Source organism: Hyperolius riggenbachi, chromosome 4 (genome assembly GCF_040937935.1).
Source record: "Hyperolius riggenbachi isolate aHypRig1 chromosome 4, aHypRig1.pri, whole genome shotgun sequence".
Classification (NCBI taxonomy): domain Eukaryota; kingdom Metazoa; phylum Chordata; class Amphibia; order Anura; family Hyperoliidae; genus Hyperolius; species Hyperolius riggenbachi.
The window spans coordinates 2,132,075-2,276,253 of record NC_090649.1 but is presented as its reverse complement, the minus strand read 5'-3'; the positions used below and the strand labels follow the sequence as shown (position 1 = coordinate 2,276,253).

The window sequence follows — 144,179 nt, the reverse complement described above, 5'->3', positions numbered from 1 at the left end:
GTGATTGGCGTGGTGACGTTCATGCGCTGTCTCGTCATACGCAGTGTGATTGGCGTGGTGACGTTCATGCGTTGTCTCGTCATACACAGTGTGATTGGCATGGTGACGTTCATGCGCTGTCTCGTCATACACAGTGTGGTTGGCGTGGTGACGTTCATGCGTTGTCTCGTCATACACAGTGTGATTGGCATGGTGACGTTCATGCGCTGTCTCGTCATACACAGTGTGATTGGCATGGTGACGTTCATGCGCTGTCTCGTCATACGCAGTGTGATTGGCGTGGTGACGTTCATGCGTTGCGTCGCCATACACTGTGTGATTGATGTAGTGACGTTCATGCGTTGTCTCGTCATACACAGTGTGATTGGCGTGGTGACGTTCATGCGTTGTCTCGTCATACACAGTGTGGTTGGCGTGGTGACGTTCATGCGTTGCCTCGTCATACACAGTGTGATTGGCGTGGTATCGTTCATGCGTTGCCTCGTCATACACAGTGTGATTGGCGTGGTGACATTCATGCGTTGCGTCATACACAGTGTGATTGGCGTGGTGACGTTCATGCGTTGTCTCGTCATACACAGTGTGATTGGCATGGTGACGTTCATGCGCTGTCTCGTCATACACAGTGTGATTGGCGTGGTGACATTCATGCGTTGCGTCATACACAGTGTGATTGGCGTGGTGACGTTCATGCGTTGTCTCGTCATACACAGTGTGATTGGCGTGGTGACGTTCATGCGTTGTCTCGTCATACACAGTGTGATTGGCGTGGTGACGTTCATGCGTTGCCTCGTCATACACAGTGTGATTGGCGTGGTGACGTTCATGCGTTGTCTCGTCATACACAGTGTGATTGGCGTGGTATCGTTCATGCGTTGCCTCGTCATACACAGTGTGATTGGCGTGGTGACGTTCCTGCGTTGCCTCGTCATACACAGTGTGATTGGCGTGGTGACGTTCATGCGTTGTCTCGTCATACACAGTGTGATTGGTGTGGTGACGTTCATGCGTTGTCTCGTCATACACAGTGTGATTGGTGTGGTGACGTTCATGCGTTGTCTCGTCATACACAGTGTGATTGGCGTGGTGACGTTCATGCGTTGTCTCGTCATACACAGTGTGATTGGTGTGGTGACGTTCATGCGTTGCCTCGTCATACACAGTGTGATTGGTGTGGTGACGTTCATGCGCTGTCTCGTCATACACAGTGTGATTGGCGTGGTGACATTCATGCGTTGCGTCATACACAGTGTGATTGGCGTGGTGACGTTCATGCGTTGTCTCGTCATACACAGTGTGATTGGCGTGGTGACGTTCCTGCGTTGTCTCGTCATACACAGTGTGATTGGCGTGGTGACGTTCATGCGTTGTCTCATCATACACTGTGTGATTGGCGTGGTGACGTTCATGCGTTGTCTCGTCATACACTGTGTGATTGGCATGGTGACGTTCATGCGTTGTCTCGTCATACACTGTGTGATTGGCGTGGTGACGTTCATGCGTTGTCTCGTCATACACAGTGTGATTGGCGTGGTGACGTTCATGCGTTGTCTCGTCATACACTGTGTGATTGGCGTGGTGACGTTCATGCGTTGTCCCGTCATACACAGTGTGATTGGCGTGGTGACGTTCATGCGTTGTCTCGTCATACACAGTGTGATTGGCGTGGTGACATCCATGCGTTGTCTCGTCATACACAGTGTGATTGGCGTGGTGACGTTCATGCGTTGTCTCGTCATACACAGTGTGATTGGCGTGGTGACGTTCATGCGTTGTCTCGTCATACACAGTGTGATTGGCGTGGTGACGTTCATGCGTTGTCTCGTCATACACAGTGTGATTGGCGTGGTGACATCCATGCGTTGTCTCGTCATACACAGTGTGATTGGCGTGGTGACGTTCATGCGTTGTCTCGTCATACACAGTGTGATTGGCGTGGTGACGTTCATGCGTTGTCCCGTCATACACAGTGTGATTGGCGTGGTGACATCCATGCGTTGTCTCGTCATACACAGTGTGATTGGCGTGGTGACGTTCATGCGTTGTCTCGTCATACACAGTGTGATTGGCGTGGTGACATCCATGCGTTGTCTCGTCATACACAGTGTGATTGGCGTGGTGACGTTCATGCGTTGTCTCGTCATACACAGTGTGATTGGCGTGGTGACGTTCATGCGTTGTCCCGTCATACACAGTGTGATTGGCGTGGTGACGTTCATGCGTTGTCTCGTCATACACAGTGTGATTGGCGTGGTGACGTTCATGCGTTGTCTCGTCATACACAGTGTGATTGGTGTGGTGACGTTCATGCGTTGTCTCGTCATACACAGTGTGATTGGCGTGGTGACGTTCATGCGTTGTCTCGTCATACGCAGTGTGATTGGCGTGGTGATGTTCATGCGTTGTCTCGTCATACACAGTGTGATTGGCGTGGTGACGTTCATGCGTTGTCTCGTCATACACAGTGTGATTGGCGTGGTGACGTTCATGCGTTGTCTCGTCATACACAGTGTGATTGGCGTGGTGACGTTCCTGCGTTGTCTCGTCATACACAGTGTGATTGGCGTGGTGACGTACATGCGTTGTCTCGTCATACACAGTGTGATTGGCGTGGTGACGTTCATGCGTTGTCTCGTCATACACAGTGTGATTGGCGTGGTGATGTTCATGCGTTGTCTCGTCATACACAGTGTGATTGGCGTGGTGACGTTCATGCGTTGCCTCGTCATACACAGTGTGATTGGCGTGGTGACGTTCATGCGTTGTCTCGTCATACACTGTGTGATTGGTGTGGTGACGTTCATGCGTTGTCTCGTCATACACAGTGTGATTGGCGTGGTGATGTTCATGCGTTGTCTCGTCATACACAGTGTGATTGGCGTGGTGACGTTCATGCGTTGCGTCGTCATACACAGTGTGATTGGCGTGGTGACGTTCATGCGTTGTCTCGTCATACACAGTGTGATTGGCGTGGTGACGTTCATGCGTTGTCCCGTCATACACAGTGTGATTGGCGTGGTGACGTTCATGCGTTGTCTTGTCATACGCAGTGTGATTGGCGTGGTGACGTTCATGCGTTGTCTCGTCATACACAGTGTGATTGGCGTGGTGATGTTCATGCGTTGTCTCGTCATACACAGTGTGATTGGCATGGTGACGTTCATGCGTTGTCTCGTCATACACAGTGTGATTGGCGTGGTGACGTTCATGCGTTGCCTCGTCATACACAGTGTGATTGGCGTGGTGATGTTCATGCGTTGTCTCGTCATACACAGTGTGATTGGTGTGGTGACGTTCATGCGTTGTCTCGTCATACACAGTGTGATTGGCGTGGTGACGTTCATGCGTTGTCTCGTCATACACAGTGTGATTGGTGTAGTGACGTTCATGCGTTGTCTCGTCATACACAGTGTGGTTGGCGTGGTGACGTTCATGCGTTGTCTCGTCATACACAGTGTAATTGGCGTGGTGACGTTCATGCGCTGTCTCGTCATACACAGTGTGATTGGCGTGGTGACGTTCATGCGTTGTCTCGTCATACACAGTGTAATTGGCGTGGTGACGTTCATGCGTTGTCTCGTCATACACAGTGTGGTTGGCGTGGTGACGTTCATGCGTTGTCTCGTCATACACAGTGTAATTGGCGTGGTGACGTTCATGCGCTGTCTCGTCATACACAGTGTGATTGGCGTGGTGACGTTCCTGCGTTGCCTCGTCATACACAGTGTGATTGGTGTAGTGACGTTCATGCGTTGTCTCGTCATACACAGTGTGATTGGCGTGGTGACGTTCATGCGTTGTCTCGTCATACACAGTGTGATTGGCGTGGTGACGTTCATGCGTTGTCTCGTCATACGCAGTGTGATTGGCGTGGTGACGTTCATGCGTTGTCTCGTCATACGCAGTGTGATTGGCGTGGTGACGTTCATGCGTTGTCTCGTCATACACAGTGTGATTGGCGTGGTGACGTTCATGCGTTGTCTCGTCATACACAGTGTGATTGGCGGGGTGACGTTCATGCGTTGTCTCGTCATACACAGTGTGATTGGCGTGGTGACGTTCATGCGTTGTCTCGTCATACACAGTGTGATTGGCGGGGTGACGTTCATGCGTTGTCTCGTCATACGCAGTGTGATTGGCGTGGTGACGTACATGCGTTGTCTCGTCATACACAGTGTGATTGGCGTGGTGACGTTCATGCGTTGTCTCGTCATACACAGTGTGATTGGCGTGGTGACGTTCCTGCGTTGTCTCGTCATACACAGTGTGATTGGCGTGGTGACGTTCATGCGTTGTCTCGTCATACACAGTGTGATTGGCGTGGTGACGTTCATGCGTTGTCTCGTCATACACAGTGTGATTGGCGTGGTGACGTTCATGCGTTGTCTCGTCATACACAGTGTGATTGGCGTGGTGACGTTCATGCGTTGTCTCGTCATACACAGTGTGATTGGCGTGGTGACGTTCATGCGTTGTCTCGTCATACACAGTGTGATTGGCGTGGTGACGTTCATGCGTTGCGTCGTCATACACTGTGTGATTGGCGTGGTGACGTTCATGTGTTGCGTCATACACAGTGTGATTGGCGTGGTGACGTTCATGCGTTGTCTCGTCATACACAGTGTGGTTGGCGTGGTGACGTTCATGCGTTGTCTCGTCATACACAGTGTGATTGGCGTGGTGACGTTCATGCGTTGCCTCGTCATACACAGTGTGATTGGCGTGGTGACGTTCATGCGTTGTCTCGTCATACACAGTGTGATTGGCGTGGTGACATTCATGCGTTGTCTCGTCATACGCAGTGCGATTGGCGTGGTGACGTTCATGCGTTGTCTCGTCATACACAGTGTGATTGGTGTGGTGACGTTCATGCGTTGTCTCGTCATACACAGTGTGATTGGCGTGTGACGTTCATGCGTTGTCTCGTCATACACAGTGTGATTGGCGTGGTGACGTTCATGCGTTGCCTCGTCATACACAGTGTGATTGGCGTGGTGACGTTCATGCGTTGTCTCGTCATACACAGTGTGATTGGCGTGGTGACGTTCATGCGTTGTCTCGTCATACGCAGTGCGATTGGCGTGGTGACGTTCATGCGTTGTCTCATCATACACAGTGTGATTGGTGTGGTGACGTTCATGCGTTGTCTCGTCATACACAGTGTGATTGGCGTGGTGACGTTCATGCGTTGTCTCGTCATACACAGTGTGATTGGTGTGGTGACGTTCATGCGTTGTCTCGTCATACACAGTGTGATTGGCGTGGTGACATCCATGCGTTGTCTCGTCATACACAGTGTGATTGGCGTGGTGACGTTCCTGCGTTGCGTCATACACAGTGTGATTGGCGTGGTGACGTTCATGCGTTGTCTCGTCATACACAGTGTGATTGGCGTGGTGACGTTCCTGCGTTGCGTCATACACAGTGTGATTGGCATGGTGACGTTCATGCGTTGTCTCGTCATACGCAGTGTGATTGGCGTGGTGACGTTCATGCGTTGCCTCGTCATACACAGTGTGATTGGCGTGGTGACGTTCATGCGCTGTCTCGTCATACACAGTGTGATTGGTGTGGTGACGTTCATGCGTTGTCTCGTCATACACAGTGTAATTGGCGTGGTGACGTTCATGCGTTGTCTCGTCATACACAGTGTGATTGGCGTGGTGACGTTCATGCGTTGCCTCGTCATACACAGTGTGATTGGCGTGGTGACGTTCATGCGTTGTCTCGTCATACACAGTGTGATTGGCGTGGTGACGTTGATGCATTGTCTCGTCATACACAGTGTGATTGGTGTGGTGACGTTCCTGCGTTGTCTCGTCATACACAGTGTGATTGGCGTGGTGACGTTCATGCGTTGTCTCGTCATACACAGTGTGATTGGCGTGGTGACGTTCATGCGTTGCGTCATACACAGTGTGATTGGCGTGGTGACGTTCATGCGTTGTCTCATCATACACTGTGTGATTGGCGTGGTGACGTTCATGCGTTGTCTCATCATACACAGTGTGATTGGCGTGGTGACGTTCCTGCGTTGCCTCATCATACACAGTGTGATTGGCGTGGTGACATTCATGCGTTGTCTCGTCATACACAGTGTGATTGGCGTGGTGACGTTCCTGCGTTGTCTCGTCATACACAGTGTGATTGGTGTGGTGACGTTCATGCGTTGTCTCGTCATACACAGTGTAATTGGCGTAGTGACGTTCATGCGTTGTCTCGTCATACACAGTGTGATTGGCGTGGTGACGTTCATGCGTTGTCTCGTCATACACAGTGTGATTGGCGTGGTGACGTTCATGCGTTGTCTCGTCATACACAGTGTGATTGGCGTGGTGACGTTCATGCGTTGTCTCGTCATACACAGTGTGATTGGCGTGGTGACGTTCATGCGTTGTCTCGTCATACACAGTGTGATTGGCGTGGTGACGTTCATGCGTTGTCTCGTCATACACAGTGCGATTGGCGTGGTGACGTTCATGCGTTGCCTCGTCATACACAGTGTGATTGGCGTGGGGACGTTCATGCGTTGTCTCGTCATACACAGTGTGATTGGCGTGGTGACGTTCATGCATTGTCTCGTCATACACAGTGTGATTGGCATGGTGACGTTCATGCGTTGCCTCGTCATATACAGTGTGATTGGCGTGGTGACGTTCATGCGTTGTCTCGTCATACACAGTGTGATTGGTGTGGTGACGTTCATGCGTTGTCTCGTCATACACAGTGTGATTGGCGTGGTGACGTTCATGCGTTGTCTCGTCATACACAGTGTGATTGGCGTGGTGACATTCATGCTTTGTCTCGTCATACACAGTGTGATTGGCGTGGTGACGTTCCTGCGTTGTCTCGTCATACACAGTGTGATTGGCGTGGTGACGTTCATGCGTTGTCTCGTCATACACAGTGTGATTGGCGGGGTGACGTTCATGCGTTGTCTCGTCATACGCAGTGTGATTGGCGTGGTGACGTACATGCGTTGTCTCGTCATACACAGTGTGATTGGCGTGGTGACGTTCATGCGTTGTCTCGTCATACACAGTGTGATTGGTGTGGTGACGTTCATGCGTTGTCTCGTCATACACAGTGTGATTGGCGTGGTGACGTTCATGCGTTGTCTCGTCATACACAGTGTGATTGGCGTGGTGACGTTCATGCGTTGTCTCGTCATACACAGTGTGATTGGCGTGGTGACGTTCATTCGTTGTCTCGTCATACACAGTGTGATTGGCATGGTGACGTTCATGCGTTGTCTCGTCATACACAGTGTGATTGGCGTGGTGACGTTCATGCGTTGTCTCGTCATACACAGTGTGGTTGGCGTGGTGACGTTCATGCGTTGTCTCGTCATACACAGTGTGATTGGCGTGGTGACGTTCATGCGTTGCCTCGTCATACACAGTGTGATTGGCGTGGTGACGTTCATGCGTTGTCTCGTCATACACAGTGTGATTGGCGTGGTGACATTCATGCGTTGTCTCGTCATACGCAGTGCGATTGGCGTGGTGACGTTCATGCGTTGTCTCGTCATACACAGTGTGATTGGTGTGGTGACGTTCATGCGTTGTCTCGTCATACACAGTGTGATTGGCGTGTGACGTTCATGCGTTGTCTCGTCATACACAGTGTGATTGGCGTGGTGACGTTCATGCGTTGCCTCGTCATACACAGTGTGATTGGCGTGGTGACGTTCATGCGTTGTCTCGTCATACACAGTGTGATTGGCGTGGTGACGTTCATGCGTTGTCTCGTCATACGCAGTGCGATTGGCGTGGTGACGTTCATGCGTTGTCTCATCATACACAGTGTGATTGGTGTGGTGACGTTCATGCGTTGTCTCGTCATACACAGTGTGATTGGCGTGGTGACGTTCATGCGTTGTCTCGTCATACACAGTGTGATTGGTGTGGTGACGTTCATGCGTTGTCTCGTCATACACAGTGTGATTGGCGTGGTGACATCCATGCGTTGTCTCGTCATACACAGTGTGATTGGCGTGGTGACGTTCCTGCGTTGCGTCATACACAGTGTGATTGGCGTGGTGACGTTCATGCGTTGTCTCGTCATACACAGTGTGATTGGCGTGGTGACGTTCCTGCGTTGCGTCATACACAGTGTGATTGGCATGGTGACGTTCATGCGTTGTCTCGTCATACGCAGTGTGATTGGCGTGGTGACGTTCATGCGTTGCCTCGTCATACACAGTGTGATTGGCGTGGTGACGTTCATGCGCTGTCTCGTCATACACAGTGTGATTGGTGTGGTGACGTTCATGCGTTGTCTCGTCATACACAGTGTAATTGGCGTGGTGACGTTCATGCGTTGTCTCGTCATACACAGTGTGATTGGCGTGGTGACGTTCATGCGTTGCCTCGTCATACACAGTGTGATTGGCGTGGTGACGTTCATGCGTTGTCTCGTCATACACAGTGTGATTGGCGTGGTGACGTTGATGCATTGTCTCGTCATACACAGTGTGATTGGTGTGGTGACGTTCCTGCGTTGTCTCGTCATACACAGTGTGATTGGCGTGGTGACGTTCATGCGTTGTCTCGTCATACACAGTGTGATTGGCGTGGTGACGTTCATGCGTTGCGTCATACACAGTGTGATTGGCGTGGTGACGTTCATGCGTTGTCTCATCATACACTGTGTGATTGGCGTGGTGACGTTCATGCGTTGTCTCATCATACACAGTGTGATTGGCGTGGTGACGTTCCTGCGTTGCCTCATCATACACAGTGTGATTGGCGTGGTGACATTCATGCGTTGTCTCGTCATACACAGTGTGATTGGCGTGGTGACGTTCCTGCGTTGTCTCGTCATACACAGTGTGATTGGTGTGGTGACGTTCATGCGTTGTCTCGTCATACACAGTGTAATTGGCGTAGTGACGTTCATGCGTTGTCTCGTCATACACAGTGTGATTGGCGTGGTGACGTTCATGCGTTGTCTCGTCATACACAGTGTGATTGGCGTGGTGACGTTCATGCGTTGTCTCGTCATACACAGTGTGATTGGCGTGGTGACGTTCATGCGTTGTCTCGTCATACACAGTGTGATTGGCGTGGTGACGTTCATGCGTTGTCTCGTCATACACAGTGTGATTGGCGTGGTGACGTTCATGCGTTGTCTCGTCATACACAGTGCGATTGGCGTGGTGACGTTCATGCGTTGCCTCGTCATACACAGTGTGATTGGCGTGGGGACGTTCATGCGTTGTCTCGTCATACACAGTGTGATTGGCGTGGTGACGTTCATGCATTGTCTCGTCATACACAGTGTGATTGGCATGGTGACGTTCATGCGTTGCCTCGTCATATACAGTGTGATTGGCGTGGTGACGTTCATGCGTTGTCTCGTCATACACAGTGTGATTGGTGTGGTGACGTTCATGCGTTGTCTCGTCATACACAGTGTGATTGGCGTGGTGACGTTCATGCGTTGTCTCGTCATACACAGTGTGATTGGCGTGGTGACATTCATGCTTTGTCTCGTCATACACAGTGTGATTGGCGTGGTGACGTTCCTGCGTTGTCTCGTCATACACAGTGTGATTGGCGTGGTGACGTTCATGCGTTGTCTCGTCATACACAGTGTGATTGGCGGGGTGACGTTCATGCGTTGTCTCGTCATACGCAGTGTGATTGGCGTGGTGACGTACATGCGTTGTCTCGTCATACACAGTGTGATTGGCGTGGTGACGTTCATGCGTTGTCTCGTCATACACAGTGTGATTGGTGTGGTGACGTTCATGCGTTGTCTCGTCATACACAGTGTGATTGGCGTGGTGACGTTCATGCGTTGTCTCGTCATACACAGTGTGATTGGCGTGGTGACGTTCATGCGTTGTCTCGTCATACACAGTGTGATTGGCGTGGTGACGTTCATTCGTTGTCTCGTCATACACAGTGTGATTGGCATGGTGACGTTCATGCGTTGTCTCGTCATACACAGTGTGATTGGCGTGGGGATGTTCATGCGTTGTCTCGTCATACACAGTGTGATTGGCGTGGTGACGTTCATGCGTTGTCTCGTCATACACAGTGTGATTGGCGTGGTGACGTTCATGCGTTGTCTCGTCATACACAGTGTGATTGGCGTGGTGACGTTGATGCGTTGTCTCGTCATACACAGTGTGATTGGCGTGGTGACGTTCATGCGTTGTCTCGTCATACACAGTGTGATTGGCGTGGTGACGTTCATGCGTTGTCTCGTCATACACTGTGTGATTGGCGTGGTGACGTTCATGCGTTGTCTCGTCATACACAGTGTGATTGGTGTGGTGACGTTCATGCGTTGCCTCGTCATACACAGTGTGATTGGCGTGGTGACGTTCATGCGTTGCCTCGTCATACACAGTGTGATTGGCGTGGTGACGTTCATGCGTTGTCTCGTCATACACAGTGTGATTGGCGTGGTGATGTTCATGCGTTGTCTCGTCATACACAGTGTGATTGGTGTGGTGACGTTCATGCGTTGTCTCGTCATACACAGTGTGATTGGCGTGGTGACGTTCATGCGTTGTCTCGTCATACACAGTGTGATTGGCGTGGTGACGTTCATGCGTTGTCTCGTCATACACTGTGTGATTGGCGTGGTGACGTTCCTGCGTTGTCTCGTCATACACTGTGTGATTGGCGTGGTGACGTTCATGCGTTGTCTCGTCATACACAGTGTGATTGGCATGGTGACGTTCATGCGTTGCCTCGTCATACACAGTGTGATTGGCGTGGTGACGTTCATGCGTTGTCTCGTCATACACAGTGTGATTGGCGTGGTGACGTTCATGCGTTGTCTCGTCATACGCAGTGTGATTGGCGTGGTGACGTTCATGCGTTGTCTCGTCATACACTGTGTGATTGGCGTGGTGACGTTCATGCGTTGTCTCGTCATACACAGTGTGATTGGCGTGGTGACGTTCATGCGTTGTCTCGTCATACACAGTGTGATTGGCGTGGTGACGTTCCTGCGTTGCGTCGTCATACACAGTGTGATTGGCGTGGTGACGTTCATGCGTTGTCTCGTCATACACAGTGTGATTGGCGTGGTGACGTTCATGCGTTGTCTCGTCATACACAGTGTGATTGGCGTGGTGACGTTCATGCGTTGTCTCGTCATACACAGTGTGATTGGCGTGGTGACGTTCATGCGCTGTCTCGTCATACACAGTGTGATTGGTGTGGTGACGTTCATGCGTTGTCTCGTCATACACAGTGTGATTGGCGTGGTGACGTTCATGCGTTGTCTCGTCATACACAGTGTGATTGGCGTGGTGACGTTCATGCGTTGTCTCGTCATACACAGTGTGATTGGCGTGGTGACGTTCATGCGCTGTCTCGTCATACACAGTGTGATTGGCGTGGTGACGTTCATGCGCTGTCTCGTCATACACAGTGTGATTGGTGTGGTGACGTTCATGCGTTGTCTCGTCATACACAGTGTGATTGGCGTGGTGACGTTCATGCGCTGTCTCGTCATACACAGTGTGATTGGCGTGGTGACGTTCATGCGTTGTCTCGTCATACACAGTGTGATTGGTGTGGTGACGTTCATGCGTTGTCTCATCATACACAGTGTGATTGGCGTGGTGACGTTCATGCGTTGTCTCGTCATACACAGTGTGATTGGTGTGGTGACGTACATGCGTTGTCTCGTCATACGCAGTGTGATTGGCGTGGTGATGTTCATGTGTTGTCTCGTCATACACAGTGTGATTGGCGTGGTGACGTTCATGCGTTGTCTCGTCATACACAGTGTGATTGGCGTGGTGACGTTCATGCGTTGTCTCGTCATACACAGTGTGATTGGCGTGGTGACGTTCATGCATTGCCTCATCATACACAGTGTGATTGGCGTGGTGACGTTCCTGCGTTGCGTCGTCATACACAGTGTGATTGGCGTGGTGACGTTCATGCGTTGTCTCGTCATACACAGTGTGATTGGCGTGGTGACGTTCATGCGTTGTCTCGTCATACACAGTGTGATTGGCATGGTGACGTTCATGCGTTGTCTCGTCATACACAGTGTGATTGGCGTGGTGACGTTCCTGCGTTGCGTCGTCATACACAGTGTGATTGGCGTGGTGACGTTCATGCGTTGTCTCGTCATACACAGTGTGATTGGTGTGGTGACGTTCATGCGTTGTCTCGTCATACACAGTGTGATTGGCGTGGTGACATCCATGCGTTGTCTCGTCATACACAGTGTGATTGGTGTGGTGACGTTCATGCGTTGTCTCGTCATACACAGTGTGTCACACACTCACCATGTCTCCTCCTTCTCCCTAGAAGCAGGGTAGCCAGATACACAAGTTTATCAGAGAGGTGAACACGACAAATCATGCCTGTGTCTTGTGGGACTTGGAGGCGGATACCGACTATATCATTCAGGTGCAGTCCATTGGTTGGTACAGTGAGAGCCAGGCCAGCAAAAGAGTCCATTTCCGAACCCTAAAAGAGACCGATCGGCTACTAACCAACAGCTCAGAACAAGGTAGGTACAACTCTGACAATATAACATGATTACTTCCTGTACCCTGCTCCTCCTGAGTGTGCATAATGCTGCTCCTCTGTGTGTTCCCTCTAAGTGCAGTGTGCAGTAGGGCAGTTGTTTATACCGTGTATTTCCTGTAAGTGCAGTGCACAGTAGGGCAGTTGTGTATACCGTGTATTTCCTGTAAGTGCAGTGCACAGTAGGGCAGTTGTGTATACCGTGTATTTCCTGTAATTGCAGTGCGCAGTAGGGCAGTTGTGTATACCGTGTATTTCCTGTAAGTGCAGTATGCAGTAGGGCAGTTGTGTATACCGTGTATTTCCTGTAAGTGCAGTGCACAGTAGGTCAGTTGTGTATACCGTGTATTTCCTGTAAGTGCAGTGCACAGTAGGGCAGTTGTGTATACCGTGTATTTCCTGTAAGTGCAGTGCGCAGTAGGGCAGTAGTGTATACTGTGTATTTCCTGTAAGTGCAGTGCACAGTAGGTCAGTTGTGCATACCGTGTATTTCCTGTAAGTGCAGTGCGCAGTAGGGCAGTTGTGTATACTGTGTATTTCCTGTAAGTGCAGTGCGCAGTAGGTCAGTTGTGTATACCGTGTATTTCCTGTAAGTGCAGTGCGCAGTAGGGCAGTTGTGTATACTGTGTATTTTCTGTAAGTGCAGTGCACAGTAGAGCAGTTGTGTGTACCGTGTATATCCTGTAAGTGCAATGCGCAGTAGGGCAATTCTGTATACTGTGTATTTCCTGTAAGTGTAGTGCACAGTAGGGCAGTTGTGTATACTGTGTATTTCCTGTAAGTGCAGTGCGCAGTAGGGCAGTTGTGTATACTGTGTATTTCCTGTAAGTGCAGTGTGCAGTAGGGCAGTTGTGTATACTGTGTATTTCCTGTAAGTGCAGTGCGCAGTAGGTCAGTTGTGTATACCGTGTATTTCCTGTAAGTGCAGTGCGCAGTAGGTCAGTTGTGTATACCGTGTATTTCCTGTAAGTGCAGTGTGCAGTGGGGCAGTTGTGTATACCGTGTATTCCCTGTAAGTGCAGTGCGCAGTAGGGCAGTTGTGTATACCGTGTATTTCCTGTAAGTGCAGTGCACAGTAGGTCAGTTGTGTATACCCTGTATTTGCTGTAAGTGCAGTGCGCAGTAGGGCAGTTGTGTATACCGTGTATTTCCTGTAAGTGCAGTGCGCAGTAGGGCAGTTGTGTATACCGTGTATTCCCTGTAAGTGCAGTGCACAGTAGGTCAGTTGTGTATACTGTGTATTTCCTGTAAGTGCAGTGCGCAGTAGGGCAGTTGTGTGTACCGTGTATTTCCTGTAAGTGCAGTGCACAGTAGGGCAGTTGTGTATACTGTGTATTTCCTGTAAGTGCAGTGCGCAGTAGGTCAGTTGTATATACTGTGTATTTCCTGTAAGTGCAGTGTGCAGTGGGGCAGTTGTGTATACCGTGTATTCCCTGTAAGTGCAGTGCGCAGTAGGGCAGTTGTGTATACCGTGTATTTCCTGTAAGTGCAGTGCACAGTAGGTCAGTTGTGTATACCCTGTATTTGCTGTAAGTGCAGTGCGCAGTAGGGCGGTTGTGTATACCGTGTATTTCCTGTAAGTGCAGTGCGCAGTAGGGCAGTTGTGTATACCGTGTATTCCCTGTAAGTGCAGTGCACAGTAGGTCAGTTGTGTATACTGTGTATTTCCTGTAAGTGCAGTGCGCAGTAGGGCAGTTGTGTGTACCGTGTATTTCCTGTAAGTGCAGTGCACAGTAGGGCAGTTGTGTATACTGTGTATTTCCTGTAAGTGCAGTGCGCAGTAGGTCAGTTGTATATACTGTGTATTTCCTGTAAGTGCAGTGCGCAGTAGGGCAGTTGTGTATACCGTGTATTTCCTGTAAGTGCAGTGCACAGTAGGTCAGTTGTGTATACTGTGTGTTTCCTGTAAGTGCAGTGCGCAGTAGGGCAGTTGTGTATACCGTGTATTTCCTGTAAGTGCAGTGCGCAGTAGGTCAGTTGTGTATACCGTGTATTTCCTGTAAGTGCAGTGCGCAGTAGGTCAGTTGTATATACCGTGTATTTCCTGTAAGTGCAGTGCGCAGTAGGGCAGTTGTGTATACCGTGTATTTCCTGTAAGTGCAGTGCGCAGTAGGTCGGTTGTGTGTACCGTGTATTTCCTGTAAGTGCAGTGCGCAGTAGGTCAGTTGTGTATACTGTGTATTTCCTGTAAGTGCAGTGCACAGTAGGTCGGTTGTGTGTACCGTGTATTTCCTGTAAGTGCAGTGCGCAGTAGGGCAGTTGTGCATACCGTGTATTCCCTGTAAGTGCAGTGCACAGTAGGTCAGTTGTGTATACCGTGTATTTCCTGTAAGTGCAGTGCGCAGTAGGGCAGTTGTGTATACTGTGTATTTCCTGTAAGTGCAGTGCACAGTAGGTCAGTTGTGTATACTGTGTATTTCCTGTAAGTGCAGTGCGCAGTAGGGCAGTTGTGTATACTGTGTATTTCCTGTAAGTGCAGTGCGCAGTAGGGCAGGTGTGTATACCGTGTATTTCCTGTAAGTGCAGTGCACAGTAGGGCAGTTGTGTATACTGTATTTCCTGTAAGTGCAGTGCGCAGTAGGTCAGTTGTGTATACTGTGTATTTCCTGTAAGTACAGTGCGCAGTAGGTCAGTTGTGTATACCGTGTATTTCCTGTAAGTGCAGTGCGCAGTAGGTCAGTTGTGTATACCGTGTATTTCCTGTAAGTGCAGTGCGCAGTAGGTCAGTTGTGTATACCGTGTATTTCCTGTAAGTGCAGTGCGCAGTAGGGCAGTTGTGTATACTGTGTATTTCCTGTAAGTGCAGTGCACAGTAGGTCAGTTGTGCATACCGTGTATTTCCTGTAAGTGCAGTGCGCAGTAGGTCAGTTGTGCATACCGTGTATATCCTGTAAGTGCAGTGCGCAGTAGGGCAGTTGTGTATACTGTGTATTTCCTGTAAGTGCAGTGCGCAGTAGGGCAGTTGTGTATACTGTGTATTTCCTGTAAGTGCAGTGCGCAGTAGGGCAGTTGTGCATACCGTGTATTTCCTGTAAGTGCAGTGTGCAGTAGGGCAGTTGTATATACTGTGTATTCCCTGTAAGTGCAGTGCGCAGTAGGTCAGTTGTGTATACTGTGTGTTTCCTGTAAGTGCAGTGCGCAGTAGGGCAGTTGTGTATACCGTGTATTTCCTGTAAGTGCAGTGCACAGTAGGGCAGTTGTGTATACTGTGTATTTCCTGTAAGTGCAGTGCGCAGTAGGGCAGTTGTGTATACTGTGTATTTCCTGTAAGTACAGTGTACAGTAGGGCAGTTGTGTATACTGTGTATTTCCTGTAAGCGCAGTGCACAGTAGGGCAGTTGTGTATACCGTGTATTTCCTGTAAGTGCAATGCGCAGTAGGGCAGTTGTGTATACTGTGTATTTCCTGTAAGTACAGTGTACAGTAGGGCAGTTGTGTATACCGTGTATTTCCTGTAAGTGCAGTGCGCAGTAGGTCAGTTGTGTATACCGTGTATTTCCTGTAAGTGCAGTGCGCAGTAGGTCAGTTGTGTATACTGTGTATTTCCTGTAAGTGCAGTGCGCAGTAGGGCAGTTGTGTATACTGTGTATTTCCTGTAAGTGCAGTGTGCAGTAGGGCAGTTGTGTATACTGTGTATTTCCTGTAAGTGCAGTGCGCAGTAGGTCAGTTGTGTATACCGTGTATTTCCTGTAAGTGCAGTGCGCAGTAGGTCAGTTGTGTATACCGTGTATTTCCTGTAAGTGCAGTGTGCAGTAGGGCAGTTGTGTATACCGTGTATTCCCTGTAAGTGCAGTGCGCAGTAGGGCAGTTGTGTATACCGTGTATTTCCTGTAAGTGCAGTGCACAGTAGGTCAGTTGTGTATACCCTGTATTTCCTGTAAGTGCAGTGCGCAGTAGGGCAGTTGTGTATACCGTGTATTTCCTGTAAGTGCAGTGCGCAGTAGGGCAGTTGTGTATACCGTGTATTCCCTGTAAGTGCAGTGCACAGTAGGTCAGTTGTGTATACCCTGTATTTCCTGTAAGTGCAGTGCGCAGTAGGGCAGTTGTGTATACCGTGTATTTCCTGTAAGTGCAGTGTGCAGTAGGGCAGTTGTGTATACTGTGTATTTCCTGTAAGTGCAGTGCGCAGTAGGTCAGTTGTATATACTGTGTATTTCCTGTAAGTGCAGTGCGCAGTAGGGCAGTTGTGTATACCGTGTATTTCCTGTAAGTGCAGTGCACAGTAGGTCAGTTGTGTATACCGTGTGTTTCCTGTAAGTGCAGTGCGCAGTAGGGCAGTTGTGTATACCGTGTATTTCCTGTAAGTGCAGTGCGCAGTAGGTCAGTTGTGTATACCGTGTATTTCCTGTAAGTGCAGTGCGCAGTAGGTCAGTTGTGCATACCGTGTATTTCCTGTAAGTGCAGTGCGCAGTAGGTCAGTTGTATATACCGTGTATATCCTGTAAGTGCAGTGCGCAGTAGGTCAGTTGTGCATACCGTGTATTTCCTGTAAGTGCAGTGCGCAGTAGGGCAGTTGTGTATACTGTGTATTTCCTGTAAGTGCAGTGCGCAGTAGGTCAGTTGTGTATACCGTGTATTCCCTGTAAGTGCAGTGCACAGTAGGTCAGTTGTATATACCGTGTATTTCCTGTAAGTGCAGTGCGCAGTAGGTCAGTTGTGTATACCGTGTATTCCCTGTAAGTGCAGTGCGCAGTAGGGCAGTTGTGTATACCGTGTATTTCCTGTAAGTGCAGTGCGCAGTAGGTCAGTTGTGTATACCGTGTATTTCCTGTAAGTGCAGTGCGCAGTAGGGCAGTTGTGTATACCGTGTATTTCCTGTAAGTGCAGTGCGCAGTAGGGCAGTTGTGTATACTGTGTATTTCCTGTAAGTGCAGTGCGCAGTAGGGCAGTTGTGTGTACCGTGTATTTCCTGTAAGTGCAGTGCGCAGTAGGGCAGTTGTGCATACCGTGTATTTCCTGTAAGTGCAGTGCGCAGTAGGTCAGTTGTGCATACCGTGTATTTCCTGTAAGTGCAGTGCGCAGTAGGGCAGTTGTGTATACTGTGTATTTCCTGTAAGTGCAGTGCGCAGTAGGGCAGTTGTGTGTACCGTGTATTTCCTGTAAGTGCCGTGCACAGTAGGGCAGTTGTGTATACCGTGTATTTCCTGTAAGTGCAGTGCGCAGTAGGGCAGTTGTGTATACTGAGTATTTCCTGTAAGTGCAGTGCGCAGTAGGGCAGTTGTGTATACTGTGTATTTCCTGTAAGTGCAGTGCGCAGTAGGTCAGTTGTGCATACCGTGTATTTCCTGTAAGTGCAGTGCGCAGTAGGTCAGTTGTGTATACCCTGTATTTTCTGTAAGTGCAGTGCGCAGTAGGGCAGTTGTGTATACCGTGTATTTCCTGTAAGTGCAGTGCGCAGTAGGTCAGTTGTGTATACCGTGTATTTCCTGTAAGTGCAGTGCACAGTAGAGCAGTTGTGTATACTGTGTATTTCCTGTAAGTGCAGTGCGCAGTAGGGCAGTTGTGTATACTGTGTATTTCCTGTAAGTGCAGTGCGCAGTAGGTCAGTTGTGTATACCCTGTATTTCCTGTAAGTGCAGTGCGCAGTAGGGCAGTTGTGTATACCGTGTATTTCCTGTAAGTGCAGTGCACAGTAGAGCAGTTGTGTATACTGTGTATTTCCTGTAAGTGCAGTGCGCAGTAGGGCAGTTGTGTATACTGTGTATTTCCTGTAAGTGCAGTGCGCAGTAGGGCAGTTGTGTATACTGTGTATTTCCTGTAAGTGCAGTGCACAGTAGGGCAGTTGTGTATACTGTGTATTTCCTGTAAGTGCAGTGCGCAGTAGGTCAGTTGTGCATACCGTGTAGTTCCTGTAAGTGCAGTGCGCAGTAGGGCAGTTGTGTATACCGTGTATTTCCTGTAAGTGCAGTGCGCAGTAGGGCAGTTGTGTATACTGTGTATTTCCTGTAAGTGCAGTGCGCAGTAGGGCAGTTGTGTATACCGTGTATTTCCTGTAAGTGCAGTGCGCAGTAGGGCAGTTGTGCATACCGTGTATTTCCTGTAAGTGCAGTGCGCAGTAGGTCAGTTGTGTATAATTTGTATTTCCTGTAAGTGCAGTGCACAGTAGGGCAGTTGTGTATACCGTGTATTTCCTGTAAGTGCAGTGCGCAGTAGGGCAGTTGTGCATACCGTGTATTTCCTGTAAGTGCAGTGCGCAGTAGGGCAGTAATGTATACTGTGTATTTCCTGTAAGTGCAGTGCACAGTAAGGCAGTTGTGTGTACCGTGTATTTCCTGTAAGTGCAGTGCGCAGTAGGGCAGTTGTGCATACCGTGTATTTCCTGTAAGTGCAGTGCGCAGTAGGTCAGTTGTGTATAATTTGTATTTCCTGTAAGTGCAGTGCACCGTAGGGCAGTTGTGTATACCGTGTATTTCCTGTAAGTGCAGTGCACAGTAGGTCAGTTGTGTATACCGTGTATTTCCTGTAAGTGCAGTGCGCAGTAGGGCAGTTGTATATACCGTGTATATCCTGTAAGTGCAGTGCGCAGTAGGTCAGTTGTATATACCGTGTATTTCCTGTAAGTGCATTGCACAGTAGGGCAGTTGTGCATACCGTGTATTTCCTGTAAGTGCAGTGCACAGTAGGGCAGTTGTGTATACTGTGTATTTCCTGTAAGTGCAGTGCGCAGTAGGGCAGGTGTGTATACCGTGTATTTGCTGTAAGTGCAGTGCACAGAAGGGCAGTTGTGTATACTGTGTATTTCCTGTAAGTGCAGTGCGCAGTAGGGCAGTTGTATATAACGTGTACTTCCTGTAAGTGCAGTGCGCAGTAGGGCAGTTGTATATACCGTGTATATCCTGTAAGTGCAGTGCGCAGTAGGTCAGTTGTGCATACCGTGTATTTCCTGTAAGTGCAGTGCGCAGTAGGGCAGTTGTGTATACTGTGTATTCCCTGTAAGTGCAGTGCGCAGTAGGTCAGTTGTGTATACTGTGTATTTCCTGTAAGTGCAGTGCACAGTAGGGCAGTTGTCTATACCCTGTATTTCCTGTAAGTGCAGTGCACTGTAGGGCAGTTGTGCATACCGTGTATTCCCTGTAAGTGCAGTGCACAGTAGGTCGGTTGTGTGTACCGTGTATTTCCTGTAAGTGCAGTGCGCAGTAGGGCAGTTGTGTATACCGTGTATTCCCTGTAAGTGCAGTGCACAGTAGGTCAGTTGTGTATACCGTGTATTTCCTGTAAGTGCAGTGTGCAGTAGGTCAGTTGTGCATACCGTGTATTCCCTGTAAGTGCAGTGTGCAGTAGGGCAGTTGTGTATACCGTGTATTTCCTGTAAGTGCAGTGCACAGTAGGTCAGTTGTGTATACCGTGTATTTCCTGTAAGTGCAGTGTGCAGTAGGTCAGTTGTGCATACCGTGTATTCCCTGTAAGTGCAGTGTGCAGTAGGGCAGTTGTGTATACCGTGTATTTCCTGTAAGTGCAGTGCACAGTAGGTCAGTTGTGTATACTGTGTATTTCCTGTAAGTGAAGTGCGCAGTAGGTCAGTTGTGTATACCGTGTATTTCCTGTAAGTGCAGTGCACAGTAGGGCAGTTGTGTATACTGTGTATTTCCTGTAAGTGCAGTGCGCAGTAGGTCGGTTGTGTGTACCGTGTATTTCCTGTAAGTGCAGTGCGCACTAGGTCAGTTGTGTATACTGTGTATTTCCTGTAAGTGCAGTGCACAGTAGGTCGGTTGTGTGTACCGTGTATTTCCTGTAAGTGCAGTGCGCAGTAGGGCAGTTGTGCATACTGTGTATTCCCTGTAAGTGCAGTGCACAGTAGGTCAGTTGTGTATACCGTGTATTTCCTGTAAGTGCAGTGCGCAGTAGGTCAGTTGTGTATACTGTGTATTTCCTGTAAGTGCAGTGCGCAGTAGGGCAGTTGTGTATACTGTGTATTTCCTGTAAGTGCAGTGCACAGTAGGTCAGTTGTGTATACTGTGTATTTCCTGTAAGTGCAGTGCGCAGTTGGGCAGTTGTGTATACTGTGTATTTCCTGTAAGTGCAGTGCGCAGTAGGTCAGTTGTGTATACCGTGTATTTCCTGTAAGTGCAGTGCGCAGTAGGGCAGTTGTGTATACTGTGTATTCCCTGTAAGTGCAGTGCGCAGTAGGGCAGTTGTGCATACTGTGTATTTCCTGTAAGTGCAGTGCGCAGTAGGTCTGTTGTGTATACTGTGTATTTCCTGTAAGTGCAGTGCACAGTAGGTCGGTTGTGTATACTGTGTATTTCCTGTAAGTGCAGTGCACAGTAGGGCAGTTGTGTATACCGTGTATTTCCTGTAAGTGCAGTGCACAGTAGGGCAGTTGTGTATACTGTGTATTTCCTGTAAGTGCAGTGCACAGTAGGGCAGTTGTGAATACCGTGTATTTCCTGTAAGTGCAGTGCGCAGTAGGTCAGTTGTGTATACTGTGTATTTCCTATAAGTGCAGTGCGCAGTAGGGCAGTTGTGTATACTGTGTATTTCCTGTAAGTACAGTGTACAGTAGGGCAGTTGTGTATACTGTGTATTTCCTGTAAGCGCAGTGCACAGTAGGGCAGTTGTGTATACCGTGTATTTCCTGTAAGTGCAATGCGCAGTAGGGCAGTTGTGTATACTGTGTATTTCCTGTAAGTACAGTGTACAGTAGGGCAGTTGTGTATACCGTGTATTTCCTGTAAGTGCAGTGCGCAGTAGGTCAGTTGTGTATACTGTGTATTTCCTGTAAGTGCAGTGCGCAGTAGGTCAGTTGTGTATACCGTGTATTTCCTGTAAGTGCAGTGCACAGTAGGTCGGTTGTGTGTACCGTGTATTTCCTGTAAGTTCAGTGCGCAGTAGGGCAGTTGTGCATACCGTGTATTCCCTGTAAGTGCAGTGCTCAGTAGGGCAGTTGTGTATACTGTGTATTTCCTGTAAGTGCAGTGCGCAGTAGGGCAGTTGTGTATACCGTGTATTTCCTGTAAGTGCAGTGTGCAGTAGGTCAGTTGTGTATACCGTGTATTTCCTGTAAGTGCAGTGCGCAGTAGGGCAGTTGTGTATACCGTGTATTTCCTGTAAGTGCAGTGCGCAGTAGGGCAGTTGTGTATACCGTGTATTTCCTGTAAGTGCAGTGCGCAGTAGGTCAGTTGTGTATACCGTGTATTTCCTGTAAGTGCAGTGCACAGTAGGGCAGTTGTGTATACTGTGTATTTCCTGTAAGTGCAGTGCACAGTAGGTCAGTTGTGTATACCGTGTATTTCCTGTAAGTGCAGTGCGCAGTAGGGCAGTTGTATATACTGTGTATTCTCTGTAAGTGCAGTGCGCAGTAGGTCAGTAGTGTATACCGTGTATTTCCTGTAAGTGCAGTGCACAGTAGGGCAGTTGTGTATACTGTGTATTTCCTGTAAGTGCAGTGCGCAGTAGGGCAGTTGTGTATACTGTGTATTTCCTGTAAGTGCAGTGTGCAGTAGGGCAGTTGTGTATACTGTGTATTTCCTGTAAGTGCAGTGCTCAGTAGGGCAGTTGTGTATACTGTGTATTTCCTGTAAGTGCAGTGCACAGTAGGGCAGTTGTGTATACTGTGTATTTCCTGTAAGTGCAGTGCACAGTAGGTCAGTTGTGTATACTGTGTGTTTCCTGTAAGTGCAGTGCGCAGTAGGTCAGTTGTGTATACTGTGTATTTCCTGTAAGTGCAGTGCGCAGTAGGTCTGTTGTGTATACTGTGTATTTCCTGTAAGTGCAGTGCGCAGTAGGTCAGTTGTGTATACCCTGTATTTCCTGTAAGTGCAGTGCGCAGTAGGGCAGTTGTGTATACCGTGTATTTCCTGTAAGTGCAGTGCGCAGTAGGTCAGTTGTGTATACCCTGTATTTCCTGTAAGTGCAGTGCGCAGTAGGTCAGTTGTGTATACTGTGTATTTCCTGTAAGTGCAGTGCGCAGTAGGTCAGTTGTGTATACCGTGTATTTCCTGTAAGTGCAGTGTGCAGTAGGTCAGTTGTGTATACCCTGTATTTCCTGTAAGTGCAGTGCGCAGTAGGGCAGTTGTGCATACCGTGTATTTCCTGTAAGTGCAGTGCGCAGTAGGGCAGTTGTGCATACCGTGTATATCCTGTAAGTGCAGTGCGCAGTAGGGCAGTTGTGCATACCGTGTATTTTTGTAAGTGCAGTGCAAAGTAGGGCAGTTGTGTATACCGTGTATTTCCTGTAAGTGCAGTGCGCAGTAGGTCAGTTGTGTATACTGTGTATTTCCTGTAAGTGCAGTGCACAGTAGGTCAGTTGTGTATACCGTGTATTTCCTGTAAGTGCAGTGCGCAGTAGGTCAGTTGTGTATACCGTGTATTTCCTGTAAGTGCAGTGCACAGTAGGTCAGTTGTGTATACCGTGTATTTCCTGTAAGTGCAGTGCGCAGTAGGTCAGTTGTGTATACTGTGTGTTTCCTGTAAGTGCAGTGCACAGTAGGGCAGTTGTGTATACTGTGTGTTTCCTGTAAGTGCAGTGTGCAGTAGGTCAGTAATGTATACTGTGTGTTTCCTGTAAGTGCAGTGCGCAGTAGGTCAGTTGTGCATACCGTGTATTTCCTGTAAGTGAAGTGCGCAGTAGGTCAGTTGTGTATACCGTGTATTTCCTGTAAGTGCAGTGCGCAGTAGGTCAGTTGTGTATACTGTGTATTTCCTGTAAGTGCAGTATGCAGTAGGGCAGTTGTGTATACCGTGTATTTCCTGTAAGTGCAGTGCACAGTAGGTCAGTTGTGTATACCGTGTATTTCCTGCAAGTGCAGTGCGCAGTAGGTCAGTTGTGTATACCGTGTATTTCCTGTAAGTGTAGTGCACTGTAGGGCAGTTGTGCATACCGTGTATATCCTGTAAGTGCAGTGCGCAGTAGGGCAGTAGTGTGTACCGTGTATTTCCTGTAAGTGCAGTGCGCAGTAGGGCAGTAGTGTGTACCGTGTATTCCCTGTAAGTGCAGTGCGCAGTAGGTCAGTTGTGTATACCGTGTATTTCCTGTAAGTGCAGTGCGCAGTAGGGCAGTTGTGTATACCGTGTATTTCCTGTAAGTGCAGTGCGCAGTAGGGCAGTTGTGTATACCGTGTATTTCCTGTAAGTGCAGTGCGCAGTAGGTCAGTTGTATATACTGTGTATTTCCTGTAAGTGCAGTGCGCAGTAGGGCAGTTGTGTATACCGTGTATTTCCTGTAAGTGCAGTGCACTGTAGGGCAGTTGTGCATACCGTGTATTCCCTGTAAGTGCAGTGCGCAGTAGGGCAGTTGTGTATACTGTGTATTTCCTGTAAGTGCAGTGCGCAGTAGGGCAGTTGTGTATACTGTGTATTTCCTGTAAGTGCAGTGCGCAGTAGGGCAGTTGTGTATACTGTGTATTTCCTGTAAGTGCAGTGCGCAGTAGGGCAGTTGTGTATACTGTGTATTTCCTGTAAGTGCAGTGCGCAGTAGGGCAGTTGTGCATACTGTGTATTTCCTGTAAGTGCAGTGCGCAGTAGGTCAGTTGTGTATACCGTGTATTTCCTGTAAGTGCAGTGCGCAGTAGGGCAGTTGTGCATACCGTGTATTTCCTGTAAGTGCAGTGCGCAGTAGGGCAGTTGTGTATACCGTGTATTTCCTGTAAGTGCAGTGCGCAGTAGGGCAGTTGTGTATACTGTGTATTTCCTGTAAGTGCAGTGCGCAGTAGGGCAGTTGTGTATACCGTGTATTTCCTGTAAGTGCAGTGCGCAGTAGGTCAGTTGTGTATACCGTGTATTTCCTGTAAGTGCAGTGCACAGTAGGTCAGTTGTGTATACTGTGTATTTCCTGTAAGTGCAGTGCGCAGTAGGTCAGTTGTGTATACCGTGTATTTCCTGTAAGTGCAGTGCGCAGTAGGGCAGTTGTGTATACTGTGTATTTCCTGTAAGTGCAGTGCGCAGTAGGTCAGTTGTGTATACCGTGTATTTCCTGTAAGTGCAGTGCACAGTAGGGCAGTTGTGTATACTGTGTATTCCCTGTAAGTGCAGTGTACAGTAGGGCAGTTGTGTATACTGTGTATTTCCTGTAAGTGCAGTGCACAGTAGGGCAGTTGTGTATACCGTGTATTTCCTGTAAGTGCAGTGCGCAGTAGGGCAGTTGTGTATACTGTGTATTTCCTGTAAGTGCAGTGCGCAGTAGGTCAGTTGTGTATACCGTGTATTTCCTGTAAGTGCAGTGCGCAGTAGGTCAGTTGTGCATACTGTGTATTTCCTGTAAGTGCAGTGCACAGTAGGGCAGTTGTGTATACCGTGTGTTCCCTCTAAGTGCAGTATGCAGTAGGGCAGTTGTGTATACTGTGTATTTCCTGTAAGTGCAGTGCGCAGTAGGGCAGTTGTGTATACCGTGTATTTCCTGTAAGTGCAGTGCGCAGTAGGGCAGTTGTGTATACTGTGTATTTCCTGTAAGTGCAGTGCGCAGTAGGTCAGTTGTGTATACCGTGTATTTCCTGTAAGTGCAGTGCGCAGTAGGTCAGTTGTGTATACCGTGTATTTCCTGTAAGTGCAGTGCGCAGTAGGTCAGTTGTGTATACCCTGTATTTCCTGTAAGTGCAGTGCGCAGTAGGGCAGTTGTGTATACTGTGTATTTTTCTTGTAAGTGCAGTGCGCAGTAGGTCAGTTGTGTATACCGTGTATTTCCTGTAAGTGCAGTGCGCAGTAGGGCAGTTGTGTATACTGTGTATTTCCTGTAAGTGCAGTGCGCAGTAGGTCAGTTGTGTATACCGTGTATTTCCTGTAAGTGCAGTGTGCAGTAGGTCAGTTGTGCATACCGTGTATTTCCTGTAAGTGCAGTGTGCAGTAGGGCAGTTGTGTATACCGTGTATTTCCTGTAAGTGCAGTGTGCAGTAGGTCAGTTGTGCATACCGTGTATTTCCTGTAAGTGCAGTGCGCAGTAGGTCAGTTGTATATACTGTGTATTTCCTGTAAGTGCAGTGCGCAGTAGGGCAGTTGTGTATACCGTGTATTTCCTGTAAGTGCAGTGCACTGTAGGGCAGTTGTGCATACCGTGTATTCCCTGTAAGTGCAGTGCGCAGTAGGGCAGTTGTGTATACTGTGTATTTCCTGTAAGTGCAGTGCGCAGTAGGGCAGTTGTGTATACTGTGTATTTCCTGTAAGTGCAGTGCGCAGTAGGGCAGTTGTGTATACTGTGTATTTCCTGTAAGTGCAGTGCGCAGTAGGGCAGTTGTGTATACTGTGTATTTCCTGTAAGTGCAGTGCGCAGTAGGGCAGTTGTGCATACTGTGTATTTCCTGTAAGTGCAGTGCGCAGTAGGTCAGTTGTGTATACCGTGTATTTCCTGTAAGTGCAGTGCGCAGTAGGGCAGTTGTGCATACCGTGTATTTCCTGTAAGTGCAGTGCGCAGTAGGGCAGTTGTGTATACCGTGTATTTCCTGTAAGTGCAGTGCGCAGTAGGGCAGTTGTGTATACTGTGTATTTCCTGTAAGTGCAGTGCGCAGTAGGGCAGTTGTGTATACCGTGTATTTCCTGTAAGTGCAGTGCGCAGTAGGTCAGTTGTGTATACCGTGTATTTCCTGTAAGTGCAGTGCACAGTAGGTCAGTTGTGTATACTGTGTATTTCCTGTAAGTGCAGTGCGCAGTAGGTCAGTTGTGTATACCGTGTATTTCCTGTAAGTGCAGTGCGCAGTAGGGCAGTTGTGTATACCGTGTATTTCCTGTAAGTGCAGTGCGCAGTAGGTCAGTTGTGCATACTGTGTATTTCCTGTAAGTGCAGTGCACAGTAGGGCAGTTGTGTATACCGTGTATTTCCTGTAAGTGCAGTGCACAGTAGAGCAGTTGTGTATACTGTGTATTTCCTGTAAGTGCAGTGCGCAGTAGGTCAGTTGTGTATACCGTGTATTTCCTGTAAGTGCAGTGCACAGTAGAGCAGTTGTGTATACTGTGTATTTCCTGTAAGTGCAGTGCGCAGTAGGTCAGTTGTGTATACCGTGTATTTCCTGTAAGTGCAGTGCACAGTAGGGCAGTTGTGTATACTGTGTATTCCCTGTAAGTGCAGTGTACAGTAGGGCAGTTGTGTATACTGTGTATTTCCTGTAAGTGCAGTGCACAGTAGGGCAGTTGTGTATACCGTGTATTTCCTGTAAGTGCAGTGCGCAGTAGGGCAGTTGTGTATACTGTGTATTTCCTGTAAGTGCAGTGCGCAGTAGGTCAGTTGTGTATACCGTGTATTTCCTGTAAGTGCAGTGCGCAGTAGGTCAGTTGTGCATACTGTGTATTTCCTGTAAGTGCAGTGCACAGTAGGGCAGTTGTGTATACCGTGTGTTCCCTCTAAGTGCAGTATGCAGTAGGGCAGTTGTGTATACTGTGTATTTCCTGTAAGTGCAGTGCGCAGTAGGGCAGTTGTGTATACCGTGTATTTCCTGTAAGTGCAGTGCGCAGTAGGGCAGTTGTGTATACTGTGTATTTCCTGTAAGTGCAGTGCGCAGTAGGTCAGTTGTGTATACCGTGTATTTCCTGTAAGTGCAGTGCGCAGTAGGTCAGTTGTGTATACCGTGTATTTCCTGTAAGTGCAGTGCGCAGTAGGTCAGTTGTGTATACCCTGTATTTCCTGTAAGTGCAGTGCGCAGTAGGGCAGTTGTGTATACTGTGTATTTTTCTTGTAAGTGCAGTGCGCAGTAGGTCAGTTGTGTATACCGTGTATTTCCTGTAAGTGCAGTGCGCAGTAGGGCAGTTGTGTATACTGTGTATTTCCTGTAAGTGCAGTGCGCAGTAGGTCAGTTGTGTATACCGTGTATTTCCTGTAAGTGCAGTGTGCAGTAGGTCAGTTGTGCATACCGTGTATTTCCTGTAAGTGCAGTGTGCAGTAGGGCAGTTGTGTATACCGTGTATTTCCTGTAAGTGCAGTGTGCAGTAGGTCAGTTGTGCATACCGTGTATTTCCTGTAAGTGCAGTGCACAGTAGGGCAGTTGTGTATACTGTGTATTTCCTGTAAGTGCAGTGCACAGTAGGGCAGTAGTGTATACTGTGTATTTCCTGTAAGTGCAGTGCGCAGTAGGGCAGTTGTGTATACTGTGTATTTCCTGTAAGTGCAGTGCGCAGTAGGGCAGTTGTGTATACCGTGTATTTCCTGTAAGTGCAGTGCGCAGTAGGTCAGTTGTGTATACCGTGTATTCCCTATAGGTGCAGTGCACAGTAGGGCAGTTGTGTATACCGTGTATATCCTGTAAGTGCAGTGCACAGTAGGGCAGTTGTGTATACCGTGTATATCCTGTAAGTGCAGTGCGCAGTAGGGCAGTTGTGTATACTGTGTATTTCCTGTAAGTGCAGTGCACAGTAGGTCAGTTGTGTATACCGTGTATTTCCTGTAAGTGCAGTGCACAGTAGGGCAGTTGTGTATACCGTGTATTCCCTGTAAGTGCAGTGCACAGTAGGGCAGTTGTGTATACCGTGTATTTCCTGTAAGTGCAGTGCGCAGTAGGTCAGTTGTGTATACCGTGTATTTCCTGTAAGTGCCGTGCGCAGTAGGTCAGTTGTGTATACTGTGTATTTCCTGTAAGTGCAGTGCACAGTAGGGCAGTAGTGTATACTGTGTATTTCCTGTAAGTGCAGTGCACAGTAGGGCAGTTGTGTATACCGTGTATTTCCTGTAAGTGCAGTGCTCAGTAGGGCAGTTGTGTATACCGTGTATTTCCTGTAAGTGCAGTGCGCAGTAGGTCAGTTGTGTATACTGTGTATTTCCTGTAAGTGCAGTGCACAGTAGGGCAGTAGTGTATACTGTGTATTTCCTGTAAGTGCAGTGCTCAGTAGGGCAGTTGTGTATACCGTGTATTTCCTGTAAGTGCAGTGTGCAGTAGGTCAGTTGTGTATACTGTGTAGTTCCTGTAAGTGCAGTGTGCAGTAGGTCAGTTGTGTATACCCTGTATTTCCTGTAAGTGCAGTGCGCAGTAGGGCAGTTGTGTATACTGTGTATTTCCTGTAAGTGCAGTGCACAGTAGGGCAGTTGTATATACTGTGTATTTCCTGTAAGTGCAGTGTGCAGTAGGTCAGTTGTGTATACCCTGTATTTCCTGTAAGTGCAGTGCGCAGTAGGGCAGTTGTGTATACCGTGTATATCCTGTAAGTGCAGTGCACAGTAGGTCAGTTGTGTATACCGTGTATTCCCTGTAAGTGCAGTGCGCAGTAGGGCAGTTGTGTATACTGTGTATTTCCTGTAAGTGCAGTGCGCAGTAGGGCAGTTGTGTATACCGTGTATTCCCTGTAAGTGCAGTGCGCAGTAGGGCAGTTGTGTATACTGTGTATTTCCTGTAAGTGCAGTGCGCAGTAGGGCAGTTGTGTATACCGTGTATTTCCTGTAAGTGCAGTGCACAGTAGGGCAGTAGTGTATACCGTGTATTTCCTGTAAGTGCAGTGCGCAGTAGGTCAGTTGTGTATACCGTGTATTTCCTGTAAGTGCAGTGCACAGTAGGTCAGTTGTGTATACTGTGTATTTCCTGTAAGTGCAGTGCACAGTAGGGCAGTTGTGTATACCGTGTATTTCCTGTAAGTGCAGTGCGCAGTAGGGCAGTTATGTATACCGTGTATTTCCTGTAAGTGCAGTGCACAGTAGGGCAGTTGTGTATACCGTGTATTTCCTGTAAGTGCAGTGCACAGTAGGTCAGTTGTGCATACCGTGTATTTCCTGTAAGTGCAGTGCACAGTAGGGCAGTTGTGTATACCGTGTATTTCCTGTAAGTGCAGTGCACAGTAGGGCAGTTGTGTATACTGTGTATTTCCTGTAAGTGCAGTGCGCAGTAGGTCAGTTGTATATACTGTGTATTTCCTGTAAGTGCAGTGCGCAGTAGGGCAGTTGTGTATACCGTGTATTTCCTGTAAGTGCAGTGCACAGTAGGGCAGTTGTGTATACTGTGTATTTCCTGTAAGTGCAGTGCGCAGTAGGTCAGTTGTGTATACCGTGTATTTCCTGTAAGTGCAGTGCGCAGTAGGGCAGTTGTGCATACCGTGTATTTCCTGTAAGTGCAGTGCACAGTAGGTCAGTTGTGTATACTGTGTATTTCCTGTAAGTGCAGTGCACAGTAGGGCAGTTGTGTATACCCTGTATTTCCTGTAAGTGCAGTGCGCAGTAGGTCAGTTGTGTATACTGTGTATTTCCTGTAAGTGCAGTGCACAGTAGGTCAGTTGTGTATACCGTGTATTTCCTGTAAGTGCAGTGCACAGTAGGTCAGTTGTGTGTACCGTGTATTTCCTGTAAGTGCAGTGCGCAGTAGGGCAGTTGTGTATACCGTGTATTTCCTGTAAGTGCAGTGCACAGTAGGGCAGTTGTGTATACCGTGTATTTCCTGTAAGTGCAGTGCGCAGTAGGGCAGTTGTGTATACTGTGTATTTCCTGTAAGTGCAGTGTGCAGTAGGTCAGTTGTGTGTACCCTGTATTTCCTGTAAGTGCAGTGCGCAGTAAGGGCAGTTGTGTATACTGTGTATTTCCTGTAAGTGCAGTGCGCAGTAGGTCAGTTGTGTATACCGTGTATTTCCTGTAAGTGCAGTGCACAGTAGGGCAGTTGTGTATACCGTGTATTTCCTGTAAGTGCAGTGCGCAGTAGGTCAGTTGTGTATACTGTGTATTTCCTGTAAGTGCAGTGCACAGTAGGGCAGTTGTGTATACCGTGTATTTCCTGTAAGTGCAGTGCGCAGTAGGGCAGTTGTGTATACCGTGTATTTCCTGTAAGTGCAGTGCGCAGTAGGGCAGTTGTGTATACTGTGTATTTCCTGTAAGTGCAGTGCGCAGTAGGGCAGTTGTGTATCCCGTGTATTTCCTGTAAGTGCAGTGCGCAGTAGGGCAGTTGTGTATACCGTGTATTTCCTGTAAGTGCAGTGCGCAGTAGGTCAGTTGTGTATACCGTGTATTTCCTGTAAGTGCAGTGCACAGTAGGGCAGTTGTGTATACTGTGTATTCCCTGTAAGTGCAGTGCGCAGTAGGTCAGTTGTGTATACTGTGTATTTCCTGTAAGTGCAGTGTGCAGTAGGTCAGTTGGGTATACTGTGTATTTCCTGTAAGTGCAGTGCGCAGTAGGGCAGTTGTGCATACCGTGTATTCCCTGTAAGTGCAGTGCACAGTAGGTCAGGTTTGTATACCGTGTATTTCCTGTAAGTGCAGTGCACAGTAGGTCAATTGTGTATACTGTGTATTTCCTGTAAGTGCAGTGCGCAGTAGGGCAGTTGTGTATACTGTGTATTTCCTGTAAGTGCAGTGCACAGTAGGTCGGTTGTGTGTACCGTGTATTTCCTGTAAGTTCAGTGCGCAGTAGGGCAGTTGTGCATACCATGTATTCCCTGTAAGTGCAGTGCACAGTAGGGCAGTTGTGTATACTGTGTATTTCCTGTAAGTGCAGTGCGCAGTAGGGCAGTTGTGTATACCGTGTATTTCCTGTAAGTGCAGTGCACAGTAGGGCAGTTGTGTATACCGTGTATTTCCTGTAAGTGCAGTGCGCAGTAGGGCAGTTGTGTATACTGTGCATTTCCTGTAAGTGCAGTGCGCAGTAGGGCAGTTGTGTATACTGTGTATTTCCTGTAAGTGCAGTGCGCAGTAGGGCAGTTGTGTATACTGTGTATTTCCTGTAAGTGCAGTGCACAGTAGGGCAGTTGTGTATACTGTGTATTTCCTGTAAGTGCAGTGCGCAGTAGGTCAGTTGTGTATACCGTGTATTTCCTGTAAGTGCAGTGCGCAGTAGGGCAGTTGTGTATACCGTGTATTTCCTGTAAGTGCAGTGCGCAGTAGGGCAGTTGTGTGTACTGTGTATTTCCTGTAAGTGCAGTGCGCAGTAGGGCAGTAGTGTATACTGTGTATTTCCTGTAAGTGCAGTGCGCAGTAGGGCAGTTGTGTATACCCTGTATTTCCTGTAAGTGCAGTGCACAGTAGGGCAGTTGTGTATACCGTGTATTTCCTGTAAGTGCAGTGCACAGTAGGTCAGTTGTGTATACCGTGTATTTCCTGTAAGTGCAGTGCGCTGTAGGGCAGTTGTGTATACCGTGTATTTCCTGTAAGTGCAGTGCACAGTAGGGCAGTTGTGTATACCGTGTATTTCCTGTAAGTGCAGTGCGCAGTAGGGCAGTTGTGTATACCGTGTATATCCTGTAAGTGCAGTGCGCAGTAGGGCAGTTGTGTATACTGTGTATTACCTGTAAGTGCAGTGTACAGTAGGTCAGTTGTATATACTGTGTATTTCCTGTAAGTGCAGTGCGCAGTAGGTCAGTTGTGTATACCGTGTATTCCCTGTAAGTGCAGTGCACAGTAGGTCGGTTGTGTGTACCGTGTATTTCCTGTAAGTGCAGTGCGCAGTAGGTCAGTTGTGTATACCGTGTATTCCCTGTAAGTGCAGTGCACAGTAGGTCGGTTGTGTGTACCGTGTATTTCCTGTAAGTGCAGTGCACAGTAGGGCAGTTGTGTATACTGTGTATTTCCTGTAAGTGCAGTGCGCAGTAGGGCAGTTGTGTATACCGTGTATTTCCTGTAAGTGCAGTGCGCAGTAGGGCAGTTGTGTGTACCGTGTATTTCCTGTAAGTGCAGTGCACAGTAGGTCAGTTGTATATACCGTGTATTTCCTGTAAGTGCAGTGCGCAGTAGGGCAGTTGTGTATACTGTGTATTTCCTGTAAGTGCAGTGCACAGTAGGTCAGTTGTGGATACTGTGTGTTTCCTGTAAGTGCAGTGCGCAGTAGGGCAGTTGTGTATACTGTGTATTTCCTGTAAGTGCAGTGCACAGTAGGGCAGTTCTGTATACCGTGTATTTCCTGTAAGTGCAGTGCGCAGTAGGGCAGGTGTGTATACCGTGTATTTCCTGTAAGTGCAGTGCACAGTAGGGCAGTTGTGTATACTGTGTATTTCCTGTAAGTGCAGTGCGCAGTAGGGCAGTTGTGTATACTGTGTATTTCCTGTAAGTGCAGTGCACAGTAGGGCAGTTGTGTATACTGTGTATTTCCTGTAAGTGCAGTGCGCAGTAGGTCAGTTGTGCATACCGTGTATTTCCTGTAAGTGCAGTGCACAGTAGGTCAGTTGTGTATACCGTGTATTTCCTGTAAGTGCAGTGCGCAGTAGGTCAGTTGTGTATACTGTGCATTTCCTGTAAGTGCAGTGCGCAGTAGGGCAGTTGTGTATACCGTGTATTTCCTGTAAGTGCAGTGCGCAGTAGGTCAGTTGTGTATACTGTGTATTTCGTGTAAGTGCAGTGCACAGTAGGTCAGTTGTATATACTGTGTATTTCCTGTAAGTGCAGTGCGCAGTAGGGCAGTTGTGCTTACCGTGTATTTCCTGTAAGTGCAGTGCACAGTAGAGCAGTTGTGTATACTGTGTATTTCCTGTAAGTGCAGTGCACAGTAGGGCAGTTGTGCATACCGTGTATTCCCTGTAAGTGCAGTGCACAGTAGGTCAGTTGTGTATACCATGTATTTCCTGTAAGTGCAGTGCGCAGTAGGTCAGTTGTGTATACCGTGTATTTCCTGTAAGTGCAGTGCGCAGTAGGTCAGTTGTGTATACCCTGTATTTCCTGTAAGTGCAGTGCGCAGTAGGTCAGTTGTGTATACCGTGTATTTCCTGTAAGTGCAGTGCGCAGTAGGTCAGTTGTGTATACCGTGTATTTCCTGTAAGTGTAGTGCGCAGTAGGTCAGTTGTATATACTGTGTATTTCCTGTAAGTGCAGTGCATAGTAGGTCAGTAATGTATACTGTGTGTTTCCTGTAAGTGCAGTGCGCAGTAGGTCAGTTGTGTATACCCTGTATTTCCTGTAAGTGCAGTGCACAGTAGGTCGGTTGTGTGTACCGTGTATTTCCTGTAAGTGCAGTGCGCAGTAGGTCAGTTGTGTATACCGTGTATTTCCTGTAAGTGCAGTGCACAGTAGGTCAGTTGTATATACCGTGTATTTCCTGTAAGTGCAGTGCGCAGTAGGGCAGTAGTGTGTACCGTGTATTCCCTGTAAGTGAAGTGCGCAGTAGGTCAGTTGTGTATACTGTGTATTTCCTGTAAGTGCAGTGTGCAGTAGGGCAGTTGTGCATACCGTGTATTTCCTGTAAGTGCAGTGTGCAGTAGGTCAGTTGTGTATACCGTGTATTTCCTGTAAGTGTAGTGCGCAGTAGGTCAGCTGTATATACTGTGTATTTCCTGTAAGTGCAGTGCGCAGTAGGGCAGTTGTGTATACCGTGTATTTCCTGTAAGTGCAGTGCACAGTAGAGCAGTTGTGTATACCGTGTATTTCCTGTAAGTGCAGTGCGCAGTAGAGCAGTTGTGTATACCGTGTATTTCCTGTAAGTGCAGTGCGCAGTAGGGCAGTTGTGTATACTGTGTATTTCCTGTAAGTGCAGTGCACAGTAGGTCAGTTGTGTATACTGTGTATTTCCTGTAAGTGCAGTGCACAGTACGGCAGTTGTGTATACTGTGTATTCCCTGTAAGTGCAGTGCGCAGTAGGTCAGTAGTGTATACTGTGTATTTCCTGTAAGTGCAGTGCACAGTAGGGCAGTTGTGTATACCGTGTATTTCCTGTAAGTGCAGTGCGCAGTAGGGCAGTTGTGTATACCGTGCATTTCCTGTAAGTGCAGTGCGCAGTAGGGCAGTTGTGTATACCGTGTATTTCCTGTATGTGCAGTGCGCAGTAGGGCAGTTGTGTATACTGTGTATTTCCTGTAAGTGCAGTGTACAGTAGGGCAGTTGTGTATACCGTGTATTTCCTGTAAGTGCAGTGCGCAGTAGGGCAGTTGTGTATACCGTGTATTTCCTGTAAGTGCAGTGCGCAGTAGGGCAGTTGTGTATACTGTGTATTTCCTGTAAGTGCAGTGCGCAGTAGGGCAGTTGTGTATACCGTGTATTTCCTGTAAGTGCAGTGCGCAGTAGGTCAGTTGTGTATACCATGTATTACCTGTAAGTGCAGTGCACAGTAGGGCAGTTGTGTATACTGTGTATTTCCTGTAAGTGCAGTGCGCAGTAGGGCAGTAGTGTATACTGTGTAGTTCCTGTAAGTGCAGTGCGCAGTAGGGCAGTTGTATATACTGTGTATTTCCTGTAAGTGCAGTGCGCAGTAGGTCAGTTGTGAATACCGTGTATTTCCTGTAAGTGCAATGCGCAGTAGGTCAGTTGTATATACTGTGTATTTCCTGTAAGTGCAGTGTGCAGTAGGGCAGTTGTGTATACTGTGTATTTCCTGTAAGTGCAGTGCGCAGTAGGGCAGTTGTGTATACTGTGTATTTCCTGTAAGTGCAGTGCGCAGTAGGGCAGTTGTGTATACCGTGTATTTCCTGTAAGTGCAGTGCGCAGTAGGGCAGTTGTATATACTGTGTATTTCCTGTAAGTGCAGTGCGCAGTAGGGCAGTTGTGTATACCGTGTATTTCCTGTAAGTGCAGTGCGCAGTAGGGCAGTTGTGTATACCGTGTATTTCCTGTAAGTGCAGTGCACAGTAGGACAGTTGTGTATACCGTGTATTCCCTGTAAGTGCAGTGCGCAGTAGGTCAGTTGTGTATACCGTGTATTTCCTGTAAGTGCAGTGCACAGTAGGGCAGTTGTGTATACCGTGTATTCCCTGTAAGTGCAGTGCGCAGTAGGGCAGTTGTGTGTACCGTGTATTTCCTGTAAGTGCAGTGCGCAGTAGGGCAGTAGTGTATACTGTGTATTTCCTGTAAGTGCAGTGCGCAGTAGGGCAGTTGTGTATACTGTGTATTTCCTGTAAGTGCAGTGCGCAGTAGGGCAGTTGTGTATACCGTGTATTTCCTGTAAGTGCAGTGCGCAGTAGGGCAGTTGTGTATACCGTGTATTTCCTGTAAGTGCAGTGCGCAGTAGGGCAGTTGTATATACTGTGTATTTCCTGTAAGTGCAGTGCGCAGTAGGGCAGTTGTGTATACCGTGTATTTCCTGTAAGTGCAGTGCGCAGTAGGGCAGTTGTATATACTGTGTATTTCCTGTAAGTGCAGTGCGCAGTAGGGCAGTTGTGTATACCGTGTATTTCCTGTAAGTGCAGTGCGCAGTAGGGCAGTTGTGTATACCGTGTATTTCCTGTAAGTGCAGTGCACAGTAGGGCAGTTGTGTATACCGTGTATTCCCTGTAAGTGCAGTGCGCAGTAGGTCAGTTGTGTATACCGTGTATTTCCTGTAAGTGCAGTGCACAGTAGGGCAGTTGTGTATACCGTGTATTCCCTGTAAGTGCAGTGCGCAGTAGGGCAGTTGTGTGTACCGTGTATTTCCTGTAAGTGCAGTGCGCAGTAGGGCAGTAGTGTATACTGTGTATTTCCTGTAAGTGCAGTGCGCAGTAGGGCAGTTGTGTATACTGTGTATTTCCTGTAAGTGCAGTGCGCAGTAGGGCAGTTGTGTATACCGTGTATTTCCTGTAAGTGCAGTGCGCAGTAGGGCAGTAGTGTATACTGTGTATTTCCTGTAAGTGCAGTGCGCAGTAGGGCAGTTGTGTATACTGTGTATTTCCTGTAAGTGCAGTGCGCAGTAGGTCAGTTGTGTATACCGTGTATTTCCTGTAAGTGCAGTGCACAGTAGGGCAGTTGTGTATACTGTGTATTTCCTGTAAGTGCAGTGCGCAGTAGGTCAGTTGTGTACATACTGTGTGTGGCCAGTCATTGTACTCGCCTGTGTGTCACATATCAGGTTATATTATTACACAGGGCCCATGTAATCCTGGTGTCAGATGTAAATAATCGGATGAAAGTGTTGTGGAAGAAGTAATGTGACCTCTCTGTGTACCCGCAGGAGACATCACTGTGCAGGGGGTGGACAAGGAGCGCCAGCTGGAGACTGGAGAGATCATCATTATTGTGGCTGTTCTGCTTATGTGGGCAGGTAAGTCCCAATCCCCCTCATAAAATGTCTCCTGCCAGGCGTGGTGTACGTGTCTCCTCCTGCCAGGCATGGTGTACATGTCACCTCCTGTCCGGCGTGGTGTACGTGTCACCTCCTGTCTGGCGTGGTGTACGTGTCACCTAATGTGTGGCGTGGTGTACGTGTCTCCTCCTGTCCGGCCTGGTGTACGTGTCTCCTCCTGTCCGGCCTGGTGTACGTGTCTCCTCCTGTCCGGCCTGGTGTACGTGTCCCCTCCTGTCCGGCCTGGTGTACGTGTCTCCTCCTGTCCGGCCTGGTGTACGTGTCTCCTCCTGTCCGGCCTAGTGTACGTGTCTCCTCCTGTCCGGCCTGGTGTACGTGTCCTCCTGTCCGGCCTGGTGTACGTGTCCTCCTGTCCGGCGTGGTGTACATGTCCTCCTGTCCGGCGTGGTATACGTGTCTCCTCCTGTCTGGCGTGGTGTACGTGTCTCCTCCTGTCCGGCCTGGTGTACGTGTCTCCTCCTGTCCGGCCTGGTGTACGTGTCTCCTCCTGTCCGGCCTGGTGTACGTGTCTCCTCCTGTCCGGCCTGGTGTACGTGTCTCCTCCTGTCCGGCCTGGTGTACGTGTCTCCTCCTGTCCGGCGTGTGTCCGGCCTGGTGTACGTGTCCTCCTGTCCGGCGTGGTATCCGTATCTCCTGTCCGGCGTGTTGTCCGTGTCTCCTCCTGTCCGGCGTGGTGTACGTGTCCTCCTGTCCGGCGTGGTGTACGTGTCTCCTTCTGTCCGGCCTGGTGTACGTGTCTCCTCCTGTCCGGCCTGGTGTACGTGTCTCCTCCTGTCCGGCCTGGTGTACGTGTCTCCTCCTGTCCGGCCTGGTGTACGTGTCTCCTCCTGTCCGGCCTGGTGTACGTGTCCTCCTGTCCAGCCTGGTGTACGTGTCCTCCTGTCCGGCCTGGTGTACGTGTCCTCCTGTCCGGCGTGGTGTACGTGTCTCCTCCTGTCCGGCCTGGTGTACGTGTCTCCTCCTGTCCGGCCTGGTGTACGTGTCTCCTCCTGTCCGGCCTGGTGTACGTGTCCTCCTGTCCGGCGTGGTGTACGTGTCCTCCTCTCCGGTGTGGTGTACGTGTCCTCCTGTCCGGCGTGGTGTACGTGTCTCCTCCTGTCCGGCCTGGTGTACGTGTCCTCCTGTCCGGCGTGGTGTACGTGTCCTCCTGTCCGGAGTGGTGTACGTGTCCTCCTGTCCGGCGTGGTGTACGTGTCCTCCTGTCCGGCGTGGTGTACGTGTCCTCCTGTCCGGCGTGGTGTACGTGTCCTCCTGTCCGGCGTGGTGTACGTGTCCTCCTGTCCGGCGTGGTGTACGTGTCGTCCTGTCCGGCCTGGTGTACGTGTCCTCCTGTCCGGCGTGGTGTACGTGTCTCCTCCTGTCCGGCCTGGTGTACGTGTCCTCCTGTCCGGCCTGGTGTACGTGTCTCCTCCTGTCCGGCCTGGTGTACGTGTCTCCTCCTGTCCGGCCTGGTGTACGTGTCTCCTCCTGTCTGGCCTGGTGTACATGACTCCTCCTGTCCGGCGTGGTGTGCGTGTCCTCCTGTCCGGCCTGGTGTACGTGTCTCCTCCTGTCCGGCGTGGTGTACGTGTCCTCCTGTCCGGCCTGGTGTACATGACTCCTCCTGTCCGGCGTGGTGTGCGTGTCCTCCTGTCCGGCCTGGTGTACGTGTCTCCTCCTGTCCGGCCTGGTGTACATGACTCCTCCTGTCCGGCGTGGTGTGCGTGTCCTCCTGTCCGGCCTGGTGTACATGTCTCCTCCTGTCCGGCGTGGTGTACGTGTCCTCCTGTCCGGCCTGGTGTACATGACTCCTCCTGTCCGGCGTGGTGTGCGTGTCCTCCTGTCCGGCCTGGTGTACGTCTCCTCCTGTCCGGCCTGGTGTACATGACTCCTCCTTTCCGGCGTGGTGTGCGTGTCTCCTCCTGTCCGGCCTGGTGTACATGTCTCCTCCTGTCCGGCCTGGTGTATGTGTCTCCTCCTGTCCGGCCTGGTGTACATGTCTCCTCCTGTCCGGCCTGGTGTACGTGTCTCCTCCTGTCCGGCCTGGTGTACATGTCTCCTCCTGTCCGGCCTGGTGTACATGACTCCTCCTGTCCGGCGTGGTGTGCGTGTCTCCTCCTGTCCGGCGTGGTGTACATGTCTCCTCCTGTCCGGCCTGGTGTATGTGTCCTCCTGTCCGGCGTGGTGTACATGACTCCTCCTGTCCGGCCTGGTGTACGTGTCCTCCTGTCGGGCGTGGTGTACATATCTCCTCCTGTCCGGCCTGGTGTACGTGTCCTCCTGTCCGGCCTGGTGTACATGTCTCCTCCTGTCCGGCCTGGTGTACGTGTCCTCCTGTCCGGCGTGGTGTACATGTCTCCTCCTGTCCGGCCTGGTGTACGTGTCCTCCTGTCCGGTGTAAAATTTTGTAAAGGTTAGGAGGCGCCCGGGCAAAATTTAATAATATTTAATAATGAGTATACACTTTATATGGTAGAGACAACAGCAACAATAAAAAGGTGCGGTGCTATCTTAAAGTTGTCTCCTGATGGGAAGTAAGACTAATGGAAGTTTGTAGTAAAATATAATTCATTTTTATTGGTGCACAAAGATAACGCGTTTCACGGCTTAAGCCGCTTCCTCAGGTCAATAGTAGTGCCTTCAGGAGCAAATAACAACACCACTCAGATACCACTAAAATGGAACATGCATTGCAACAATATGCAGCATACATCCCAATAAAATTCAGTCACTTAAAATCAAAGATCAAAAAGAATTAGCATAAATCCATTTAAAACCCAATTAAGATTCATTGATAATTAAAATCTATTGTATTAATCATTACTAGATTATATGTATAGAAAAATATATACAATACATGTGTGTACATGCAGGGTCCAATCACAGCAAACAAACAAAGCAGGAACAAAATATATGAAGCAAAACATACAATTATTACATATCATACATCACATCTCCTCCTGTCTGGCGTAGTGTCCGTGTCTCCTCCTGTCTGGCGTGGTGTACATGTCCTCCTGTCTGGCGTAGTGTACGTGTCCTCCTGTCCGGCCTGGTGTACATGTCTCCTCCTGTCCGGCCTGGTGTACGTGTCCTCCTCTCTGGCGTAGTGTCCGTGTCTCCTCCTGTCCGGTGTGGTGTACGTGTCTCCTCCTGTCTGGAGTGGTGTACGTGTCTCCTCCTGTCTGGAGTGGTGTAGGTGTCTCCTCCTGTCTGGCGTAGTGTCTGTGTCTCCTCCTGTCTGGCGTGGTGTATGTGTCCTCCTGTCTGGCGTAGTGTCCGTGTCTCCTCCTGTCCGGTGTGGTGTACGTGTCTCCTCCTGTCTGGAGTGGTGTACGTGTCTCCTCCTGTCTGGAGTGGTGTAGGTGTCTCCTCCTGTCTGGAGTGGTGTCGGTGTCTCCTCCTGTCTGGCGTGGTGTACATGTCCTCCTGTCCGGCCTGGTGTACGTGTCTCCTCCTGTCCGGCCTGGTGTACGTGTCTCCTCCTGTCCGGCCTGGTGTACGTGTCTCCTCCTGTCCGGCCTGGTGTACGTGTCTCCTCCTGTCCGGCCTGGTGTACGTGTCTCCTCCTGTCCGGCCTGGTGTACATGTCTCCTCCTGTCCGGCCTGGTGTACGTGTCCTCCTGTCCCGCCTGGTGTACGTGTCCTCCTGTCTGGCGTAGTGTCTGTGTCTCCAGTGTGGTGTACGTGTCTCCTCCTGTCCAGTGGGGTATACAGATGACATTTGCTACCACATCGCAACACTAGCAGGAGTTAGAGTAGAAGGCTTCACACCCCCATATCTCCCTCTCACTGGTGGCTACATTGAGCTCCCACTGACCACTGTCCAAGGAAGAGCTGGGACATATTGAGCTAGACTGGCAGGGTACATGGCATTACACCAAGCACATCTACATCCTGGAGCCACCAGTCGTGGTACCTATAAGCAGGATCTGGTGGCTTTGGAAATGTCGCCTTTAGTGAAGACCTTCTATATAATGAGAAGGTAAATAATATGGGTGACAAGCAGTATAAATGCCCAGAAATGGTAAATATTGAGGAGACTGTCACACGTTACCAACTCTTCCCTTCTCTCTGCACAGCGGTCATCGCTCTCTTCTGCCGCCAGTATGACATCATCAAAGACAATGACTCCAACAACAACAAGGAAAAGGCAAAACCATCCTCCGAGCAGAGCACTCCAGAGCGGCCGACGGGGCTACTGAGGAAGGTACGTGAAATGACCCCAGCAACACATACCCAACAAGGGCAGAGAGTGACCACAGAGTGACCTGCCAACCCCTAACAAAGGCAGAGAGTGACCTGCCAACCCCTACCAAGGGCAGAGAGTGACCACAGAGTGACCTGCCAACCCCTAACACGGGCAGAGAGTGACCACAGAGTGACCTGCCAACCCCTAACACGGGCAGAGAGTGACCACAGAGTGACCTGCCAACCCCTAACACGGGCAGAGAGTGACCACAGAGTGACCTGCCAACCCCTAACACGGGCAGAGAGTGACCACAGAGTGACCTGCCAACCCCTAACAAAGGCAGAGAGTGACCTGCCAACCCCTACCAAGGGCAGAGAGTGACCACAGAGTGACCTGCCAACCCCTAACAAGGGCAGAGAGTGACCACAGAGTGACCTGCCAACCCCTAACAAGGGCAGAGAGTGACCACAGAGTGACCTGCCAACCCCTAACACAGGCAGAGAGTGACCACAGAGTGACCTGCCAACCCCTAACAAGGGCAGAGAGTGACCACAGAGTGACCTGCCAACCCCTAACACAGGCAGAGAGTGACCAGAGAGTGACCTGCCAATCCCTAACAAGGGCAGAGAGTGACCTGCCAACCCTTAACAAGGGCAGAGAGTGACCACAGAGTGACCTGCCAACCCCTAACAAGGGCAGAGAGTGACCACAGAGTGACCTGCCAACCCCTAACACGGGCAGAGAGTGACCACAGAGTGACCTGCCAACCCCTAACACGGGCAGAGAGTGACCACAGAGTGACCTGCCAACCCCTAACAAGGGCAGAGAGTGACCACAGAGTGACCTGCCAACCCCTAACACGGGCAGAGAGTGACCACAGAGTGACCTGCCAACCCCTAACAAGGGCAGAGAGTGACCACAGAGTGACCTGCCAACCCCTAACACGGGCAGAGAGTGACCAGAGAGTGACCTGCCAATCCCTAACAAGGGCAGAGAGTGACCTGCCAACCCTTAACAAGGGCAGAGAGTGACCACAGAGTGACCTGCCAACCCCTAACAAGGGCAGAGAGTGACCACAGAGTGACCTGCCAACCCCTAACACGGGCAGAGAGTGACCACAGAGTGACCTGCCAACCCCTAACACGGGCAGAGAGTGACCAGAGAGTGACCTGCCAACCCCCAACAATGGCAGAGCATGACCTGCCAATCCCTAACAAGGGCAGAGAGTGACCTGCCAACCCCTAACACGGGCAGAGAGTGACCACAGAGTGACCTGCCAACCCCCAACAATGACAGAGCATGACCTGCCAATCCCTAACAAGAGCAGAGAGTTACATAGTTACATAGTTATTTTGGTTGAAAAAAGACATACGTCCATCGAGTTCAACCAGTACAAAGTACAACTCCAGCCCGCTCCCCCACATACCCCTGTTGATCCAGAGGAAGGCGAAAAAACCCCCACAAGGCATGGTCCAATTAGCCCCAAAAGGGAAAAATTCCTTCCTGACTCCAGATGGCAATCAGATAAAATCCCTGGATCAACATCACTGGGCATTACCTAGTAATTGTAGCCATGTATGTCTTTCATCGCAAGGAAAGCATCTAAGCCCCCTTTAAATGCAGGTATAGAGTTTGCCATAACGACTTCCTGTGGCAATGCATTCCACATCTTAATCACTCTTACTGTAAAGAACCCTTTCCTAAATAAATGGCTAAAACGTTTTTCCTCCATGCGCATCTCATGTCCTCTAGTCCTTTGAGAAGGCCTAGGGACAAAAAGCTCATCCACCAAGCTATTATATTGCCCTCTGATGTATGTATTTATACATGTTAATTAGATCTCCTCTAAGGCGTCTTTTCTCTAGACTAAATAAACCCAGTTTATCTAACCTTTCTTGGTAAGCGAGACCTTCCATCCCACGTATCAATTTTGTAGCTCGTCTCTGTACCTGCCCTAAAACTGCAATATCTTTTTTATAATGTGGTGCCCAGAACTGAATTCCATATTCCAGATGTGGCCTTACTAGAGAGTTAAACAGGGGCAATATTATGCTCGCATCTCAAGTTTTTATTTCCCTTTTAATGCATCCCAAAATTTTGTTCGCTTTAGCTGCAGCGGCTTGGCATTGAGTATGATTATTTAACTTGTTGTCGATGAGTACTCCTAAGTCCTTCTCCAAGTTTGATGTCCCCAACTGTATCCCATTTATTTTGTATGGTGCTAGACCATTGGTACGACCAAAATGCATGACTTTACATTTGTCAACATTGAATTTCATCTGCCATGTATGTGCCCATATAGCCATCCTATCCAGATCCTGTTGCAATATGACACTATCTTCCTGAGAGTTGATGATTCTGCACAATTTTGTATCATCTGCAAAAATAGCAACATTGCTCACTACTGCATCTACTAGGTCATTAATAAATACATTGAAGAGCACTGGACCCAGTACAGACCCCTGTGGGACCCCACTGCTAACAGTCTCCCATTTTGAGTACGATTCATTGACCACAACTCTTAGTTTTCTGTCCATTAGCCATTTCCCTATTCAAGCACACAGACTCTTCCCCAGTCCTTGCATCCTCAACTTTTGCACCAGACTTCTGTGGGGAACAGTGTCGAAGGCCTTTGCAAAGTCCAAGTATATCACATCTACAGCATTCCCAATATCCATATTAGCATTCACTACCTCATAAAAGCTGAGCATGTTAGTCAAACAGGACCTGTCTTTAGTAAACCCATGTTGATGCTGAGAAATAAGATTATTTTCTACTATGAAGTCATGTATAGTATCTCTTAGTAACCCCTCAAATAGTTTGCATACAACTGATGTTAAGCTTACAGGTCTATAATTTCCTGGATCTGATTTTTTGCCCTTCTTAAATAATGGGAAAACGTGGGCTGTACGCCAATCCACTGGGACTCTGCTAGTTGCAAGAGAGTCACAAAAGATAAGATAAAGGGGCTTAGCTATAACTGAACTTAATTCTCTTAGGACCCGAGGATGCATGCCATCCGAGCCAGGTGCCTTGTCTATTTTTAATTTATTTAGTCTTGCCTTTACTTCTTCCTGCGTTAAGTATTTAATATTACAGTTGGAAGATTGAGACTCTTCCGCCTCTGTAATTTGCAACAGTGATGTTTCCTTTGTGAAGACAGAAGCAAAGAAAGCATTTAATAACTCTGCCTTACCTTGGTCATCCACCATTGAGTTCCCATCCTCATCCTTTAGGAGTCCTATACAGTCAACCTTTCTTTTTTTAGAGTTAATGTACTTGTAAAACTTTTTTGGGTTAGATTTGATATCCCTAGCGATTTGATTTTCAGCTTCGATCTTTGCCAGCCTAATTTCTTTTTTACAATTTTTATTGCACTCCTTATAATTGCTTAGTGCAGCCTCAGTCCCCTCCTGTTTTAGGACCTTATAGGCATTCTTTTTCCTCTTCATTTTATCCCTAACCTTTCTATTCATCCATAGAGGCCTTTTTTTATTCCTAGACATTTTGTTTCCATATGGGATATACATACTACAATATTGATTGAGAATACGTTTAAAAGCTTGCCATTTCCCTTCAGTGTCTTCCCCTTGTAGTACATTTCCCAGTTCACCAAACTTAGTGCCTGCCTAATTTGATTGAACTTTGCTTTTCTAAAATTCATAGTTTTAGTGGTCCCGCTGCCCCGTGGCCTATCAGTCACCAGCTCAAACGTTATCATGTTGTGATCACTATTTCCCAAATGTTCTTGAACCTGCACATTTGATACATTATCTGGTCTATTAGAAATGATCAGATCCAGTAACGCATTCCCCCTAGTTGGTTCCGTTACCATTTGAGTCAAGTAATTGTCCTGTAGTGCTGCCAGAAATCTGCTGCTTTTACCAGAATGGGTAGCCTCAATACCCCAGTCAATGTCTGGAAAGTTGAAGTCGCCCATAATTATGACCTCATTTTTACTTGCAGCTTTTTCAATCTGCTGTAGTAATCGCAGTTCTGCAGCTTCATTAATAAGAGGTGGCCTGTAGCATACCCCAATAAGCAATTGGCAACTTTTATTTCCACCATGAATATTTACCCAAACGGACTCCAACCCCCAACAGAGAGTGACCTGCCAATCCCCAACAAGAGCAGAGAGTGACCTGCCAATCCCCAACAAGAGCAGAGAGTGACCTGCCGATCCCCAACAAGAGCAGAGAGTGACCTGCCAATCCCCAACAAGAGCAGAGAGTGACCTGCCAATCCCCAACAAGAGCAGAGAGTGACCTGCCAATCCCCAACATGGGCAGAGAGTGACCTGCCAACCCCCAACAAGAGCAGAGAGTGACCTGCCAATCCCCAACAAGAGCAGAGAGTGACCTGCCAACCCCCAACAAGAGCAGAGAGTGACCTGCCAACCCCCAACAAGAGCAGAGAGTGACCTGCCAACCCCCAACAAGAGCAGAGAGTGACCTGCCAATCCCCAACAAGAGCAGAGAGTGACCTGCCAATCCCCAACATGGGCAGAGAGTGACCTGCCAACCCCCAACATGGGCAGAGAGTGACCTGCCAATCCCCAACAAGAGCAGAGAGTGACCTGCCAACCCCCAACAAGAGCAGAGAGTGACCTGCCAATCCTCAACAAGAGCAGAGAGTGACCTGCCAACCCCCAACAAGAGCAGAGAGTGACCTGCCAATCCCCAACAAGAGCAGAGAGTGACCTGCCAACCCCCAACAAGAGCAGAGAGTGACCTGCCAACCCCCAACAAGAGCAGATAGTGACCTGCCAATCCCCAACAAGAGCAGAGAGTGACCTGCCAACCCCCAACAAGAGCAGAGGGTGACCTGCCAATCCCCAACAAGAGCAGAGGGTGACCTGCCAATCCCCAGCAAGAGCAGAGAGTGACCTGCCAACCCCCAACAAGAGCAGAGAGTGACCTGCCAATACCCAACAAGAGCAGAGAGTGACCTGCCAACCCCCAACAAGAGCAGAGAGTGACCTGTCAATCCCCAACAAGAGCAGAGAGTGACCTGCCAACCCCCAACAAGAGCAGAGAGTGACCTGCCAATCCCCAACAAGAGCAGAGAGTGACCTGCCAATCCCCAACAAGAGCAGAGAGTGACCTGCCAACCCCCAACAAGAGCAGAGAGTGACCTGCCAACCCCCAACAAGAGCAGAGGGTGACCTGCCAATCCCCAACAAGAGCAGAGGGTGACCTGCCAATCCCCAGCAAGAGCAGAGAGTGACCTGCCAATCCCCAACAAGAGCAGAGAGTGACCTGCCAACCCCCAACAAGAGCAGAGAGTGACCTGCCAACCCCCAACAAGAGCAGAGGGTGACCTGCCAATCCCCAACAAGAGCAGAGAGTGACCTGCCAATCCCCAACAAGAGCAGAGAGTGACCTGCCAATCCCCAGCAAGAGCAGAGAGTGACCTGCCAACCCCCAGCAAGAGCAGAGAGTGACCTGCCAATCCCCAACATGGGCAGAGAGTGACCTGCCAACCCCCAACAAGAGCAGAGAGTGACCTGCCAACCCCCAACAAGAGCAGAGAGTGACCTGCCAATCCCCAACAAGAGCAGAGAGTGACCTGCCAACCCCCAACAAGAGCAGAGAGTGACCTGCCAATCCCCAACAAGAGCAGAGAGTGACCTGCCAACCCCCAACAAGAGCAGAGAGTGACTTGCCAATCCCCAACAAGAGCAGAGAGTGACCTGCCAATCCCCAGCAAGAGCAGAGAGTGACCTGCCAACCCCCAACAAGAGCAGAGAGTGACCTGCCAACCCCCAACAAGAGCAGAGAGTGACCTGCCAACCCCCAGCAAGAGCAGAGAGTGACCTGCCAATCCCCAGCAAGAGCAGAGAGTGACCTGCCAATCCCCAACAAGAGCAGAGAGTGACCTGCCAATCCCCAACAAGAGCAGAGAGTGACCTGCCAATCCCCAACATGGGCAGAGAGTGACCTGCCAATCCCCAGCAAGAGCAGAGAGTGACCTGCCAACCCCCAACAAGAGCAGAGAGTGACCTGCCAATCCCCAACAAGAGCAGAGAGTGACCTGCCAACCCCCAACAAGAGCAGAGAGTGACCTGCCAACCCCCAACAAGAGCAGAGAGTGACCTGCCAACCCCCAACAAGAGCAGAGAGTGACCTGCCAACCCCCAACAAGAGCAGAGAGTGACCTGCCAATCCCCAACAAGAGCAGAGAGTGACCTGCCAATCCCCAACATGGGCAGAGAGTGACCTGCCAATCCCCAACAAGAGCAGAGAGTGACCTGCCAATCCCCAACAAGAGCAGAGCGTGACCTGCCAATCCCCAACAAGAGCAGAGAGTGACCTGCCAACCCCCAACAAGAGCAGAGAGTGACCTGCCAATCCCCAACAAGAGCAGAGAGTGACCTGCCAACCCGCAACAAGAGCAGAGAGTGACCTGCCAACCCCCAACAAGAGCAGAGAGTGACCTGCCAATCCCCAACAAGAGCAGAGAGTGACCTGCCAACCCCCAACAAGAGCAGAGGGTGACCTGCCAATCCCCAACAAGAGCAGAGGGTGACCTGCCAATCCCCAGCAAGAGCAGAGAGTGACCTGCCAACCCCCAACAAGAGCAGAGAGTGACCTGCCAACACCCAACAAGAGCAGAGAGTGACCTGCCAACCCCCAACAAGAGCAGAGAGTGACCTGTCAATCCTCAACAAGAGCAGAGAGTGACCTGCCAACCCCCAACAAGAGCAGAGAGTGACCTGCCAATCCCCAACAAGAGCAGAGAGTGACCTGCCAATCCCCAACAAGAGCAGAGAGTGACCTGCCAACCCCCAACAAGAGCAGAGAGTGACCTGCCAACCCCCAACAAGAGCAGAGGGTGACCTGCCAATCCCCAACAAGAGCAGAGGGTGACCTGCCAATCCCCAGCAAGAGCAGAGAGTGACCTGCCAATCCCCAACAAGAGCAGAGAGTGACCTGCCAACCCCCAACAAGAGCAGAGAGTGACCTGCCAACCCCCAACAAGAGCAGAGGGTGACCTGCCAATCCCCAACAAGAGCAGAGAGTGACCTGCCAATCCCCAACAAGAGCAGAGAGTGACCTGCCAATCCCCAGCAAGAGCAGAGAGTGACCTGCCAACCCCCAGCAAGAGCAGAGAGTGACCTGCCAATCCCCAACATGGGCAGAGAGTGACCTGCCAACCCCCAACAAGAGCAGAGAGTGACCTGCCAACCCCCAACAAGAGCAGAGAGTGACCTGCCAATCCCCAACAAGAGCAGAGAGTGACCTGCCAACCCCCAACAAGAGCAGAGAGTGACCTGCCAATCCCCAACAAGAGCAGAGAGTGACCTGCCAACCCCCAACAAGAGCAGAGAGTGACTTGCCAATCCCCAACAAGAGCAGAGAGTGACCTGCCAATCCCCAGCAAGAGCAGAGAGTGACCTGCCAACCCCCAACAAGAGCAGAGAGTGACCTGCCAACCCCCAACAAGAGCAGAGAGTGACCTGCCAACCCCCAGCAAGAGCAGAGAGTGACCTGCCAATCCCCAGCAAGAGCAGAGAGTGACCTGCCAACCCCCAACAAGAGCAGAGGGTGACCTGCCAATCCCCAACAAGAGCAGAGGGTGACCTGCCAATCCCCAGCAAGAGCAGAGAGTGACCTGCCAACCCCCAACAAGAGCAGAGAGTGACCTGCCAACCCCCAACAAGAGCAGAGAGTGACCTGCCAACCCCCAACAAGAGCAGAGGGTGACCTGCCAATCCCCAGCAAGAGCAGAGAGTGACCTGCCAACCCCCAGCAAGAGCAGAGAGTGACCTGCCAATCCCCAACATGGGCAGAGAGTGACCTGCCAACCCCCAACAAGAGCAGAGAGTGACCTGCCAACCCCCAACAAGAGCAGAGAGTGACCTGCCAATCCCCAACAAGAGCAGAGAGTAACCTGCCAACCCCCAACAAGAGCAGAGAGTGACCTGCCAATCCCCAACAAGAGCAGAGAGTGACCTGCCAACCCCCAACAAGAGCAGAGAGTGACTTGCCAATCCCCAACAAGAGCAGAGAGTGACCTGCCAATCCCCAGCAAGAGCAGAGAGTGACCTGCCAACCCCCAACAAGAGCAGAGAGTGACCTGCCAACCCCCAACAAGAGCAGAGAGTGACCTGCCAACCCCCAGCAAGAGCAGAGAGTGACCTGCCAATCCCCAGCAAGAGCAGAGAGTGACCTGCCAACCCCCAACAAGAGCAGAGGGTGACCTGCCAATCCCCAACAAGAGCAGAGGGTGACCTGCCAATCCCCAGCAAGAGCAGAGAGTGACCTGCCAACCCCCAACAAGAGCAGAGAGTGACCTGCCAACCCCCAACAAGAGCAGAGAGTGACCTGCCAACCCCCAACAAGAGCAGAGGGTGACCTGCCAATCCCCAACAAGAGCAGAGGGTGACCTGCCAATCCCCAACAAGAGCAGAGAGTGACCTGCCAACCCCCAACAAAAGCAGAGAGTGACCTGCCAATACCCAACAAGAGCAGAGAGTGACCTGCCAACCCCCAGCAAGAGCAGAGAGTGACCTGCCAATCCCCAACAAGAGCAGAGAGTGACCTGTCAACCCCCAACAAGAGCAGAGAGTGACCTGCCAACCCCCAACATGGGCAGAGAGTAACCTGCCAACCCCCAACAAGAGCAGAGAGTGACCTGCCAATCCCCAACAAGAGCAGAGAGTGACCTGTCAACCCCCAACAAGAGCAGAGAGTGACCTGCCAACCCCCAACATGGGCAGAGAGTGACCGGCCAACCCCCAACAAGAGCAGAGAGTGACCTGCCAATCCCCAACATGGGCAGAGCGTGACCTGCCAACCCCCAACAAGAGCAGAGAGTGACCTGCCAATCCCCAACATGGGCAGAGAGTGACCTGCCAACCCCCAACAAGAGCAGAGAGTGACCTGCCAATCCCCAACAAGAGCAGAAAGTGACCTGCCAATCCCCAACAAGAGCAGAGAGTGACCTGCCAATCCCCAACAAGAGCAGAGAGTGACCTGCCAACCCCCAACAAGAGCAGAGAGTGACCTGCCAATACCCAACATGGGCAGAGAGTGACCTGCCAATCCCCAACATGGGCAGAGAGTGACCTGCCAATCCCCAACAAGAGCAGAGAGTGACCTGCCAATCCCCAGCAAGAGCAGAGAGTGACCTGCCAATCCCCAACATGGACAGAGAGTGACCTGCCAATCCCCAACAAGAGCAGAGAGTGACCTGCCAACCCCCAACATGGGCAGAGAGTGACCTGCCAATCCCCAACAAGAGCAGAGAGTGACCTGCCAACCCCCAACAAGAGCAGAGGGTGACCTGCCAACCCCCAACAAGAGCAGAGAGTGACCTGCCAACCCCCAACAAGAGCAGAGAGTGACCTGCCAATCCCCAGCAAGAGCAGAGAGTGACCTGCCAACCCCCAACAAGAGCAGAGAGTGACCTGCCAATCCCCAACATGGGCAGAGAGTGACCTGCCAACCCCCAACAAGAGCAGAGAGTGACCTGCCAACCCCCAACAAGAGCAGAGAGTGACCTGCCAATCCCCAACAAGAGCAGAGAGTGACCTGCCAACCCCCAACAAGAGCAGAGAGTGACCTGCCAATCCCCAACAAGAGCAGAGAGTGACCTGCCAACCCCCAACAAGAGCAGAGAGTGACTTGCCAATCCCCAACAAGAGCAGAGAGTGACCTGCCAATCCCCAGCAAGAGCAGAGAGTGACCTGCCAACCCCCAACAAGAGCAGAGAGTGACCTGCCAACCCCCAACAAGAGCAGAGAGTGACCTGCCAACCCCCAGCAAGAGCAGAGAGTGACCTGCCAATCCCCAGCAAGAGCAGAGAGTGACCTGCCAATCCCCAACAAGAGCAGAGAGTGACCTGCCAATCCCCAACAAGAGCAGAGAGTGACCTGCCAATCCCCAACATGGGCAGAGAGTGACCTGCCAATCCCCAGCAAGAGCAGAGAGTGACCTGCCAACCCCCAACAAGAGCAGAGAGTGACCTGCCAATCCCCAACAAGAGCAGAGAGTGACCTGCCAACCCCCAACAAGAGCAGAGAGTGACCTGCCAACCCCCAACAAGAGCAGAGAGTGACCTGCCAACCCCCAACAAGAGCAGAGAGTGACCTGCCAACCCCCAACAAGAGCAGAGAGTGACCTGCCAATCCCCAACAAGAGCAGAGAGTGACCTGCCAATCCCCAACATGGGCAGAGAGTGACCTGCCAATCCCCAACAAGAGCAGAGAGTGACCTGCCAATCCCCAACAAGAGCAGAGCGTGACCTGCCAATCCCCAACAAGAGCAGAGAGTGACCTGCCAACCCCCAACAAGAGCAGAGAGTGACCTGCCAATCCCCAACAAGAGCAGAGAGTGACCTGCCAACCCCCAACAAGAGCAGAGAGTGACCTGCCAACCCCCAACAAGAGCAGAGAGTGACCTGCCAATCCCCAACAAGAGCAGAGAGTGACCTGCCAACCCCCAACAAGAGCAGAGGGTGACCTGCCAATCCCCAACAAGAGCAGAGGGTGACCTGCCAATCCCCAGCAAGAGCAGAGAGTGACCTGCCAACCCCCAACAAGAGCAGAGAGTGACCTGCCAATACCCAACAAGAGCAGAGAGTGACCTGCCAACCCCCAACAAGAGCAGAGGGTGACCTGCCAACCCCCAACAAGAGCAGAGAGTGACCTGCCAACCCCCAACAAGAGCAGAGAGTGACCTGCCAATCCCCAGCAAGAGCAGAGAGTGACCTGCCAACCCCCAACAAGAGCAGAGAGTGACCTGCCAATCCCCAACATGGGCAGAGAGTGACCTGCCAACCCCCAACAAGAGCAGAGAGTGACCTGCCAACCCCCAACAAGAGCAGAGAGTGACCTGCCAATCCCCAACAAGAGCAGAGAGTGACCTGCCAACCCCCAACAAGAGCAGAGAGTGACCTGCCAATCCCCAACAAGAGCAGAGAGTGACCTGCCAACCCCCAACAAGAGCAGAGAGTGACTTGCCAATCCCCAACAAGAGCAGAGAGTGACCTGCCAATCCCCAGCAAGAGCAGAGAGTGACCTGCCAACCCCCAACAAGAGCAGAGAGTGACCTGCCAACCCCCAACAAGAGCAGAGAGTGACCTGCCAACCCCCAGCAAGAGCAGAGAGTGACCTGCCAATCCCCAGCAAGAGCAGAGAGTGACCTGCCAATCCCCAACAAGAGCAGAGAGTGACCTGCCAATCCCCAACAAGAGCAGAGAGTGACCTGCCAATCCCCAACATGGGCAGAGAGTGACCTGCCAATCCCCAGCAAGAGCAGAGAGTGACCTGCCAACCCCCAACAAGAGCAGAGAGTGACCTGCCAATCCCCAACAAGAGCAGAGAGTGACCTGCCAACCCCCAACAAGAGCAGAGAGTGACCTGCCAACCCCCAACAAGAGCAGAGAGTGACCTGCCAACCCCCAACAAGAGCAGAGAGTGACCTGCCAACCCCCAACAAGAGCAGAGAGTGACCTGCCAATCCCCAACAAGAGCAGAGAGTGACCTGCCAATCCCCAACATGGGCAGAGAGTGACCTGCCAATCCCCAACAAGAGCAGAGAGTGACCTGCCAATCCCCAACAAGAGCAGAGCGTGACCTGCCAATCCCCAACAAGAGCAGAGAGTGACCTGCCAACCCCCAACAAGAGCAGAGAGTGACCTGCCAATCCCCAACAAGAGCAGAGAGTGACCTGCCAACCCCCAACAAGAGCAGAGAGTGACCTGCCAACCCCCAACAAGAGCAGAGAGTGACCTGCCAATCCCCAACAAGAGCAGAGAGTGACCTGCCAACCCCCAACAAGAGCAGAGGGTGACCTGCCAATCCCCAACAAGAGCAGAGGGTGACCTGCCAATCCCCAGCAAGAGCAGAGAGTGACCTGCCAACCCCCAACAAGAGCAGAGAGTGACCTGCCAATACCCAACAAGAGCAGAGAGTGACCTGCCAACCCCCAACAAGAGCAGAGAGTGACCTGTCAATCCCCAACAAGAGCAGAGAGTGACCTGCCAACCCCCAACAAGAGCAGAGAGTGACCTGCCAATCCCCAACAAGAGCAGAGAGTGACCTGCCAATCCCCAACAAGAGCAGAGAGTGACCTGCCAACCCCCAACAAGAGCAGAGAGTGACCTGCCAACCCCCAACAAGAGCAGAGGGTGACCTGCCAATCCCCAACAAGAGCAGAGGGTGACCTGCCAATCCCCAGCAAGAGCAGAGAGTGACCTGCCAATCCCCAACAAGAGCAGAGAGTGACCTGCCAACCCCCAACAAGAGCAGAGAGTGACCTGCCAACCCCCAACAAGAGCAGAGGGTGACCTGCCAATCCCCAACAAGAGCAGAGAGTGACCTGCCAATCCCCAACAAGAGCAGAGAGTGACCTGCCAATCCCCAGCAAGAGCAGAGAGTGACCTGCCAACCCCCAGCAAGAGCAGAGAGTGACCTGCCAATCCCCAACATGGGCAGAGAGTGACCTGCCAACCCCCAACAAGAGCAGAGAGTGACCTGCCAACCCCCAACAAGAGCAGAGAGTGACCTGCCAATCCCCAACAAGAGCAGAGAGTGACCTGCCAACCCCCAACAAGAGCAGAGAGTGACCTGCCAATCCCCAACAAGAGCAGAGAGTGACCTGCCAACCCCCAACAAGAGCAGAGAGTGACTTGCCAATCCCCAACAAGAGCAGAGAGTGACCTGCCAATCCCCAGCAAGAGCAGAGAGTGACCTGCCAACCCCCAACAAGAGCAGAGAGTGACCTGCCAACCCCCAACAAGAGCAGAGAGTGACCTGCCAACCCCCAGCAAGAGCAGAGAGTGACCTGCCAATCCCCAGCAAGAGCAGAGAGTGACCTGCCAACCCCCAACAAGAGCAGAGGGTGACCTGCCAATCCCCAACAAGAGCAGAGGGTGACCTGCCAATCCCCAGCAAGAGCAGAGAGTGACCTGCCAACCCCCAACAAGAGCAGAGAGTGACCTGCCAACCCCCAACAAGAGCAGAGAGTGACCTGCCAACCCCCAACAAGAGCAGAGGGTGACCTGCCAATCCCCAGCAAGAGCAGAGAGTGACCTGCCAACCCCCAGCAAGAGCAGAGAGTGACCTGCCAATCCCCAACATGGGCAGAGAGTGACCTGCCAACCCCCAACAAGAGCAGAGAGTGACCTGCCAACCCCCAACAAGAGCAGAGAGTGACCTGCCAATCCCCAACAAGAGCAGAGAGTAACCTGCCAACCCCCAACAAGAGCAGAGAGTGACCTGCCAATCCCCAACAAGAGCAGAGAGTGACCTGCCAACCCCCAACAAGAGCAGAGAGTGACTTGCCAATCCCCAACAAGAGCAGAGAGTGACCTGCCAATCCCCAGCAAGAGCAGAGAGTGACCTGCCAACCCCCAACAAGAGCAGAGAGTGACCTGCCAACCCCCAACAAGAGCAGAGAGTGACCTGCCAACCCCCAGCAAGAGCAGAGAGTGACCTGCCAATCCCCAGCAAGAGCAGAGAGTGACCTGCCAACCCCCAACAAGAGCAGAGGGTGACCTGCCAATCCCCAACAAGAGCAGAGGGTGACCTGCCAATCCCCAGCAAGAGCAGAGAGTGACCTGCCAACCCCCAACAAGAGCAGAGAGTGACCTGCCAACCCCCAACAAGAGCAGAGAGTGACCTGCCAACCCCCAACAAGAGCAGAGGGTGACCTGCCAATCCCCAACAAGAGCAGAGGGTGACCTGCCAATCCCCAACAAGAGCAGAGAGTGACCTGCCAACCCCCAACAAAAGCAGAGAGTGACCTGCCAATACCCAACAAGAGCAGAGAGTGACCTGCCAACCCCCAGCAAGAGCAGAGAGTGACCTGCCAATCCCCAACAAGAGCAGAGAGTGACCTGTCAACCCCCAACAAGAGCAGAGAGTGACCTGCCAACCCCCAACATGGGCAGAGAGTGACCTGTCAACCCCCAACATGGGCAGAGAGTGACCGGCCAACCCCCAACAAGAGCAGAGAGTGACCTGCCAATCCCCAACATGGGCAGAGCGTGACCTGCCAACCCCCAACAAGAGCAGAGAGTGACCTGCCAATCCCCAACATGGGCAGAGAGTGACCTGCCAACCCCCAACAAGAGCAGAGAGTGACCTGCCAATCCCCAACAAGAGCAGAAAGTGACCTGCCAATCCCCAACAAGAGCAGAGAGTGACCTGCCAATCCCCAACAAGAGCAGAGAGTGACCTGCCAACCCCCAACAAGAGCAGAGAGTGACCTGCCAATACCCAACATGGGCAGAGAGTGACCTGCCAATCCCCAACATGGGCAGAGAGTGACCTGCCAATCCCCAACAAGAGCAGAGAGTGACCTGCCAATCCCCAGCAAGAGCAGAGAGTGACCTGCCAATCCCCAACATGGACAGAGAGTGACCTGCCAATCCCCAACAAGAGCAGAGAGTGACCTGCCAACCCCCAACATGGGCAGAGAGTGACCTGCCAATCCCCAACAAGAGCAGAGAGTGACCTGCCAACCCCCAACAAGAGCAGAGGGTGACCTGCCAACCCCCAACAAGAGCAGAGAGTGACCTGCCAACCCCCAACAAGAGCAGAGAGTGACCTGCCAATCCCCAGCAAGAGCAGAGAGTGACCTGCCAACCCCCAACAAGAGCAGAGAGTGACCTGCCAATCCCCAACATGGGCAGAGAGTGACCTGCCAACCCCCAACAAGAGCAGAGAGTGACCTGCCAATCCCCAACAAGAGCAGAGAGTGACCTGCCAACCCCCAACATGGGCAGAGAGTGACCTGCCAACCCCCAACAAGAGCAGAGGGTGACCTGCCAATCCCCAACAAGAGCAGAGAGTGACCTGCCAACCCCCAACATGGGCAGAGAGTGACCTGCCAATCCCCAACAAGAGCAGAGAGTGACCTGCCAATCCCCAACAAGAGCAGAGAGTGACCTGCCAACCCCCAACAAGAGCAGAGAGTGACCTGCCAATCCCCAACAAGAGCAGAGAGTGACCTGCCAATCCGCAACAAGAGCCGAGAGTGACCTGCCAACCCCCAACAAGAGCAGAGAGTGACCTGTCAACCCCCAACAAGAGCAGAGAGTGACCTGCCAATCCCCAACATGGGCAGAGGGTGACCTGCCAATCCCCAACAAGAGCAGAGAGTGACCTGCCAATCCCCAACAAGAGCAGAGAGTGACCTGCCAATCCCCAACAAGAGCAGAGCGTGACCTGCCAATCCCCAACAAGAGCAGAGAGTGACCTGTCAACCCCCAACAAGAGCAGAGAGTGACCTGCCAATCCCCAGCAAGAGCAGAGAGTGACCTGCCAACCCCCAACAAGAGCAGAGGGTGACCTGCCAATCCCCAACAAGAGCAGAGGGTGACCTGCCAATCCCCAACAAGAGCAGAGGGTGACCTGCCAACCCCCAACAAGAGCAGAGGGTGACCTGCCAATCCCCAACAAGAGCAGAGGGTGACCTGCCAACCCCCAACAAGAGCAGAGAGTGACCTGCCAACCCCCAACAAGAGCAGAGAGTGACCTGCCAACCCCCAACAAGAGCAGAGAGTGACCTGCCAACCCCCAACAAGAGCAGAGAGTGACCTGCCAATCCCCAACAAGAGCAGAGAGTGACCTGCCAACCCCCAACAAGAGCAGAGAGTGACCTGCCAATCCCCAACAAGAGCAGAGAGTGACCTGCCAATCCCCAGCAAGAGCAGAGAGTGACCTGCCAATCCCCAGCAAGAGCAGAGAGTGACCTGCCAATCCCCAACAAGAGCAGAGAGTGACCTGCCAACCCCCAACAAGAGCAGAGAGTGACCTGCCAACCCCCAACAAGAGCAGAGAGTGACCTGCCAACCCCCAACAAGAGCAGAGGGTGACCTGCCAATCCCCAACAAGAGCAGAGAGTGACCTGCCAACCCCCAACAAGAGCAGAGAGTGACCTGCCAACCCCCAACAAGAGCAGAGAGTGACCTGTCAACCCCCAACAAGAGCAGAGAGTGACCTGCCAACCCCCAACAAGAGCAGAGAGTGACCTGCCAATCCCCAACAAGAGCAGAGAGTGACCTGCCAACCCCCAGCAAGAGCAGAGAGTGACCTGCCAACCCCCAACAAGAACAGAGAGTGACCTGCCAATCCCCAACAAGAGCAGAGAGTGACCTGCCAATCCCCAGCAAGAGCAGAGAGTGACCTGCCAATCCCCAACAAGAGCAGAGAGTGACCTGCCAACCCCCAACAAGAGCAGAGAGTGACCTGCCAACCCCCAACAAGAGCAGAGAGTGACCTGCCAATCCCCAACATGGGCAGAGAGTGACCTGCCAACCCCCAACAAGAGCAGAGAGTGACCTGCCAACCCCCAACAAGAGCAGAGAGTGACCTGCCAACCCCCAACAAGAGCAGAGAGTGACCTGCCAATCCCCTACAAGAGCAGAGAGTGACCTGCCAACCCCCAACAAGAGCAGAGAGTGACCTGCCAATCCCCTACAAGAGCAGAGAGTGACCTGCCAATCCCCAACAAGAGCAGAGAGTGACCTGCCAATCCCCAACAAGAGCAGAGAGTGACCTGCCAACCCCCAACAAGAGCAAAGAGTGACCTGCCAATCCCCAACAAGAGCAGAGAGTGACCTGCCAATCCCCAACAAGAGCAGAGAGTGACCTGCCAATCCCCAACAAGAGCAGAGAGTGACCTGCCAACCCCCAACAAGAGCAGAGAGTGACCTGCCAATCCCCAGCAAGAGCAGAGAGTGACCTGCCAACCCCCAACAAGAGCAGAGAGTGACCTGCCAATCCCCAGCAAGAGCAGAGAGTGACCTGCCAATCCCCAACAAGAGCAGAGAGTGACCTGCCAATCCCCAACAAGAGCAGAGAGTGACCTGCCAACCCCCAACAAGAGCAAAGAGTGACCTGCCAATCCCCAGCAAGAGCAGAGAGTGACCTGCCAATCCCCAACAAGAGCAGAGAGTGACCTGCCAATCCCCAACAAGAGCAGAGAGTGACCTGCCAATCCCCAACAAGAGCAGAGAGTGACCTGCCAATCCCCAACAAGAGCAGAGAGTGACCTGCCAACCCCCAACATGGGCAGAGAGTGACCTGCCAATCCCCAACAAGAGCAGAGAGTGACCTGCCAACCCCCAACAAGAGCAGAGAGTGACCTGCCAACCCCCAACATGGGCAGAGAGTGACCTGCCAACCCCCAACAAGAGCAGAGAGTGACCTGCCAACTCCCAACATGGGCAGAGAGTGACCTGCCAATCCCCAGCAAGAGCAGAGAGTGACCTGCCAACCCCCAACAAGAGCAGAGAGTGACCTGCCAACCCCCAACAAGAGCAGAGAGTGACCTGCCAATCCCCAACAAGAGCAGAGGGTGACCTGCCAATCCCCAACAAGAGCAGAGAGTGACCTGCCAATCCCCAGCAAGAGCAGAGAGTGACCTGCCAACCCCCAACAAGAGCAGAGAGTGACCTGCCAATCCCCAACAAGAGCAGAGCGTGACCTGCCAACCCCCAACAAGAGCAGAGAGTGACCTGCCAATCCCCAACAAGAGCAGAGGGTGACCTGCCAATCCCCAACAAGAGCAGAGAGTGACCTGCCAATCCCCAACATGGGCAGAGAGTGACCTGCCAATCCCCAACAAGAGCAGAGAGTGACCTGCCAACCCCCAACAAGAGCAGAGAGTGACCTGCCAACCCCCAACAAGAGCAGAGAGTGACCTGCCAACCCCCAACAAGAGCAGAGAGTGACCTGCCAACCCCCAACAAGAGCAGAGAGTGACCTGCCAACCCCCAACATGGGCAGAGAGTGACCTGCCAACCCCCAACAAGAGCAGAGCGTGACCTGCCAATCCCCAACAAGAGCAGAGCGTGACCTGCCAATCCCCAGCAAGAGCAGAGAGTGACCTGCCAACCCCCAGCAAGAGCAGAGAGTGACCTGCCAATCCCCAACAAGAGCAGAGCGTGACCTGCCAATACCCAACAAGAGCAGAGAGTGACCTGCCAACCCCCAACAAGAGCAGAGGGTGACCTGCCAATCCCCAACAAGAGCAGAGAGTGACCTGCCAATACCCAACAAGAGCAGAGAGTGACCTGCCAATCCCCAACAAGAGCAGAGAGTGACCTGCCAACCCCCAACAAGAGCAGAGAGTGACCTGCCAATCCCCAGCAAGAGCAGAGAGTGACCTGCCAATCCCCAGCAAGAGCAGAGAGTGACCTGCCAATCCCCAACAAGAGCAGAGGGTGACCTGCCAATCCCCAACAAGAGCAGAGGGTGACCTGCCAATCCCCAACATGGGCAGAGAGTGACCTGCCAATCCCCAACAAGAGCAGAGGGTGGCCTGCCAATCCCCAGCAAGAGCAGAGAGTGACCTGCCAATCCCCAACATGGGCAGAGAGTGACCTGCCAACCCCCAACAAGAGCAGAGGGTGACCTGCCAACCCCCAACAAGAGCAGAGAGTGACCTGCCAACCCCCAACAAGAGCAGAGAGTGACCTGCCAACCCCCAACAAGAGCAGAGAGTGACCTGCCAATCCCCAACAAGAGCAGAGGGTGACCTGCCAATCCCCAGCAAGAGCAGAGAGTGACCTGCCAACCCCCAACAAGAGCAGAGGGTGACCTGCCAATCCCCAACAAGAGCAGAGCGTGACCTGCCAATCCCCAACAAGAGCAGAGGGTGACCTGCCAATCCCCAGCAAGAGCAGAGAGTGACCTGCCAATCCCCAACAAGAGCAGAGAGTGACCTGCCAACCCCCAACAAGAGCAGAGGGTGACCTGCCAATCCCCAACAAGAGCAGAGAGTGACCTGCCAATCCCCAACAAGAGCAGAGAGTGACCTGCCAACCCCCAACATGGGCAGAGAGTGACCTGCCAACCCCCAACATGGGCAGAGAGTGACCTGCCAACCCCCAACAAGAGCAGAGAGTGACCTGCCAACCCCCAACATGGGCAGAGAGTGACCTGCCAACCCCCAACAAGAGCAGAGCGTGACCTGCCAATCCCCAACAAGAGCAGAGCGTGACCTGCCAATCCCCAGCAAGAGCAGAGAGTGACCTGCCAACCCCCAGCAAGAGCAGAGAGTGACCTGCCAATCCCCAACAAGAGCAGAGCGTGACCTGCCAATACCCAACAAGAGCAGAGAGTGACCTGCCAACCCCCAACAAGAGCAGAGGGTGACCTGCCAATCCCCAACAAGAGCAGAGAGTGACCTGCCAATACCCAACAAGAGCAGAGAGTGACCTGCCAATCCCCAGCAAGAGCAGAGCGTGACCTGCCAATCCCCAGCAAGAGCAGAGAGTGACCTGCCAATCCCCAACAAGAGCAGAGAGTGACCTGCCAATCCCCAACAAGAGCAGAGAGTGACCTGCCAACCCCCAACAAGAGCAGAGAGTGACCTGCCAATCCCCAACAAGAGCAGAGGGTGACCTGCCAATCCCCAACAAGAGCAGAGAGTGACCTGCCAACCCCCAACAAGAGCAGAGAGTGACCTGCCAATCCCCAACAAGAGCAGAGAGTGACCTGCCAATCCCCAACAAGAGCAGAGAGTGACCTGCCAACCCCCAACAAGAGCAGAGAGTGACCTGCCAATCCCCAACAAGAGCAGAGAGTGACCTGCCAACCCCCAACAAGAGCAGAGAGTGACCTGCCAACCCCCAACAAGAGCAGAGAGTGACCTGCCAATCCCCAGCAAGAGCAGAGAGTGACCTGCCAACCCCCAACAAAAGCAGAGAGTGACCTGCCAACCCCCAACATGGGCAGAGAGTGACCTGCCAACCCCCAACAAGAGCAGAGAGTGACCTGCCAATCCCCAACAAGAGCAGAGAGTGACCTGCCAACCCCCAACAAGAGCAGAGAGTGACCTGCCAATCCCCAGCAAGAGCAGAGGGTGACCTGCCAATCCCCAACAAGAGCAGAGGGTGACCTGCCAATCCCCAACAAGAGCAGAGGGTGACCTGCCAATCCCCAACATGGGCAGAGAGTGACCTGCCAATCCCCAACAAGAGCAGAGGGTGACCTGCCAATCCCCAGCAAGAGCAGAGAGTGACCTGCCAATCCCCAACAAGAGCAGAGGGTGACCTGCCAATCCCCAGCAAGAGCAGAGAGTGACCTGCCAACCCCCAACAAGAGCAGAGGGTGACCTGCCAATCCCCAACAAGAGCAGAGCGTGACCTGCCAATCCCCAACAAGAGCAGAGAGTGACCTGCCAATCCCCAGCAAGAGCAGAGAGTGACCTGCCAATCCCCAACAAGAGCAGAGGGTGACCTGCCAATCCCCAACAAGAGCAGAGGGTGACCTGCCAATCCCCAACATGGGCAGAGAGTGACCTGCCAATCCCCAACAAGAGCAGAGGGTGACCTGCCAATCCCCAGCAAGAGCAGAGAGTGACCTGCCAATCCCCAACATGGGCAGAGAGTGACCTGCCAACCCCCAACAAGAGCAGAGGGTGACCTGCCAACCCCCAACAAGAGCAGAGAGTGACCTGCCAACCCCCAACAAGAGCAGAGAGTGACCTGCCAACCCCCAACAAGAGCAGAGAGTGACCTGCCAATCCCCAACAAGAGCAGAGGGTGACCTGCCAATCCCCAGCAAGAGCAGAGAGTGACCTGCCAACCCCCAACAAGAGCAGAGGGTGACCTGCCAATCCCCAACAAGAGCAGAGCGTGACCTGCCAATCCCCAACAAGAGCAGAGGGTGACCTGCCAATCCCCAGCAAGAGCAGAGAGTGACCTGCCAATCCCCAACAAGAGCAGAGAGTGACCTGCCAACCCCCAACATGGGCAGAGAGTGACCTGCCAACCCCCAACAAGAGCAGAGAGTGACCTGCCAACCCCCAACATGGGCAGAGAGTGACCTGCCAACCCCCAACATGGGCAGAGAGTGACCTGCCAACCCCCAGCAAGAGCAGAGAGTGACCTGCCAACCCCCAACATGGGCAGAGAGTGACCTGCCAATCCCCAACAAGAGCAGAGAGTGACCTGCCAATCCCCAACAAGAGCAGAGAGTGACCTGCCAATCCCGAAAAAGTAAAAAAAAAAAGAGTAAGGCCGCCCCTCCCCAAAAAAGACACTTATCAGAATACAGACCAACATTCCATAGGCTTATCAGGCAGACTATCCCACCCCCTTCCCAATCCTTAAGAATGGCAGATCGCCATACATGAAGAAAGCAGAGGCATGCTAATCCTCTCCAACATTTACCCATCTTCACCTCCATCTTCAACGAGGCACGGATTCTCACCCCATAAATATCTCTCCCAAGTAAGAATTTGTCTCATCACCAGAGAGAGGTGACTACTTCTACTCCACCAGACAGCCACACAAATATTCTCACTAACAGCAGGAGGACACTCCTTAGTTCCACCAAAAGCAGAATACTATATCCAACATATCCAATAAAAGCAGAACAGCAGCCGTACCCTACAAGAGAGAATACCACCACTCTTTTCCAACCAGATGAAATAGACCACTTCTCTACCTCCACAACTTAGCTCTAACCTCTACTGCTAGAACATAGGAGATCCGTGCCTTCAGCATGACTCCACTATGAGCCCGAAGCAAATCTGAATTCTAGCATGGTAAAGGTCCAAGATTTGATTAGTTTTCCCTGAAATTCACCATACAGTTCAGGAGAGATAAACACTAGGCGTTTTATTTTTCTTCTCCCCACATGTAGTAGAGCTTATAAGTGGTCTTCAATATGTTCCACCTGTATTTACATTGGTTTTGTGTTCCCTGTAGAAGACGGCTCCATCTGTCAACATCATTGAGGTATAGTGCTGGTCCCACGGCCTGGTCACATGCCACATTGTGGTGTCTCAGGCTTCTTGGATAAAATGCGCAGAGAATGGACTGAAGACTTCCAATAGCAATACCACTGGAACTCTGCACCAGCAGAGATTTCTCAAGGGCTCATCACGTCCACTGCAACATCTCACCAGCTGTGGGACAGAATCCTGCCCTGGCCTAAAGACCTTCAAGTGTCCATCTCCACCACATCATTCACGGTGGTCCAGAAGATGGTCAGTGCAGGCATACGCATCGTTTATACATATGTACTATACCATGGCGTGACACGGAAGGTCACATCCTAGCTGGAGCTTGTTCACTGACCACAAGACAAGAGTGGACAGACAATTCTAGGATCTTTAGCCATTTTATCAACATTCATCCAAAACGAAGGCAAATGATTTTGGTTGTTAGGCTGAAATAGGAGTTCTTAACATATTGTTCTTGACCTGAAATATTGGAACTATGGGATATTTTGGTGCACCTCTGTATTCATATTCTTGACAGCTATCAGTGCCAAATAGCTATCACCTATACTCATTGCTATAGATTATTTTATATAATATTGCATTGTTTATAAACATTGTGTCCTGGACGATGTTCACAGGTCATAGGTGACGCTTAGTGAGAGAAAGGCTATCTCCTGAGAAAGGTTAAGAACAACCCAGCCTGATGGGGTAGAACCATTCTCCCCTACAGTGCAGTATTATGAAGCCGTGTCTAAGTTCTTTGATGGAAAAAGGAAAGGTGAGGTCATCTTCATCATCACAATGATGGGACGTAAAATGAGTGGATTACAATGATAGCCAGGCCATCGGTCTGGAGGCATTCTTCATCGGGGAAGAGGGTTATCGTTCTCCAGGGTTACATTTGAAGAGGATCCATTTGTTCTCCTCATTGGCTGAATATAACGTTGGAGTAACCCTCCTCTGGGGTGACCCTCCTCTGGAGTAAACCCCCTTGAGGAAATTCCTCTTTTGGGGTAACCCTCCTCTGGAGTGCCCCTCCTCTGGAGCATTAGATGGTTAGTTTTGCCATGATTTTCGGATCATTCATAGCCTTTCATTTTTGACGTAGTTTTGAAGTCTAGATAGTCTAGATATGTCCCAGCCAGTGCTGATTATTTGTAGAATATGGGTGGCCATTGCTGTGTGTCACCATGGGGCCAGTGCGGACAGATATACGCCAGCAATGGGCCCTTGGCTACCTGCTGCTTTAATGCTAAACTAGTTATCAGTGCCTTTTTAAGTTCTCATGCTGTTTTGTGAGCCGGAATACACAGTGACTTCAATATTTCTGTTCATTATTCTGTAAATTTTCAGTGTGGCCCAATTCCTGTAGAGATGTCCTATGAGAGTCGTGGTTCCCCACTATGGCAGATGGTGGAGTCTGTATTACCCATTGTGAGGAGCTTTGGGGCAGACCAGGAACACAGTACAGGAGGTTCCCAGAGAGACTAAATGAGGTTCACAAAATCTGGAGCGGAGCTGAGGAGATGGGTGAATCCCTTCCACTTCGTAGTAATCCACCTCGCAGCTCATTTTTTTACCTTGCTATTGACGGCCATTTTATGGTTCCATATTTTCCATCACTGGTGCTCAACACCTTCCTGTAGCCTAAACCATGTGGCCACATCATACGAGATCTCCTCACTAGTTTTATATACGGTATATATTCCACGGGTTTAAGACCTGCCAGAATCTCCATAATAGGCGTTTCTCATTTTTACAAAAATAAATGTACAAAAGTACATCAGTAAAAGTAAACTGTAGGAAAGGCTTGTTGCCATCCAATCAGGTTTTACGGGGCAGACTTGTTTCTTGCTCTAGGTTTGGTAAATCATCCCGTCTCTACAGAGGAGGTTTGGGGTTGTTGTGTGACCCAGCAGTCTCTACTAGAGCCAGTACATGCAGAAGGATCATGTGAGGGTTATGAATGGATGTACAGCTACATGCCGGTCTGTACTAGGCAAGGAATGAGGACTATGATGTTTATCTAGGTGCTGTGCAGCAAGGTTCTCTATATGGTACATGTCGGGGGCTGACCAATCTATTGTAGTGTGATAATTTTCTCCTGGGACTTCATACCATCCTTCCTTCCTGTAGTGTTTGTCTCTGCTTATAGCTCAGGTTCTGTCATCAGAGACACAATGATGTCATCCCAGGTGGAGAAATGTCCACCATGTTCTCTAGCTTGGAAGAGGGGGGAGTTTACACTGCTAGAAGTAGCTTGGGTGCAGAGTCTTCAGATAATCAATAGGGCCAGTCTGTAGTATTGCTATCCTTGTATGTTTCAGGTGGAAATACCCCACAGCAATGCTATTTCCCAAAGGGGATGACCTGTCCTGCTGCTTTCAGTCTACTGGAATGACACTGCCATCAACTCTATTACCTGGCCCAAAGAGCTAGCAGTCTAATATCCTTACACTGCCGTTTTGCATAAGATGCTTTCCTGTAATGGCTTTGCCGACAGACCTTGCGGTTTGTTTGGACTGTTATCTAGCTCAAGAGGTTACCCTCTCGGGTGAGGCCTATTATTAAACATAACCACCCAAAGAGCTCCAGATAGGTGTTTCACTTCATTTCGATAGATAGTTCGGAAGGTCTACCTTCACTGAATGAAGCATGTTGTGTTTTCTGCAAAGTTCTCTATCTATTGGTGGCTATCAGTGGTAGCTTCAGTCATCAGACCTCACCATGGTCAACCATTCTGAGCTGATCACTCCCATATATGACATGACCAGAGCTTGACCTGTAACACACAGCGACCCATGCAGATGCCATCTACTGTCTTCTAATTCTAGTCAGATCTGTTTTCAGGACCAAAATCTATTTTTATATGTTTTGTTATTACATTGCCTTAACTCAACGACTTGTCTAAACAATAGCTCCATTGTTAGAATGGTTGTGTTTGTGCCTTTACATCAGTTCACACTTGCCAAGCAACCACAAGAGTTCTGGCTCCGCATGGAAGCAGCTGCAGAGGGCCCACACACATCGGTGTAGGTATAACCCACCGACTAGCTGGTTCACCTGTGGTTGTTTAGTAAGGCTCGTGACTGCTGGCTTTGAGGAAGAGGGGTAACTTGTTACTGTCAGGAGAATCAAGGCGCATGAATGACACTACTATGGAAATATTACCATCTTCTCAGGGCACACTGCTCACATGATTATGTCATAGAGTGATGTCATCAGTTGGTGACATCCCACACAGCATGTTCTGCTCACAGCCTGAGAAGCATGAAGAATGTAGGACTGAGATCATATCAAGATACATTTACGTTTATGCTTGCCCTGTTCCACCACTATTGCCCACTTCCCCTTGACTCAAAAGTACAGGAGTGTTCAGCCAACAGCCCAACCTCCCCCCCCCCCCCGGTGGTGTTCCCGGAACCACAGTCTTGGGTGTCAGGCAGATGTACCGTTTGTGTCGTGCCTGATCAGGGCCACTTTGTGCACTGTGTTTGAAGGCTGTAATTGTGTGGCAGGTGGCCAACAATAAACAAGATCATCACCCAACAAGCGAGGAAAGTCTCTTCCTTCTATCTGTACCACGTTGGTGGACATCCAGTCTGGGAGAGCCATCACTGCATGTTCCAGCCTGTCTGACTGCATCTTCTTGTTCTGTCCCTGTATATACAAGTAGCATGTTCTGAGCGTGTTCTGTATATGATTTGTATAAAGCTGTATAGCTGTGCATTAGATTGTATATAGAGGCCTCAATGCCTCACCATGTAATCCTATATTATTATTGTACCATAACAATCGCAAGTCTTCCAGTCAATGAACCAACAGAGCATTCGTACTGACCTGTGATGGACACATGCTGCATTACGAAGGACTTTGTCACATGTTCTAGAGATATGTAAATGTTCCGATCTATGTTGTTCATCTACTTGGAATGTATTTGATCATGTTCTGTTTTTTTTTTTTATCTGCTCCCCAAAAATGTTGTCTTCTCATTGCTGCTGTATTCTTTGTATTGTACACAATAATAATTTGATATTTGAGTCAAAATCGCCACCTCACTCTGTCTACATCAACACTCTCCATTCCCTTCAATCAAACCCCTCCCTCTCTCTACATCAACACTCTCCATTCCCTTCAATCAAACCCCTCGCTCTCTCTACATCAACACTCTCCATTCCCTTCAATCAAACCCCTCGCTCTCTCTACATCAACACTCTCCATTCCCTTCAATCAAACCTCTCGCTCTCTCTACATCAACACTCTCCACTCCCTTCACTCAAACCTCTCGCTAGGTCTACATCTACACACTCCACTCTCTTCACTCAAACCCCTCGCTAGGTCTACATCTACACACTCCACTCTCTTCACTCAAACCCCTCGCTCTGTCTATATCTACACTCTCCATTTCCTTCACTCAAACCCCTCGCTTTGTCTACATCTCCACTCTCCACTTCCTTCACTCAAACCCCTCGCTCGGTCTACATCTACAGTTTCCAATCCCTTCACTTAAACCCCTCGCTCTGTCTACATCAACACTCTCCATTCCCTTCACTTAAACCCCTCGCTCTGTCTACATCAACACTCTCCACTCCCTTCACTCAAACCCCTCACTATGTCTACTTCAACACTCTCCATTCCCTTCACTCAAACCCCTCGCTCTGTCTACATCTACACTCTCCACTCCTGGCACTCAAACCCCTCGCTCTGTATACATCTCCACTCTCTTCACTCAAACCCCTCGCTCTGTCTACATCAACACTCTTCATTCCCTTCACTCAAACCCCTCGCTCTGTCTACATCTCCACTCCCTTCACTCAAACCCCTCGCTCTGTCTACATCAACACTCTCCATTCCCTTCACTCAAACCCCTCGCTCTGTCTACATCAACACTCTCCATTCCCTTCACTCAAACCCCTCGCTCTGTCTACATCTCCACTCCCTTCACTCAAACCCCTTGCTCTGTCTACATCTACACTCTCCATTCCCTTCACTCAAACCCCTCGCTCTTTCTACATCAACACTCTCCACTGCCTTCACTCAAACCTCTCGCTAGGTCTACATCTACACTCTCCACTCTCTACTCTCTTCACTCAAACCCCTCGCTCTGTCTATATCAACACTCTCCATTCCCTTCACTCAAACCCCTCGCTTTGTCTACATCTCCACTCTCCACTCCCTTCACTCAAACCCCTCGCTCGGTCTACATCTACACTCTCCATTCCCTTCACTTAAACCCCTCGCTCTGTCTACATCAACACTCTCCATTCCCTTCACTTAAACCCCTCGCTCTCTCTACATCAACACTCTCCACTCCCTTCACTCAAACCCCTCACTATGTCTACTTCAACACTCTCCATTCCCTTCACTCAAACCCCTCGCTCTGTCTACATCTACACTCTCCACTCCCGGCACTCAAACCCCTCGCTCTGTATACATCTCCACTCTCTTCACTCAAACCCCTCGCTCTGTCTACATCAACACTCTCCATTCCCTTCACTCAAACCCCTCGCTCTGTCTACATCTCCACTCCCTTCACTCAAACCCCTCGCTCTGTCTACATCAACACTCCCTTCACTCAAACCCCTCGCTCTGTCTACATCAACACTCTCCATTCCCTTCACTCAAACCCCTCGCTCTGTCTACATCAACACTCTCCATTCCCTTCACTCAAACCCCTCGCTCTGTCTACATCAACACTCTCCATTCCCTTCACTCAAACCCCTCCCTCTTTCTACATCAACACTCTCCACTCCCTTCACTCAAACCTCTCGCTAGGTCTACATCTACACTCTCCACTCTCTTCACTCAAACCCCTCGCTCTGTCTACATCAACACTCTCCACTCTCTTTACTGAAACCCCTCGCTCTGTCTACATCTCCACTCCCTTCACTCAAACCCCTCGCTCTGTCTACATCTCCACTCTCCACTCCCTTCACTCAAACCCCTCGCTCTGTCTACATCTCCACTTTCCACTCAAACCCCTTGCTCTGTCTACATCAACACTCTCCACTCCCTTCACTCAAACCCCTCGCTCTGTCTACATCAACACTCTCCACTCAAACCCCTTGCTCGGTCTACATCAACACTCTCCACTCCCTTCACTCAAACCCCTTGCTCTGTCTACATCAACACTCTCCACTCCCTTCACTCAAACCCCTCGCTCTGTCTACATCAACACTCTCCACTCCCTTCACTCAAACCCCTCGCTCTGTCTACATCAACACTCTTCATTCTCTTTACTCAAACCCATTGTTCTTTAGTCATGTCCCTCTGTATTTTCACCCCATCCTCCTCCATATCCCATATTCTCATGGCCAGTGATTCTGCCACATCCTAATTTTCTCCACTTCTTCAACAACCCCTCCCATTGCCATCACCTGGGTGTCTTCAATACTCTTCTATAATATCACCCTATAACAATCATCTCATTCTTCTCATTGGGCAGTTTTCATAATCTATGACACAATATTGTTCTTCACTTTAATCATACATAGTTTTAGATGTCTACATTAGAAGGTATCCATAGGTAATATACTAACATTTTCAATTCCCAGATTAACATTTGTTCAAAAGAAAAATGTCTACCGAATTTCTCTGTCTATTGTAACTGGCGGGCATACTGTACATCAAACTGAGGGATGGGCACTTCAGATATAATGCGTTTAGGTAGCATATCAAACAATGGTTTCCAGACGGGTAATTCAGTAACTTATAGTAGGACAGTGTCTGACCCTAAACTGAGGTAAACAGCCTTGTCTGAATGCTTGACTGGACAGACAAGATTGCCCTTATCCAGGCTCCATGATGCCAAGAAACACATTGAGTTACATGGAGTATGCAGACTCTTCCATCACTCCGTTTTGGTGCCCACCTAATTAAGTTAACATTATGATAATAAATGTTGGAGATTTTTCCTCCATGTGTCTGAAGCCATACGTGCTAGCTGAGAACGGTGTGCTACAATTCTCAAGAAGTCCAACTGAAATGGACATATGTCTGCTAGTGACACAAATCCCTAATTACACAAACTTTCCGTAGACATTTTTTTCAGGCAATGTGTCTTTGTTACAAAGCCATTTCTCCAGATGTTTATACGCTTCCATATTTTGATGATCAATGGCCCCTTAGCAAACTATCTTGCTCTCATCATCCATATCTCCATAGCAAGCTTCCATCTTCCCATCAGCCAATGCTCCACACCAAGCTTCCATGTTCCCATCATCCCTCACTCCACTCCAAGCTTCCATCTTCCCATCATCCCTCCATTCCCACCATGCCTTCTTTTCTCATTCCACGTAATCCTTCTTCATTTCTTTGGCATCTGTAGCCTCTTTAAGTTGCAGTGTCTTTTCTGCTGTCCTCATGTTCCGGTGTTGGGTATCTGCCCCGTTGTGTGTGTTTCGGCCTCTTGCTTCGCTCTATGATACCAGTATGTCCGACTGTTGTGTTATAAACCCAATAACATTTTACACGTTTCTAGCCACTGTTGTCGTGCTTTATGTTAAGGACAGATGTAAAGAGGAAGGCATCCCATCCATCCCTCAATATAAGGACATGTATTTCCTGCAGGTGGATATAGATGCAATGCAACAGCTGCTAACACACATCGCTGTGTGGTGACACTCATGCACAGACATTCCCATCACTAATCAGAGACTTACATATCTATCACCTGACCAAACTGATCACATGCTTATCAAAGACTTCTCCTAGACATGACCATCACTAATCAGAGACTTACATATCTATCACCTGACCAGACTGATCACATGCTTCTCCATGACTTCTCCTAGACATGCCCATCACTAATCAGAGACTTACATATCTATCACCTGACCAAACTGATCACATGCTTATCAAAGACTTCTCCTAGACATGACCATCACTAATCAGAGACTTACATATCTATCACCTGACCAGACTGATCACATGCTTCTCCATGACTTCTCCTAGACATGACCATCACTAATCAGAGACTTACATATCTATCACCTGACCACACTGATCACATGCTTCTCCATGACTTCTCCTAGACATGCTCATCACTAATCAGAGACTTACATATCTATCACCTGACCAGACTGATCACATGCTTCTCCATGACTTCTCCTAGACATGACCATCACTAATCAGAGACTTACATATCTATCACCTGACCACACTGATCACATGCTTCTCCATGACTTCTCCTAGACATGCTCATCACTAATCAGAGACTTACATATCTATCACCTGACCAGACTGATCACATGCTTCTCCATGACTTCTCCTAGACACGCCCATCACTAATCAGAGACTTACATATCTATCACCTGACCACACTGATCACATGCTTCTCCATGACTTCTCCTAGACACGACCATCACTAATCAGAGACTTACATATCTATCACCTGACCAGACTGATCACATGCTTCTCCATGACTTCTCCTAGACACGACCATCACTAATCAGAGACTTACATATCTATCACCTGACCAGACTGATCACATGCTTCTCCATGACTTCTCCTAGACATGCTCATCACTAATCAGAGACTTACATATCTATCACCTGACCAGACTGATCACATGCTTCTCCATGACTTCTCCTAGACATGACCATCACTAATCAGAGACTTACATATCTATCACCTGACCAGACTGATCACATGCTTCTCCATGACTTCTCCTAGACACGACCATCACTAATCAGAGATTTACATATCTATCACCTGACCAGACTGATCACATGCTTCTCCATGACTTCTCCTAGACATGACCATCACTAATCAGAGACTTACATATCTATCACCTGACCAGACTGATCACATGCTTCTCCATGACTTCTCCTAGACACGACCATCACTAATCAGAGATTTACATATCTATCACCTGACCAGACTGATCACATGCTTCTCCATGACTTCTCCTACACATGCCCTTTACTAATCAGAGACTTACATATCTATCACCTGACCAAACTGATCACATGCTTCTCCTAGACATGACCATCACTAATCAGAGATTTACATATCTATCACCTGACCAAACTGATCACATGCTTCTCCATGAATTCTCCTAGACACAACCATCACTAATCAGAGACTTCCATATCTATCACATGACCACACTGATCACATGCTTCTCAAAGACTTCTCCTAGACATGACTATCACTAATCAGAGATTTACATATCTATCACCTGACCAGACTGATCACATGCTTCTCCGTGACTTCTCCTAGACAGGACCATCACTAATCAGGGACTTACATATCTATCACCTGACCACACTGATCACATGCTTCTCCATGACTTCTCCTAGACACGACCATCACTAATCAGAGACTTACATATCTATCACCTGACCAGACTGATCACATGCTTCTCCATGACTTCTCCTAGACATGGCCATCACTAATCATAGACTTACATATCTATCACCTGACCAGACTGATCACATGCTTCTTCATTACTTCTCCTAGATACGCCTATCACTAATCAGAGACTTACATATCTATCACCTGACCAGACTGATCACATGCTTCTCCATGACTTCTCCTAGACACGACCATCACTAATCAGAGACTTACATATCTATCACCTGACCAGACTGATCACATGCTTCTCCATGACTTCTCCTAGACATGACCATCACTAATCAGAGACTTACATATCTATCACCTGACCACACTGATCACATGCTTCTCCATGACTTCTCCTAGACACAACCATCACTAATCAGAGACTTACATATCTATCACCTGACCACACTGATCACATGCTTCTCCATGACTTCTCCTAGACACACCATCACTAATCATAGACTTACATATCTATCACCTGACCAGACTGATCACATGCTTCTTCATTACTTCTCCTAGATACGCCTATCATTAATCAGAGACTTACATATCTATCACCTGACCAGACTGATCACATGCTTCTCCATGAATTCTCCTAGACACGACCATCACTAATCAGAGACATATCTATCACCTGACTACACTGATCACATGCTTCTCCATGACTTCTCCTAGACACGACCATCACTAATCAGAGACTTACATATCTATCACCTGACCAGACTGATCACATGCTTCTCCATGACTTCTCCTAGACACGACCATCACTAATCAGAGACTTACATATCTATCACCTGACCACACTGATCACATGCTTCTCCATGACTTCTCCTAGACACGACCATCACTAATCAGAGACTTACATATCTATCACCTGACCAGACTGATCACATGCTTCTCCATGACTTCTCCTAGACACGACCATCACTAATCAGAGACTTACATATCTATCACCTGACCAGACTGATCACATGCTTCTCCATGACTTCTCCTAGACATGCTCATCACTAATCAGAGACTTACATATCTATCACCTGACCAGACTGATCACATGCTTCTCCATGACTTCTCCTAGACATGACCATCACTAATCAGAGACTTACATATCTATCACCTGACCAGACTGATCACATGCTTCTCCATGACTTCTCCTAGACACGACCATCACTAATCAGAGATTTACATATATATCACCTGACCAGACTGATCACATGCTTCTCCATGACTTCTCCTAGACATGACCATCACTAATCAGAGACTTACATATCTATCACCTGACCAGACTGATCACATGCTTCTCCATGACTTCTCCTACACATGCCCTTTACTAATCAGAGACTTACATATCTATCACCTGACCAAACTGATCACATGCTTCTCCTAGACATGACCATCACTAATCAGAGATTTACATATCTATCACCTGACCAAACTGATCACATGCTTCTCCATGAATTCTCCTAGACACAACCATCACTAATCAGAGACTTCCATATCTATCACATGACCACACTGATCACATGCTTCTCAAAGACTTCTCCTAGACACAACCATCACTAATCAGAGACTTACATATCTATCACCTGACCACACTGATCACATGCTTCTCCATGACTTCTCCTAGACACACCATCACTAATCATAGACTTACACATCTATCACCTGACCAGACTGATCACATGCTTCTTCATTACTTCTCCTAGATACGCCTATCATTAATCAGAGACTTACATATCTATCACCTGACCAGACTGATCACATGCTTCTCCATGAATTCTCCTAGACACGACCATCACTAATCAGAGACATATCTATCACCTGACTACACTGATCACATGCTTCTCCATGACTTCTCCTAGACACGACCATCACTAATCAGAGACTTACATATCTATCACCTGACCAGACTGATCACATGCTTCTCCATGACTTCTCCTAGACACGACCATCACTAATCAGAGACTTATATATCAATCACCTGACCAAACTGATCACATGCTTCTCCATGACTTCTCCTAGACATGACCATCACTAATCAGAGACTTACATATCTATCACCTGACCACACTGATCACCTGCTTCTCCATGACTTCTCCTAGACATGACCATCACTAATCAGAGACTTACATATCTATCACCTGACCAGACTGATCACATGCTTCTCCATGACTTCTCCTAGACACGACCATCACTAATCAGAGACTTACATATCTATCACCTGACCAAACTGATCACATGCTTCTCCATGACTTCTCCTAGACATGACCATCACTAATCAGAGACTTACATATCTATCACCTGACCACACTGATCACCTGCTTCTCCATGACTTCTCCTAGACATGACCATCACTAATCAGAGACTTACATATCTATCACCTGACCACACTGATCACATGCTTCTCCATGACTTCTCCTAGACATGACCATCACTAATCAGAGACTTACATATCTATCACATGACCACCCTAATTACATGCTTCTCTGTGACTTCTCCTAGACATGACCGTGGCTACCTCTCAACACCCCTCACAATGATCTGATATGAGCTAGGCTGCCCTCTAGCTGCAGTTGCTGTAACTGCTGCCATATAGGCACTAATTAATACACTCAGGATGCATGACTCGGCCTCCACCATCTTGGACTCTCCTCACCATCACCTGGCAATGTGTTGGAACGGACATACTGAGCCTTCACCATCCTGGACTCTCCTCACCATCACCTGGCAATATGTTGGAACGGACATTCCGAGCCTTCACCATCCTGGACTTTGCTCTCTCCTCTACAGGTGAATTAAGCTGGCCATGCAAGTCTGGGACTCAGGGTATCTGGGGTATGTTCCTCAGAATGAGAGCATGAGAGAGGATAACAATGTACACAGGGGTGTCTGCGGGCTTCAGGCAGTAATTTTATCATGGGGAGTTCCTATGGCAGGAAGGGTCACCAACCCTCCTCAAATCCAGTAAATCCACACAATCTCCATAAGGATCTCAACCCTCTGCGGATGCTTATCCAACGATTACATTTATTGAAGTGTTACAACAAGTATACACAGCATATCACTACCAGCACAACGTTTCGGGCAAGGTGCCCTTTCTCAAGTGCTCGAAGTTTCTCACAGGAATAACACATTTATACAATCATTGTACCTGACCACACCTTATCTAAGGGGGTGGGACCCATACCTATTACATTTTAACCCTATGAACAGCTAATTCTATAAAAAACACCTGAGGCTGAAGTCCTCATTTAAGCCACCTGGCGACTGCGTCCCCAGCCTGTCCATCCACCAGGCCTCCCTCCTCAAAAGTTCCTTAACATGATCTCTGCCTTCATGTCTAGGGACCACCTCCAGAACCTGCCAGCGCAATTGACTCACACTGTGGCCCTGCTCCGAAAAATGCCTAGCAAGCGGTGGATCCTTTCTAGAATCCTCTTGCTCACCCCCTGTGACCTTTTTTGGTTTTTTGATATTACTTTTGTGCTCATTTAATCTGGTCTTGATGTCCCTCGTGGTCTGCCCCACGTAGGCCATACCACAAGGACACTTGATGAAATAAATAACACCTTTTGTGTCACAGGTGGCATAATCCCTAAGCAATATACCCTCACCTGACCGAGGGTGATTGACCTTGGGCCCTATAATTATGTTATTGCAGTGTTGGCAATGTAAACAAGGGAAAGTGCCCTTTTTAGGGGTACCCAGAAACATTTGTTTCGCCCCCCCCCCCCGGGTCTACCGATATCAGCCCGGACAAGATGATCCCTAAGGGACTTGCCCTTCCTATAAACAAATCTGGGGGTGGCCCTACAGACCGACAGCAACTGGGGATCCGCAGTAACCATGGGCCAAAACCTGACTATCATATCCCTTAAAATGGTCGATTCCCGACAATAAGTAGTGATGAAATTCAATTCTCCCCTCTCACCATCATTTGTCTTTTCCTTGTAAGTTCTCAGTGTTTCTCTTCCCATCCTCCCCACCTCACTGGCCAATTCCTCACATTTCTTGCGATTATAACCTCGTTTAACAAAGTCATTAGTGAGGAGCTGCGATTGTCTGCGATAAAGCTCATCAGATGAAGTGATTCTTCTCACCCTGATGTATTGACTCTTAGGGAGTCCATCAATGAGGGGCTTCGGGTGACAACTTGTGGCTAATAAAAAGCCGTTTTTATCTGTCTCCTTTCTATACACATCCGTTTCAAAGCTACCATTTCTTACCCTAACCTCCACATCAAGGAAATGCAAAAACCTCTTTATCATAATCCATCTTAAATTTCATGGTTTCATGTGCACTATTGAGCTCCTCGAAAAACAGCAGCTCCTCCTCTGAACCTGTCCATCCGAAAAATAGATCATCAATGAATCTGCAGAACCCCCTGATCTTCCCATGGTGGCCCCCATTCAAAATGAATGTGTTTTCAAAATCTAACATAACAATGTTTGCCACCGTGGGGGCATAAGGGGCCCCCATGGGAATACCGAGGGTCTGCAGAAAATAATCACTGCCAAATCTGAAATAAGCATGTGAGAGGCTGAATTCGAGTATGGTGAGAATAAACAAGAGCAACTCATTACTGATCCCTTCATTCATCTTCAATCTGTTTTCAACAGCACTTAAAGCTTCATTGTGGACAATGTTGTTATAAAGGTTAACAACGTCCAGACTGACCAGATAACTCAAATCATCAACAACAATCCTGTCCAGCGTGTTCAAAAACTGGGTGGTGTCCCTGAGGCACCTCTCCTCAGCTTTAACAACAGGCTGGAGCCAGGTATCCACAAAGATCCCCAATGGTTCCAAGAGGGAATCTACAGCAGAGACAATAGGCCGCCCGGGGGGATGTAGCAAGTCCTTGTGTACCTTAGGCAGTGTATAGAAAACTGGTACCCTGGGTTTATCTTTCTTCAGTGCACCACATAACTCATTACTGATGATATTGCCACTTGCTGCCTCATCTAGCAATCTATCAATCTCAATCTTAAAGTCCCGAGTGGGGTCATCTTGTAGTAATCTATACACTGAGTTGTCCATCAACTGTCGTTTGGCCTCCTTGATATAATCACATTTATTTTGCACGACAATTGCCCCCCCCTTATCTGCTTTCTTAATAATAATCGAAGAATCCCTCTTAAGACTAGTGAGAGCCCTCTGCTCAGCTTTAGATAAATTATATGACATCTTCCTGGTGGATAAAGCCTTCTCCGTTTCTGCTAACACAGTTTTTTCAAACAAATCAAGAGCAGTACTAGTCAGCGGTGCATCTGCATAACTTTTAGACCTCAGCTTATCAGGGACGTCCTGCCCTTTAGCACCACTACCTGTCGCAATGTCTCTAGTCGCTCTATTCAACACATGCCAGGCACGCCACTTGACATTCCGTGTGAACTTGTATAAATCCACCTTCGCGTCAAACATTCTAATACCACGTGTAGGCACAAATCCCAACCCTTTGCTTAGGACCACATTTTCCATAGGGGTCAGATGTCTGTGGGAGATGTTAATCACTCCCTGATCTCTATCAAACATGCTCTGATTGAGCTGGGCAATTTCACTCGCCCCAGCCAACATAGCCCCTTCAATATTTACATCAGATATGGTAGCATCAGCCGCTCTCCCGCTGTCATACTCACTCACAGCGGAGGCGGCAGGGAGTTCAATGCTCACCACTGGTGATGTGCCCCGACACATGGCTGTTAGCGCTGGCTCCTGGTGAATGGATGAGGAGTCGGGATGGCGTTCTGTCCTCTCCTCTCTCCTCTGCCGCGACCTCTTCCTCTTCCTGCGCCGGCCCCTCCCCTTCCTCTGAGCTGTCTGCCGCTCCCTCCTCTCGATTCCGGAGGCTGGGTATGGGGAAAAGGGGCAGCGTATTCACCCTCACTGGCCGAGAAGTCGGAGTCAGAGGCCCCCTCCACTGGCGGTGGATTTCTGTTCAACTGACGTCCTAGTCTCCGGATTAACTTCCAGGTATACACTTTATTCCGCTCGTAGTCCTGGGCGTCCCTTTTAAATTTCTCTATTTTGCCTTTCAGTATGCTCTCCTTAAAATCGTTGATGTTAATTTCTAGTCGTTCTTTGAATGCATCATATGCCACCAGGGTGTCTTTGGCTAGCAATTCAGCTGTTAATTTGTTTACTTCTTTCTGTGCCTCCACAATCTGCGGGTGTAAATACTGGACTGTCAACAACATCAGATCCTGAGAGCACTTGTTCAGTATCCCATACCACTTGGCAAGAAATTCAGGGTTATCTTTGCACAGTAGAGGTGAAAGGACGATTCTTAATCCTCGGGGGATTCTATCCACCTTAATGTATTCAGTGAGTGTGGAAGCATGTAGGGACAATGTCACCTCCTTTCTTATTGCTGCCTCCAACTGCGTTTTGATACTTTCCACTGGATTCACCTGTGACCCGGCAAAGGTGTATCTGACAGAATCGCCCAATTCCAATATAGCTGTTCTTTCCTCCAAAGATATGCTATGATACTCCGCTTGATTGTCGCTTGTACTCACAATATCAGATAACGACATATTCGTTCACCGTAGCCTCGTCCAGACAGGGTGACTATCCAAGTCAACAATGTACACAGGGGTGTCTGCGGGCTTCAGGCAGTAATTTTATCATGGGGAGTTCCTATGGCAGGAAGGGTCACCAATCCTCCTCAAATCCAGTAAATCCACACAATCTCCATAAGGATCTCAACCCTCTGCGGATGCTTATCCAACGATTACATTTATTGAAGTGTTACAACAAGTATACACAGCATATCACTACCAGCACAACGTTTCGGGCAAGGTGCCCTTTCTCAAGTGCTCGAAGTTTCTCACAGGAATAACACATTTATACAATCATTGTACCTGACCACACCTTATCTAAGGGGGTGGGACCCATACCTATTACATTTTAACCCTATGAACAGCTAATTCTATAAAAAACACCTGAGGCTGAAGTCCTCATTTAAGCCACCTGGCGACTGCGTCCCCAGCCTGTCCATCCACCAGGCCTCCCTCCTCAAAAGTTCCTTAACATGATCTCTGCCTTCATGTCTAGGGACCACCTCCAGAACCTGCCAGCGCAATTGACTCACACTGTGGCCCTGCTCCGAAAAAATGTCTAGCAAGCGGTGGATCCTTTCTAGAATCCTCTTGCTCACCCCCTGTGACCTTTTTTGGTTTTTTTATATTACTTTTGTGCTCATTTAATCTGGTCTTAATATCCCTCGTGGTCTGTCCCACATAGGCCAGACCACAGGGACACTTGATGAAAGGGAAGATCAGGGGGTTCTGCAGATTTATTGACGATCTATTTTTTGGATGGACAGGTTCAGAGGAGGAGCTGCTGTTGTTCTTCGAGGAGCTCAATAGTGTACATGAAACCATGAAATTTAAGATGGATTATGATAAAGAGGTTTTGCATTTCCTTGATGTGGAGGTTAGGGTAAGAAATGGTAGCTTTGAAACGGATGTGTATAGAAAGGAGACAGATAAAAATGGCTTTTTATTAGCCACAAGTTGCCACCCGAAGCCCCTCATTGATGGACTCCCTAAGAGTCAATACATCAGGGTGAGAAGAATTACTTCGTCTGATGAGCTTTATCGCAGACAATCGCAGCTCCTCACTGATGACTTTGTAAAACGGGGCTATAATCGCAAGAAATGTGAGGAATTGGCCAGTGAGGTGGGGAGGATGGGAAGAGAAACACTGAGAACTTACAAGGAAAAGATAAGTGATGGTGAGAGGGGAGAATTGAATTTCATCACTACTTATTGTCGGGAATCCACCATTTTAAGGGACATGATAGTCAGGTTTTGGCCCATGGTCACTGCGGATCCCCAGTTGCTGTCGGTCTGCAAGGCCACCCCCAGATTTGTTTATAGGAAGGGCAAGTCCCTAAGGGATCATCTTGTCCGGGCTGATATCGGTAGACCCGGGGGGGCGAAACAAATGTTTCTGGGTACCCCTAAAAAGGGCACTTTCCCTTGTTTACATTGCCAACACTGCAATCACATAATTAAAGGGCCCAAGGTCAATCACCCTCGGTCAGGTGAGGGTATATTGCTTAGGGATTATGCCACCTGTGACACAAAAGGTGTTATTTATTTTATCAAGTGTCCCTGTGGTCTGGCCTACGTGGGGCAGACCACAAGGGACATCAAGACCAGATTAAATGAGCACAAAAGTAATATCAAAAAACCAAAAAAGGTCACAGGGGGTGAGCAAGAGGATTCTAGAAAGGATCCACCGCTTGCTAGGCATTTTTCGGAGCAGGGCCACAGTGTGAGTCAATTGCGCTGGCAGGTTCTGGAGGTGGTCCCTAGACATGAAGGCAGAGATCATGTTAAGGAACTTTTGAGGAGGGAGGCCTGGTGGATGGACAGGCTGGGGACGCAGTCGCCAGGTGGCTTAAATGAGGACTTCAGCCTCAGGTGTTTTTTATAGAATTAGCTGTTCATAGGGTTAAAATGTAATAGGTATGGGTCCCACCCCCTTAGATAAGGTGTGGTCAGGTACAATGATTGTATAAATGTGTTATTCCTGTGAGAAACTTCGAGCACTTGAGAAAGGGCACCTTGCCCGAAACGTTGTGCTGGTAGTGACATGCTGTGTATACTTGTTGTAACACTTCAATACATGTAATTGTTGGATAAGCATCCGCAGAGGGTTGAGATCCTTATGGAGATTGTGTGGATTTACTGAGCATGAGAGAGGAGGCATCCTGAGCCTCGGGCAAATTGCCATCAAATGTTTCTGGGAATGCAGGAGAGGGATCACAGAAATTAGCAATCTAGGAATAGTTAAATTGTTCAGCAGTATTATAGGTCATATATTCTCTGAAATTAAAGAGACGCTGAAGCGAAAAAAAAATATATGATATAGTGAATTGGTTGTGTACTATGAATAATTACTAGAAGATTAGCAGCAAAGAAAATATTCTCATACTTTTATTTTCAGGTATATAGTGTTTTTTCTAACATTGCATCATTCTATAATATGTGCACATTACACAACACTCAGCATTCAAAATGAGTCTTTCAGAGCAGTCTGTGAAGTAATGACCTCTCCTCTAGCAGAGGAAAAGTAAATAGTCCAGGAACAGTTGAGATAATAAAAGTCAGATAACAGCCCTCTCCACGACTAAAGGTGCCCATACACTCGTCAGATTGGCAGCAGACAGATAAGAAATGCATCTGATGATCTATCTGATGCGTTTTTTGAACATTTTTTACCAGGATAGAATTCCAATAGATTTCAGTTTGAAATCTATTGAAATTCGATCTGATGGCATTTTTTTGCCATCAGATTTCCATTAAGGCCAATGCAAACTGATAAGCAATCTCATCAGATCGACCTACATTTTCCACCCAGCCAGTTCGATGGAAATCCATCGAAATCGATCGAAATCGGCCATCGATCGGTCGATTGGCCAACCGATTTGCAAACGATCAATCGATCGATCGATCGGGATCGATCGGTCGGCCAGAAAATCGGCTGAGTGTATGGGCCCCTTAAGACTTAGCCGGAGAGCTTAATGGCTTGTTTGCATAGAGATAACAACTGGAGTTTCTCAACTCTTCCTGTACTGGAAACAATTACACTGATGTATCTGATCTTAATGTTTTATTTCTTAGCTGTAGTACACATACAAATCATAATATCATCATTTTTTTTTCGCTTCAGTGTCTCTTTAAGCAGTTAGTTTAACACAAGTATTAGTTTGAACTTCTTCCTCTTAAATTTTGGACACAGAAGCTCAGAGATGGGTCATCTTCATTCATGCTGGTAAATGGAGCTGCAGAGACCTTTCTGGTGGACTATTTACTGATGAATGCTGTAATGGAACATTCCCCAGAAGCTAGGGAGATATGTGTAATGGGGAATGAGATACAGTAATGGTTTCATCCGGACAGATAAACATTTAATGGTGGAGTTTATGCTGGAAGTGTCAGCTTCACAAATAACGTTCACTGAATTGTGACACCAAAATAAATACAGTCATCAATAAATCACATTGTAATGGAAATCTGGTGAGAAGATGAAAAGAGAGCATTGCCTCGTCCATCCCGTCAGCGGGACCTTCTGTACGAGTCCTTCTCAAATCTGAGGACCTTCTCATGGCTCAGTGCAGCAGTCACAGTGCTGGTCAGATTGTGTATAGCAGTCAGGTCACGGCCTCTGGGGGTCCCATCTGTTGGATGTGGCTCCCTGCCAGTCTACAGAAGGGGAGACACAGTTTAAAGGGTAGTCTACATATAAGGGTTTAGAAGAAAGACAGACGGAGACAGGTGTGAGGAGCAGAAACCCGTAGAGGACACATAGAACAGATGGGGCCATAGTGCACACATAGCATCACTAAAGGTGATTACTGTTTGCTACTTACACTTAAAGAAAACCTGAACTGAAAATAAAAAGTCAAAATAAGCATACACAGGTCATACTTACCTTCCATGTAGTTTACTCCTCGATCCCTTTCTCCTGTCCCATGTCCTGTTTGTTCACTGTGATCAAGGGAATTTTCCGTCCTCCATTTTGAAAATGTCCATTACCCATAACAGCTTTCTGGTCAGCACACAGGTAACCTGTAACATCGCCCACTTGAGCCATAGGGAAACATGGACATTACCTGGTACATCAGTTTTCCTCTCAGCTATAACTGACAGCAACTGATATTTTACTGACAGCAACTGATATATTTCAGATCTGACAAAATATTGTCAGAACTGGAGGGATTATTGTCAGAAGAAAATGGTGAGCTTCTGAGAGGAACTGATGGCAAGGTAACTATGTAATGTGCATTTGAAGTTACCTCATGTGTTTATTTTAAATATTTTTACTCAGTACAGGTTCTCTTTAAGGCTCGTTCACAAGCTTGACTAAAGTCGGCTCAGGCATCTGATATTGCCCACCAGGCATGTGTACAATGGCCCCCAACCCGCGAGCCATCTGCCCGGGGTGCTGACGTCATGCACGTGCCACTCCATCAGCCCTCCAACCACCCCTACATAGCAACGGTACGCGTTGTCAGCCAGCCCAGCAATGTTGCCTAAGGGTGTTCTGGCACTAGATGAGACCATGGCACACTATGGCTGGTGTTCTGGCACTAGATGAGACCAGGGCACACTATGGCTGGTGTTTTGGGCACTAGATGGGACCATGGCACACTATGGCTGGTGTTCTGGCACTAGATGATACCATGGCACACTATGGCTGGTGTTCTGGCACTAGATGATACCATGGCACACTATGGCTGGTGTTCTGGCACTAGATGAGACCAGGGCACACTATGGCTGGTGTTTTGGGCACTAGATGGGACCATGGCACACTATGGCTGGTGTTCTGGCACTAGATGGGACCATGGCACACTATGGCTGGTGTTCTGGCACTAGATGAGACCAGGGCACACTATGGCTGGTGTTTTGGGCACTAGATGGGACCATGGCACACTATGGCTGGTGTTCTGGCACTAGATGGGACCATGGCACACTATGGCTGGTGTTCTGGCACTAGATGGGAGCATGGCACACTATGGCTGGTGTTTTGGGCACTAGATGGGACCATGGCACACTATGGCTGGTGTTCTGGCACTAGATGATACCATGGCACACTATGGCTGGTGTTCTGGCACTAGATGATACCATGGCACACTATGGCTGGTGTTCTGGCACTAGATGAGACCAGGGCACACTATGGCTGGTGTTTTGGGCACTAGATGGGACCATGGCACACTATGGCTGGTGTTCTGGCACTAGATGGGACCATGGCACACTATGGCTGGTGTTCTGGCACTAGATGAGACCAGGGCACACTATGGCTGGTGTTTTGGGCACTAGATGGGACCATGGCACACTATGGCTGGTGTTCTGGCACTAGATGGGACCATGGCACACTATGGCTGGTGTTCTGGCACTAGATGGGAGCATGGCACACTATGGCTGGTGTTTTGGGCACTAGATGGGACCATGGCACACTATGGCTGGTGTTCTGGCACTAGATGGGACCATGGCACACTATGGCTGGTGTTCTGGCACTAGATGGGACCAGGTCACACTATGGCTGGTGTTTTGGGCACTAGATGAGACCATGGCACACTATGGCTGGTGTTCTGGCACTAGATGGGACCATGGCACACTATGGCTGGTGTTCTGGCACTAGATGGGACCATGGCACACTATGGCTGGTGTTCTGGCACTAGATGGGACCATGGCACACTATGGCTGGTGTTCTGGCACTAGATGGGACCATGGCACACTATGGCTGGTGTTCTGGCACTAGATGAGACCAGGGCACACTATGGCTGGTGTTTTGGGCACTAGATGGGACCATGGCACACTATGGCTGGTGTTCTGGCACTAGATGAGACCAGGGCACACTATGGCTGGTGTTTTGGGCACTAGATGGGACCATGGCACACTATGGCTGGTGTTCTGGCACTAGATGGGACCATGGCACACTATGGCTGGTGTTCTGGCACTAGATGAGACCAGGGCACACTATGGCTGGTGTTTTGGGCACTAGATGGGACCATGGCACACTATGGCTGGTGTTCTGGCACTAGATGGGACCATGGCACACTATGGCTGGTGTTCTGGCACTAGATGGGAGCATGGCACACTATGGCTGGTGTTTTGGGCACTAGATGGGACCATGGCACACTATGGCTGGTGTTCTGGCACTAGATGGGACCATGGCACACTATGGCTGGTGTTCTGGCACTAGATGGGACCAGGGCACACTATGGCTGGTGTTTTGGGCACTAGATGAGACCATGGCACACTATGGCTGGTGTTCTGGCACTAGATGGGACCATGGCACACTATGGCTGGTGTTCTGGCACTAGATGATACCATGGCACACTATGGCTGGTGTTCTGGCACTAGATGGGACCATGGCACACTATGGCTGGTGTTCTGGCACTAGATGGGACCAGGGCACACTATGGCTGGTGTTTTGGGCACTAGATGGGACCATGGCACACTATGGCTGGTGTTCTGGCACTAGATGGGACCAGGGCACACTATGGCTGGTGTTTTGGGCACTAGATGGGACCAAGGCACACTATGGCTGGTGTTCTGGCACTAGATGGGACCATGGCACACTATGGCTGGTGTTCTGGCACTAGATGGGACCATGGCACACTATGGCTGGTGTTCTGGCACTAGATGATACCATGGCACACTATGGCTGGTGTTCTGGCACTAGATGATACCATGGCACACTATGGCTGGTGTTCTGGCACTAGATGGGAGCATGGCACACTATGGCTGGTGTTTTGGGCACTAGATGGGAGCATGGCACACTATGGCTGGTGTTTTGGGCACTAGATGGGACCATGGCACACTATGGCTGGTGTTCTGGCACTAGATGGGACCATGGCACACTATGGCTGGTGTTCTGGCACTAGATGGGACCAGGGCACACTATGGCTGGTGTTTTGGGCACTAGATGGGACCATCGCACACTATGGCTGGTGTTCTGGCACTAGATGGGACCATGGCACACTATGGCTGGTGTTCTGGCACTAGATGGGACCAGGGCACACTATCGCTGGTGTTCTGGCACTAGATGATACCATGGCATACTATGGCTGGTGTTCTGGCACTAGATGGGACCATGGCACACTATGGCTGGTGTTCTGGCACTAGATGGGACCAGGGCACACTATGGCTGGTGTTTTGGGCACTAGATGGGACCATGGCACACTATGGCTGGTGTTCTGGCACTAGATGGGACCATGGCACACTATGGCTGGTGTTCTGGCACTAGATGGGACCATGGCACACTATGGCTGGTGTTCTGGCACTAGATGGGACCATGGCACACTATGGCTGGTGTTCTGGCACTAGATGATACCATGGCACACTATGGCTGGTGTTCTGGCACTAGATGATACCATGGCACACTATGGCTGGTGTTTTGGGCACTAGATGGGACCATCGCACACTATCGCTGGTGTTCTGGCACTAGATGGGACCATGGCACACTATGGCTGGTGTTCTGGCACTAGATGATACCATGGCATACTATGGCTGGTGTTCTGGCACTAGATGGGACCATGGCACACTATGGTTGGTGTTTTGGGCACTTGATGGGACCATCGCACACTTTGACCACATTTCTGGTACCTGGAATGGGAAATAATGACCACACAGAACACATAAGTAGTAGAAGAAGGTTTGTGTTACCCATTCCGTCATCTCTATCATCCATGAAGCAGCTTCAAGGAAAGAAAAGATGTGAGGTTATCACTGGAGGTATTATGATAAGAGTATGAACTACAAGACAGGTGAGAGGTCTGATGCCAACAGCCTGCACCAATTGTCGCGAAATCAAAAGCCACTAGCGACGTGCTCCCAACCCACTGCCAATCGAGAAACATTTTCCAACCTGCGCAATTGACCAAATCAATCAATTTTGGTCAGAAATTGATTGATTGGGCATTATTTGTGGCATAGATTTTTAGCAGATTCGATCACAGTGAATTAATTTGCCGTATATCGATGGGTAAAATCGTGTAGTGTATGGCCACCTTAACCCTGAAACAGATGTCTGTCTGGATGACATTGCTCTTTAAGTGACACACAGATGTCTGCAAGCAGCTCCGGGCGTACAAAGCACACTCTCAATTCAACCTTTTTCTACATCAGAAACGAATAAAATCTATGTGATCCTTAGCAGGTAAGTAAATGCAACTTCCCATGAACAACACTAGATATATCATGCAGGAGCATTTATTACATAAATTGCCGAAGCTATGTGTGGAACACGAAGTACTCCCTCACCACTTCCAAAGGAGCTACGAGGGTAAGAGGCAGCCAGATGCTGCTGAAAATCAAATACACTCATCAGCAAGTGTTGCCACCTCTATAATGGCAGAAGTGTTGTCAGATTGCTGGTCTGGAGCATTCAGGTGTGTTAACACAATGCCAAGGAGGGAAGACCTCAAGAATAATGGTAAGATGCCCATACACTTGTCGATTTTCCTGGCAAATTCGATCATTATGATTGAATCTACTAGAGATCGATGCTGCAACATGGCTGTCCGATCAGGATTTCAATCAAAACCATTGATCGTTCCAGATGGAAAGATCTACCTGAAATGCTGGCCATCTGCCAGTGTATGGATATCATTAGAGAACCAATTGTCGCTGCTCTGCAATCTGCAAGTGGTGGCTGGATAGTGTACTGGTTAAGGGCTCTGCCATTGACATGGGAGACCAGGGTTTGAATCCTGGCTAGGTCAAGTACCTATTCAGTAAGGAGTTCAAGGCAAGACTCCCTAACACTGCAGGGTGGCCTCTTGAGCACGCCCTTAGTGGCTGCAGCTCTTCAGCGCTTTGAGTCCGACAGGAGAAAAGCGCTATACAAATGTTCAGATTATTATTATTATAATCTGGGAAGGCTTATCAGGCCATTTCCAAACAATCTGAAAACCATAACTCTTTACGTTAAGAAAGTGGAAATCATTTAATACAATTGCTAATCTTCCCAGTAATGGAGGTCCCAACATATTCACCCCAAGGTCAGACCATGCAATGCTCAAAGAAACTGCAGAAAACCCGGGAGGTTAGCATGTTAAATATTAGTGTTCCAGACAGTAAATACTGAACACACCTTGCTTTCTTTCTTGGAAATATTGCCAAGAAGAGCGATGCCAACCTCTCCCAGGAAAAGAACCTGGCAGCATGGCTTATGCTTGCCAAGCTTTACCTGAGCCACGAGGCTTCTGGAACAATGTCCTGTGTAAAAACGGCACCAAAGTGGAGATGTTTGGTCATAATAAATGGTGTTATATCTGCTGAAATCCAAACACAGCAAATCAACACACAATCCTCATAGAATCGTGATTTGGGCATCTTTTGCAGCAGTAGGCCTTGGACACCTTACAGTCATTGAGTTGACAATGAACGTATCTATCTACTGGAGTCTTTTTCACATTAGTTGGGTCACAGCCGCAAACCTAATGTATGTATGGCAACCCCAATCCCCTATGATGCTTTGCCTAGAAATCAGGAGTGCCCAATCATCTAGGCCAGGCATGGGCAAACTTGGCCCTCCAGCTGTTGAGGAACTACACGTCCCACAATGCATTGCAGGAGTCTGACAGCCACAATCATGACTGATAAAGGCAAATGCATTGTGGGATTTGTAGTTCCTTAACAGCTGGAGGGCCAGGTTTGCCCATGCCTGGTCTAGGCCAAACATAAGCCAAGGCCACTGTTCTGCTCCTCACCCTTCTCGCTCTGTCATGCACCACGCGTTGTCCCTCATCTACGTGGCAACAGAACGAGTTGCTACCCAGCATGCTAGCTATGTGTCTGCAAAGAACCCAAGGTCCAAGTTCCGATCCCTGTGGGCGATAGTCACTGTGTACTCCCCTCATATTTATAGCTTAAGGTTAGCCACCAAAGGAGTATACTGGTGTGCAGGATCCGTCCCTCGGAGTTTAAGGGGAATTGCATTGAATCTCTTCAAATAAGGATCAGCACCATCCAGTTAAAGCCACTTCTTCAAGTCTAGTGACTAACGGTAATATTTCCATCACGGTAATATCACCACTGTTTCACAAATCAACACCATGCTTTCTTTATTCAGGCTTCATAATTGTGGAATGAATAATGGAACAGTGGGAAACATTCTGTATCTTTAACACATGAGGTTAGATCATTTTAGAACCTGCAAAAGAAACAGAATATTTCTCATTATGTGTTGATAAACCTCAGAGGTAAAAGGGAAGGTACTTTCCTGACTGTGTACACGCTACACTGAAGATGGACGCAATACCAGGAAGAGAGCGATGCCCGCCCCTCCCATGACACATCACACAACGCCATTCGGCTGGCAAAGATAGATGATCATGAAGGTCGTCAAAGAAAGAAAATGTCACCAACCTTGTGAAGGCCTCGTCCAGCTCATCGTATTCTTCATCTTCCTCCTCCTCTTCCTGCTGCCACACAGGACACAACAACCATCAGAAGAACATAGACCACCACCAGCCTCATCCACATGTACAAGAAGATCACACAACCCAACCATCCTAACCCCACAGTGAATTCATAGGTCATTCAACAGAAGCCTACCAACAACAAAAAAATTAGGGTGGCCATACATTTTGCGATTTTGGTTGCCAATTGACCAATAGACATATCTCTCTCTGATCGAATCTGATCGGAGAGAGCTGTTGGCTGCCGTAAACTGCAGGCTGTCTATACTCATCTGACCTTCACTTGTGGCCGGGATCTGATCATTGGAGGACAGTCTGTCTCTGTCTGTACTCATCTGACCTTCACTTGTGGCCGGGATCTGATTCTTGGAGGACAGTCTGTCTCTGTCTGTACTCCGATGACCTTCAGCTGTGGCCGGGATCTGATTCTTGGAGGACAATCTGTCTGTCTCTGTACTCAGATGACTTTCAGCTGTGGCCGGGATCTGATTCTTGGAGGACCGTCTGTCTCTATCTGTATTTAGATGACCTTCAGCTGTGGCCGGGATCTGATTATTGGAGGACAGTTCGTCTCTGACTGTACTCAGATGGCCTTCAGCTGTGGCTGGGATCTGATTATTGGAGGACAGTCTGTCTCTGTCTGTATTCAGATGGTCTTCAGCTGTGGCTGGAATCTGATTATTGGAGGACAGTCAGTCTCTGTCAGATGGCCTTCAGCTGTGTCCAGGATCGAATTCTTGGAGGACAGTCTGTCTCTGTCTGTACTTAGATGGCCTTCAGCTGTGGCTGGGATCTGATTATTGGAGGACAGTCTGTCTCTGTCTGTACTCAGATGGCCTTCAGCTGTGGCTGGAATCTGATTATTGGAGGACAGTCAGTCTCTGTCAGATGGCCTTCAGCTGTGTCCAGGATCGAATTCTTGGAGGACACTCTGTCTCTGTCTGTACTTAGATGGCCTTCAGCTGTGGCTGGGATCTGATTATTGGAGGACAGTCTGTCTCCGTCTGTACTCAGATGGCCTTCAGCTGTGGCCGGGATCTGATTCTTGGAGGACAATCTGTCTCTGTCTGTACTCCGATGACCTTCAGCTGTGGCCGGGATCTGATTCTTGGAGGACAATCTGTCTCTGTCTGTACTCAGATGACCTTCAGCTGTGGCCGGGATCTGATCATTGGAGGACAGTCTGTCTCTGTCTGTACTCCGATGACCTTCAGCTGTGGCCGGGATCTGATTCTTGGAGGACCGTCTGTCTCTGTCTGTACTCCGATGACCTTCAGCTGTGGCTGGGATCTGATTATTGGAGGACAGTCTGTCTCTGTCTGTACTCCAATGACCTTCAGCTGTGGCTGGGATCTGATTATTGGAGGACAGTCAGTCTCTGTCTGTACTCCGATGATCTTCAGCTGTGGCTGGAATCTGATTATTGGAGGACAGTCAGTCTCTGTCAGATGGCCTTCAGCTGTGTCCAGGATCGAATTCTTGGAGGACAGTCTGTCTCTGTCTGTACTTAGATGGCCTTCAGCTGTGGCTGGGATCTGATTATTGGAGGACAGTCTGTCTCTGTCTGTACTCAGATGGGCTTCAGCTGTGGCCGGGATCTGATTCTTGGAGGACAATCTGTCTCTGTCTGTATTCAGATGGCCTTCAGCTGTGGCTGGGATCTGATTATTGGAGGACAGTCTGTCTCTGTACTCAGATGGCCTTCAGCTGTGGCTGGAATCTGATTCTTGGAGGACGGTCTGTCTCTATCTGTACTTAGATGGCCTTCAGCTGTGTCCAGGATCGAATTCTTGGAGGACAGTCTGTCTCTGTCTGTACTCCGATGACCTTCAGCTGTGACTGGGATCTGATTCTTGGAGGACAGTCTGTCTCTGTCTGTACTTAGATGGCCTTCAGCTGTGGCTGGGATCTGATTCTTGGAGGACCGTCTGTCTCTATCTGTACTCAGATGGCCTTCAGCTGTGGCTGGGATCTGATTCTTGGAGGACCGTCTGTCTCTGTACTCCGATGACCTTCAGCTGTGACTGGAATCTGATTCTGGGAGGACAGTCTGTCTCTGTCTGTACTTAGATGACCTTCAGCTGTGGCTGGGATCTGATTCTTGGAGGACAGTCTGTCTCTGTCTGCACGCAGATGACCTTCAGCTGTGGCTGGGATCTGATTCTTGGAGGACAGTCTGTCTCTGTCTGCACGCAGATGACCTTCAGCTGTGGCTGGGATCTGATTCTTGGAGGACAGTCTGTCTCTATCTGTACTCAGATGACCTTCAGCTGTGGCCGGGATCTGATTCTTGGAGGACAGTCTGTCTCTGTCTGTACTCCGATGACCTTCAGCTGTGGCCGGGATCTGATTATTGGAGGACAGTCAGTCTCTGTACTTAGATGACCTTCAGCTGTGGCTGGGATCTGATTCTTGGAGGACAGTCTGTCTCTGTCTGTACTCAGATGGCCTTCAGCTGTGGCCGGGATCTGATCATTGGAGGACAGTCTGTCTCTGTCTGTACTCAGATGACCTTCAGCTGTGGCTGGAATCTGATTCTTGGAGGACCGTCTGTCTCTATTTGTACTTAGATGGCCTTCAGCTGTGGCTGGAATCTGCTTCTTGGAGGACAATCTGTCTCTGTCTGTACTCAGATGACCTTCAGCTGTGGCTGGGATCCGATTCTTGGAGGACAATCTGTCTCTGTACTTAGATGACCTTCAGCTGTGGCCGGGATCTGATCATTGGAGGACAGTCTGTCTCTGTCTGTACTTAGATGGCCTTCAGCTGTGGCTGGAATCTGATTCTTGGAGGACCGTCTGTCTCTATTTGTACTTAGATGGCCTTCAGCTGTGGCTGGAATCTGCTTCTTGGAGGACAATCTGTCTCTGTCCTCCAAGAATCAGATCCCAGCCACAGCTGAAGGTCATCTGAGTACAGACAGAGACAGATTGTCCTCCAAGAAGCAGATTCCAGCCACAGCTGAAGGCCATCTAAGTACAAATAGAGACAGACGGTCCTCCAAGAATCAGATTCCAGCCACAGCTGAAGGTCATCTGAGTACAGACAGAGACAGACTGTCCTCCAATGATCAGATCCCGGCCACAGCTGATGGCCATCTGAGTACAGACAGAGACAGATTGTCCTCCAAGAATCAGATCCCAGCCACAGCTGAAGGTCATCTGAGTACAGACAATCTGTCTCTGTACTTAGATGACCTTCAGCTGTGGCCGGGATCTGATCATTGGAGGACAGTCTGTCTCTGTACTCATCTGACCTTCACCTGTGGTCGGGGTCTGATTCTTGGAGGACAGTCTGTCTCTGTACTCAGATGGCCTTTAGCTGTGGCCGGGATCTGATCATTGGAGGACAGTCTGTCTCTGTCTGTACTCAGATGGCCTTCAGCTGTGGCCGGGATCTGATTCTTGGAGGACAGTCAGTCTCTGTACTCAGATGACCTTCAGCTGTGGCAGTGTAACCTCAGAGGAGGATGCATTATTCCAAGCTCCCTCCAATCAGCCCCTCCTGTGAGAAGTAGTCACACAACTTGCACTTCTAGTATAACAGGACTTACACGGCAGTGTAACCTCGGGGGAGGAGCCTTATCCTAAGCTCCACCCACTCAGCCCCTCCTGTGAGGAGTAGACACACAACTTCCACTTCTAGTATAACAGGACTTACCCGGCAGTGTAACGTCAGGGGAGGAAGCTCTGTGCAGGCTGTTCGCTCACCAGTAACGCTGTATGAGGAGTGTGTGGCAGTGACCTCAGGACAGGGATCTGTAACGTGACATTTACAGCATTATGACACAGGAGGCAGCGGCTAATACAAGGACTGTCCATCAATAAATAGGCCTGAGGACCACATCACACTACTCAGCATGTAGCTGCCCTGTACCCCCATCCCCTCAGTCCCGATCACATACAGGTCAATAAACCTCAGCTAATCAAGTTCTGAACTGTCCTGCCTGAAACCCAATCGCTGGATGTCAGATACTCGGAGCACATATGGAGGAGCAGCCAGAACCCCTAACTACACCAACCTAATGTCCATACACAGCCCATCACTGCTACCAATCCCAGAATCCTTCACTGCACTACTACAATGTATGTCCCAGAATCCCTAACTACACCAACCTAATGTCCATACACAGCCTATCACTGCTACCAATCCCAGAATCCTTCACTGCTCTACTATAATGTATGTCCCAGAACCCCTAACTACACCAACCTAATGTCCATACACAGCCCATCACTGCTACCAATCCCAGAATCCTTCACTGCTCTACTATAATGTATGTCCCAGAACCCCTAACTACACCAACCTAATGTCCATACACAGCCCATCACTACTACCAATCCCAGAATCCTTCACTGCTCTGCTATAATGTATGTCCCAGAACCCCTAACTACACCAACCTAATGTCCATACACGGCCCATCACTGCTACCAATCCCAGAATCCTTCGCTGCACTACTACAATGTATGTCCCAGAACCCCTAACTACACCTACCTAATGTCCATACACAGCCCATCACTGCTACCAATCCCAGAATCCTTCACTGCTCTGCTATAATGTATGTCCCAGAACCCCTAACTACACCAACCTCATGTCCATACACAGCCCATCACTACTACCAATCCCAGAATCCTTCACTGCACTACTACAATGTATGTCCCAGAACCCCTAACTACACCAACCTAATGTCCATACACAGCCCATCACTGCTACCAATCCCAGAATCCTTCACTGCACTACTATAATGTATGTCCCAGAACCCCTAACTACACCAACCTAATGTCCATACACAGCCCATCACTACTACAGATCCCAGAATCCTTCACTGCACTACTACAATGTATGTCCCAGAACCCCTAACTACACCAACCTAATGTCCATACACAGCCCATCACTGCTACCAATCCCAGAATCCTTCACTGCACTACTACAATGTACGTCCCAGAACCCCTAACTACACCAACCTAATGTCCATACACAGCCCATCACTGCTGCCAATCCCAGAATCCTTCACTGCTCTGTTATAATGTATGTCCCAGAACCCCTAACTACACCAACCTAATGTCCATACACGGCCCATCACTGCTACCAATCCCAGAATCCTTCGCTACACTACTACAATGTATGTCCCAGAACCCCTAACTACACCAACCTAATGTCCATACACAGCCCATCACTACTACCAATCCCAGAATCCTTCACTGCTCTACTATAATGTATGTCCCAGAACCCCTAACTACACCAACCTAATGTCCATACACGGCCCATCACTGCTACCAATCCCAGAATCCTTCGCTACACTACTACAATGTATGTCCCAGAACCCCTAACTACACCAACCTAATGTCCATACACAGCCCATCACTACTACCAATCCCAGAATCCTTCACTGCACTACTATAATGTATGTCCCAGAACCCCTAACTACACCAACCTAATGTCTATACACAGCCCATCACTACTGCCGATCCCAGAATCCTTCACTACACTACTACAATGTATGTCCCAAAACCCCTAACTACACCAACCTAATGTCTATACACAGCCCATCACTACTGCCGATCCCAGAATCCTTCACTGCACTACTATAATGTATGTCCCAGAACCCCTAACTACACCAACCTAATGTCTATACACAGCCCATCACTACTGCCGATCCCAGAATCCTTCACTACACTACTACAATGTATGTCCCAGAACCCCTAACTACACCAACCTAATGTCCATACACAGCCCATCACTGCAACCAATCCCAGAATCCTTCACTGCACTACTACAATGTATGTCCCAGAACCCCTAACTACACCTACCTAATGTCCATACACAGCCCATCACTGCTACCAATCCCAGAATCCTTCACTGCTCTGTTATAATGTATGTCCCAGAACCCCTAACTACACCAACCTAATGTCTATACACAGCCTGTCACTGCTACCAATCCCAGAATCCTTCACTGCTCTGCTATAATGTATGTCCCAGAACCCCTAACTACACCAACCTAATGTCTATACACAGCCTGTCACTACTGCCAATCCCAGAATCCTTCACTGCACTACTACAATGTATGTCCCAGAACCCCTAACTACACCTACCTAATGTCCATACACAGCCCATCACTGCTACCAATCCCAGAATCCTTCACTGCTCTGTTATAATGTATGTCCCAGAACCCCTAACTACACCAACCTAATGTCTATACACAGCCTGTCACTACTGCCAATCCCAGAATCCTTCACTGCTCTGTTATAATGTATGTCCCAGAACCCCTAACTACACCAACCTAATGTCCATACACAGCCCATCACTACTGCCAATCCCAGAATCCTTCACTGCTCTGCTATAATGTATGTCCCAGAACCCCTAACTACACCAACCTAATGTCCATGCACAGCCCATCACTGCTACCAATCCCAGAATCCTTCACTGCACTACTACAATGTATGTCCCAGAACCCCTAACTACACCTACCTAATGTCCATACACAGCCCATCACTGCTACCAATCCCAGAATCCTTCACTGCACTACTACAATGTATGTCCCAGAACCCCTAACTACACCTACCTAATGTCCATACACAGCCCATCACTGCTACCAATCCCAGAATCCTTCACTGCACTACTACAATGTATGTCCCAGAACCCCTAACTACACCAACCTAATGTCCATACACAGCCCATCACTACTGCCAATCCCAGAATCCTTCACTGCTCTGCTATAATGTATGTCCCAGAACCCCTAACTACACCAACCTAATGTCCATGCACAGCCCATCACTGCTACCAATCCCAGAATCCTTCACTGCACTACTACAATGTATGTCCCAGAACCCCTAACTACACCAACCTTATGTCCATACACAGCCCATCACTACTACCAATCCCAGAATCCTTCACTGCTCTACTACAATGTATGTCCCAGAATCCTTCACTCCTCTACTATAATGTATGTCCCAGAATTCTTCACTCTTTTACTATAATGTATGTCCCAGAATCCTTCACTCCTCTACTATAATGTATGTCCCAGAATCCTTCACTGCTCTACTATAATCTATGTCCCAGAACCCCTAACTACACCAACCTAATGTCCATACACAGCCCATCACTGCTACCAATCCCAGAATCCTTCACTGCTCTGCTATAATGTATGTCCCAGAACCCCTAACTACACCAACCTCATGTCCATACACAGCCCATCACTGCAACCAATCCCAGAATCCTTCACTGCACTACTACAATGTATGTCCCAGAACCCCTAACTACACCAACCTAATGTCCATACACAGCCCATCACTGCTACCAATCCCAGAATCCTTCAGTGCACTACTACAATGTATGTCCCAGAACCCCTAACTACACCAACCTAATGTCCATACACAGCCCATCACTGCTACCAATCCCAGAATCCTTCACTGCTCTGCTATAATGTATGTCCCAGAACCCCTAACTACACCAACCTAATGTCCATACACAGCCCATCACTGCAACCAATCCCAGAATCCTTCACTGCACTACTACAATGTATGTCCCAGAACCCCTAACTACACCAACCTAATGTCCATACACAGCCCATCACTACTGCCAATCCCAGAATCCTTCACTGCTCTGCTATAATGTATGTCCCAGAACCCCTAACTACACCAACCTAATGTCCATACACAGCCCATCACTACTGCCAATCCCAGAATCCTTCACTGCTCTGCTATAATGTATGTCCCAGAACCCCTAACTACACCAACCTAATGTCCATACACAGCCCATCACTGCAACCAATCCCAGAATCCTTCACTGCACTACTACAATGTATGTCCCAGAACCCCTAACTACACCAACCTAATGTCCATACACAGCCCATCACTGCTACCAATCCCAGAATCCTTCACTGCACTACTACAATGTATGTCCCAGAACCCCTAACTACACCAACCTAATGTCCATACACAGCCCATCACTGCTACCAATCCCAGAATCCTTCACTGCACTACTACAATGTATGTCCCAGAACCCCTAACTACACCAACCTAATGTCCATACACAGCCCATCACTGCTACCAATCCCAGAATCCTTCACTGCTCTGCTATAATGTATGTCCCAGAACCCCTAACTACACCAACCTAATGTCCATACACAGCCCATCACTGCTACCAATCCCAGAATCCTTCACTGCACTACTACAATGTATGTCCCAGAACCCCTAACTACACCAACCTAATGTCCATACACAGCCCATCACTGCTACCAATCCCAGAATCCTTCACTGCACTACTACAATGTATGTCCCAGAACCCCTAACTACACCAACCTTATGTCCATACACAGCCCATCACTACTACCAATCCCAGAATCCTTCACTGCTCTGCTATAATGTATGTCCCAGAACCCCTAACTACACCAACCTAATGTCCATACACAGCCCATCACTGCTACCAATCCCAGAATCCTTCGCTGCACTACTACAATGTATGTCCCAGAACCCCTAACTACACCTACCTAATGTCCATACACAGCCCATCACTGCTACCAATCCCAGAATCCTTCACTGCTCTGCTATAATGTATGTCCCAGAACCCCTAACTACACCAACCTCATGTCCATACACAGCCCATCACTACTACCAATCCCAGAATCCTTCACTGCACTACTACAATGTATGTCCCAGAACCCCTAACTACACCAACCTAATGTCCATACACAGCCCATCACTGCTACCAATCCCAGAATCCTTCACTGCACTACTATAATGTATGTCCCAGAACCCCTAACTACACCAACCTAATGTCCATACACAGCCCATCACTACTACCGATCCCAGAATCCTTCACTGCACTACTACAATGTATGTCCCAGAACCCCTAACTACACCAACCTAATGTCCATACACAGCCCATCACTGCTACCAATCCCAGAATCCTTCACTGTACTACTACAATGTACGTCCCAGAACCCCTAACTACACCAACCTAATGTCCATACACAGCCCATCACTGCTGCCAATCCCAGAATCCTTCACTGCTCTGTTATAATGTATGTCCCAGAACCCCTAACTACACCAACCTAATGTCCATACACGGCCCATCACTGCTACCAATCCCAGAATCCTTCGCTACACTACTACAATGTATGTCCCAGAACCCCTAACTACACCAACCTAATGTCCATACACAGCCCATCACTACTACCAATCCCAGAATCCTTCACTGCACTACTATAATGTATGTCCCAGAACCCCTAACTACACCAACCTAATGTCTATACACAGCCCATCACTACTGCCGATCCCAGAATCCTTCACTACACTACTACAATGTATGTCCCAGAACCCCTAACTACACCAACCTAATGTCTATACACAGCCCATCACTACTGCCGATCCCAGAATCCTTCACTGCACAACTATAATGTATGTCCCAGAACCCCTAACTACACCAACCTAATGTCTATACACAGCCCATCACTACTGCCGATCCCAGAATCCTTCACTACACTACTACAATGTATGTCCCAGAACCCCTAACTACACCAACCTAATGTCCATACACAGCCCATCACTGCAACCAATCCCAGAATCCTTCACTGCTCTGTTATAATGTATGTCCCAGAACCCCTAACTACACCAACCTAATGTCTATACACAGCCTGTCACTACTGCCAATCCCAGAATCCTTCACTGCTCTGTTATAATGTATGTCCCAGAACCCCTAACTACACCAACCTAATGTCCATACACAGCCCATCACTACTGCCAATCCCAGAATCCTTCACTGCTCTGCTATAATGTATGTCCCAGAACCCCTAACTACACCAACCTAATGTCCATGCACAGCCCATCACTGCTACCAATCCCAGAATCCTTCACTGCACTACTACAATGTATGTCCCAGAACCCCTAACTACACCTACCTAATGTCCATACACAGCCCATCACTGCTACCAATCCCAGAATCCTTCACTGCACTACTACAATGTATGTCCCAGAACCCCTAACTACACCTACCTAATGTCCATACACAGCCCATCACTGCTACCAATCCCAGAATCCTTCACTGCACTACTACAATGTATGTCCCAGAACCCCTAACTACACCAACCTAATGTCCATACACAGCCCATCACTACTGCCAATCCCAGAATCCTTCACTGCTCTGCTATAATGTATGTCCCAGAACCCCTAACTACACCAACCTAATGTCCATACACAGCCCATCACTGCTGCCAATCCCAGAATCCTTCACTGCACTACTACAATGTATGTCCCAGAACCCCTAACTACACCAACCTAATGTCCATACACAGCCCATCACTACTACCAATCCCAGAATCCTTCACTGCTCTGCTATAATGTATGTCCCAGAACCCCTAACTACACCAACCTAATGTCCATGCACAGCCCATCACTGCTACCAATCCCAGAATCCTTCACTGCACTACTACAATGTATGTCCCAGAACCCCTAACTACACCAACCTTATGTCCATACACAGCCCATCACTACTACCAATCCCAGAATCCTTCACTGCTCTACTACAATGTATGTCCCAGAATCCTTCACTCCTCTACTATAATGTATGTCCCAGAATTCTTCACTCTTTTACTATAATGTATGTCCCAGAATCCTTCACTCCTCTACTATAATGTATGTCCCAGAATCCTTCACTGCTCTACTATAATCTATGTCCCAGAACCCCTAACTACACCAACCTAATGTCCATACACAGCCCATCACTGCTACCAATCCCAGAATCCTTCACTGCTCTGCTATAATGTATGTCCCAGAACCCCTAACTACACCAACCTCATGTCCATACACAGCCCATCACTGCAACCAATCCCAGAATCCTTCACTGCACTACTACAATGTATGTCCCAGAACCCCTAACTACACCAACCTAATGTCCATACACAGCCCATCACTGCTACCAATCCCAGAATCCTTCACTGCTCTACTATAATGTATGTCCCAGAACCCCTAACTACACCAACCTAATGTCCATACACAGCCCATCACTGCTACCAATCCCAGAATCCTTCAGTGCACTACTACAATGTATGTCCCAGAACCCCTAACTACACCAACCTAATGTCCATACACAGCCCATCACTGCTACCAATCCCAGAATCCTTCACTGCTCTGCTATAATGTATGTCCCAGAACCCCTAACTACACCAACCTAATGTCCATACACAGCCCATCACTGCAACCAATCCCAGAATCCTTCACTGCACTACTACAATGTATGTCCCAGAACCCCTAACTACACCAACCTAATGTCCATACACAGCCCATCACTACTGCCAATCCCAGAATCCTTCACTGCTCTGCTATAATGTATGTCCCAGAACCCCTAACTACACCAACCTAATGTCCATACACAGCCCATCACTACTGCCAATCCCAGAATCCTTCACTGCTCTGCTATAATGTATGTCCCAGAACCCCTAACTACACCAACCTAATGTCCATACACAGCCCATCACTGCAACCAATCCCAGAATCCTTCACTGCACTACTACAATGTATGTCCCAGAACCCCTAACTACACCAACCTAATGTCCATACACAGCCCATCACTGCTACCAATCCCAGAATCCTTCACTGCACTACTACAATGTATGTCCCAGAACCCCTAACTACACCAACCTAATGTCCATACACAGCCCATCACTGCTACCAATCCCAGAATCCTTCACTGCACTACTACAATGTATGTCCCAGAACCCCTAACTACACCAACCTAATGTCCATACACAGCCCATCACTGCTACCAATCCCAGAATCCTTCACTGCACTACTACAATGTATGTCCCAGAACCCCTAACTACACCAACCTAATGTCCATACACAGCCCATCACTGCTACCAATCCCAGAATCCTTCACTGCTCTGCTATAATGTATGTCCCAGAACCCCTAACTACACCTACCTAATGTCCATACACAGCCCATCACTGCTACCAATCCCAGAATCCTTCACTGCTCTGTTATAATGTATGTCCCAGAACCCCTAACTACACCAACCTAATGTCCATACACAGCCCATTACTACTGCCAATCCCAGAATCCTTCACTGCTCTGCTATAATGTATGTCCCAGAACCCCTAACTACACCAACCTAATGTCCATACACAGCCCATCACTGCTACCAATCCCAGAATCCTTCACTGCTCTGCTATAATGTATGTCCCAGAACCCCTAACTACACCAACCTAATGTCCATACACAGCCCATCACTACTGCCAATCCCAGAATCCTTCACTGCTCTGCTATAATGTATGTCCCAGAACCCCTAACTACACCAACCTAATGTCCATGCACAGCCCATCACTGCTACCAATCCCAGAATCCTTCACTGCACTACTACAATGTATGTCCCAGAACCCCTAACTACACCTACCTAATGTCCATACACAGCCCATCACTGCTACCAATCCCAGAATCCTTCACTGCTCTACTATAATGTATGTCCCAGAACCCCTAACTACACCAACCTTATGTCCATACACAGCCCATCACTACTACCAATCCCAGAATCCTTCACTGCTCTACTATAATGTATGTCCCAAAACCCCTAACTACACCAACCTAATGTCCATACACAGCCCATCACTGCTACCAATCCCAGAATCCTTCACTGCTCTGCTATAATGTATGTCCCAGAACCCCTAACTACACCAACCTAATGTCCATACACAGCCTATCACTTCTGCCAATCCCAGAATCCTTCACTGCTCTGCTATAATGTATGTCCCAGAACCCCTAACTACACCAACCTAATGTCCATACACAGCCCATCACTGCAACCAATCCCAGAATCCTTCACTGCTCTACTACAATGTATGTCCCAGAATCCTTCACTCCTCTACTATAATGTATGTCCCAGAATTCTTCACTCTTTTACTATAATGTATGTCCCAGAATCCTTCACTCCTCTACTATAATGTATGTCCCAGAATCCTTCACTGCTCTACTATAATCTATGTCCCAGAACCCCTAACTACACCAACCTAATGTCCATACACAACCCATCACTGCTACCAATCCCAGAATCCTTCACTGCTCTGCTATAATGTATGTCCCAGAACCCCTAACTACACCAACCTCATGTCCATACACAGCCCATCACTGCAACCAATCCCAGAATCCTTCACTGCACTACTACAATGTATGTCCCAGAACCCCTAACTACACCAACCTAATGTCCATACACAGCCCATCACTGCTACCAATCCCAGAATCCTTCACTGCTCTACTATAATGTATGTCCCAGAACCCCTAACTACACCAACCTAATGTCCATACACAGCCCATCACTACTGCCAATCCCAGAATCCTTCACTGCTCTGCTATAATGTATGTCCCAGAACCCCTAACTACACCAACCTAATGTCCATACACAGCCCATCACTGCTACCAATCCCAGAATCCTTCACTGCTCTGCTATAATGTATGTCCCAGAACCCCTAACTACACCAACCTAATGTCCATACACAGCCCATCACTACTGCCAATCCCAGAATCCTTCACTGCTCTGCTATAATGTATGTCCCAGAACCCCTAACTACACCAACCTAATGTCCATACACAGCCCATCACTGCTACCAATCCCAGAATCATTCACTGCTCTGCTATAATGTATGTCCCAGAACCCCTAACTACACCAACCTAATGTCCATACATGTCCCATCACTACTGCCAATCCCAGAATCCTTCACTGCTCTGCTATAATGTATGTCCCAGAACCCCTAACTACACCAACCTAATGTCCATACACAGCCCATCACTGCTACCAATCCCAGAATCCTTCACTGCTCTGCTATAATGTATGTCCCAGAACCCCTAACTACACCAACCTAATGTCCATACACAGCCCATCACTACTGCCAATCCCAGAATCCTTCACTGCTCTGCTATAATGTATGTCCCAGAACCCCTAACTACACCAACCTAATGTCCATACACAGCCCATCACTGCTACCAATCCCAGAATCATTCACTGCTCTGCTATAATGTATGTCCCAGAACCCCTAACTACACCAACCTAATGTCCATACACAGCCCATCACTGCAACCAATCCCAGAATCCTTCACTGCACTACTACAATGTATGTCCCAGAACCCCTAACTACACCAACCTAATGTCCATACACAGCCTATCACTGCTACCAATCCCAGAATCCTTCACTGCACTACTACAATGTATGTCCCAGAACCCCTAACTACACCAACCTAATGTCCATACACAGCCCATCACTGCTGCCAATCCCAGAATCCATCACTGCTCTACTATAAATGTATGTCCCAGAATCCTTCACTGCTCTACTATAATGTATGCCCCAGAATCCTTCACTCCTCTACTATTACGTATGTCCCACTATTAGCCATGTCCCTCGTTTCTCTAAGTTACCTGCCAGGCCGTCTCTGGACTTGTCAGTTTGACTTCTTTGGGGCGGTGTCTTCTCTTGACCTGCTAGAGAAATGTAAAGAAAGGATTTTCAGTTCCAGGAATGAGACATCATAAGATAAGCACTCATTTCCTGTCAAAGTGATACAAACATATAAATACCCCCCGCATCAGCACTCTACCTTCTCTAGAGGAACGCCACAACTCCAAAGCCACATTGAAAGCCTGCGCCACAGTCAGCGTCACGGTCTGAGCCTAAACAAAGAAACAGCAATGGATTCTGGGTAATGAAAAGGAAAAGCAAAACGTGACACATTTTCAGCCCAGTGTTCCCACCTGCTTCCACATTACCCTTCCTCCCTCCCTCTTAGCCAAATGGCAACTCCTACACCACAAACTCATGTTCCTGCAGAAGTCCCTGCATTCCAAGCATGGACCTTCTCCTCCTCTTTCCCTTCTCTCAGCTCCTCCTCCTGGCCAACTACATGAGAGTTCCTCTATCACAGCTCATGTCCCTGCAGAAGTCCCAGCATTCCAAGCATGGATCTCCTCCCCTTCTCTCAGCTCTTCCTCCTGGCCAACTACATGACACCTCCTCTATCACAGCTCATGTTCCTGCAGAAGTCCCAGCATTCCAAGCATGGATCTCCTTCCCCTTCTCTCAGCTCCTCCTCCTGGCCATCTACATGACACCTCCTCTATCACAGCTCATGTTCTTGCAGAAGTCCCTGCATTCCAAGCATGGACCTTCTCCTCCTCTTTCCCTTCTCTCAGCTCCTCCTCCTGGCCAACTACATGAGAGTTCCTCTATCACAGCTCATGTCCCTGCAGAAGTCCCAGCATTCCAAGCATGGATCTCCTCCCCTTCTCTCAGCTCGTCCTCCTGGCCAACTACATGACACCTCCTCTATCACAACTCATGTTCCTGCAGAAGTCCCAGCATTCCAAGCATGGATCTCCTTCCCCTTCTCTCAGCTCCTCCTCCTGGCCAACTACATGACACCTCCTCTATCACAGCTCATGTCCCTGCAGAAGTCCCAGCATTCCAAGCATGGATCTCCTTCCCCTTCTCTCAGCTCCTCCTCCTGGCCATCTACATGACACCTCCTCTATCACAGCTCATGTTCTTGCAGAAGTCCCAGCATTCCACCCCTTCTCTCAGCTCCTCCTCCTGGCCAACTACATGACAGTTCCTCTATCACAGCTACATGTCTTCTTACTAGTCTACCTATGTGAGACCTCTTCCTGCCCAACTATGTTGTACCTCAAATCTATGTGACCCTTCTCACCAACAACTCCTAACTAGGTTAGCACACCATGTCTTAATGCTGAAGGAGTTTATTCTTCAAAGCACGAGTCAACACAGATTTGACAATAGTGTCGGCGCCATGGGGGTCCTCTTCTTCAGAAAGTGCAGACAAAGGTGTAAGAACCTATACGTTGGTTGCTATTGGCAACACTACACCTTTGTTCTGCACCATATCACAGGAAGTGTGATAACTTGACTCGGATCACAGCAAACAGCATAGGAGATAGGACTTCGTAGACATCGTCAAAGTTCAAGAGTTTATTTGTGAAACAAATATACAGATATGTTCAGTAGCAATATCTCACCTCGGCAAAGCAAACAATCTGAAGAATCTTATGCGTTCCTTGCTTCACTTGATCTATCCCTAATAGCTAGATCAGGCCTCTTAGTTACATCTATGCATCTATGCTAGGCATATATACAGCATACAAATCATATAGAATGAAAGCAGGAAAAAGAGTGAATCAAGTTCTCAGTCAGAAGTAGCCCCTCGGGAGCCCTTTATATACTAACCTCTAAAGAGTTAATTGTGACATCATCTGAGCAGGGACGGATCAATAACTCGTCGCCTGCTATTGGCTGATAAGAACCCATGATATCATGACAAGAACAGTTGTTTAATGTACGTAGCGCTGCGTAATATGTTGGCGCTTTATAAATACAATAAATAATAAATAATTTTGTTTACCTTCAGGAAATATGAAAACACTCGATGTTTACAGAAAAGACTACCTCTATGTCTGCACATTAGGAAACAGATGACCCCTCTGGCTTTGTGTAATCAGAAACACACTGTTCTGCAGTGATTCTAGAAATCCTCCTTAAAGGACTTCCGAGGCCAAAATTAATAAAATTACACTATACCTTTTTTTTGTGCAGAATCCACGGAGGACGTCCTGCCCGTCCTCCGCTCTGTTCCGCCATCAATGCAGGTCTTTTCGTTCCCCTAGGGCTTGGCCCGACCCCACCGAACGGGTCGCATCGATGTCACCTCTAACATGGCCGCCGCCTTGCTCCGCAGTACGCTTTGTCGCTGACGTACGCTTGGGGAGCATGCCGGGACCTAGTACGCGGCGGGAGGCGGGCAATAGGCTGCGCAGTCGCGCTAGCGACAAAGCGTACTGCGCAGCCGCGGAGCAAGGCGGCGGCCATGTTAGAGGTGGCATCGATGCGACCCGTTCAGTGGGGTCGGGCCCAGCCCTAGGGTAACAAAAAGACATGCATTGATGGCGGCACGGAGCGGAGGACGGGCTGGACGTCCTCCGTGGATTCTGCAAAAAAAAAAAAAAAGGTATAGTGTGATTTTATTAATTTTGGCCTCGGAAGTCCTTTAAAGGCAGACTCTGCAAATCAAGTCTTTTAACTAAACTCAGTTAAAGTAACTGAGGCCTACGAATTCAAGCATATAATACTTAAATTCTAACAAAAGGGTTTTGTTTTTACTTCTGAAGAAGGGGACCCTCCATGGCCCCTAAATAATTGTCAAATCTGTGTCGACCCATGCTTTGATAAATAAACTCCCCCAGCATTCATACATGGTGTGCTAGCCTACTTTGGGTTTGACTTGAATTGATGAGTGTCGCTGCTCAGGTGTGCCATTCCGAACCTAACACCCTTCTCACTAACCGTCACATGTTCCCTCTTCTCCCCTACCCACATGTGTCTCCTTCTAGCTCATTTCCCCCTCCCCCCCCTAACCACATGCTGCCACCTCCCATAACCCCATGTGTCTCCTCCCAGCTCACGGCCATGTGTCCGCTCCTTTCTCCCACCACATGATGCACCTCCCACAGAGCTATGTGTCTCCTCCCAGCTCACAGCCACGTGTCCGCTCCTTTCTCCTACTACATTCGGCCACCTCCCACAAAGCTTTGTGTCTCCTCCCAGCTCACAGCCACGTGTCCGGCCCTTTCTCCCACTACATGCAGCCACCTCCCACAGAGGTATGTGTCTCCTCCCAGCTCACAGCCACGTGTCCGCTCCTTTCTCCCACTACATGCTGCCACCTCCCACAGAGCTGTGTGTCTCCTCCCAGCTCACAGCCATGTGTCCGGCCCTTTCTCCCACTACATGCTGCCACCTCCCACAGAGCTACTTGTCTCCTCCCAGTTCAAAGCCACGTGTCCGGCCCTTTCTCCCTCTACATGCTGCCACCTCCCACAGAGCTATGTGTCTCCTCCCAGCTCACAGCCACGTGTCCGCTCCTTTCTCCTACTACATTCGGCCACCTCCCACAAAGCTTTGTGTCTCCTCCCAGCTCACAGCCACGTGTCCGGCCCTTTCTCCCTCTACATGCTGCCACCTCCCACAGAGCTGTGTCTCCTCCCAGCTCACAGCCACGTGTCCGGCCCTTTCTCCCACTACATGCTGCCACCTCCCACAGAGCTCTGTGTCTCCTCCCAGCTCACGGCCATGTGTCCGCTCCTTTCTCCCACCACATGATGCACCTCCCACAGAGCTATGTGTCTCCTCCCAGCTCACAGCCACGTGTCCGCTCCTTTCTCCTACTACATTCGGCCACCTCCCACAAAGCTCTGTGTCTCCTCCCAGCTCACAGCCACATGTCCGCTCCTTTCTCCCTCTACATGCTGCCACCTCCCACAGAGCTATGTGTCTCCTCCCAGCTCACAGCCACGTGTCCGGCCCCTTCTCCCTCTACATGCTGCCACCTCCCACAGAGCTATGTGTCTCCTCCCAGCTCACATCCACGTGTCCGCTCCTTTCTCCCACTACATGCTGCCACCTCCCACAGAGCTATGTGTCTCCTCCCAGCTCACAGCCACATGTCCGCTCCTTTCTCCCACTACATGCTGCCACCTCCCACAGAGCTTTGTGTCTCCTCCCAGCTCACAGCCACGTGTCCGGCCCTTTCTCCCACTACATGCTGCCACCTCCCACAGAGCTATGTGTCTCCTCCCAGCTCACAGCCACGTGTCCGGCCCTTTCTCCCACTACATGCTGCCACCTCCCACAGAGCTATGTGTCTCCTCCCAGCTCACAGCCACATGTCCAGCCCTTTCTACCACTACATGCTGCCACCTCCCACAGAGCTATGTGTCTCCTCCCAGCTCCCAGCCACATGTCCGCTCCTTTCTCCCACTACATGCTGCCACCTCCCACAGAGCTTTGTGTCTCCTCCCAGCTCACAGCCACGTGTCTGCTCCTTTCTCCCACTACATGCTGCCACCTCCCACAGAGCTATGTGTCTCCTCCCAGCTCACTGCCACGTGTCCGGCCCTTTCTCCCACTACATGCTGCCACCTCCCACAGAGCTCTGTGTCTCCTCCTAGCTCACAGCCACGTGTCCGGCCCTTTCTCCCACTACATGCAGCCACCTCCCACAGAGCTCTGTGTCTCCTCCTAGCTCACAGCCACGTGCCCGCTCCTTTCTCCCACTACATGCTGCCACCTCCCACAGAGCTATGTGTCTCCTCCTAGCTCACAGCCACGTGTCCGTTCCTTTCTCCCACTACATGCAGCCCCCTCCCACAGAGCTATGTGTCTCCTCCCAGCTCACAGCCACGTGTCCGCTCCTTTCTCCCATTACATGCTGCCACCTCCCACAGAGCTATGTGTCTCCTCCCAGCTCACAGCCACGTGTCCGCTCCTTTCTCCCACTACATGCTGCCACCTCCCACAGAGCTATGTGTCTCCTCCCAGCTCACAGCCACGTGTCCGGCCCTTTCTCCCACTACATGCTGCCACCTCCCACAGAGCTATGTGTCTCCTCCCAGCTCACGGCCACGTGTCCGCTCCTTTCTCCCACCACATGCTGCCACCTCCCACAGAGCTATGTGTCTCCTCCCAGCTCACAGCCACGTGTCCGTTCCTTTCTCCCACCACATGCTGCCACCTCCCACAGAGCTATGTGTCTCCTCCTAGCTCACAGCCACGTGTCTGCTCCTTTCTCCCACCACATGCTGCAACCTCCCACAGAGCTATGTGTCTCCTCCCAGCTCACAGCCACGTGTCCGGCCCTTTCTCCCACTACATGCTGCCACCTCCCATAGAGCTATATGTCTCCTCCCAGCTCACAGCCATGTGTCCGGCCCTTTCTCCCACTACATGCTGCCACCTCCCACAGAGCTATGTGTCTCCTCCCAGCGCACAGCCATGTGTCCGGCCCTTTCTCCCACTACATGCTGCCACATCCCACAGAGCTATGTGTCTCCTCCCAGCTCACAGCCACATGTCCAGCCCTTTCTACCACTACATGCTGCAACCTCCCACAGAGCTATGTCTCCTCCCAGCTCACAGCCACGTGTCCGGCCCTTTCTCCCACTACATGCGGCCGCCTCCCACAGAGCTATGTGTCTCCTCCCAGCTCACAGCCACGTGTCCACTCCTTTCTCCCACTACATGCTGCCACCTCCCACAGAGCTATGTGTCTCCTCCCAGCTCACAGCCACGTGTCCGGCCCTTTCTCCCACTACATGCTGCCACCTCCCACAGAGCTATGTGTCTCCTCCCAGCTCACAGCCACATGTCCGGCCCTTTCTCCCACTACATGCAGCCACCTCCCACAGAGCTATGTGTCTCCTCCCAGCTCACAGCCACGTGTCCGGCCCTTTCTCCCACTACATGCAGCCACCTCCCACAGAGCTATGTGTCTCCTCCCAGCTCACAGCCACGTGTCCGGCCCTTTCTCCCACTACATGCTGCCACCTCCCACAGAGCTATGTGTCTCCTCCCAGCTCACAGCCACATGTCCGCCCTTTCTCCCACTACATGCTGCCACCTCCCACAGAGCTATGTGTCTCCTCCCAGCTCACAGCCACGTGTCCGGCCCTTTCTCCCACTACATGCTGCCACCTCCCACAGAGCTATGTGTCTCCTCCCAGCTCACAGCCACGTGTCCACTCCTTTCTCCCACTACATGCTGCCACCTCCCACAGAGCTATGTGTCTCCTCCCAGCTCACAGCCACGTGTCCGCTCCTTTCTCCCACTACATGCTGCCACCTCCCATAGAGCTATGTGTCTCCTCCCAGCTCACAGCCACGTGTCCACTCCTTTCTCCCACTACATGCTGCCACCTCCCACAGAGCTATGTGTCTCCTCCCAGCTCACAGCCACGTGTCCCGCCCTTTCTCCCACTACATGCTGCCACCTCCCACAGAGCTATGTGTCTCCTCCCAGCTCACGGCCACATGTCCGGCCCTTTCTCCCTCTACATGCTGTCACCTCCCACAGAGCTCTGTGTCTCCTCCCAGCTCACAGCCACGTGTTCTCTCCTTTCTCCCACTACATGCTGCCACCTCCCACAGAGCTATGTGTCTCCTCCTAGCTCACAGCCACGTGTCCGGCCCTTTCTCCCACTACATGCTGCCACCTCCCACAGAGCTATGTGTCTCCTCCCAGCTCACGGCCACGTGTCCAGCCCTTTCTCCCACTACATGCTGCACCTCCCACAGAGCTATGTGTCTCCTCCCAGCCACGTGTCCGCTCCTTTCTCCCACTACATGCTGCCACCTCCCACAGAGCTTTGTGTCTCCTCCCAGCTCACAGCCACGTGTCCGGCCCTTTCTCCCACTACATGCTGCCACCTCCCACAGAGCTATGTGTCTCCTCCCAGCTCACAGCCACGTGTCCGGCCCTTTCTCCCACTACATGCTGCCACCTCCCACAGAGCTTTGTGTCTCCTCCCAGCTCACAGCCACGTGTCCGGCCCTTTCTCCCACTACATGCTGCCACCTCCCACAGAGCTATGTCTCCTCCCAGCTCACAGCCACGTGTCCAGCCCTTTCTCCCACTACATGCTGCCCCCTCCCACAGAGCTATGTGTCTCCTCCCAGCTCACAGCCACATGTCCGGCCCTTTCTCCCTCTACATGCTGCCCCCTCCCACAGAGCCATGTGTCTCCTCCCAGCTCACAGCCATGTGTACAGCCCTTTCTACCACTACATGCTGCCACCTCCCACAGAGCTATGTGTCTCCTCCCAGCTCACGGCCACGTGCCCGCTCCTTTCTCCCACTACATGCTGCCACCTCCCACAGAGCTATGTGTCTCCTCCCAGCTCACTGCCACGTCTCCGGCCCTTTCTCCCACTACATGCTACCACCTTCCACAGAGCTCTGTGTCTCCTCCCAGCTCACAGCCACGTGTCCGGCCCTTTCTCCCTCTACATGCTGCCACCTCCCACAGAGCTATGTGTCTCCTCCCAGCTCACGGCCACATGTCCGGCCCTTTCTCCCTCTACATGCTGTCACCTCCCACAGAGCTCTGTGTCTCCTCCCAGCTCACAGCCACGTGTTCTCTCCTTTCTCCCACTACATGCTGCCACCTCCCACAGAGCTATGTGTCTCCTCCCAGCTCACAGCCACGTGTCCACTCCTTTCTCCCACTACATGCTGCCACCTCCCACAGAGCTATGTGTCTCCTCCCAGCTCACAGCCACGTGTCCGCTCCTTTCTCCCACTACATGCTGCCACCTCCCACAGAGCTATGTGTCTCCTCCCAGCTCACAGCCACGTGTCCACTCCTTTCTCCCACTACATGCTGCCACCTCCCACAGAGCTATGTGTCTCCTCCCAGCTCACAGCCACGTGTCCCGCCCTTTCTCCCACTACATGCTGCCACCTCCCACAGAGCTATGTGTCTCCTCCCAGCTCACGGCCACATGTCCGGCCCTTTCTCCCTCTACATGCTGTCACCTCCCACAGAGCTCTGTGTCTCCTCCCAGCTCACAGCCACGTGTTCTCTCCTTTCTCCCACTACATGCTGCCACCTCCCACAGAGCTATATGTCTCCTCCCAGCTCACAGCCACGTGTCCGCTCCTTTCTCCCACTACATGCTGCCACCTCCCACAGAGCTATGTGTCTCCTCCCAGCTCACAGCCACGTGTCCGGCCCTTTCTCCCACTACATGCTGCCACCTCCCACAGAGCTATATGTCTCCTCCCAGCTCACAGCCATGTGTCCGGCCCTTTCTCCCACTACATGCTGCCACCTCCCACAGAGCTATGTGTCTCCTCCCAGCGCACAGCCATGTGTCCGGCCCTTTCTCCCACTACATGCTGCCACATCCCACAGAGCTATGTGTCTCCTCCCAGCTCACAGCCACATGTCCAGCCCTTTCTACCACTACATGCTGCAACCTCCCACAGAGCTATGTCTCCTCCCAGCTCATAGCCACGTGTCCGGCCCTTTCTCCCACTACATGCGGCCGCCTCCCACAGAGCTATGTGTCTCCTCCCAGCTCACAGCCACGTGTCCACTCCTTTCTCCCACTACATGCTGCCACCTCCCACAGAGCTATGTGTCTCCTCCCAGCTCACAGCCACGTGTCCGGCCCTTTCTCCCACTACATGCTGCCACCTCCCACAGAGCTATGTGTCTCCTCCCAGCTCACAGCCACATGTCCGGCCCTTTCTCCCACTACATGCAGCCACCTCCCACAGAGCTATGTGTCTCCTCCCAGCTCACAGCCACGTGTCCGGCCCTTTCTCCCACTACATGCAGCCACCTCTCACAGAGCTATGTGTCTCCTCCCAGCTCACAGCCACGTGTCCGGCCCTTTCTCCCACTACATGCTGCCACCTCCCACAGAGCTATGTGTCTCCTCCCAGCTCACAGCCACATGTCCGGCCCTTTCTCCCACTACATGCTGCCACCTCCCACAGAGCTATGTGTCTCCTCCCAGCTCACAGCCACGTGTCCGGCCCTTTCTCCCACTACATGCTGCCACCTCCCACAGAGCTATGTGTCTCCTCCCAGCTCACAGCCACGTGTCCACTCCTTTCTCCCACTACATGCTGCCACCTCCCACAGAGCTATGTGTCTCCTCCCAGCTCACAGCCACGTGTCCGCTCCTTTCTCCCACTACATGCTGCCACCTCCCACAGAGCTATGTGTCTCCTCCCAGCTCACAGCCACGTGTCCACTCCTTTCTCCCACTACATGCTGCCACCTCCCACAGAGCTTTGTGTCTCCTCCCAGCTCACAGCCACGTGTCCGGCCCTTTCTCCCACTACATGCTGCCACCTCCCACAGAGCTCTGTGTCTCCTCCCAGCTCACAGCCACGTGTCCGGCCCTTTCTCCCACTACATGCTGCCACCTCCCACAGAGCTATGTGTCTCCTCCCAGCTCACAGCCACGTGTCCGGCCCTTTCTCCCACTACATGCTGCCACCTCCCACAGAGCTATGTGTCTCCTCCCAGCTCACAGCCACGTGTCCGGCCCTTTCTCCCACTACATGCTGCCACCTCCCACAGAGCTATGTGTCTCCTCCCAGCTCACAGCCACATGTCCGCTCCTTTCTCCCACTACATGCTGCCACCTCCCACAGAGCTTTGTGTCTCCTCCCAGCTCACAGCCACGTGTCTGCTCCTTTCTCCCACTACATGCTGCCACCTCCCACAGAGCTATGTGTCTCCTCCCAGCTCACAGCCACATGTCCGGCCCTTTCTCCCTCTACATGCTGCCACCTCCCACAGAGCTATGTGTCTCCTCCTAGCTCACAGCCACGTGTCCAGCCCTTTCTCCCACTACATGCAGCCACCTCCCACAGAGCTATGTGTCTCCTCCCAGCTCACAGCCACGTGTCCGCTCCTTTCTCCCACTACATGCTGCCACCTCCCACAGAGCTATGTGTCTCCTCCCAGCTCACAGCCACATGTCCGGCCCTTTCTCCCACTACATGCGGCCACCTCCCACAGAGCTATGTGTCTCCTCCCAGCTCACAGCCACGTGTCCGGCCCTTTCTCCCACTACATGCAGCCACCTCCCACAGAGCTATGTGTCTCCTCCCAGCTCACAGCCACGTGTCCGGCCCTTTCTCCCACCACATGCTGCCACCTCCCACAGAGCTATGTGTCTCCTCCCAGCTCACGGCCACGTGTCCAGCCCTTTCTACCACTACATGCGGCCACCTCCCACAGAGCTGTGTGTCTCCTCCCAGCTCACAGCCATGTGTCCGGCCCTTTCTACCACTACATGCTGCCACCTCCCACAGAGCTATGTGTCTCCTCCCAGCTCACGGCCACGTGTCTGGCCCTTTCTCCCACTACATGCTGCCACCTCCCACAGAGCTATGTGTCTCCTCCTAGCTCACAGCCACGTGTCCGCTCCTTTCTCCCACTACATGCTGCCACCTCCCACAGAGCTATGTGTCTCCTCCCAGCTCACAGCCACGTGTCCGGCCCTTTCTCCCACTACATGCTGCCACCTCCCACAGAGCTATGTGTCTCCTCCCAGCTCACAGCCACGTGCCCGCTCCTTTCTCCCACTACATGCTGCCACCTCCCACAGAGCTGTGTCTCCTCCCAGCTCACAGCCACGTGTCCGGCCCTTTCTCCCACTACATGCTGCCACCTCCCACAGAGCTATGTGTCTCCTCCCAGCTCACAGCCACGTGTCTGGCCCTTTCTCCCACTACATGCTGCCACCTCCCACAGAGCTAAGTATCTCCTCCCAGCTCACAGCCACGTGTCCGGCCCTTTCTCCCACTACATGCTGCCACCTCCCACAGAGCTATGTGTCTCCTCCCAGCTCACAGCCACGTGTCCGGCCCTTTCTCCCACTACATGCTGCCACCTCCCACAGAGCTATGTGTCTCCTCCCAGCTCACAGCCACATGTCCGGCCCTTTCTCCCACTACATGCTGCCACCTCCCACAAAGCTATGTGTCTCCTCCCAGCTCACAGCCACGTGTCCGGCCCTTTCTCCCACTACATGCTGCCACCTCCCACAGAGCTATGTGTCTCCTCCCAGCTCACAGCCACGTGTCCGGCCCTTTCTCCCACTACATGCTGCCACCTCCCACAGAGCTATGTGTCTCCTCCCAGCTCACAGCCACGTGTCCGGCCCTTTCTCCCACTACATGCTGCCACCTCCCACAGAGCTATGTGTCTCCTCCTAGCTCACAGCCACGTGTCCGGCCCTTTCTCCCACTACATGCTGCCACCTCCCACAGAGCTCTGTGTCTCCTCCCAGCTCACGGCCATGTGTCCGGCCCTTTCTCCCACTACATGCTGTCACCTCCCACAGAGCTCTGTGTCTCCTCCCAGCTCACAGCCACATGTCCGGCCCTTTCTCCCACTACATGCTGCCACCTCCCACAGAGCTATGTGTCTCCTCCCAGCTCACAGCCACGTGTCCGCTCCTTTCTCCCACTACATGCTGCCACCTCCCACAGAGCTATGTGTCTCCTCCCAGCTCACAGCCACGTGTCTGGCCCTTTCTCCCTCTACATGCTGTCACCTCCCACAGAGCTCTGTGTCTCCTCCCAGCTCACAGCCACATGTCCGGCCCTTTCTCCCACTACATGCTGCCACCTCCCACAGAGCCATGTGTCTCCTCCCAGCTCACAGCCACGTGTCCGGCCCTTTCTCCCACTACATGCTGCCACCTCCCACAGAGCTATGTGTCTCCTCCCAGCTCACAGCCACGTGTCCACTCCTTTCTCCCACTACATGCTGCCACCTCCCACAGAGCCATGTGTCTCCTCCCAGCTCACAGCCACGTGTCCGGCCCTTTCTCCCACCACATGCTGCCACCTCCCACAGAGCTATGTGTCTCCTCCCAGCTCACAGCCACGTGTCCCGCCCTTTCTCCCACTACATGCTGCCACCTCCCACAGAGCTATGTGTCTCCTCCCAGCTCACAGCCACGTGTCCAGCCCTTTCTCCCACTACATGCAGCCACCTCCCACAGAGCTATGTGTCTCCTCCCAGCTCACAGCCACGTGTCCGGCCCTTTCTCCCACTACATGCTGCCACCTCCCACAGAGCTATGTGTCTCCTCCTAGCTCACGGCCACGTGTCTGCTCCTTTCTCCCACTACATGCTGCCACCTCCCACAGAGCTATGTGTCTCCTCCCAGCTCACAGCCACGTGTCCGCTCCTTTCTCCCACTACATGCTGCCACCTCCCACAGAGCTATGTGTCTCCTCCCAGCTCACAGCCACGTGTCCGGCCCTTTCTCCCACTACATGCAGCCACCTCCCACAGAGCTCTGTGTCTCCTCCTAGCTCACAGCCACGTGCCCGCTCCTTTCTCCCACTACATGCTGCCAAATCCCACAGAGCTATGTGTCTCCTCCCAGCTCACAGCCACGTGTCCGGCCCTTTCTCCCACTACATGCAGCCACCTCCCACAGAGCTCTGTGTCTCCTCCTAGCTCACAGCCACGTGCCCGCTCCTTTCTCCCACTACATGCTGCCACCTCCCACAGAGCTCTGTGTCTCCTCCCAGCTCACAGCCACGTGTCCGCTCCTTTCTCCCACTACATGCTGCCACCTCCCACAGAGCTATGTGTCTCCTCCCAGCTCACAGCCACGTGTCTGCTCCTTTCTCCCACCACATGCTGCCACCTCCCACAGAGCTATGTGTCTCCTCCCAGCTCACAGCCACGTGTCCGGCCCTTTCTCCCACTACATGCTGCCACCTCCCACAGAGCTATGTGTCTCCTCCCAGCTCACAGCCACGTGTCCGGCCCTTTCTCCCACTACATGCTGCCACCTCCCACAGAGCTATGTGTCTCCTCCCAGCTCACAGCCACGTGTCCGGCCCTTTCTCCCACTACATGCTACCACCTCCCACAGAGGTTTGTGTCTCCTCCCAGCTCACAGCCACGTGTCCGGCCCTTTCTCCCACTACATGCAGCCACCTCCCACAGAGCTTTGTGTCTCCTCCCAGCTCACAGCCACGTGTCCGGCCCTTTCTCCCACTACATGCTGCCACCTCCCACAGAGCTTTGTGTCTCCTCCCAGCTCACAGCCACGTGTCCGGCCCTTTCTCCCACTACATGCAGCCACCTCCCACAGAGCTATGTGTCTCCTCCCAGCTCACAGCCACGTGTCCGGCCCTTTCTCCCACTACATGCTGCCACCTCCCACAGAGCTTTGTGTCTCCTCCCAGCTCACAGCCACGTGTCCGGCCCTTTCTCCCACTACATGCTGCCACCTCCCACAGAGCTATGTCTCCTCCCAGCTCACAGCCACGTGTCCAGCCCTTTCTCCCACTACATGCTGCCCCCTCCCACAGAGCTATGTGTCTCCTCCCAGCTCACAGCCACATGTCCGGCCCTTTCTCCCTCTACATGCTGCCCCCTCCCACAGAGCCATGTGTCTCCTCCCAGCTCACAGCCATGTGTACAGCCCTTTCTACCACTACATGCTGCCACCTCCCACAGAGCTATGTGTCTCCTCCCAGCTCACGGCCACGTGCCCGCTCCTTTCTCCCACTACATGCTGCCACCTCCCACAGAGCTATGTGTCTCCTCCCAGCTCACTGCCACGTCTCCGGCCCTTTCTCCCACTACATGCTACCACCTTCCACAGAGCTCTGTGTCTCCTCCCAGCTCACAGCCACGTGTCCGGCCCTTTCTCCCTCTACATGCTGCCACCTCCCACAGAGCTATGTGTCTCCTCCCAGCTCACGGCCACATGTCCGGCCCTTTCTCCCTCTACATGCTGTCACCTCCCACAGAGCTCTGTGTCTCCTCCCAGCTCACAGCCACGTGTTCTCTCCTTTCTCCCACTACATGCTGCCACCTCCCACAGAGCTATGTGTCTCCTCCCAGCTCACAGCCACGTGTCCACTCCTTTCTCCCACTACATGCTGCCACCTCCCACAGAGCTATGTGTCTCCTCCCAGCTCACAGCCACGTGTCCGCTCCTTTCTCCCACTACATGCTGCCACCTCCCACAGAGCTATGTGTCTCCTCCCAGCTCACAGCCACGTGTCCACTCCTTTCTCCCACTACATGCTGCCACCTCCCACAGAGCTATGTGTCTCCTCCCAGCTCACAGCCACGTGTCCCGCCCTTTCTCCCACTACATGCTGCCACCTCCCACAGAGCTATGTGTCTCCTCCCAGCTCACGGCCACATGTCCGGCCCTTTCTCCCTCTACATGCTGTCACCTCCCACAGAGCTCTGTGTCTCCTCCCAGCTCACAGCCACGTGTTCTCTCCTTTCTCCCACTACATGCTGCCACCTCCCACAGAGCTATATGTCTCCTCCCAGCTCACAGCCACGTGTCCGCTCCTTTCTCCCACTACATGCTGCCACCTCCCACAGAGCTATGTGTCTCCTCCCAGCTCACAGCCACGTGTCCGGCCCTTTCTCCCACTACATGCTGCCACCTCCCACAGAGCTATATGTCTCCTCCCAGCTCACAGCCATGTGTCCGGCCCTTTCTCCCACTACATGCTGCCACCTCCCACAGAGCTATGTGTCTCCTCCCAGCGCACAGCCATGTGTCCGGCCCTTTCTCCCACTACATGCTGCCACATCCCACAGAGCTATGTGTCTCCTCCCAGCTCACAGCCACATGTCCAGCCCTTTCTACCACTACATGCTGCAACCTCCCACAGAGCTATGTCTCCTCCCAGCTCATAGCCACGTGTCCGGCCCTTTCTCCCACTACATGCGGCCGCCTCCCACAGAGCTATGTGTCTCCTCCCAGCTCACAGCCACGTGTCCACTCCTTTCTCCCACTACATGCTGCCACCTCCCACAGAGCTATGTGTCTCCTCCCAGCTCACAGCCACGTGTCCGGCCCTTTCTCCCACTACATGCTGCCACCTCCCACAGAGCTATGTGTCTCCTCCCAGCTCACAGCCACATGTCCGGCCCTTTCTCCCACTACATGCAGCCACCTCCCACAGAGCTATGTGTCTCCTCCCAGCTCACAGCCACGTGTCCGGCCCTTTCTCCCACTACATGCAGCCACCTCTCACAGAGCTATGTGTCTCCTCCCAGCTCACAGCCACGTGTCCGGCCCTTTCTCCCACTACATGCTGCCACCTCCCACAGAGCTATGTGTCTCCTCCCAGCTCACAGCCACATGTCCGGCCCTTTCTCCCACTACATGCTGCCACCTCCCACAGAGCTATGTGTCTCCTCCCAGCTCACAGCCACGTGTCCGGCCCTTTCTCCCACTACATGCTGCCACCTCCCACAGAGCTATGTGTCTCCTCCCAGCTCACAGCCACGTGTCCACTCCTTTCTCCCACTACATGCTGCCACCTCCCACAGAGCTATGTGTCTCCTCCCAGCTCACAGCCACGTGTCCGCTCCTTTCTCCCACTACATGCTGCCACCTCCCACAGAGCTATGTGTCTCCTCCCAGCTCACAGCCACGTGTCCACTCCTTTCTCCCACTACATGCTGCCACCTCCCACAGAGCTTTGTGTCTCCTCCCAGCTCACAGCCACGTGTCCGGCCCTTTCTCCCACTACATGCTGCCACCTCCCACAGAGCTCTGTGTCTCCTCCCAGCTCACAGCCACGTGTCCGGCCCTTTCTCCCACTACATGCTGCCACCTCCCACAGAGCTATGTGTCTCCTCCCAGCTCACAGCCACGTGTCCGGCCCTTTCTCCCACTACATGCTGCCACCTCCCACAGAGCTATGTGTCTCCTCCCAGCTCACAGCCACGTGTCCGGCCCTTTCTCCCACTACATGCTGCCACCTCCCACAGAGCTATGTGTCTCCTCCCAGCTCACAGCCACATGTCCGCTCCTTTCTCCCACTACATGCTGCCACCTCCCACAGAGCTTTGTGTCTCCTCCCAGCTCACAGCCACGTGTCTGCTCCTTTCTCCCACTACATGCTGCCACCTCCCACAGAGCTATGTGTCTCCTCCCAGCTCACAGCCACATGTCCGGCCCTTTCTCCCTCTACATGCTGCCACCTCCCACAGAGCTATGTGTCTCCTCCTAGCTCACAGCCACGTGTCCAGCCCTTTCTCCCACTACATGCAGCCACCTCCCACAGAGCTATGTGTCTCCTCCCAGCTCACAGCCACGTGTCCGCTCCTTTCTCCCACTACATGCTGCCACCTCCCACAGAGCTATGTGTCTCCTCCCAGCTCACAGCCACATGTCCGGCCCTTTCTCCCACTACATGCGGCCACCTCCCACAGAGCTATGTGTCTCCTCCCAGCTCACAGCCACGTGTCCGGCCCTTTCTCCCACTACATGCAGCCACCTCCCACAGAGCTATGTGTCTCCTCCCAGCTCACAGCCACGTGTCCGGCCCTTTCTCCCACCACATGCTGCCACCTCCCACAGAGCTATGTGTCTCCTCCCAGCTCACGGCCACGTGTCCAGCCCTTTCTACCACTACATGCGGCCACCTCCCACAGAGCTGTGTGTCTCCTCCCAGCTCACAGCCATGTGTCCGGCCCTTTCTACCACTACATGCTGCCACCTCCCACAGAGCTATGTGTCTCCTCCCAGCTCACGGCCACGTGTCTGGCCCTTTCTCCCACTACATGCTGCCACCTCCCACAGAGCTATGTGTCTCCTCCTAGCTCACAGCCACGTGTCCGCTCCTTTCTCCCACTACATGCTGCCACCTCCCACAGAGCTATGTGTCTCCTCCCAGCTCACAGCCACGTGTCCGGCCCTTTCTCCCACTACATGCTGCCACCTCCCACAGAGCTATGTGTCTCCTCCCAGCTCACAGCCACGTGCCCGCTCCTTTCTCCCACTACATGCTGCCACCTCCCACAGAGCTGTGTCTCCTCCCAGCTCACAGCCACGTGTCCGGCCCTTTCTCCCACTACATGCTGCCACCTCCCACAGAGCTATGTGTCTCCTCCCAGCTCACAGCCACGTGTCTGGCCCTTTCTCCCACTACATGCTGCCACCTCCCACAGAGCTAAGTATCTCCTCCCAGCTCACAGCCACGTGTCCGGCCCTTTCTCCCACTACATGCTGCCACCTCCCACAGAGCTATGTGTCTCCTCCCAGCTCACAGCCACGTGTCCGGCCCTTTCTCCCACTACATGCTGCCACCTCCCACAGAGCTATGTGTCTCCTCCCAGCTCACAGCCACATGTCCGGCCCTTTCTCCCACTACATGCTGCCACCTCCCACAAAGCTATGTGTCTCCTCCCAGCTCACAGCCACGTGTCCGGCCCTTTCTCCCACTACATGCTGCCACCTCCCACAGAGCTATGTGTCTCCTCCCAGCTCACAGCCACGTGTCCGGCCCTTTCTCCCACTACATGCTGCCACCTCCCACAGAGCTATGTGTCTCCTCCCAGCTCACAGCCACGTGTCCGGCCCTTTCTCCCACTACATGCTGCCACCTCCCACAGAGCTATGTGTCTCCTCCTAGCTCACAGCCACGTGTCCGGCCCTTTCTCCCACTACATGCTGCCACCTCCCACAGAGCTCTGTGTCTCCTCCCAGCTCACGGCCATGTGTCCGGCCCTTTCTCCCACTACATGCTGTCACCTCCCACAGAGCTCTGTGTCTCCTCCCAGCTCACAGCCACATGTCCGGCCCTTTCTCCCACTACATGCTGCCACCTCCCACAGAGCTATGTGTCTCCTCCCAGCTCACAGCCACGTGTCCGCTCCTTTCTCCCACTACATGCTGCCACCTCCCACAGAGCTATGTGTCTCCTCCCAGCTCACAGCCACGTGTCTGGCCCTTTCTCCCTCTACATGCTGTCACCTCCCACAGAGCTCTGTGTCTCCTCCCAGCTCACAGCCACATGTCCGGCCCTTTCTCCCACTACATGCTGCCACCTCCCACAGAGCCATGTGTCTCCTCCCAGCTCACAGCCACGTGTCCGGCCCTTTCTCCCACTACATGCTGCCACCTCCCACAGAGCTATGTGTCTCCTCCCAGCTCACAGCCACGTGTCCACTCCTTTCTCCCACTACATGCTGCCACCTCCCACAGAGCCATGTGTCTCCTCCCAGCTCACAGCCACGTGTCCGGCCCTTTCTCCCACCACATGCTGCCACCTCCCACAGAGCTATGTGTCTCCTCCCAGCTCACAGCCACGTGTCCCGCCCTTTCTCCCACTACATGCTGCCACCTCCCACAGAGCTATGTGTCTCCTCCCAGCTCACAGCCACGTGTCCAGCCCTTTCTCCCACTACATGCAGCCACCTCCCACAGAGCTATGTGTCTCCTCCCAGCTCACAGCCACGTGTCCGGCCCTTTCTCCCACTACATGCTGCCACCTCCCACAGAGCTATGTGTCTCCTCCTAGCTCACGGCCACGTGTCTGCTCCTTTCTCCCACTACATGCTGCCACCTCCCACAGAGCTATGTGTCTCCTCCCAGCTCACAGCCACGTGTCCGCTCCTTTCTCCCACTACATGCTGCCACCTCCCACAGAGCTATGTGTCTCCTCCCAGCTCACAGCCACGTGTCCGGCCCTTTCTCCCACTACATGCAGCCACCTCCCACAGAGCTCTGTGTCTCCTCCTAGCTCACAGCCACGTGCCCGCTCCTTTCTCCCACTACATGCTGCCAAATCCCACAGAGCTATGTGTCTCCTCCCAGCTCACAGCCACGTGTCCGGCCCTTTCTCCCACTACATGCAGCCACCTCCCACAGAGCTCTGTGTCTCCTCCTAGCTCACAGCCACGTGCCCGCTCCTTTCTCCCACTACATGCTGCCACCTCCCACAGAGCTCTGTGTCTCCTCCCAGCTCACAGCCACGTGTCCGCTCCTTTCTCCCACTACATGCTGCCACCTCCCACAGAGCTATGTGTCTCCTCCCAGCTCACAGCCACGTGTCTGCTCCTTTCTCCCACCACATGCTGCCACCTCCCACAGAGCTATGTGTCTCCTCCCAGCTCACAGCCACGTGTCCGGCCCTTTCTCCCACTACATGCTGCCACCTCCCACAGAGCTATGTGTCTCCTCCCAGCTCACAGCCACGTGTCCGGCCCTTTCTCCCACTACATGCTGCCACCTCCCACAGAGCTATGTGTCTCCTCCCAGCTCACAGCCACGTGTCCGGCCCTTTCTCCCACTACATGCTACCACCTCCCACAGAGGTTTGTGTCTCCTCCCAGCTCACAGCCACGTGTCCGGCCCTTTCTCCCACTACATGCAGCCACCTCCCACAGAGCTTTGTGTCTCCTCCCAGCTCACAGCCACGTGTCCGGCCCTTTCTCCCACTACATGCTGCCACCTCCCACAGAGCTTTGTGTCTCCTCCCAGCTCACAGCCACGTGTCCGGCCCTTTCTCCCACTACATGCAGCCACCTCCCACAGAGCTATGTGTCTCCTCCCAGCTCACAGCCACGTGTCCGGCCCTTTCTCCCACTACATGCGGCCACCTCCCACAGAGCTATGTGTTCCTTCCCTCAGCCACATAACCCTAGTTCCTACTTGCTGGTTTCTTAGCAATGTAGCATCTCAGCCAGGCCACTCACCAGCTTCTTCTTGGGCGAGAGGAAAGCGTGGCACTCCAGGGCCCCGTTGCTCTGGTTCTGGGCCACGTAGGCAAACACTTTGTTTTGAACTTTGTCTGTTGTACAATATGAAATTCTGCAAGATGTTATATATTAGCAAGGAGAACGGCTGCAGCACAAGTCAATTTCTGCAAAAAGGAGCTCCTAGAAAGAGGCCTGACCTGTATATGGAGACATAGTCCATGTTCTGCCCGCTGGCCGCGTCCTGGATGTCGATCCCATGTGCTGTCACAGTCAGGACCACCTTCTTGAACTTCTGAGAGCTGGCACGAGCCTAAGACAGGGATCCACCAACAGAAGTGCATGACCAATAGTGTGGAGGGGATCAGTAATCAGACCAGCAGAGCAAGTACAGTCTGGCTACAACTCTCCAATGCCACAGTCCCAGCTTCCATCTAGGATGCTATCTGCATGGATTGTGTCTCTTGTGTGTGGGTTTCCTCCAGTAGTGTAAAGTGCGCAGTGGTATGAAGTGCCGGACGCAGTGGGAAATGTGCCGGAGGCGGTGGCGTAATGTGCAGGAGGCGGTGGCGTAATGTGCAGTAGGCGGTGGCGCAATGTGCAGGACGCGGTGGTGTAATGTGCAGGACGCGGTGGTGTAATGTGCAGGAGGCGGTGGTGTAATGTGCAGGAGGCGGTGGTGTAATGTGCCGGAGGCGGTGGTGTAATGTGCAGGAGGCGGAATGTGCAGGAGGCGGTGGCGTAATGTGCCGGAGGCGGTGGCGTAATGTGCCGGAGGCGGTGGCGTAATGTGCCGGAGGCGGTGGCGTAATGTGCCGGAGGCGGTGGCGTAATGTGCCGGAGGCGGTGGTGTAATGTGCAGGAGGCGGTGGTGTAATGTGCAGGACGCGGTGGTGTAATATGCAGGACGCGGTGGTGTAATGTGCAGGAGGCGGTGGTGTAATGTGCAGGACGCGGTGGTGTAATGTGCACGAAGCGGTGGTGTAATGTGCAGGAGGCGGTGGTGTAATGTGCAGGAGGCGGTGGTGTAATGTGCAGGAGGCGGTGGTGTAATGTGCAGGAGGCGATGGTGTAATGTGCAGGAGGCGGTGGTGTAATGTGCAGGAGGAGGTGGTGTAATGTGCAGGAGGAGGTGGTGTAATGTGCAGGAGGAGGTGGTGTAATGTGCAGGAGGCGGTGGTGTAATGTGCAGGAGGCGGTGGTGTAATGTGCAGGAGGCGGTGGTGTAATGTGCAGGAGGCGGTGGTGTAATGTGCAGGAGGAGGTGGTGTAATGTGCAGGAGGAGGTGGTGTAATGTGCAGGAGGCGGTGGTGTAATGTGCAGGAGGCGGTGGTGTAATGTGCAGGAGGCGGTGGTGTAATGTGCAGGAGGCGGTGGTGTAATGTGCTGGTGCAATGTGCAGGAGGCGGTGGTGTAATGTGCAGGAGGCGGTGGTGTAATGTGCAGGAGGCGGTGGCGTAATGTGCAGGAGGCGGTGGCGTAATGTGCAGGAGGCGGTGGCGTAATGTGCAGGAGGCGGTGGCGTAATGTGCAGGAGGCGGTGGCGTAATGTGCCGGAGGCGGTGGCGTAATGTGCAGGAGGCGGTGGCGTAATGTGCCGGAGGCGGTGGCGTAATGTGCAGGAGGCGGTGGCGTAATGTGCCGGAGGCGGTGGCGTAATGTGCAGGAGGCGGTGGCGTAATGTGCAGGAGGCGGTGGCGTAATGTGCAGGAGGCGGTGGCGTAATGTGCAGGAGGCGGTGGCGTAATGTGCAGGAGGCGGTGGCGTAATGTGCAGGAGGCGGTGGCGTAATGTGCAGGAGGCGGTGTTGTAATGTGCAGGAGGCGGTGGTGTAATGTGCCGGAGGCGGTGGTGTAATGTGCCGGAGGCGGTGGTGTAATGTGCCGGAGGCGGTGGTGTAATGTGCCGGAGGCGGTGGTGCAATGTGCAGGAGGCGGTGGTGTAATGTGCAGGAGGCGGTGGTGTAATGTGCAGGAGGCGGTGGTGTAATGTGCCGGACGCGGTGGTGTAATGTGCCGGACGCGGTGGTGTAATGTGCAGGAGGCGGTGGTGTAATGTGCAGGAGGCGGTGGTGTAATGTGCAGGAGGCGGTGGTGTAATGTGCAGGAGGCGGTGGTGTAATGTGCAGGAGGCGGTGGTGTAATGTGCAGGAGGCGGTGGTGTAATGTGCCGGAGGCGGTGGTGTAATGTGCCGGAGGCGGTGGTGTAATGTGCCGGAGGCGGTGGTGTAATGTGCCGGAGGCGGTGGTGCAATGTGCAGGAGGCGGTGGTGTAATGTGCAGGAGGCGGTGGTGTAATGTGCAGGAGGCGGTGGTGTAATGTGCCGGACGCGGTGGTGTAATGTGCCGGACGCGGTGGTGTAATGTGCAGGAGGCGGTGGTGTAATGTGCAGGAGGCGGTGGTGTAATGTGAACAGAGCCCTGACCTCAACCCAAAAGAAAACCTGTGGAATAAATTAACCACTTAGCAACTTCTGCCACGCTTTTCTACGTCCTTGTTTATAAACACCTATAAATACATGTAAACACTTGGTTCTGTTTTCTGTTTTTAGAAAACTGAGTAAGTATAGCACCATCTTGTGGCCAAAAAGTAAAACTACTTCGAAATACACCATTATACACTTAACATAGCAAAATTAAATACTGTAACATCTGTAGAAATGGCGGCTGCGGGCACGCAGGGTGTCTCCACAGTCTAGTACGCCGAGGACGGGTCTGTCTTTTACACATGGAGTTGCCGTATGGCGCGGAGACGGGACCTTTATGCGGGGAGGAGGCGTGTCAGCTGATCGGCCGGTCGGCTGACGTCAGAGACGCACGGCTTTCCGGATTGGCTGATTGTTGTGGGCGTGGTCATGGGGTCTCCTCTGCTTCATAAGCCTTCTCTGTTCACTCGCAACTTGTCTGCTGTTGCGAATACTTATGTGCTAGCGCTCAGACCTTAGACAGTATCCGGTGTGCTTTGATCTGGGAGGAAACCGGGGATTTCACACAGAGACTAGGATATTGTTTACTGTTTATTGATATTCTGTGTATGACTCTGGCTACCCTCTGACTCTGCTCTTGCTTAGGGCTCCTTCACATTAGGGCAGACTTTGTGCGTTAACGCAAACGGCAGCCGTTTGCGTTAACCAAGGTAAGATGAAAGTCCATAGACTTTCATTTTACCTTTTACACTCGACGCTGCGTTTCGATGCGTTGCGGTTCCGACGCACCCGGGCGCAGTTTTTCCTCCAACACACCCGCGAGCCGGCGTTTTCCGTCGGGTTTAATTACCAGCTACCGCCGCTGATTGCATCGCTCCGCAGATACCAGACGACACGCCGCAGGCAGACAATGCGTGCAGGAGAACGGCTCCTGTTCGCGTTGTCTGATGTGAAAGAGCCCTTATCGTTCCTGTACATCTGCCCATCTGACTCTGTTACTGAACTCTGCCTGATATCTCACTACTCTCTTGCCTGTCGATTCTGTACTGTGCCTGCTCGCTCGTTACTGATCATAGCCTGTCTGACCTGTCTGACCAGCCCTGGTCACTAGTGAGGTGCTCTACTGATAGTACCCACCAGCTCCTTTGGTGAGGTTTAGTCAAACTATCAGTTGCTGTGTTCTAATAGTACCCACCAGCTCCTCTGGTGAGGTCTAGCTAATCTATTCTGTTACTGTTGCACCAAGCACTACATACCTCGTTAGTTACCAGCTATACTAGTATTATTGGTGATACTGCAGATCACCACATAATCAGGTATAGCGTCTGTATTATTGGTGATTCTGCAGATCACACATAATCAGACATCTGTGTTGCTACACCAATCGTTACAAATACATCTTCATTATTTTTGAAACTCCTTCACCCCTAACCCAAAATCTAATTTTATCGCCATACATTGTACTAGGGACACAATTTAAACATTGTAATATCCGGGACAAATGAGCAAATAAAATGTCTGTTTTAATCTACAATAGCACATTTTATTTTTAAACTACAATGGCTGAAAGCTGAGAAATTGTGATTTTTTTTTTCCATTTTTTTCTTCTTCTTCCCTGTCAAATGCATATAAAATATAATTCTTAGCATAAAGTACTGCCCAAAGAAAGTCTAGTTTTTCTCGCAAAAAAATAATGTATAGATCATTTCAGTGTGATAATTAGTGATACATTTATTACCGAAAGAATGGGAAGAGCTTTTGAAGGGGAAAAAAACCTGTGGTAGAGAAGTGGTTAAGAGTGGAAACTGTGAGGCGCCAGACCTTCTCCTCCATTATCAGTGCCTGACCTCACAAATGTTCTTCTGGCAGAATGGTAAGTTCCCATAAGCCTCCTAAAGTTTGTGGGAAGCCTCCTTATCCTGGATACATGAAGCTCCATATTATCCCATTCGCGTTCCGTCGTTTTCACTTGAGAAATGTTCACCTCCCATTCATTAGCCTATAACTTTATCACTACTTATCACAATTAACTGATCTATATCTTCGTAAGAGAACAGAGGCGCCAGCAGGATAAAAGGTAATACAAATTTTAAAATTTGCTGGGAGGCAGTGGTGGACTTACCTCCGGAAAGCAGACTCAAAATACTGTCTGAATTAAACAAATACATTTATTATTGGTACCCCAAAAGATGCAACGCGTTTCGCAGGCACAGCTTTCCGGAGGTAAGTCCACCACTGCCTCCCAGCAAATTTTAAAATTTTTATTACCTTTTATCCTGCTGGCGCCTCTGTTCTCTTACGATAATACTGTGTCCACCCCTGGTGGAGGGGTGACCTACCCCTACTTTCCTGATCTACAGAGAGCGACATCTTAATCCTGAGTGAGGACAGGTCTAATCTCCTCACCTGCATCTACAGTGGTTGTCTAAGAGGTAACCCATGTTTGTGACTATATTCATCTCACACTTACATTTATCCACGGTTTCCAATACATACTACACTATATTGGGCTCTCGGTGTTTCTTTTTGATCTATATCTTGTTTTTTCCGCCACCAATTAGGCTTTCTTTGGGGGGTACATTTTGCTAAGAGACACTTTACTGTAAATGTATTTTAACAGGAAGAATAAGAAAAAAAAAAACGGAAAAAATTCATTATTTCACAGTTTTCAGCCATTATAGTTTTAAAATAATACATGCCTCCATAATTAAAACTCACGTATTGTATTTGCCCATATGTCCCGGTTATTACACCGTTAAAACTATGTCCCTATCACAATGTATGGCGACAATATTTTATTTGGAAATAAATGTGCATTTTTTCCGTTTTGCATCTATCACTATTTACAAGTATAAAATAAAAAAAAATATAGAAGTATTTCATCTTTACATTGATATTTAAAAAGGTTTAGACCCTTAGGTAAATATTTACATGTTTGTTTTTTTTATTGTAATGTTTTGGTTTTTTTTTTTATATGAAACATTTTAATTTGGGTAGTTTTGGGAGGGTGGGATGTAAACATGAGATTTATAATGTAAATGTGTGTTAGAATGTTATTTTTTTTACTTTTAGTTGTAGTTTTACTTTTTGGCCACAAGATGGCGGCCATGAGTTTGTTTACATGACGTCACTCTAAGCGTAACACACGCTTAGAGAGACGCATGGGGGAGGTAACAGCCAGAAAAGGCGCAGCTTCCGAGAGAAGCTGTCGCTTTTTCAGCGGGGGAGAGGAATCAGTGATCGGGCACCATAGCCCGATACACTGATTGCCTGGCTAACGAACCGCGGGCCGGGAGCGTGCGGGAGTGCGCATGGTTCCTGGACGTAGTTTCTACGTCCAGGAACCAAAATAGGTTAAGGTCAATGGATTAAGAGTGGGGTGTCATTAAAGTTGGTGCGTGTGTGAAAGTAGTCACCCCTATACCTTCATGATCTAGTGGAGAATTGTATTGAGGTCTCCTCTTACCATTGTGATGACACGTCGTATAGCAGCAGCTGCCATATCCTCGCCTTTTGGCTTCTCCACCAGCGTCATTCCCAGATACTTGAGATGGAAGGTTACCCCCTCCAGCAGGGAGTCATGTGACTCTGGCCACATCTCCGGCAACTCTGGAAGAGGCAAGAGAAGGAATATATTCAGAATCAGAATCTTTATTTCGCGAAGCACGACTGGGTTGTGCCCGGAACTGGGCTTGGCACGTACAAGGACCAAGTATAGGAAAGGACAAAGAATACATCAGAAGTAACAGAACATCATATCACAAGCAGAGAAAAATAGGGTGGCATAGTTTAGAAAACAAAAAAACACAATTTAAGAAACACAAGAACTTTGGTGCATCGATGTTCAATGAGTGTCGGTGCAAGCATGACATTGATCAACTTAACAGGGGCGGGAACCTGGGAAGGCGGGGAGTGCATGAAGAAAGTTCCGAAAGTTTACAGCTGAGGGGAAGACGCTGTTCCTGTGTCTTGAGGTCCTGATGGAGATGGACCAATATTTCCGGCCCAGAGGAGGCTGGTTGAAGAAGCGTTGACCTGGGTGTGAGGGATCGTTGGCGATCCTCAATGCTCTGGAGTGGTAGAGGAGGTCCAGAGTGGGAAGAGGTTTCCCGATGATCCCCTCAGCTGATCTGATGAGCCTCTGCAGTTTGTGTCTGTCACTGGCTGAGGAGCCGGCATACCAGACCAGGATGGAAGAGTAGAGGACAGATTCAATTGTGGCGGAGTAGAAACTTGTCAGAAGTTTTGGGGCAATGCCAAAATTCTTCAGTTGGCGGAGGAAGAATAGCCTCTGCTGGGCTTTCTTCTGCGTGGCAGCTGTGTTGGTCTTCCATCTCAGGTCATTGGAGATGGTTGCGCCCAGAAGTTTCCTTGCCATCAATGTGGATTGTAGGTGGGGTGGAGGCGTGCCTCCTAAAGTCAACAATCACCTCAACGGTTTTTGCGTTCTCCCTGCACCAGTGGTAGATACTCTCGACCTGGTGGCGGTATGCTTGCTCGTCATTGTTGGTGATGAGACCGACTATGGTGGTGCAGTTGGCAAATTTAATAACTTTGACAGAGTCTGCCGTGGATCTGCAATTGTTTGTGTATAGGGAGAACAGAAACGGCAATAGGACACATCCTTGTGGGGCCCGTGTTGGTGATCCTGGGTTGTGAGGAGATGGTGCCTAGCTAGACCACCTGAGATCTGTCTGTGAGGAAGTCTGTGATCCACAGGCATAGGGGAGGGGTGGACCCTGAGCACTGCAAGGTTCTCCTGAAGTATCTTTGGGCTGATGATGGTAAACACCAATCTGAAATCCAGTAGGAGGATCCTGACATATGACATGTTGAAGATGGATGAGAGAATAGGAGCGAGCTGCCTAGCGCAGGTTTTCAGGCAGGCTGGTGACACTCTGTCGGGGCCTGAGGCTTTTCTAGCATTAAGCCTTAGCAGGTGATGCAGAACATCTGCCTTGTGCACCACCGGAGGGGCAAGTTTGGATCCAGGACATCTCAGGTAGAGGTTTGGGCAAGTGGCTGTGGGAGACCTGCAGGTGCTGCCATGTTCTCAAATCTGCAGTAGAAGTCACTGAGATTCTCGGCAAGCTCAGTGCTGGGTGTTGCATGCTGATGGAGAGGCTTATAGTTTGTCTCAGGATAAACCTTCTACACATCAACCAGCCAGTCCCTGCAGGCCGGGTCTTCAGCAGGCACAAGGATTGTCTCAGCCTCTCCGGGAGTCTCAGGATAAACCTTCTACACATCAACCAGCCAGTCCCTGCAGGCCGGGTCTTCAGCAGGCACATGGATTGTCTCAGCCTCTCCGGGAGTCTCAGGATAAACCTTCTACACATCAACCAGCCAGTCCCTGCAGGCCGGGTCTTCAGCAGGCTCAAGGATTGTCTCAGCCTCTCCGGGAGTCTCAGGATAAACCTTCTACACATCAACCAGCCAGTCCCTGCAGGCCGGGTCTTCAGCAGGCACATGGATTGTCTCAGCCTCTCCGGGAGTCTCAGGATAAACCTTCTACACATCAACCAGCCAGTCCCTGCAGGCCGGGTCTTCAGCAGGCACAAGGATTGTCTCAGCCTCTCCGGGAGTCTCAGGATAAACCTTCTACACATCAACCAGCCAGTCCCTGCAGGCCGGGTCTTCAGCAGGCACAAGAACGGTCTCAGCCTCTCCGGGAGTCTCAGGATAAACCTTCTACACATCAACCAGCCAGTCCCTGCAGGCCGGGTCTTCAGCAGGCACAAGGATTGTCTCAGCCTCTCCGGGAGTCTCAGGATAAACCTTCTACACATCAGCCAGCCAGTCCCTGCAGGCCGGGTCTTCAGCAGGCACAAGGATTGTCTCAGCCTCTCCGGGAGTCTCAGGATAAACCTTCTACACATCAACCAGCCAGTCCCTGCAGGCCGGGTCTTCAGCAGGCACAAGGATTGTCTCAGCCTCTCCGGGAGTCTCAGGATAAACCTTCTACACATCAGCCAGCCAGTCCCTGCAGGCCGGGTCTTCAGCAGGCACAAGGATTGTCTCAGCCTCTCCGGGAGTCTCAGGATAAACCTTCTACACATCAACCAGCCAGTCCCTGCAGGCCGGGTCTTCAGCAGGAACAGGGATTGTCTCAGCCTCTCCGGGAGTCTCAGGATAAACCTTCTACACATCAACCAGCCAGTCCCTGCAGGCCGGGTCTTCAGCAGGAACAGGGATTGTCTCAGCCTCTCCGGGAGTCTCAGGATAAACCTTCTACACATCAACCAGCCAGTCCCTGCAGGCCGGGTCTTCAGCAGGCACAAGGATTGTCTCAGCCTCTCCGGGAGTCTCAGGATAAACCTTCTACACATCAACCAGCCAGTCCCTGCAGGCCGGGTCTTCAGCAGGCACAAGAACGGTCTCAGCCTCTCCGGGAGTCTCAGGATAAACCTTCTACACATCAGCCAGCCAGTCCCTGCAGGCCGGGTCTTCAGCAGGCACAAGGATTGTCTCAGCCTCTCCGGGAGTCTCAGGATAAACCTTCTACACATCAGCCAGCCAGTCCCTGCAGGCCGGGTCTTCAGCAGGCACAAGGATTGTCTCAGCCTCTCCGGGAGTCTCAGGATAAACCTTCTACACATCAGCCAGCCAGTCCCTGCAGGCCGGGTCTTCAGCAGGCACAAGGATTGTCTCAGCCTCTCCGGGAGTCTCAGGATAAACCTTCTACACATCAGCCAGCCAGTCCCTGCAGGCCAGGTCTTCAGCAGGCACAAGAACTGTCTCAGCCTCTCAGAGAGTCTCATAAAAAACCTTCTACACATCAGCCAGCCAGTCCCTGCAGGCCGGGTCTTCAGCAGGCACATGGATTGTCTCAGCCTCTCCGGGAGTCTCAGGATAAACCTTCTACACATCAGCCAGCCAGTCCCTGCAGGCCGGGTCTTCAGCAGGCACATGGATTGTCTCAGCCTCTCCGGGAGTCTCAGGATAAACCTTCTACACATCAGCCAGCCAGTCCCTGCAGGCCGGGTCTTCAGCAGGCACATGGATTGTCTCAGCCTCTCCGGGAGTCTCAGGATAAACCTTCTACACATCAGCCAGCCAGTCCCTGCAGGCCGAGTCTTCAGCAGGCACAAGGATTGTCTCAGCCTCTCCGGGAGTCTCAGGATAAACCTTCTACACATCAGCCAGCCAGTCCCTGCAGGCCGGGTCTTCAGCAGGCACATGGATTGTCTCAGCCTCTCCGGGAGTCTCAGGATAAACCTTCTACACATCAGCCAGCCAGTCCCTGCAGGCCGGGTCTTCAGCAGGCACATGGATTGTCTCAGCCTCTCCGGGAGTCTCAGGATAAACCTTCTACACATCAACCAGCCAGTCCCTGCAGGCCGGGTCTTCAGCAGGCACATGGATTGTCTCAGCCTCTCCGGGAGTCTCAGGATAAACCTTCTACACATCAACCAGCCAGTCCCTGCAGGCCGGGTCTTCAGCAGGAACAGGGATTGTCTCAGCCTCTCCGGGAGTCTCAGGATAAACCTTCTACACATCAACCAGCCAGTCCCTGCAGGCCGGGTCTTCAGCAGGCACAAGGATTGTCTCAGCCTCTCCGGGAGTCTCAGGATAAACCTTCTACACATCAGCCAGCCAGTCCCTGCAGGCCGGGTCTTCAGCAGGCACAAGAACGGTCTCAGCCTCTCCGGGAGTCTCAGGATAAACCTTCTACACATCAACCAGCCAGTCCCTGCAGGCCGGGTCTTCAGCAGGCACAAGAACGGTCTCAGCCTCTCCGGGAGTCTCAGGATAAACCTTCTACACATCAGCCAGCCAGTCCCTGCAGGCCGGGTCTTCAGCAGGCACAAGGATTGTCTCAGCCTCTCCGGGAGTCTCAGGATAAACCTTCTACACATCAGCCAGCCAGTCCCTGCAGGCCGGGTCTTCAGCAGGCACAAGGATTGTCTCAGCCTCTCCGGGAGTCTCAGGATAAACCTTCTACACATCAGCCAGCCAGTCCCTGCAGGCCGGGTCTTCAGCAGGAACAGGGATTGTCTCAGCCTCTCCGGGAGTCTCAGGATAAACCTTCTACACATCAGCCAGCCAGTCCCTGCAGGACGGGTCTTCAGCAGGCACAAAGATTGTCTCAGCCTCTCCGGGAGTCTCAGGATAAACCTTCTACACATCAGCCAGCCAGTCCCTGCAGGCCGGGTCTTCAGCAGGCACAAGGATTGTTTCAGCCTCTCCGGGAGTCTCAGGATAAACCTTCTACACATCAACCAGCCAGTCCCTGCAGGCCGGGTCTTCAGCAGGAACAGGGATTGTCTCAGCCTCTCCGGGAGTCTCAGGATAAACCTTCTACACATCAACCAGCCAGTCCCTGCAGGCCGGGTCTTCAGCAGGAACAGGGATTGTCTCAGCCTCTCCGGGAGTCTCAGGATAAACCTTCTACACATCAACCAGCCAGTCCCTGCAGGCCGGGTCTTCAGCAGGCACAAGGATTGTCTCAGCCTCTCCGGGAGTCTCAGGATAAACCTTCTACACATCAACCAGCCAGTCCCTGCAGGCCGGGTCTTCAGCAGGCACAAGAACGGTCTCAGCCTCTCCGGGAGTCTCAGGATAAACCTTCTACACATCAGCCAGCCAGTCCCTGCAGGCCGGGTCTTCAGCAGGCACAAGGATTGTCTCAGCCTCTCCGGGAGTCTCAGGATAAACCTTCTACACATCAGCCAGCCAGTCCCTGCAGGCCGGGTCTTCAGCAGGAACAGGGATTGTCTCAGCCTCTCCGGGAGTCTCAGGATAAACCTTCTACACATCAGCCAGCCAGTCCCTGCAGGACGGGTCTTCAGCAGGCACAAAGATTGTCTCAGCCTCTCCGGGAGTCTCAGGATAAACCTTCTACACATCAGCCAGCCAGTCCCTGCAGGCCGGGTCTTCAGCAGGCACAAGGATTGTCTCAGCCTCTCCGGGAGTCTCAGGATAAACCTTCTACACATCAGCCAGCCAGTCCCTGCAGGCCGGGTCTTCAGCAGGCACAAGGATTGTCTCAGCCTCTCCGGGAGTCTCAGGATAAACCTTCTACACATCAGCCAGCCAGTCCCTGCAGGCCGGGTCTTCAGCAGGCACAAGGATTGTCTCAGCCTCTCCGGGAGTCTCAGGATAAACCTTCTACACATCAGCCAGCCAGTCCCTGCAGGCCAGGTCTTCAGCAGGCACAAGAACTGTCTCAGCCTCTCAGAGAGTCTCATAAAAAACCTTCTACACATCAGCCAGCCAGTCCCTGCAGGCCGGGTCTTCAGCAGGCACATGGATTGTCTCAGCCTCTCCGGGAGTCTCAGGATAAACCTTCTACACATCAGCCAGCCAGTCCCTGCAGGCCGGGTCTTCAGCAGGCACATGGATTGTCTCAGCCTCTCCGGGAGTCTCAGGATAAACCTTCTACACATCAGCCAGCCAGTCCCTGCAGGCCGGGTCTTCAGCAGGCACATGGATTGTCTCAGCCTCTCCGGGAGTCTCAGGATAAACCTTCTACACATCAGCCAGCCAGTCCCTGCAGGCCGAGTCTTCAGCAGGCACAAGGATTGTCTCAGCCTCTCCGGGAGTCTCAGGATAAACCTTCTACACATCAGCCAGCCAGTCCCTGCAGGCCGGGTCTTCAGCAGGCACATGGATTGTCTCAGCCTCTCCGGGAGTCTCAGGATAAACCTTCTACACATCAGCCAGCCAGTCCCTGCAGGCCGGGTCTTCAGCAGGCACATGGATTGTCTCAGCCTCTCCGGGAGTCTCAGGATAAACCTTCTACACATCAACCAGCCAGTCCCTGCAGGCCGGGTCTTCAGCAGGCACATGGATTGTCTCAGCCTCTCCGGGAGTCTCAGGATAAACCTTCTACACATCAACCAGCCAGTCCCTGCAGGCCGGGTCTTCAGCAGGAACAGGGATTGTCTCAGCCTCTCCGGGAGTCTCAGGATAAACCTTCTACACATCAACCAGCCAGTCCCTGCAGGCCGGGTCTTCAGCAGGCACAAGGATTGTCTCAGCCTCTCCGGGAGTCTCAGGATAAACCTTCTACACATCAGCCAGCCAGTCCCTGCAGGCCGGGTCTTCAGCAGGCACAAGAACGGTCTCAGCCTCTCCGGGAGTCTCAGGATAAACCTTCTACACATCAACCAGCCAGTCCCTGCAGGCCGGGTCTTCAGCAGGCACAAGAACGGTCTCAGCCTCTCCGGGAGTCTCAGGATAAACCTTCTACACATCAGCCAGCCAGTCCCTGCAGGCCGGGTCTTCAGCAGGCACAAGGATTGTCTCAGCCTCTCCGGGAGTCTCAGGATAAACCTTCCACACATCAGCCAGCCAGTCCCTGCAGGCCGGGTCTTCAGCAGGAACAGGGATTGTCTCAGCCTCTCCGGGAGTCTCAGGATAAACCTTCTACACATCAGCCAGCCAGTCCCTGCAGGACGGGTCTTCAGCAGGCACAAAGATTGTCTCAGCCTCTCCGGGAGTCTCAGGATAAACCTTCTACACATCAGCCAGCCAGTCCCTGCAGGCCGGGTCTTCAGCAGGCACAAGGATTGTTTCAGCCTCTCCGGGAGTCTCAGGATAAACCTTCTACACATCAGCCAGCCAGTCCCTGCAGGCCGGGTCTTCAGCAGGCACAAGGATTGTCTCAGCCTCTCCGGGAGTCTCAGGATAAACCTTCTACACATCAGCCAGCCAGTCCCTGCAGGCCGGGTCTTCAGCAGGCACAAGGATTGTCTCAGCCTCTCCGGGAGTCTCAGGATAAACCTTCTACACATCAGCCAGCCAGTCCCTGCAGGCCGGGTCTTCAGCAGGCACAAGGATTGTCTCAGCCTCTCCGGGAGTCTCAGGATAAACCTTCTACACATCAGCCAGCCAGTCCCTGCAGGCCAGGTCTTCAGCAGGCACAAGAACTGTCTCAGCCTCTCAGAGAGTCTCATAAAAAACCTTCTACACATCAGCCAGCCAGTCCCTGCAGGCCGGGTCTTCAGCAGGCACATGGATTGTCTCAGCCTCTCCGGGAGTCTCAGGATAAACCTTCTACACATCAGCCAGCCAGTCCCTGCAGGCCGGATCTTCAGCAGGCACATGGATTGTCTCAGCCTCTCCGGGAGTCTCAGGATAAACCTTCTACACATCAGCCAGCCAGTCCCTGCAGGCCGGGTCTTCAGCAGGCACATGGATTGTCTCAGCCTCTCCGGGAGTCTCAGGATAAACCTTCTACACATCAGCCAGCCAGTCCCTGCAGGCCGGGTCTTCAGCAGGCACAAGGATTGTCTCAGCCTCTCCGGGAGTCTCAGGATAAACCTTCTACACATCAGCCAGCCAGTCCCTGCAGGCCGGGTCTTCAGCAGGCACATGGATTGTCTCAGCCTCTCCGGGAGTCTCAGGATAAACCTTCTACACATCAGCCAGCCAGTCCCTGCAGGCCGGGTCTTCAGCAGGCACAAGGATTGTCTCAGCCTCTCCGGGAGTCTCAGGATAAACCGTCTACACATCAGCCAGCCAGTCCCTGCAGGCCGGGTCTTCAGCAGGCACAAGGATTGTCTCAGCCTCTCCGGGAGTCTCAGGATAAACCTTCTACACATCAGCCAGCCAGTCCCTGCAGGCCGGGTCTTCAGCAGGCACAAAGATTGTCCCAGCCTCTCCGGGAGTCTCAGGATAAACCTTCTACACATCAGCCAGCCAGTCCCTGCAGGCCGGGTCTTCAGCAGGCACAAGGATTGTCTCAGCCTCTCCGGGAGTCTCAGGATAAACCTTCTACACATCAACCAGCCAGTCCCTGCAGGCCGGGTCTTCAGCAGGCACAGGGATTGTCTCAGCCTCTCCGGGAGTCTCAGGATAAACCTTCTACACATCAGCCAGCCAGTCCCTGCAGGCCGGGTCTTCAGCAGGCACAAGGATTGTCTCAGCCTCTCCGGGAGTCTCAGGATAAACCTTCTACACATCAGCCAGCCAGTCCCTGCAGGCCGGGTCTTCAGCAGGCACAAGGATTGTCTCAGCCTCTCCGGGAGTCTCAGGATAAACCTTCTACACATCAGCCAGCCAGTCCCTGCAGGCCAGGTCTTCAGCAGGCACAAGAACTGTCTCAGCCTCTCCGAGAGTCTCATAAAAAACCTTCTACACATCAGCCAGCCAGTCCCTGCAGGCCGGGTCTTCAGCAGGCACATGGATTGTCTCAGCCTCTCCGGGAGTCTCAGGATAAACCTTCTACACATCAACCAGCCAGTCCCTGCAGGACGGGTCTTCAGCAGGCACAAGGATTGTCTCAGCCTCTCCGGGAGTCTCAGGATAAACCTTCTACACATCAACCAGCCAGTCCCTGCAGGACGGGTCTTCAGCAGGCACAAGGATTGTCTCAGCCTCTCCGGGAGTCTCAGGATAAACCTTCTACACATCAGCCAGCCAGTCCCTGCAGGCCGGGTCTTCAGCAGGCACAAGGATTGTCTCAGCCTCTACACATCAGCCAACATTTAGTTCTGAGCAAGATAGCCATGCAATAAAATGATCAAATTGTTCAAGAAATTAGCAACACTCATCAGAAAGTACTGATAACTGTTTTCTCCAAGAATTGACCCGGTGGTAAATATCAACTGCATATGGTAAGCACGGTGGGGGTTGGGTTGGAGTGGTGGGCACACACGATGAGGGGCTGGGATGGTGGCAGTAGTAATGATGGTCTTGTATGGGGGGGGGGTCTCTGGCTGGAGTGATATGATGATGGCAGGGATGGTGGCAGCTATGATTGGGGGGCTGGGATGGTGGCAGTAGTAATGATGATCTGGTATGGGGGGGGGGGTCTGGCTGGAGTAATATGATGATGGCAGCACCTATGATTGGGGGGCTGGGATGGTGGCAGTAGTAATGATGGTCTGGTATGGGGGGGGGGGGTCTCTGGCTGGAGTGATATGATGATGGCAGGGATGGTGGACTCTATGATTGGGGGGCTGGGATGGTGGCAGTAGTAATGATGGTCTGGTATGGGGGGGGGGGGGGTCTGGCTGGAGTGATGTGATGATGGCAGGGATGGTGGCAGCTATGATGGGGGGGCTGGGATGGTGGCAGTAGTAATGATGGTCTGGTATGGGGGGTGGGTCTGGCTGGAGTAATATGATGATGGCAGCACCTATGATTGGGGGGCTGGGATGGTGGCAGTAGTAATGATGGTCTGGTATGGGGGGGGGGGTCTCTGGCTGGAGTGATATGATGATGGCAGGGATGGTGGACTCTATGATTGGGGGGCTGGGATGGTGGCAGTAGTAATGATGGTCTGGTATGGGGGGGGGGGGGTCTCTGGCTGGAGTGATATGATGATGGCAGGGATGGGGCAGCTATGATTGGGGGGCTGGGATGGTGGCAGTAGTAATGATGGTCTGGTATGGGGGGGGGGGTCTGGCTGGAGTGATGTGATGATGGCAGGGATGGTGGCAGCTATGATGGGGGGGCTGGGATGGTGGCAGTAGTAATGATGGTCTGGTATGGGGGGGTGGGTCTGGCTGGAGTAATATGATGATGGCAGCACCTATGATTGGGGGGCTGGGATGGTGGCAGTAGTAATGATGGTCTGGTATGGGGGGGGGGTCTCTGGCTGGAGTGATATGATGATGGCAGGGATGGTGGACTCTATGATTGGGGGGCTGGGATGGTGGCAGTAGTAATGATGGTCTGGTATGGGGGGGGGGGTGTCTCTGGCTGAAGTGATATGATGATGGCAGGGATGGGGCAGCTATGATTGGGGGGCTGGGATGGTGGCAGTAGTAATGATGATCTGGTATGGGGGGGGGTCTGGCTGGAGTGATGTGATGATGGCAGGGATGGCGGCACCTATGATTGGGGGGCTGGGATGGTGGCAGTAGTAATGATGGTCTGGTATGGGGGGGGGGGTCTCTGGCTGGAGTGATATGATGATGGCAGGGATGGGGCAGCTATGATTGGGGGGCTGGGATGGTGGCAGTAGTAATGATGGTCTGGTATGGGGGGGGGGTCTGGCTGGAGTAATATGATGATGGCAGGGATGGTGGACTCTATGATTGGGGGGCTGGGATGGTGGCAGTAGTAATGATGGTCTGGTATGGGGGGGGGGTGGTCTGGCTGGAGTGATATGATGATGGCAGGGATGGGGCAGCTATGATTGGGGGGCTGGGATGGTGGCAGTAGTAATGATGATCTGGTATGGGGGGGGGGGTCTGGCTGGAGTGATGTGATGATGGCAGGGATGGGGCAGCTATGATTGGGGGGCTGGGATGGTGGCAGTAGTAATGATGGTCTGGTATGGGGGGGGGGGGGGGGTCTCTGGCTGGAGTGATATGATGATGGCAGGGATGGGGCAGCTATGATTGGGGGGCTGGGATGGTGGCAGTAGTAATGATGGTCTGGTATGGGGGGGGGGTCTGGCTGGAGTAATATGATGATGGCAGGGATGGTGGACTCTATGATTGGGGGGCTGGGATGGTGGCAGTAGTAATGATGGTCTGGTATGGGGGGGGGGTGGTCTGGCTGGAGTGATATGATGATGGCAGGGATGGGGCAGCTATGATTGGGGGGCTGGGATGGTGGCAGTAGTAATGATGGTCTGGTATGTAGGGGGGGGGGTCTGGCTGGAGTGATAGGATGATGGCAGGGATGGTGGATCCTATGATTGGGGGGCTGGGATGGTGGCAGTAGTAATGATGGTCTGGTATGGGGGGGGGGTCTCTGGCTGGAGTGATATGATGATGGCAGGGATGGGGCAGCTATGATTGGGGGGGGGGGGGTGCAGTGATAATGATGGTCTGGTATGGGGGGGGGGGGGGTGGTCTGGCTGGAGTGATATGATGATGGCAGGGATGGGGCAGCTATGATTGGGGGGCTGGGATGGTGGCAGTAGTAATGATGGTCTGGTATGGGGGGGGGGGGGGTCTGGCTGGAGTGATATGATGATGGCAGGGATGGGGCAGCTATGATTGGGGGGCTGGGATGGTGGCAGTAGTAATGATGGTCTGGTATGGGGGGGGGGGTCTGGCTGGAGTGATATGATGATGGCAGGGATGGGGCAGCTATGATTGGGGGGCTGGGATGGTGGCAGTAGTAATGATGGTCTGGTATGGGGGGGGGGGGGTCTCTGGCTGGAGTGATATGATGATGGCAGGGATGGCGGCACCTATGATTGGGGGGCTGGGATGGTGGCAGTAGTAATGATGGTCTGGTATGGGGGGGGGGGTCTCTGGCTGGAGTGATATGATGATGGCAGGGATGGGGCAGCTATGATTGGGGGGGGGGGGGTGCAGTGATAATGATGGTCTGGTATGGGGGGGGGGTGGTCTGGCTGGAGTGATATGATGATGGCAGGGATGGGGCAGCTATGATTGGGGGGCTGGGATGGTGGCAGTAGTAATGATGGTCTGGTATGGGGGGGGGGGGGTCTGGCTGGAGTAATATGATGATGGCAGGGATGGTGGACTCTATGATTGGGGGGCTGGGATGGTGGCAGTAGTAATGATGGTCTGGTATGGGGGGGGGTGGTCTGGCTGGAGTGATATGATGATGGCAGGGATGGGGCAGCTATGATTGGGGAGCTGGGATGGTGGCAGTAGTAATGATGGTCTGGTATGGGGGGGGGTCTGGCTGGAGTGATATGATGATGGCAGGGATGGTGGACTCTATGATTGGGGGGCTGGGATGGTGGCAGTAGTAATGATGGTCTGGTATGGGGGGGGGGGTGGTCTGGCTGGAGTGATATGATGATGGCAGGGATGGTGGCACCTATGATTGGGGGGCTGGGAGGGTGGCAGTAGTAATGATGGTCTGGTATGGGGGGGGGGGGTCTGGCTGGAGTGATATGATGATGGCAGGGATGGTGGACTCTATGATTGGGGGGGGGGTGTGCAGTGATAATGATGGTATGTAGGGGGGGGTCTGGCTGGAGTGATAGGATGATGGCATGGATGGTGGACTCTATGATTGGGGGGGGGTGCAGTGATAATGATGGTCTGGTATGGGGGGGGGGGGTCTGGCTGGAGTAATATGATGATGGCAGGGATGGTGGCACCTATGATTGGGGGGCTGGGATGGTGGCAGTAGTAATGATGGTCTGGTATGGGGGGGGGGGGGGGTCTCTGGCTGGAGTGATATGATGATGGCAGGGATGGGGCAGCTATGATTGGGGGGCTGGGATGGTGGCAGTAGTAATGATGGTCTGGTATGGGGGGGGGGGTCTCTGGCTGGAGTGATATGATGATGGCAGGGATGGGGCAGCTATGATTGGGGGGCTGGGATGGTGGCAGTAGTAATGATGGTCTGGTATGTAGGGGGGGGTCTGGCTGGAGTGATATGATGATGGCAGGGATGGTGGCACCTATGATTGGGGGGCTGGGATGGTGGCAGTAGTAATGATGGTCTGGTATGGGGGGGGGGGGGGGGTCTGGCTGGAGTGATATGATGATGGCAGGGATGGTGGCACCTATGATTGGGGGGCTGGGATGGTGGCAGTAGTAATGATGGTCTGGTATGGGGGGGGGGGGTCTGGCTGGAGTAATATGATGATGGCAGGGATGGGGCAGCTATGATTGGGGGGCTGGGATGGTGGCAGTAGTAATGATGGTCTGGTATGGGGGGGGGGGGGTCTCTGGCTGGAGTGATATGATGATGGCAGGGATGGTGGATCCTATGATTGGGGGGGGGGGCACACATGATTGGGGGGGCAGTAGTGATGATGGTATTGGGATGGGGGGGGTCTGGCTGGAGTAATATGATGATGGCAGGGATGGGGGCACCTATGATTGGGGGGCTGGGATGGTGGCAGTAGTAATGATGGTCTGGTATGGGGGGGGGGGGGTCTGGCTGGAGTGATATGATGATGGCAGGGATGGTGGCACCTATGATTGGGGGGCTGGGATGGTGGCAGTAGTAATGATGGTCTGGTATGGGGGGGGGGGGGGTCTGGCTGGAGTGATATGATGATGGCAGGGATGGTGGCACCTATGATGGGGGGGCTGGGATGGTGGCAGTAGTAATGATGGTCTGGTATGGGGGGGGGGGTCTGGCTGGAGTGATGTGATGATGGCAGGGATGGCAGCACCTATGATTGGGGGGCTGGGATGGTGGCAGTAGTAATGATGGTCTGGTATGGGGGGGGGGGTCTGGCTGGAGTGATATGATGATGGCAGGGATGGTGGCACCTATGATGGGGGGGCTGGGATGGTGGCAGTAGTAATGATGGTCTGGTATGGGGGGGGGGGTCTGGCTGGAGTGATATGATGATGGCAGGGATGGTGGATCCTATGATTGGGGGGCTGGGATGGTGGCAGTAGTAATGATGGTCTGGTATGGGGGGGGGGGGGGTCTGGCTGGAGTGATATGATGATGGCAGGGATGGTGGATCCTATGATTGGGGGGCTGGGATGGTGGCAGTAGTAATGATGGTCTTGTATGGGGGGGGGTCTCTGGCTGGAGTGATATGATGATGGCAGGGATGGTGGCACCTATGATTGGGGGGCTGGGATGGTGGCAGTAGTAATGATGGTCTTGTATGGGGGGGGGGGGTCTCTGGCTGGAGTGATATGATGATGGCAGGGATGGTGGCACCTATAATTGGGGGGCTGGGATGGTGGCAGCAGTAGTAATGATGGTCTGGTATGGGGGGGGGGGGTCTGGCTGGAGTGATATGATGATGGCAGGGATGGTGGATCCTATGATTGGGGGGCTGGGATGGTGGCAGTAGTAATGATGGTCTGGTATGGGGGGGGGGGGGGGTCTGGCTGGAGTGATATGATGATGGCAGGGATGGGGCAGCTATGATTGGGGGGCTGGGATGGTGGCAGTAGTAATGATGGTCTGGTATGGGGGGGGGGGGTCTCTGGCTGGAGTGATATGATGATGGCAGGGATGGTGGCACCTATGATGGGGGGGCTGGGATGGTGGCAGTAGTAATGATGGTCTGGTATGGGGGGGGGGTCTGGCTGGAGTGATATGATGATGGCAGGGATGGTGGATCCTATGATGGGGGGGCTGGGATGGTGGCAGTAGTAATGATGATCTGGTATGGGGGGGGGGGGGGGTCTGGCTGGAGTGATATGATGATGGCAGGGATGGCAGCACCTATGATTGGGGGGCTGGGATGGTGGCAGTAGTAATGATGATCTGGTATGGGGGGGGGGGGTCTGGCTGGAGTGATATGATGATGGCAGGGATGGTGGATCCTATGATGGGGGGGCTGGGATGGTGGCAGTAGTAATGATGATCTGGTATGGGGGGGGGGGGTCTGGCTGGAGTGATATGATGATGGCAGGGATGGCGGCACCTATGATTGGGGGGCTGGGATGGTGGCAGTAGTAATGATGGTCTGGTATGGGGGGGGGGGTGGTCTGGCTGGAGTGATATGATGATGGCAGGGATGGTGGCACCTATGATGGGGGGGCTGGGATGGTGGCAGTAGTAATGATGATCTGGTATGGGGGGGGGGGGGGTCTGGCTGGAGTGATATGATGATGGCAGGGATGGTGGATCCTATGATGGGGGGGCTGGGATGGTGGCAGTAGTAATGATGATCTGGTATGGGGGGGGGGGGTCTGGCTGGAGTGATATGATGATGGCAGGGATGGCGGCACCTATGATTGGGGGGCTGGGATGGTGGCAGTAGTAATGATGGTCTGGTATGGGGGGGGGGGTGGTCTGGCTGGAGTGATATGATGATGGCAGGGATGGTGGCACCTATGATGGGGGGGCTGGGATGGTGGCAGTAGTAATGATGATCTGGTATGGGGGGGGGGGGTCTGGCTGGAGTGATATGATGATGGCAGGGATGGTGGATCCTATGATTGGGGGGCTGGGATGGTGGCAGTAGTAATGATGGTCTGGTATGGGGGGGGGGGGGTCTCTGGCTGGAGTGATATGATGATGGCAGGGATGGTGGCACCTATGATGGGGGGGGGGGGCACACATGATTGGGGGGGGGCAGTAGTGATGATGGTATTGGGGTGGGGGAGGGGCCTGCAGGGACGATGTATCGGGGTGCAGCAGCAGCAGCACGTGCACTCTCCCCCCCCTCCCCCGCTCACTCTGGTGTCCGGTGACCCGCCGGGTGTGTCGGGCGATGCTCGGGCTGTGCAGGATCGCTTTCCCCACCGATTTCAGGGCGTCCATCCTAATCACCGATCCCGGGAGACGCCCAGCCGGGGCGGAGATAGCAGGGCACGCCCACTGGGCGGGGCAACCAGTTACACCTCCACCGGTACCCAGAGCGTCTCCCGCTGCCTCCTCCCCCCTCCTGCCGCCAGGGGGCGCCGTGTACTCTCTGATCATCGCTACCTCCTGCCCCGGGATATGCATGGTGTATATCAGTGGCCTCCTCCTACCCCGGGATAAGCATGGCGTATATCAGTGGCCCCCTCCTGGCCCGGGATAGGCATGGTGTATATCAGTGGCCTCCTCCTGCCCCGGGATATGCATGGTGTATATCAGTGGCCTCCTCCTGGCCTGGGATAAGCATGGTGTATATCAGTGGGCTCCTCCTGCCCTGGGATATGCATG

General features: G+C 51.2%; 2 protein-coding genes across 8 annotated transcripts in view; one reads left to right on the top strand and one right to left on the bottom strand.

Moving 5' to 3' along the window:
• FNDC4 (fibronectin type III domain containing 4) overlaps positions 1-66,742 on the top strand; it is a 110,005-nt gene extending 43,263 nt beyond the window's left edge. The window contains exons 5-9 of one of the 3 annotated variants that reach the window (XR_011031294.1): positions 12,291-12,495; positions 36,176-36,265; positions 40,366-40,493; positions 62,151-66,459; positions 66,506-66,742. Coding sequence is in view for 2 of the 3 variants with exons in the window: in XM_068279804.1 (XP_068135905.1) it covers positions 12,291-12,495; positions 36,176-36,265; positions 40,366-40,493; positions 62,151-62,186 (459 nt within the window). In the remaining variant the exon portion in view is untranslated. Of the gene's footprint in view, positions 1-12,290; positions 12,496-36,175; positions 36,266-40,365; positions 40,494-62,150 lie in introns of all 3 variants that reach the window. The other 2 variants (XM_068279805.1, XM_068279804.1) reach the window with 2 other exon arrangements.
• A 14,524-nt stretch (positions 66,743-81,266) lies between these two features.
• Positions 81,267-143,834, bottom strand: LOC137570283 (low density lipoprotein receptor adapter protein 1-B-like). Of its 5 annotated transcripts, none has more exons than XM_068278909.1 (10): positions 143,708-143,834; positions 128,179-128,321; positions 122,487-122,599; positions 122,287-122,401; positions 103,026-103,098; positions 102,847-102,906; positions 92,112-92,209; positions 88,399-88,454; positions 85,693-85,724; positions 81,267-81,723 (listed from the first exon to the last, which is right to left on the bottom strand). In XM_068278909.1, exons 1-10 carry the CDS (start codon positions 143,790-143,792, stop codon positions 81,677-81,679), a joined length of 822 nt encoding a protein of 273 aa, XP_068135010.1. In that variant the 5' UTR covers positions 143,793-143,834; the 3' UTR covers positions 81,267-81,676. The 5 variants fall into 5 exon arrangements, with proteins under 5 accessions (XP_068135010.1, XP_068135008.1, XP_068135009.1 ...); XM_068278907.1 differs by having other exon boundaries at positions 81,269-81,723; positions 102,847-102,909; XM_068278908.1 differs by having other exon boundaries at positions 81,269-81,723; positions 88,399-88,451; positions 102,847-102,909.
• Between the last annotated feature and the right edge of the window lie 345 nt (positions 143,835-144,179).

Coding starts and splice junctions, on each gene's coding strand:
- LOC137570283 (XM_068278907.1), bottom strand. CDS start 143,792: ATGGACGCCCTGAAATCGGTGGGGAAAGCGATCCTGCACAGCCCGAGC. Junction 122,402..122,486: donor GACTATGTCTCCATATACAG/GTCAGGCCTCTT, acceptor AACATCTTGCAG/AATTTCATATTGTACAACAG. Junction 81,724..85,692: donor TGATAGAGATGACGGAATGG/GTAACACAAACC, acceptor CCCCTTCTGTAG/ACTGGCAGGGAGCCACATCC.